The 144,179-nt window shown below is 37.9% G+C and overlaps 7 protein-coding genes across 14 annotated transcripts; 2 read left to right on the top strand and 5 right to left on the bottom strand.

Annotated features, from left to right (window-relative positions):
• The first annotated feature begins 2,052 nt into the window (after positions 1–2,052).
• On the top strand, positions 2,053–8,523 carry LOC121878856. Its single transcript, XM_042385273.1, has 3 exons — positions 2,053–2,141; positions 5,711–5,820; positions 6,486–8,523. The coding sequence occupies exons 1-3, from the start codon at positions 2,053–2,055 to the stop codon at positions 7,034–7,036; spliced, it is 750 nt and encodes a 249-aa protein (XP_042241207.1). The 3' UTR covers positions 7,037–8,523.
• A 27,623-nt stretch (positions 8,524–36,146) lies between these two features.
• On the bottom strand, positions 36,147–64,921 carry LOC121878840 (RNA-binding protein Nova-1-like). Of its 5 annotated transcripts, XR_006091237.1 has the most exons (8): positions 64,763–64,921; positions 61,842–61,994; positions 60,914–61,068; positions 55,727–55,907; positions 52,146–52,361; positions 51,226–51,969; positions 48,842–48,981; positions 36,147–38,273 (listed from the first exon to the last, which is right to left on the bottom strand). XR_006091237.1 is itself a non-coding variant. In XM_042385255.1 (7 exons), exons 1-7 carry the CDS (start codon positions 64,908–64,910, stop codon positions 38,257–38,259), a joined length of 1,614 nt encoding a protein of 537 aa, XP_042241189.1. In that variant the 5' UTR covers positions 64,911–64,921; the 3' UTR covers positions 36,147–38,256. The 5 variants fall into 5 exon arrangements, 4 of the variants coding, with proteins under 4 accessions (XP_042241189.1, XP_042241191.1, XP_042241187.1 ...); XM_042385255.1 differs by lacking the exon at positions 48,842–48,981; XM_042385257.1 differs by lacking the exon at positions 36,147–38,273 and having other exon boundaries at positions 47,354–48,981.
• A 9,784-nt stretch (positions 64,922–74,705) lies between these two features.
• On the bottom strand, positions 74,706–86,353 carry LOC121878848 (transmembrane anterior posterior transformation protein 1 homolog). The gene is made up of 9 exons (XM_042385266.1): positions 86,106–86,353; positions 84,032–84,153; positions 83,504–83,634; positions 83,058–83,246; positions 82,015–82,237; positions 81,484–81,634; positions 80,485–80,654; positions 79,510–79,670; positions 74,706–78,036 (listed from the first exon to the last, which is right to left on the bottom strand). Exons 1-9 carry the CDS (start codon positions 86,170–86,172, stop codon positions 77,274–77,276), a joined length of 1,977 nt encoding a protein of 658 aa, XP_042241200.1. The 5' UTR covers positions 86,173–86,353; the 3' UTR covers positions 74,706–77,273.
• Positions 86,354–91,569: 5,216 nt separating this feature from the next.
• On the top strand, positions 91,570–96,969 carry LOC121878860 (glutamate receptor ionotropic, kainate 1-like). Its single transcript, XM_042385286.1, has 10 exons — positions 91,570–91,792; positions 92,770–92,873; positions 92,959–93,049; positions 93,271–93,429; positions 93,794–93,938; positions 94,274–94,488; positions 95,165–95,267; positions 95,505–95,661; positions 95,853–96,016; positions 96,632–96,969. The coding sequence occupies exons 1-10, from the start codon at positions 91,574–91,576 to the stop codon at positions 96,703–96,705; spliced, it is 1,431 nt and encodes a 476-aa protein (XP_042241220.1). The 5' UTR covers positions 91,570–91,573; the 3' UTR covers positions 96,706–96,969.
• A 2,380-nt stretch (positions 96,970–99,349) lies between these two features.
• On the bottom strand, positions 99,350–111,660 carry LOC121878846 (caspase-1-like). Of its 3 annotated transcripts, none has more exons than XM_042385262.1 (8): positions 111,191–111,660; positions 109,456–109,530; positions 107,018–107,287; positions 105,255–105,518; positions 103,191–103,373; positions 101,242–101,316; positions 100,850–100,924; positions 99,350–100,586 (listed from the first exon to the last, which is right to left on the bottom strand). In XM_042385262.1, the coding sequence occupies exons 1-8, from the start codon at positions 111,209–111,211 to the stop codon at positions 99,822–99,824; spliced, it is 1,728 nt and encodes a 575-aa protein (XP_042241196.1). In that variant the 5' UTR covers positions 111,212–111,660; the 3' UTR covers positions 99,350–99,821. The 3 variants fall into 3 exon arrangements, with proteins under 3 accessions (XP_042241196.1, XP_042241197.1, XP_042241198.1); XM_042385263.1 differs by having other exon boundaries at positions 107,018–107,251; XM_042385264.1 differs by lacking the exon at positions 103,191–103,373.
• A 3,329-nt stretch (positions 111,661–114,989) lies between these two features.
• LOC121878861 (methionine--tRNA ligase, cytoplasmic-like) lies at positions 114,990–127,588 on the bottom strand. 2 transcript variants are annotated; one of them, XM_042385287.1, is made up of 9 exons: positions 127,425–127,588; positions 125,167–125,317; positions 124,088–124,257; positions 123,727–123,843; positions 122,248–122,388; positions 121,758–121,922; positions 118,748–120,619; positions 118,268–118,537; positions 114,990–117,340 (listed from the first exon to the last, which is right to left on the bottom strand). In XM_042385287.1, the coding sequence occupies exons 2-9, from the start codon at positions 125,261–125,263 to the stop codon at positions 117,182–117,184; spliced, it is 2,991 nt and encodes a 996-aa protein (XP_042241221.1). In that variant the 5' UTR covers positions 125,264–125,317; positions 127,425–127,588; the 3' UTR covers positions 114,990–117,181. The 2 variants fall into 2 exon arrangements, with proteins under 2 accessions (XP_042241221.1, XP_042241222.1); XM_042385288.1 differs by lacking the exon at positions 127,425–127,588 and having other exon boundaries at positions 123,727–123,859; positions 125,167–125,296.
• A 1,912-nt stretch (positions 127,589–129,500) lies between these two features.
• Positions 129,501–138,358, bottom strand: LOC121878863 (50S ribosomal protein L1-like). The gene is made up of 9 exons (XM_042385289.1): positions 138,256–138,358; positions 135,798–135,990; positions 135,174–135,264; positions 134,802–134,921; positions 134,070–134,237; positions 133,202–133,316; positions 131,305–131,423; positions 130,794–130,895; positions 129,501–130,080 (listed from the first exon to the last, which is right to left on the bottom strand). The coding sequence occupies exons 1-9, from the start codon at positions 138,293–138,295 to the stop codon at positions 129,979–129,981; spliced, it is 1,050 nt and encodes a 349-aa protein (XP_042241223.1). The 5' UTR covers positions 138,296–138,358; the 3' UTR covers positions 129,501–129,978.
• Between the last annotated feature and the right edge of the window lie 5,821 nt (positions 138,359–144,179).

The raw sequence follows: 144,179 nt of genomic DNA, 5'->3' as shown, positions 1-144,179 counted from the left end.
CTTGTCTCAAAGGTTAGGTTAAAGAAAGAAGTAGCTAGCCACGACAAACCATCCAATCTGCACAATACCATTCTGTACAACACTATCACCCAACCCTCTGCCCCTAACCCAACCTAACCTCTGCCACCTAACCCAATCCCAACCTCTGCCACTAACCTAACCCAACCTCGCCACCAACCTAACCTAAACTTCAGCCACTAACCTAACTTCCATCCAACCTCTGCCACCAACCTAACCTAACCTCTGCCACTAACCTAACTTCAACCTCTGCCACTTCAACCCAACTCCAACCCCCTGCCACTCAACCCAACCCAAACACCGCCACCAACCCAATAACCCCTGCCACTAACCCAACCCAACCTCTGCCACCAACCCAACCTAACCTCTGCCACCAACCCAACCCCAACTCCGCCACTAACCCAACCCAACCTCTGCCACTAACCTAACCTAACCTCTGCCACCAACCTAACCTAACCTCTGCCACTAACCCATCCTAACCCTGCCACTAACCTAACCTAACCTCTGCCCCTAACCCAACTCTAACCTCTGCCACTAACCTAATCCCAACCTCTGCCACTAACCTAACCTAACCTCTGCCACTAACCTAACTCAACCTGCCAATAACCCAACCCAACTCCAACCAACCTAACCCAACCCCTGCCACACTAACCTAACCCAACCCCGCCACTAACCCAACCCAACCCCTGCCACAAACCCAACCCAACCACTAACCTAACCTAACCCCCTGCCACCAACCCAACCCAACCTCCGCCACCAACCCCTCCAACCACCAACCAACCCAACCCCGCCACCCAAACCCAACCCTGCCACCAATCCCCTCAAACCTAACCCAACCCCAACACTAACCCAACCCAACCTCTGCCACTAACCCAACCTCAACCTCTGCGCTCACCTAACACCCTACCGCTGCTCTGCCCGCAGAAGATAGAGATGGGAGGCAGCGGACGATGGCGTACTCAGCGGCGGGAAGTTAGTACACCCACTTAGCAGCCCGTAACCGTATGTTACAAACGAACTGACCAAGATTGAGATGGCCTCACACGAAACCCTGTCAGACATACAGGAAAGGAGACCACCTGGCCCTCCTTCCCCACACCAAGATCTGCCGGTGTGGTGGGTTTTTTTTTAAGTTTAAATTACAAGATATACATTATTTTTATTGATTCAATGTTATTCTGCGGCATTTAAAATATTTCATCCCGTTGTTTTGATATTCAAGTTCACATATACGTTCTTGTGCAGATGGTACTATTATTCACCGTAAAACAACGTAAATGAAGATATTAAAAATTATCAGTTATAGAAAAACTAAGCATTATAAACGCAAAACACATACCGGTATATAAGCACATAATGGTGTACCTGAGGATGGCCGGCCCAAGGGCCACCTTGGTGAATGTTTAAGGTGCAGTAGCCGTCGCCAACACAACAACCATCCCTGAGTTGCATGACCCAGTGTCATGAATAGTCCAAAACGAACACCACCAACCACGCCAAATCACCACCAAACACGATCCGCAACGATACAACATCCAGGTCCCTACCACGCTGCCTATAGCCACCCTTGCCCGGAATCGAACCCGTCCATTAGCTTGTTGAGAAGGACCACAAACACGCCACACAAAACATGCTGCCAGGGTTATGGCGCGAATTTTAGTAAACATAAGCAAATGGAGCAAGAAAATAAGGAAGTTCGCAATAGCGGCTGGGCTCGTGCATGCAGTTCTGCCCAGTTACCACCATCTCTATCATCCATGCAATTCCGTCCAGCCTCCCTTGAAATCCTTCTTAGACTACCATGTTGTTAAGAAATTCACCTGTCCACCACCCTATTTAAAACCAGTTCCTTCCCTCTCCTCCTTAAACCCAAAATTTATCCAACTTATCCGTTAAAGCCCGAGTCCCATCCCGTTTGATATAAGAAATTTTATTCATCACCTTATTATTCACCCACTTGAATACTTATCATAATTCCCGCACCGCATATGTGTGTGTCTCTTACAACAGAAGCCAGATGCTGCTGCAAAGTGGATGGCGCCGGAGAGTCTTCAGTTCATGCGCACCCAGAGTGATGTGGAGCCAGGCGTCCTGGAGATGGGCCACCCGCAGCGCCCACAGAGGTGTTTACTGCTTAGTGTGTGTGTGTGTGTGTGTGTGTGTGTGTGTGTGTGTGTGTGTGTGTCCATCCATCCACCATCCATCCATACATACATCCTTTCAAACACCTCTCTTTAAATACACCCCATCAGGTAACGAAAGTACAGGTATATATACATAATCAAGCCCCACTACATCTCATGTCAGAGACACAAGATAGATGAGACTCCAAACATGTTATTCTTGTAAAATACGGTGTGAGTCCATGTATATATATATATTATTGTTGTTAAAATGCACCTTCATAATTTATTTATTTCTTTTATTTTTAAAGTGATTAGTCGTTGGTTTACATTATTGGTTATAAAACAAAAATGGTGACATTGTGGTAGTGCTGGTGAGGTGATAGTGGTGGTGTGGCAACAGGTGGTGTGTGTGGTGCTGGTGAGGTGATAGTGTGGTGGTACAGGTGACAGTGTGGGTGAAAAGCTGGTGAGGTGATAGTGTGGTAGTGCTGGTGAGGATAGTGTGGTGTGTACAGGTAGGTAGTGCTGGCGAGTAGTGGTGGTACAGGTAGTGGTAGTGAAGAAAAGACGACTAAGAGATGGAGGTTATTCCTTGGACTACCATTAATTACCAACAACCATCCTGGTCCCAACCCAACCTAAAGTTAAACCCAACCCCCAACCTAACCCAATCAACCAAGTCACACGTAGTCTTCCCATCAGAACCGAACTAATGATTTAGTGATAGATCAGGAGAGGTGCCATGCTGAGCTGCCCGAACTGCCCTAAGCCAGAGAGGCCCTCTGCCATCATCAGTATTTGTTTATAGAGTCCTAGATCGATCTATCTATCTATCTATCTATCTATCCTGTCTATTTCTGTCTATTCTTGTCTATATCTATCCTGTCTGTCTGTCTGTCTGTCTGTCTGTCTATTATGCGAGCGTAAGACAGATGCTTCCATGGAAATTGATCTAAGATACCTATTTTAACCTAAAGCCAATCTTTACCAGGCATGGTTTGTTAGGTTAAGTTTTCTTTTTAGATTTGATCAATTTGGTTAATTTTATATTTCTGTTTATCACATTATCATATTGAGGAACTGTCTGTGCCTGTGTCCGTGTTAGATGAGTTTGTTTGATAATGACTATTGTGAAGATCTGTTTTAGGTACAGTCTGGAAGCAAATCATCGATTTTAGTGAGTCAGGAAGAACGCTGAACAACAAATCAGCGAAGGAACAAGAACAACAACAAAGACGAAGAAGAACAAGTCCAACAAGAAATCACTTCGATAATATTCTCCAGAGCAGAAAAATAAAGTATTTAACGCCATATACCCGAAATAAACACCCGAACACAACCCTCGTCGAATACAAACAGAACTAAAAATCCAAACCGAGTAATTACCATAATTAAATAAATAAAATAAACAAATAAATAAAGGGTACTAAATATTAATAACGAGAATATATTGCTTAGGTCAAGCAGCTGTGAATGGGGTAATTAGTTAAAAACCATCAAGAAGAACCGAGGATGATATCACTCATGTAATAATAATAATAACAACAACAAAAACAAAAACAAAAATAACCCAGTCTCAAGACTACAGTAAATACCATTATTTGCGAATAACTTCCGCTTTATTATTTCCATCCAAACTCTGAGGCGCAACTATTCTCATTAACCTGGTAACATAATGTATGTATGTACCCTGTATATATATATGATGTATATATGTATATATATGTATATTAAAACATCAGTTAAATGTGTTAGTAATGCATCTGTTTGTGTGTGTCTGGGTCCATGTGTATATGTTGTGATATTTACGTGAGGTAAAGCTTCTGTCTGTTCACAACTTGTCTGTCTGTCTGTCTGTCTGTCGGTAAGTTAATTCAATCTTTATATTATGGACCTTACGATTATTTCCTATGATAACTGGACACTGTTTTAGGTCAGGTTTATCCACCTCTAACACACACACACACACACACACACACACACACACACACACACTTCCTTTGTTTCACTTTACACAGGTGGGGGTGAGATCTCTACTACACCTGTCTCTACACAATATAATTTTCAGAACATTCTAACGTTTTCAATTGTCGTTCAGCTACCGAGTTGTGTCTTTTTCACTTTATCCTCCAGAACCAATAGTATTATTCTGGTTGTTTTGCTTTGTTGTTTTGTCTAAATAGTATTCCTGTGAAGATAATTTGCATACCGAAAAATTTCCACATTAAGCTTGTTTCACCTATAAAGATTGACCACCTAACTAACTAATACTAACCTAACCTATCTAATCCAACTAACGCTATTTCGGGGATGGGGTAGGGTAAAAATAAGGTAAAGGTAGGTATAAGAATTAGGAGTAAAAGTAGGAGTAAAGATAGGGTTGGGTTGGGTAGGGTTAGGGTAGGGTGGGAGTAGAGATGGGGTAGGGTAGGGAGTGGGTGTTAGGGTTAGGTAGGGTAGGGTAGGGTAGGGTTGGGTTTGGGTTGGGTAGGGTAGGGTAGGGGTGGGTAGGAGGGTTGGGTAGGGTTGGGTTGGGTGAGGGTTGGGTAGGGTAGGGTAGATGAGGGTAGGGTTGGGTAGGGTAGGGGTAGGTGGGTAGGGTGGGGTGGGAGTAGGGTTGGGTTGGATTGGGTAGGGTAGGAGTAGGGTGAGGGTAGGGTTGGGTTGGGGTGGGGTTGGGTGGGTAGGGTAGGGTAGGGTAGGGTAGGGTGGGGTTGGGTTAGTTGGGTGGGGTAGGGTAGGTGGGGTAGGGTGAGGTAGGGTTGGGTTGGGTAGGGTTGGGTGGGGTGGGGTATTACTAACATTATTACAACACCCGTGTAAAACTCTAAGGTAACTCCCACCCTTCTTTCATTAACTCCACCCTATTACCCCCAGGTTAGGTTAGGTTAGGTTGTAATTAGAGAAAATAATCTGTAATTAATAAAGCAAAATGTAATTAACAGACAGTCCAAGAACCTCCTCTCTCTCTCTCTCTCTCTCTCTCTCTCTCTCTCTCTCTCTCTCTCTCTCTCTCTCTCTCTCTCCTCACAGTACACTTCCGCCGACTACCAAAGGAGGTTTGAGAAATCTCCTTCTACCATCGACGGTCCAGCGACTATTCCAGGTGAGATAATTAGCCACATAACACCAGGTGAGATAATAATTGCCACAACACCAGGTGAGATAATTACCACACAACACCAGGTGAGATAATTACCACACAACACCAGGTGAGATATAATCTAACCTAACCTAACCTACCACGCCTCACCTAGTTATTCCAGGCTGCTGACAGGTTAGGTAAGGTTAGGTTAGGTTTTGTCTACACACGAAGAGCTTATCATCATGCTATTGAGTTAATGATGTGAAGCTTGTTGTGGTGAAGCTGTAACAACAATACGAGTAGTCTTAAGCTGTAACAACATCAGCTACGCGTTAGTCTAAGCTGTAACAATAACAATACGAGTAGTCTTAAGCTGTAACAACATCAGCTACGAGTAATTTTAAGCTTTAACAATAACAATAGAGCTAAGACGCGCATCTGCCATGAGAAACAAAAGAGCATAAACAGGTTTCCTCTGCAGGTACGTCAAAGCGCAGACAAGCGGCTTCGTGGCGGAGTTTGCGCAAGAGAGTAACTCTGATGACTCGGATGACCTGGCCCTCAGATCCTCCTCAGATATTAGTGATACAGGTAAGGTACACACACACACACACACACACACACACACACACACACACACACACACACACACAGACACACACACACACACACACACACACACTCACACAGACACACACAGGTGGACGAAGACTATAGTGAGTGTGTCAGAGATAAACACTTAACAGAAGTAAAACACACTCAACAGAGGTAAACACACTCAACAGTAAACACACTCAACAAGAGGTAAACACACTCAACAGTAAACACTCAACAGAGTAAACACACTAACAAGTAAACACACCATAACAGAGTAAACACACTTAACAAGTAAACACACTCAACAAGTAAACACACTCAACAGAGAGGTAAACACACTCCAACAAGTAAACACTTCAACAAGTAAACACACTCAACAGAAGTAAACACACTCAACAGAAGTAAACACACTCAACAGAGGTAAACACACTCAACAGAAGTAAACACACTCAACAGAAGTAAACACACTCAACAGAAGTAAACACACTCAACAGAAGTAAACACACTCAACAGAAGTAAACACACTCAACAGAGGTAAACACACTCAACAAGAAACACACTCAACAGAAGTAAACACACTCAACAGAGGTAAACACACTCAACAGAAGTAAACACACTCAACAGAGGTAAACACAAGCTCATCCTCGTCACTCTTTCAGACACTCTGGAGAAGGTGTTTGTCCGCCACAGAACCACACCTCATGGGAGCCCGAGATCTGGAAGGGCCTCCCCGAGACTGATCGGTACTTCACCAGGTTCAGGCAGGATCTCACCAAGACCGGGCACCACCACCTTCAAAGATAGGCTGTTAGACCCTGGTGACTGTGGTAGGTGGGGTGGGGTGACCCAGAAGCATCTCTACACTAACTTTGCCACGGACGATTCTTTCTTTGCTCACAGACTTCGTGTAGGTGGGTCGAGCCAAGGAGCTGTGGCACACAAAGTTATCGGACTGCCTACACTCCTGACGCCTCAAGACGAGCGTGAAGTCCGCTATGCCCAGTTACAGCTGAGTACTCCCAGCACCCCGGCTAGCGGTCCACGCACGCCGTCCAGTGTTCCACTCACACCCTCTAGCAACCCGCCGACACCATTACTCCATCCACACACAGGTCCTTCACCCATCTCCCCGGGCCTCCAACGCTCACTCTCTCCTCTCACAAGAACATCTCTCAAGCAGCCCGACCCTCACAGCTACCTCTCAGTCTAGTGTTAAGTCTCGAGCCTCTTCGCCTCAATCATCGCGTCCATTTTATTCTAACTTACACAGGTGTCTTTCTAAACTAGAGGGTAGAGGTACTCGGCAACCTCCATCACCTAACGAAGTCTCGAGCCTGACCATCAACAACCAGACACAAAGTAGTTCCTCAACAGAGACACCCACGTGCTTTTTTGGTGAAGATGACAAGAGTCCATCAACCACGACCGTAAGTGCCCCTTCATCTCCTTACATCAGGAAAAAGTGTCTCCAAGATCACTTAGAGTCAACAGTCAGTTCTCCACCCACTCCTTTCACTGTACATTTTGATTCCCAACATGACACAGACGAGACAGTCAGGGATCCTCTGTTAACGAAAGATTCACAAACTTCGCTACTCCATACTCCGCCCACTTCGAAACCATCCAAGACTGAAAACGCTTACGTCAACAGACAACACACATCTCAAGATCGAGTAAGTTTTTCCAATAATTTTTTCAGAAGGATCCAGAGGAGGTACGCTACCGTGTCCTTACCCACCTCTCGTACAGCAACACTAAAGAGAGGAGCTGCCACCTACGACACCAACAAAAGAAAAAACAGTTCTCCTGGCGACTTCGAGATGGTAAACTAAGATGAATCACCAGATGTTACCGTAATGGCTCACCTCTTACACTGTGCTGTGATCATCAGTAATAATATCATAAAGACTAGTGTATCGTCTGTGTACTGCTGAGATGATGAATCACCTGGTTTGTAAGGCTTCTCATGGTCAGTCCTCGTTCCACTAAAGGTCCTTCTACTACCCAAGGTCAAAGTTTAGGCTGCAGCAGATGTAGCCGTGTAGTGCCTTAACAAATTTCAAGCAGCTTTGGTTACAGATAGATCCTTCAATACGAACATCGAAACACATTTTCTTCACGACTCCTTAATGAATCAGAAAAACATGTTAATGGAACTACAGTATGTATACACTGATGGACCACACGGTGTACACTGAAATAAACAGACACAGTGTAGTTAGTCTTGTGTGTGTGTGTGTGTGTGTGTGTCCAAGTACTCAGATAATACACATTCTTTATGACACGGCTGGTGAGGTGAGGTGAAGTGAGGTGAAGTGAAGTGAAGTGAAGTGAGATGTTGACAATAACTTCGGCAAATTTACCGATATAATTCCCTACCTACAAGACATCATGATAGTCAAATATATATATTATTATTTATAAATGTAAATATTTATTCCAACTCTTGAGACGAACATTGTATAATATTTACTTTGCATGTGAATAATAATAATGTTGTTGGTGTGAACGACAGGAAATATAGTATATAATTTATAACATCTTCACATTCCGGCCAAGGTATAGATGTAAGTGTTCCTAGATGATCAGTTTTAAGTAACACCGTGTTGAGAGAGACAAAAGTGTGTTGTTGTGTTACAGTGTGTGTGTGTGTGTGTTTAGTTACCCGCACCCAATACTTATGTTTTATTTCGGGGTCCGGACAAAATCCCCCTGGACAAACCCTCCCAGTTAAAATTAGTGCAAAATAGGTTAGGTTAGGTTAGGTTACGTTACGTTAGGTTAGGTTAGGTTTGCAGTGATATAATAAATGTAATATTTTCCATGTCCGAGAAGTATTCATCAACTGTAAATAATAAAAAAAAATAAAAATATTGCATTAAAAATAAATTCTTATTATTATTTGTCCTGGGAAGCTTTTGTTCTGCACTCGATTTATTTCCGTCTAAAATTGTAAATAAACAATGAAAATATTTATTAGTTTCAGATTGTTGACAAATTGTGAGTCCGACACTTAATGAAAAGACTGTTACCTCCCACTTACTACACACACACACACACACACACACACAGGTCAGCTTATGTCCCAGTAGGTGTCAAGGGGGGAAACATCACAGCATCAGGGAGAAGAACATCACAGGATCAGGGGAAGAACATCACAGGATCAGGGGAAAGAACTCACAGGATCAGGGGAAGAACATCACAGGATCAGGGAGAAAGAACATACATGAACAGGGAAGAACACCACGGATCAGGGGAAGAACATCACAGGATCAGGGAAGAACATCACAGGATCAGGGAGAAGAACATCACAGGATCAGGGGAAGAACATCACAGGGTCAAGGGAAGAACATCACAGGATCAGGAGAAGAACATCACAGGAACAGGGAAGAACACACAGGATCAGGGGAAGAACATCACAGGATCGGAAGAACATCACAGGATCAGGGGAAGAACATCACAGGGTCAGGGGGAAGAACATCACAGGATCAGGAGAAAGAACATCACAGGAACAGGGGAAGAAGAACACCACAGGATCAGGGGAAGAACAACATCACAGGATCAGGGAGAAGAACATCACAGGATCAGGGAGAAGAACTTCGATATTGATGTTTTTTTTAAATGCTAATGGGTAACTCTGCGACACATAAGGAAATATTGGTAAGTTACCTCTTAGTGGACTAATAATATAGAGAAGATAAATCAATGTCTAAAAATATTATTGGAAAGACTTATAAAAGTTTTAGTATTATCATTGATGTCTAAACTTTATGGGATTTTGTGGTTTTTGCATCGTATGAAAATTTGTTACGTGTGTATGTGTGTGTGTGTGTGTGTGTGTGTGTGTGTGTGTGTGTGTGTGTGTGTGTGTGTGTATGTGTGTGTGTGTGTGTGTGTCAGGCAACTAAGTAACTCTCTCTCTCTCTGCCACCAACACACGGACCCGATCTATCTGACCACACCCGAAACATTCCTCGATCTATAAGAAAATAGACAAATCGTCTTTCTCTGTTCCTCTGTGTATATTATTGGAACACTAGCGAGGTATTCTGAGGGTCATGATAACTCTACAGAAAATACAATAACATAGAGATTTTTAATGATATGGATCATAACATTACAAATACGATAAGAAATGGAGGTGTTCGTAATATATGGGGGCGAGTCAAACAAATGAAATCACCAAAAATAACTAACAAAATGATAAAATAACTCACTCAAAAATAAATTACACGTGAATAAATGTATAAGAAATGACAATAACAAACTCAATAACGGTGCAAGGCAGATATAGGTTATTCATTAAATTCAAATGACTGTATAATCACGTGTATACCTGGAGATTGAAAAATATTAATTAAGCGAAGACCCAATTAACGAAAAGCAGGTGGTAGTGGAGATAATGAAGAGAAGAGAGAAAAAAAAGTTTGGGTATGAGATTGTGAACGTGTAGTAAGGTCATTATATAGTGTCCAGGAAAAAAGTCCGGGGAAAAAAGTCACGGGAAATATGTCACAGGAATAAAAAGGTCAGAGGAATAAAAGGTCAGAGGAATAAAAGGTCAGAGGAATAAAAGGTCAAAGGAATAAAAGGTAACGGGAAAAAAGTCACAGGAAGAAATGACAAGAAAATTCAGAGGAAAAAAGTCAAGAGGAACAATGTAACAGGAAAAAGTCAAAGGAATAAAAGGTCAGAGAAAAAAATACGGGAAAAATGTAACCGGAAAAAAGTCACAGGGAAAAAATGCCACGGGCGGACATTACACAACGGACTACACACTACAGTAAACACACAGTACGGACACTACTGGTTGTTGGTTAGGTTGGTTGGTTATATGGTTAGGTTATGGTTAGGTTAGGTTAGGTTATAGTTACAGTAGGTTAGGTTTAGGTTAGGGAGAGCAGGTATAGGGTGATTGGACGACCCACACTTAAGGAAAAACAGTCCATCCTAATATGGTGTCAAAATTGCATTGAGACTTGACATTAAAATTAACCCGCAAACCACTGAGAATCCAACAGGTTCTAAGTCTCCTAGCGGTTAATGGCGTCTCCTAGAACTTATTTATCAGCGGTTGATGGCGTCTCCTAGAACATTATCAGCGGTTAATGGTGTCTCCAATAACATTGCGAGTGGTTAATGGCGTAAAAAACAACAGACAAACATACAATACCCATATCCACCCACTCCAAACACCAACACACTCTACTTAACTCCCACACACATAACACCCACACACCCCACATAACACCCACACACCCAGCCCCACAGTCAAGGACCCGCCACTTCCCGGCTGTCACCACCCTCTTCATATCCCGACTTAAATCATCTGTTAAACAAATTTCGTAAATTTCATAACAATTTAAAACAGTTTTAGTCATCACGTCAAAATGTGTCATTTTGTCCCTGTCTCCTGGCCGTGGGGGTCGGAGCCCGTGACTCCCTGGCCTCCGGATCTAATCCCATTGATACGGGAGAGTGGACCGACCTCGGGGGTTTCGTCTCTGAAGGTGGAGGGCCTGAAGAGGTCCAACACGAGCCTCGTGACCTACAGGGCCTTGGGCGGAAAATAGAGGATTGCTGACTTAAGGAACAAGTCCCTGGCCGAGATACAGGTTTATTCTGATGGTGATAAGTCTCGTTGTATACAATTGGTCCTTGTCCGCCAGAAGGAGACCCTGAGGGTCATCCAGGTGCCCGGTATCGTGTCTCACAGGGCATCATGCACACCCTCTTCCCCAGAAAATTTATTGCTGCGAAAAAATCTGTATATCGGGGAGGACCAAGACACTCTGTTAAGTCAAGTGAGAAGACTCCCACGGCTAGCAAATCCCCAGGTATATTCATAAAGGTAAAAACATAATAATTGCGATGACATCTTTGCTGTTACTCATGAAAATGATTTGTTCAGGAAAGTTTATTTTAGATCTGGTTTTCATCTTATGTTCTTTTTTTACGTAAAAACTTTGACAAGAAATATTGACAAATAGTGGTGCACACATTTAGACCCGTGAAGATGAAACACAATACCAACTAAATTAACATAGCGAAAAACAACTGAAGAAGGTTAATTTAGGTCAGCCATCGTACTCCACATTTCAAATTCGTTTTACCAAGAATCCAAGTATGAACCCGTCCAGTCTATCTCAAATTAAGGGGGGAAAAGTTTCATACAAATATTTCTGTAAATATATGTATGGCTGGGAGAGACAGAGACAAGAGACGTACTGATGGGAGAGACACAGAGACAAGAGACGTACTGCTGGGAGTGAGAGAGACAAGAGACGTACAGCTGGGAGAGACAGAGAGACAAAAGACGTACTGCTGGGAGAGACAGAGAGACACCAACAAGAGAAACACACACACACACACACACACACACGGTACCGGAGCTTTTGTAAATATTCAGGGTGTGTGTGTGTGTATGTGTGTGTGTGTGTGTGTGTGTGTGTGTGTGTGTGTGTGTGTGTGGTGTGTGCATGCTGAACTTACAAAACTTTCACCTTCGGAAAGTTTGACACTAAATCTTTCTCTTTTTTGTAGTTTATTTGTCTAAAAAATATATCTAAGTAATCTATCTAACGTTGAATTTATTATTATGTACATTTTGATGGATATGTATGTATGTATGTATGTATGTCAATATATGTGTGTGGGTGTGTACAAATGGGTATCTACATCTGTGTGTATGTATAAACACCCACCTACACACACACACACACTCACACACCCACACACACACACACATCAACATACAGACTCGCTGATGTATTTCTCTTAAGGTAATAGCAGAGGAAGGAAGGAAGGAAGGAAGGTAGGAAGGTAACTCTCCCTCTCCCGTGTTTATTCCCTTTTCCAACACATATTGTTCCATTTTTTTAGAATAAACTTTTAGTGGCTGTATTTTCTCATTGTTTATAGTGTAACCTCACAATATCACCTCACAATATCACCTCACAATATCACCTTGCAGACTTGGAAAACTGGATATAAGAGAGGCAATATAACTCATATGAAAAGTGTGGCGCATCTGTGAGAATGTTGTCCTGTCTCTCTCTCTCTCTCTCTCTCTCTCTCTGTGTCGTCAAGAAAGGGAGAAAGTGCCCATTAAGATAATCAGGTTCCATCATTAAGACCAACCATCAAAGGTTGGGTTAATGTCTTCCATCATATAATTAGCAAAGGTTTTCCTGAGTTCGATTTTTTCTCACTAATTGGGAGGTGTTAAGACGACGCTTCCACCTGACTGACTCACTGAAGTCATGTTGAAGTGTGAGACTGACTTGAAGAATGTTCTCTCTCTCTCTCTCTCTCTCTCTCTTGTATATCAGGGCGAGTTTCTTTACATAACACGCACACGCACACGCAACACACACAACACAGAGTTAAGGAAAAATTCTATGGATTCAAATCTTTGACTAAAGGATGCGAATCTTTAACACCCCCAGACCTCTCGCCTGTTAATATATAAAAAAACAGCTTAATTAACCAAATCACCTGAAGAATCTCCATCCCAGCTTATTTCACCTCAAGATTAACCTAACCTAACCTCATCCCCCAAAACAGTATTAGGGTGGTTAATGTTTAGGTGAAATAAGCTGGGGGTTATTCTTCAGGAGATCCTATAGGTCTTATAAATAGTGTGTGTAGGAGTCACGGGTGAGGTAGGAGTTATGTCGCTTTCTGTTTAATAAAATACTTCTGGTGTACGTTTATTATGTTTATTACGGCACGTGTGTGTGTGTGTGTGTGTGTGTGTGTGTGTGTGTGAAATCTGCCAAAAACAAAATCGAATCACGAAACTTTTCACTGAAACAAAACAAAATTCAGGAAGTAGTTTTTTTTCCGGTGTGTCAGCTGAGGCAATAAATAAATAAATAAATAAATAAATAAATAAATACAATAAATCACAACATTAACGGTCAAAAACATAATTAAAGACTAATTATATATTCGCCTTTAATTTCTTCGTCAGTTTCTCATCCCTTTATCTTCTACCTCACTTCCCAAACTATAGCCGTTACCTGTTTGAGAGGATCGTTCCAGAGCACCTTGGAATGACTGCAGGTGTTAAACGAGCCACGTTCCAGAGAGGCAGACACTCAGTAGGGAAGGGGGAGGGAGGGAGAGGGGAGGAGGGACCATCACACACACACACACACACACACACACACACACACACACACACACACACACACACACACACACACACGACATTGGCTCAGACAACCAAACCGAGACGCTGCTAACTCTCTATCACTTTGACCTCATTAACAAAACAATTCCACCAAATATCCAGATCAATATAACATCACTGGTTATTGTGTTAAATTAAACCCAGTGTTGATTATATTAACCCTCAATGACCACAGTTGCGGCCCTATGACGATATTAAATGGTTAAATTAATTTGTCAACATTACGTAACCCGGAAAAACAATATTAATACGCGTTAGACCCAACACACGAGTGGGTTGACGATAAGAAAATGATCCACACCAAAACGAAATGGAAACTGATTTATACTTTCATTAATTTGTTAGAAAAATACTAATAATATTTAAAACCTGACAAAATATTACCCCATAAAAGAGAAGAACAAAATATTACCCCATAAAAGAGAAGAACAAAATATTACCCCACAAAAAGAGAAGAACAAAATATTACCCCATGAAAGAGAAGAACAAAATATTACCCCATGAAAGAGCAGAACAAAATATTACCCCATAAAAGAGAAGAACAAAATATTACCCCATGAAAGAGCAGAACAAAATATTACCCCATAAAAGAGAAGAACAAAATATTACCCCATGAAAGAGCAGAACAAAATATTACCCCATGAAAGAGGAGGAATGCACATCCATACCCCCATTATGCGTCGACAGCCCAACCATTGAGTAAGCCCCTTGAATAACACTAATCTGGTTGTCAACGCGGTTTTAGATCTTAATCGGATTACACTTCAGGTCGACCTAATTGCCCCAAAAAAATAAAAAATTGAGTGCGTTTATGTTATGATTTTATGCTTATAATATATGCATGGTCATTTTATTTACTAGAGATAAGTGTAAACAAAGTGGCTTAAGTGTAAACAAAGTGGCCTAAGTGTAAACAAAGTGGCCCAAGTGTAAACAAAGTGGTCTATGTAAACAAAGTGGCCCAAGTGTAAACAAAGTGCAAAAAGTGGCCAATGTAAACAAAGGGCCAAAACAGGCAGACAAGCAAAGGGCCAGAAAGGCCAAACCCAAAACAAGGCCACAAAGTGGCCGTAAACAAGTGGCCCAAGTGTAAACAAAGTGGTCTAAGTCCGTCATTGACACAGTTCAACCTAGATATTGCCTCTGAAACTCTGGGATCCAAGAAATGTGACGGAAAATTTCATATTGAACGGCTGCACTGTCGATACTCTAGTGTTTACCTGCATTGTCTATCTATCTATCTATCTATCTATCTATCTATCAATCTATCTATCTATCTATCTACCTTTTTATCTTTCTATCTGCGGTGAATTTTCATGGGCCAGGGCAATATTGATGACCTTGAAGGAGCAGAGAAAATCCCGGAAAAATGTCACAGGGAGGGAGGGAGGTGACGTATAGCCCAGGTGAGGTATTATTCTCTTGCTTTCTAATGATCATCTTAAGGTAACTGGGAGTGGTCTCATTACGTCGAGTCAACAACAACAACAGGTTATAATCCACCCAGCTGAAAAGTCGAAAAGTCGCCCCTAATTTAATTTCACAACAAAAGCTTCACTAACCATTTTGTGTGTGTGTGTGTGTGTGTTGTGTGTGTGTGTGAGCCATGAACGTTTTTCAAGGTCAATGTCAAGGGTCAAAGGTCATGATCATCAAAAGTTCAAACATCACATTTTTCGTTAGCTTCCTCTACGAGAAACCCCACCTAACCTTTGACAACTTTGCATCTTCTAGCCTCTGGGATCAAGACGGCCAGGAAATACAACACCAACCAACTGTCTGTCTATCTGTCTGTCTGTCTGTCTGTCTGTCTGTCTGTCTGTCTGTCTATCTGTCTGTCGCCTATTACTTAAACATAAAACCTTCCTAACAACGGCGTCCAATCGCTAGCTGCTAGTAGATTTCACTAACCAATAGGTACAATTTTAGACTTGATCTGGGAGACGTTAACGAGGCGGTGGTCACAAAGATGGCGCTCCGGAAGCCCCGTGAACATCAACACGACAATGACTCCTGAAGGATAAATACCCAGAGGTGCAGAACCCGACAACAATACCTAGAACTTGTGTTAGACGTCTTAGTTCTCAACACGCCTGCTTCCTCCTCTTCTTCCTCCTGTTCTTCTTCTTCTTCCTCCTCCGTTCTTCTTCTTCCTCCTCCCCCTCTTCCTCCTTCGTTTCTTCCTCGTCCTCCTCCTCTTCTTTCCCCCTCCTCCCCTCCTCCTCTTCCTCCTCCTACTGTCTTTCTCAACACCTGTCTCAATTAACAGGTGAGCCCAGGACAACTACACCTTGGTTCCCCAATATTATATCACAGGTGTGTCCTCATCAACAACACACCTTCCAATAGATCCTTTTAATTAATTCTTTTTTCTATAGACATAAAACGAGAATATACAACAACGGGTCATAAGCGACGATAAAATAATATAAAATAAAATAAATTAAAATAAATCAGAATAAAATCGTGTCTCTGGCCTAATGACCTCGTACAGGTAAAAGCTGCAGCGTAAATCGAACTCAAAGGCAAAAGTAGGTCAACCCACTGAACACCTTTCATGAAGCCAGGCAGGTGGGGAAACTTTCTAAGGATTTTCAACATAATTTTAATCACAGCTTTGAGGAGGTGGAGCATGACCAGCCTATACCACGTCTGGTCTCTCTCTCTCTCTCTCTCTCTCTCAATATATTACAACACTTATTCTATATTCTCACTACTCCCCTGCCACCATTCCATCCTCCCCAGCCACCGTTCCATCCTCCCCTGCCACCGTTCCATCCTCCCCTGCCACCATTCCATCCTCCCCGCCACCGTTCCATCCTCCCTGCCACCATTCCATCCTCCTGCCACAGTTCCATCCTCCTGCCACCGTTCCATCCTCCCTGCCACCGTTCCATCCTCCCCTGCCACCGTTCCATCCTCCCCTGCCACCGTTCCATCCTCCCCTGCCACCGTTCCATCCCCTACAAATTACAACACATTGGCTCCTCGTCACGGTGTTCGATTCTTATAACTTTTCACAAGTAAACGAAGACATCTAGTGGCAGTGGCAGAAGGAGGAGACAGTAATGGATATCCCCTCCTTTGTTGTAACAGGATATAAGATGCGCTTCTCAAATGTGGAAGAGGTTTCAATGGGAGGGGAGGGGAGGAGGGGGAGATCACAGTGTTGACAATCTTCAGTTAATATTATAATTTAACACAGATTTCGACTTTATATTGTGGGTTTTTTTTAAGTTTGGTTATCTTAGGTTATATTGGATGATATCACCCTGGTGTCTGTGTGAAATAGCTGAACTTTGCTGTTTTTTTTTCGTCAGCTTGTGTTGTTCATCATTACTTTGCTTCCCAGGAGACGACCCACGCCCACAGACCAGGTATCCGGCCGTAGTCTGGACAGGTGAGACGTTTTTAATTAATTCTCTTCTTGTTAACTGTTTACATTTCTTGTGTTTTTGTATCATATTTTCTACCTTACATTATCTTTATATCATTCTTGGAACTATCTTTATTTAGTTTTGTCTTTATTATAACATTATTTAGTACAGTGTCGAGCGGTATGACACTCTAGTGGTATTACAGTGTTTTAGAGGTGGTGGCGGTGGCGAGGTGTACTACAGTGGTGCGGGGGCTGTAGATGAAAGGTCACTTTGTTGACACACGCCACACTGAACATCATCCCTCTCTGCTGGCCACGACCCAGAGACGACAAGCCGAGGGGAAGGAACCACGACAAACACCTGAGACGACGGTGTTATGGATATTACCACGACTACAACACGCCCGTAACCATATCCCAGCAAACAACTACACAACAGTAACCACATCTCAGCAAACAACTACACAACAGTAACCACATCTCAGCAAACAACTACACAACAGTAACCACATCTCAGCAAACAACTACACAACAGTAACCACATCTCAGCAAACAACTACACAACAGTAACCACATCTCAGCAAACAACTACACAACAGTAAACCACATCTCAGCAAACAACTACACAACAGTAACCACATCTCAGCAAACAACTACACAACAGTAACCACATCTCAGCAAACAACTACACAACAGTAACCACATCTCAGCAAACAACTACACAACAGTAACCACATCCCAGCAAACAACTACACAACAGTAACCACATCCCAGCAAACAACTTTCCTTTGACTGGGTGAGCGAGAACTAACGTAAGCAAAAATATAAATAAAAGAAAGATCAGAGACATGAGAAAAATACAATAATATTACAGATATATATTTATACTCTTATAAAACTAAATACCTAACAAACACCGTAAAATTAAACGATGAAATAAGAGAAATAAGACCAAAAGTAAAATAACATAAAACTGATAAACACAAAATTAAATAAATCTCAACTGATAAACTGAAAGAGAACCAATAAAAAAAACTGATTAATAAAAAATAAGAGTTGTAATTACATAAATGACCAATAAACTAATAAACAAAATAAAACTCATTCTTTATATAAGCAACGAACGTCAAAATAAACAATGTTATTTACCAGACACACGACAAATAATTATTTCTTTCTGTGTTACGTGAAATAATGAAAATAGATAAATAAACATAAGCATTTCAGAAGCCTACAGTCCAGCCAATCACAATAACAGACATCAAAACAAATTACCATCGAGAAGCGCACGAAATATGGATACCAGTTTCATCTTCGATATAATCATAGAAGCATCACTGACACGGAGAAAGGGAGATATCTCTTCACCGTCTCTCAACTTGGTGCGAATTTCTCTCCTCACCTTCCCTCATTTCCATTTTTCAACATTAGGTTACAGGAGAAGAAGTTTCCCGCCAGTCCTCTTAACTCACATTAACTTCAAAGGACTCAAGACCATTAAACACGGTCACACACACACATCACCACCACCACCACCTGGGCTCCATATAATTTGTAAATGGTCCTATTTACAATTAAAAGATGTAAAGGCAATGTAATTAATTCTGGTCATAAGTGTCCAACGAGTGTTTAATGTAATCATAAAAGCATTGTACATTTCAGTATTTGTGGTCGGTTATATACATAAAACCACCAACATGAATTCCTCTCGACTCAAAGAAAACGGGAACTTATTGGTAAAACTTGAGGTGGTGTCAGGACTGTGCCCCCCCCCCCCCTTCCTCAGAATCTTTCACGTGTCAGCCTCAGAATCTGTGGTAACATTGGCTGACGTCATATAAGGCTGGACAAAATATCGCTGACTGAGGATATATAATAAAAACTTAAAACATTGATTACGTCAGTCCAATAATGGCAGGAAATTTATAACAGTGGAATGTGTTAACTGGCATTATTTCCCCAGCTTGATGACCCAGGTAAGGCATACACACACACACTAAGATACTCTGACACTATGATTCATAATAAAAATATATTTGCCTGGATCGTAGAGCTTGTTATCCTTTCAGATCAATCCAGGACGTCTGCCGCCACATATCGCACACCGGTTCAGAGTCGGGAGGAATATTTCCCTTGTGGTGTAGTGGGTCTTGTATATAGAGAACTGAAAACTAACAGCGTCCTTTCAGCCACACCTTGAGTTTATTGTAATTAATACCTAACCTAACCTAACCCTTTAAGGATAGAAAGGTTAAATTAGCATCATCAAAGAGTTAAACCATCTTCATCCAATGGTTAAACTATGGTAATAAAGAGGTTAATATATCGTCATTAAAAGGTTAAACCATCGTCCTCGAAGGGTTAAACCAAAATCCTCAAAGGTTTAAACAATCGTCCTAAGAGAGTTAAGCTATCGTCATCAAAATTTAAACAATCGTCATTAAGGCGTAAAACCATCGTCTTTTACCGATTATTCCCCTGAATGAAAATGGAACACGATTCTTAATAAAACTGAAAAATAATTAAACATTTGCACATTAGCGAAAACCTTTTACTAGTTTCCTGATGCTCAACTTCTGCCAACTTATAAAAATTATATACATGATTCGGCAACACTACGAACACACTTAACACTGCATCATAAAGTGTCTGAACTTATAAACAGCACTTAACACAACCTCACATCTACCTGGAGTAAGAATTCCCTGAAATAAATCGCTTTAACAAGAAAGTTTTATCTAAGCCTAGATAAATTCTACTTGAAAATAGGATAAAGGAGTTACGAAATTTTTAAGAGGATCGAATTGTCTTTATTTCCGTTATTAGTTCAAGATGGTCCTCAAACCCTATTTGCCTGAGTTCTGTAACACACACACACACACACACACGGCCAAACTCTCACAGTCCTCATCAACGGAAAATAAATGGGGGTGCTAAACTTCAGGTGATCGACTCTGGAGAAGGGACGTATTAGTTGATTCGTTTAAATGTGAGAACAAATTTTAACTCTCTAAGTGTTAAGAAACTTTTACTTAATTCCATTTACACCTACAGCTGACGACGGCTGATTTAGAGTGACTGAAGGAGTTATAATGTGATGCAGAGGGTACTTTTGTGACGGAGAGGGTAATAATGTGACAGTAAGGAAAGTTAAAAAGTGACTTTCCTTAAAAAAATTACTCCTCTCTTTCTCTATCTCTCTCTCTAGTGGTGGTGGTGGTAGTAGTGGTAGTGGTGGTGGTAGTGGACTAGGGAATGGTGGTGAACAGAAAGGTAAGTTTGTTGTGCGTCAGCCAGTAAACAAAACACAACACAACACAACACAACACAACGTAACACAGGCGAAACTTGGATTCTGTATAAGCTCTCTGGTCAACACCGTTCCACCTGGTCAGGACAGTTAATTGCTCATAACAATGTCCTTCACGCTACCCCGACTTGTAAACATCAGGAACTACAGGATTTTAGGACACTCGTACGATTTTGTCGTTATAGTTTAGGACACTTGTAGGATTTTGTTGTTATTGTTATTGTTTAGGACACTCGTAGGATTTTATTGGTTTTTTTTTTGTCATTTCATCATCATAAACAAATAACCAAATGCATGCCGCCACCACCTCTTCCTCTCCATCCCATCAACTCCTTCTTAATTAATTCCAATGAAAAAACAATCTGAGCCATCGAAATAATCCTCAATCATAGAACCTAATTTCGCGCTTCACTTGTTTCCTGAGGGTGTAATTATCTTCCATTGTTTACACTTGGTACACCTCATAATTACTATTTATGTCTTGTTATTATTTCATCTAGCAAAACACGTACAGCAACAGTTAATACAGTTGTGTTAGGTGGATACTCGTATGAATATATGTAGATCGTTCGTGTCGGGTATCGGTGGTTCGTGTTGGGGTATCGGTGGTTCGTGTTGGGGTATCGGTGGTTCGTGTTGGGGTATCGGTGGTTCGTGTTGGGGTATCGGTGGTTCGTGTTGGGGTATCGGTGGTTCGTGTTGGGGTATCGGTGGTTCGTGTTGGGGTATCGGTGGTTCGTGTCGGGGTATCGGTGGTTCGTGTCGGGTATCGAGGGTTCGTGTTGGGTATCAAACGCACACACTTGAATATACGATAGTTGTTCTCGGATAAACCAATCGCTCAGTGTACAGTATAAATTATGACTTTCTAAGATAAACAAGAATAATTAGTTTTTGGTTTAGTGAATTATTGCTAGTTTTTAAAGAATGAGATAATCTTATGTACAGATAAGCGCTGAAAGGACCTAAACTTGCTGAAGACAATGAAGTTAAATAGCAGTAAGGTTCTGACAAGATACATTACGTTAGACAGACAGACATACATACATACAGACAGACAGAGAGACATTCAATAAAATCGTCATACAATTTCACAAAAGTCCTGTCGCCTCTCCTGCTGAACCACGAACCCCAAGATTCAGACTCGTGAACCCGAAGCAGTAGACGCTGATGCATTATTCTGCCCATAAATACTTTGGATTAGTGAGTCTGAATCTCGGGGTTCGGTGGTTCAGGAGGAGAGGCGACATTACTTTTGTGGGTGACTGTAAACTTCTCGAACGCTATAAGCACTATGCGGTATGAAAAATGAACGAAGAATCTGAAACCATTCCGAGATGACAAGCCTCATTCTGCTCATTCTCACATCCATGGTGCCCAGGTGTTCGAGAAGTTTTTACCGGGTGAACGTAAGACACTGCATGTATACAATGTACATAGACAATGCATATATGTATATAAATAACGCACGGTGCTGGTATACAATGGTAAACGGTAAATCGACTTGACTAGAGATAACGTAACAAAACTATTATATAATTATATCCAAAATAGAGACTTCCAACGAAAACTTCCGTTGAGTCTTAGTGAAAAAAAAATAGGAATTATTAATATCCTCGTATGGACAAACTTTAAATTGAAAACGTTGGCTGCCTGAACGAAAATCAAAGAAATTTTCCAAACTTTCTGTGAAGGGCTCGCTAATGCATGTCCATCAAAGCTTAAGTGACGTGAACCAGAGTTTCTTTTTATCGAGAATTCACCCTACCTAATTTATGGTTGTCGTTCTCAAATTTATGCCCGAGATGAACTGATTCAACCATTTTGCGTCAAGAATAACTCTCAAGCCTCTTTAACCCTTCCTTAACGTGGAAGTTGGTAAAAGTAATTCCGCTGACTTCAATTCACTCGTGTCTGTAACTAACTGACATAATCATTTAGAATCATGGAACTCGACTTATTTAGGACGACAAAATTATCAAACTTTAATGTGTAATTTTATATTTTTCTTTGTCATAGAACAGACTCGATTTTCCTATTTAAATATTATTGTCTTGTATAGAAACTGATCTTGTCTTTGTGAGCATAGTTACTGGCGTTAAGACATTATAACAACACTACAAGTTTGCTGGCAGGAGAAGAAACGGGACGAAGAGATCAAGAGGGAACAAGTTAAGTTTTCCCTACAGAGGAAGTGCCCGCCTCCTGGTGACAGACACTCACGACAAAAATCAAAAAAGGTCGAGCTAAGAGGCGAAAGAAGATGAGACTCGACTGACGGAGGTTCACACTGACGCTGTTTGAAGTTTCTTGGCGAACACTCAACATACCCAGAGAGATGTTCCCCGCGGGTGTCACTTCACACACACACACACACACACACACCCTGGAAATGCCATCCCTCAGTGACCTCCACCACCAAGCACTGGAAAGGTTTGGCAGTGGACTACTGCACCACCCTCGTCATCGCCACCTCCTGCCACCTGCAGCCCCCCACCCAACTCGCGCAGTCCGCCACTACAACAAAATTCAGCCCATAAGAGCCAGCACCGATAGATATAAGAACAGCACCATCCCATCTATTGTTAAAATAATAAACAACTCCTGATTTATGTACTGTACAGCCCTGTAAATGTATTCAATGTATATTATATCATTATGTCTAAATCAATTGTAAGTGTATATTTTCAGCCACCGGCTGCAACTCTATTAATAAACCGTTTATTATTATTATTATTATTATTATTATTACACACACACACACATACATCTCCCTTCAGTTCCTCTCACAAATGACTTATGACACACCCTGTACACTGCCGTAACTCAATGTATTCAAACTGAACATTTAAAGTACAGCAAGTGTACGTCGCAAGTAAGTACAAACTACAACACGTGTACAGAGTCAGTACAAACTACTGTATGACTCCATGCATATAACAATTAACTACAAACTACAACATATACAATATCTATGATCCAGGTAGTGAAGGTCATGGCATAACTACGTGTAGGCAGGTGAATACAAAAGCAGGGCTCAGGTGGGAGGAGGGAGCTGTCTTTGATCCGTGTCGCGCCTTTAACAGGTGACACCCACTGCCGCCGTTAACACCCTCCGGCACCTCCCTGAATTCTGATCGACAATATTACCTCACAGTAAATTGCGACACACACACACACATAACATCAAACGACATTGTTCACTATTCATGTACAGTATATACACACAAATACACACACTATATATATACTGTGCTCGCTCCATCGGGTTTGTACTTTTTCATTGCCCCAACTTAATGTTTACCATTGTATAACTGCATTGTCTATGTATATTGTATACCATCATTACCTGTACTATATATGCTGAATCAGAGTAAACTTGTATGGCGAATGTACTAGCTATATACACGCCTTCCTGTCTATCTATCTAACAAATAGCCCGCAACTGTCTAAAGCATGAATCAGTGTCTTCAGATAACTCAGTAATAACTATAACGTGGGGACATCTACCAACTTGTGCTCTCATTCACACCAGACTTGTGTTCACCAAGGTCACGACTGTCTCCGTTCAAGGAAGGATGTGTATAACTGCTGAGGACTGTACGTACACCAAGAAGATAAATAAAACATAACAAAGTATCGAAAAAGTAGACAATAAATGCTGGTGAAATAAAAACAACTAGGCTATCATATTCATCAGTACAGACAGCATAGACACGTTCAAAATTCAGCCTTCATAACACGGGCCGCGCCATTTTCCACACTCAACGATTTTTATCTTTTTTGCGCGTTATTTCACTTTCGTTGCTGTCAGCCACTACCACATGCTGCCGACAGGAACTATTTACAACTTGTGAGGCGCCAGTGGTATTCTCATCCCCTGCAGGAAGTTATATGGGCCCTCAGGCAAGAGCTGAGCTTTGTGTTGTCAAGGTATTGCCTCATTCCACCTCCTCCGTCCCCCCCTCCTCCCATCTCGTCTTCCTCCTCCTCGTCTGTCGCCCTCTCCTCCATTTCGTCTGTCTTTCCTTCCTCCATTTCCCCCTCCTCTTCCTCCTGTTTCCTTCATCTCCTCCTCTTCCTCCTGTCTCCCCCCCCCTCCAACATCTCCTGTCTCCCCACCTCCATCTCCTCCTCCTCCTCCTCTTGCCTCTCCCCTTAAACCACCCAACACCCAAGAGCTATTATCATGCAACAGGTGAAATTCATTCATGCATAGTTGATGTAATTCGTCGCAGGTTAAATATATTCAAATATTTCTCAAGACGTATGCGTTTCCTTTAGTCTACCTACCCGCTATTTTGTTTTATTTTTTATCCATTTCATTCTTTTCATCAAGTTTTTTCTACAATGTATATAAAATCTATTGTTATTCCATTACTTTTTTTACGGGAACATAAACAACAAAAATTATCTTAAACAGCTACATTCTTAAATTTCCATGAATAAATATGAAAGTTGGCAATAACAAAAATAAGTTATTGACAGTTCCCACACAAGTAAAAAAAAATAGATTTACAGATATACGTAAAGTTAAAACGATCGAACGTACAATATACTCGGTGCTTGTGACTAAAAAGTATATGGCTTAGGATAGATTAAGCTACACACACACACACACACTACAATTTTAATACTAGATGGCGCCAGAAATCACTAAAAAAATAAAACAAGTGAAGGTGAAAAGCTCTCCTCTCCTGTCGGTCTTGTTATTTCTATCCTCTTAACGTACGATTACTAACATTCTTATCTTCAACAGCATCACATAACCTATGATGTTAAATATACGATAACCATTAACTAATAATAATAACTTTCCTCCTCAACAGCCTAGTCTCTAAACCGTATACAGTAAGAACTCGGGCATCAACTATTACTGAATATGTTTACCACTTATAAGCACAATCTGAAACTAGTAGTGATAGGTTCATTGTACACCGCCCCACATGCCACTCCATGAACAAGAATACTGAAAAACTATGCAATAGTTCACAAAATGAGGTGAAAATTATCGGAATAATCAATGGTGTCGGCTACACTCACTCATACATCAATGAAGAGCGCCACACAATTGATCATATTTTAAAAGACACAGTTTTCAATTTCCGGCTGCAGACAAAAGCCCACTTCAGGTCACTTGACAATGCGAGGCGTTGTTTCCTAAGCCAGTATCAGCCGGTAAAGGTATTTGATCAGGACGTAACGACGAAAATACGTTAGGCTTGCTCATAAAAATCAATCAATTTATAATTTTCTTATTGGAATTAACACATTTTTACAGTAATTCTCTTCCTTATACAAAATTTGGATCAGCTGCTGGAGTGCTCAGGTTCTCAACTGGCTCAGCCATGTTAATATTGTTATTATTATCCACTCTGTATCTGTGATTTTCTGGCTAAATAAACTGTTTCAATTCAATTCAATACTCAAGTGATCATAACATTTTCTCGCTTTTAACTGTTGATATCCAATATGACCTAACTTACAAAACGTCCTTAAAAAAGCTGTCGGGGCAAAATATGACATTATTAGAGCAGAAACAACTCAAGTAGGACTGACTGACACCGACGTTGTAAGCCTCATCAATAGCCGACTTGAAAACTTTATCCTCACAATATAAAACCAATAAAAAGATAAAATTGACCCATTATAACAATAACAACAAAAATTAAAGGTACTTCATTAGATAAATAAAAAATCAACACCTTTTTCCTTTCTTGGGCAACACACAAAGTAAAAATGGCTAGCAATCAGTTCTCCCAATCCCGGGCCTTCATCTACATAAATAATGCTAGATATAAGCTTCTCGGTAACTCAAGAGAGTAAAAATCCCTTGCAGTTTAGAGTCTCATAAATTTAGAATCCAATCACACAGATGAGTGATCCCATCTCCAAACAGAGATCGTTGTTGGTGCGTGGCAGTTTGTCTGAGAGCTGACTTCAAGTCTTACACCATGAATATTCATTCTTCTTGGTCATTGACGATATAACACAACTAACCGAATCATTTAGACAAAAAGCACAGTAAAAAACATAACGCAAATATTATACTAATAACTTAGTCTTAACTGCATACATTCACCTAGCACAGTTTTCATACCTAAGTTATACATATTTGTTCTTCAGTTACGACAAAACCTCACGATCGTAATTAACTCAGAACCTATCGTGGTTGTACCAAATAATCATAACTTTCAAAGGAAGATATTCGCGTCTCGTATTGTCCAGGCAGCCGAGTCTGAGGCAGCCGAGTCTGTTCATTATCTAGTCAAATTTTATACGAGAGATGTTTAGTTTATCTCGTTCTTGAGTGTAAAGGTAATCTGTAAAATGTTGTGTCGTGCTTCCTGAGTTACTGGTGTGTAGAGGATGTGTTAGCCTGGTGTCACCTGGTGCAAGTAATTAATATTTAGGAATGCTGGCGATATGAAGCTAAGTTCTTCAACGCATAATTCTACAGCACCACAGCTCGGCACCATTAATATTATTAAAACATTTTAGTTTAAATTAATAATGCATTGAAGATTCGGAATTACGTGAAGATTAAACCCCCAGGTTATTTCACCTGATGAATAATAACTAAGGGGTAGTGTTAGATTATATTACGTTAGGTTAGCATTAGGGTGTTTAATCATAAGGTGAAATAAGCTGGGGACGAATCTTCAAGTGGTCCGACAGTGGTCAGAAAAATTCTCAACACAATAAGATAATGACTTATGAAGTAATCAGAAACGTTTGTACGTAGTAAATAATATTGTTCAAACGCGTAAAGTTTCTCACAATAAACATGTAATATGTTAGGTGCACGACTGACGGTATCTGCTCGTACATGTGTATTACAATTAATATAACTGATGGAATAAATGACAATTATTTCAGTGAACTTGGCAATAATGGAAATGAAAATAACAATAAACTAACAGGCGAACGGAGCATATTGTCTCCTCTAGTACAGCTTAATGAGGTAATTAATATAAACGTCACCTTGAACACTGGCTATGTAAAGCACATATTTACGTGTACAGTAATAAACGCAATAATTCACTAACAGTAATAACTTTGTAACGAGCAATGCTTAACTACAATTCCCCAACTTCCATCGACGAATTTTAAAATGGTCTTTTTTACAATACAGTATTTGCTTACGGTGTAAAATAAAGGTAAACTATTTACCCACACCGGGAAAGGTGAAGCAGACAGTTTCCACCCAAAAGCGTTTAATATATTTCGTTCATATTGTCCAAAGCTGGTGTTTGGGTGATACTCCGTAATAAACTCGAAACGAGAACATTGCAGTATTTTCTTTTTAGCATATCCTTCGATCATAAATTACTTGTTAGTGGACAGTGTATGAAAGAAGAAGGGAATGACGGGGTAAAAACACTGATCATATGGCACCAGAAGTTGTTTGTTGATTTTATTTATTTTTGCTATACTTATTGTTTTGCTGATTTTAAGTTTATTAATGGAAACGACAAATTTCTATTATAATTTTAAGGATTTTTTAGGATTTTTTTATTTACTCTATCCCGCTTCACAATGCTCCTCCCGGCGTCATTTTAGTTGTTTACCTCGCTGAATCCCTCTTCAAGAGATGTTTCCTAAATAGTGGTGAACGTTTTCACGAATTCCTCCACTTCATTGCTGATGTATATCAACTTCAACATTAAGGTAAGTTGTTTAACACATAAATTAACACGATAATGCATATAACCTAATAGAACCTGACCTAACGAACCCAACGTATTGGGTTTCTTAGGTCAGGTTCTATTAGGTTCTATGCATTGTTTCCGTTTTTGTATTTGATATCATGGTAATAGTGTGTAAATTTTTTTTTAACCAAATCGCATATTTCATTCTGGTGGTAGCGCTTTCGTAAACCTTTACCAGCAGCAATTTCATGTTTATAGGTGCTTTGTAAGCTAAACAAATATTTACCGTAATTATGGCACCGTGGGATCTCCCGTGGCTATCATGTCTTGGTTCACATCGTCGGTTATATTGTACAGAAGAGTCGGGCGTGTTTATTACGGAATGCCAACCACATTACTAATATACATACTTCTACATACTAGTGATAAGTTTTAATTAACTTACCTAAAAACGAGATGGTTCCTGTCATTTAATTTAATCTTCAATAGTACGTACAGTACAGTATATAAATTATCCAGGTCACTGATATTGACACGTGTTTTCACTATTACAACTGCAGTCTTAACACACTTGTAATATTATCAACACTCGTGACTCGTAACACACTGATAACGCAACACTCCGTACTGACCAACACCGGGACCTGTACTATGGGGAGGGTGGACGTACTGGACGGGCCTGGGATTGTGTAACGCGCCTGTTAATGATAGCCTCGTTTGTTAGTTGAGCTGTTTGTAACTGCTGCCTAGAACTCTACACTTTTATTACTAAATGCCAGGATATTGGTGGTGGTGGACAAGTTAGTGAGCTATTATTGTTTTAAAACATTACACTAGGATTCCATTCACGTGGTAGCGGTAGGGTTAGCGCCAACAAAAAATCATATTGAAATATACGCGGTTGTTTCCATTGGCACGGTTGCGTTAGCGGTAGCATTAACGTTATGCTAGGATTCCAGTCATGCGTTTGCAGTGCGTTTGCGTTTTCAATTGCCACAGGGAGCGGGCATGTACTGCAAACGTATAACGCTAACGCAACCTTGCCAATGGAAACAACGGCGTACATTTCAATGTGATCCATTTTTGGTGCTAATGCTAACGCAGCCGCTAACGCGTGAATGGAATCCTAGCTTTATGCGTTTGCTGCAGTACATTTCAATCGCTCCCTGTAGCGATTGAAACGCAACCGCATGGAAACGGACGAGGGAATCCCACACTGTGACGTCATTCGTCCCTGTTTCTGCATTTAGAATAATTTAATCTAGTATAAAACCTATACGAATGCACGTATATGCTAAGCTTCAAGTTTCAACATATATTTCAAGTGTGAATGTGTTTAAATGTATACATAGTTTCATATAAACTGTTTTGTGTTGAAAAGGGACACTGTGAGGTCCATGTAACCCTCATAGGAACAGACTAGTGGAGGTGAGGAGCTTTGTTGCATTTCTTTTTCCCATGCTTTAGTATCTTTGAGGTTATTAGGCCATCTGTGGTTAATCCTGTTAGTGGCATTTAGCGGCTTTCAGGAGGTGAACTTGGCGGGGTTGCTGAGCTAGATTTTGCGTGTGTTCACTCTTACATTCCAGGTCTTATAAATTATCTTCTCTACGTTCACTCTCCTCTACGTCGGCAATTTAACCAAGGATAGCCGACAAAACTGCCAGGTGCTTATTTCCAGGAGGAAATAGAAATATAAGATAAAGGACACATTACGGGTAAATATGAAGGGAATGGACATAAATGAACCAGCAGTCTGCGTGAAAGAGCAGATCATAGCGTCAAGTAGGTTTTGAGGAAGGACAAACAGCTGATGGTTGGTGCTGGCTTGTGTGACACGACAAGGATTAACAAGAGTTGGAACTACAGTACCATGCCAGGACACATCTGCATGGCTAAAAGAATAAATGATTGTCGACTAATTCGGGCCCGTAGCCGCAGGGGGGGGGGGTGACGGGGGGTTGATGATGAGGGACAGTGGTGCCCTCTAAAAAATTTTATGTGCTCCCTCAGACTCTGCACATAACAATTGATTAACAGTTATTTATGTGCACTGTACTTTAATTGTAAACATTTGTACATTGAGATGAGAAGCATTTAGCTGATTACATGCTACAATACAGTATATTTCAAAAGTTTTGTTACAGAAAATTTTTGGATGAAATAAATATTTTTTAGTAACCTTTTTACTTCTTCATTTTTAGCAAATTTTATTACAATTTAGAGATTATTTAGCGACTTTACATAGTAGTTCTAGCAACAATTACAAATTTGAATTTGGCAACTCTGGTGTCGCGACTTTAGACTGAAAACTGCTTACTGCAGCAGCCGGTCTACGGTAGACAGTTACAGTATATTTGTCATCATATTAAAGAGATCTTCAGTGTTACGGTAATCTTCATAAATACATACGAGTACATGTGTGGGAAATTTTGTAATATGCACCATAATTATGATAATACTATTCTTAGCATTCTATATCGTGAAGCAATACTGTAATTGTAGTAGTTAATTTTAAATTAAATGATTATCTAAAATTGGTCTAATTTTATTTTCACTTTAACAACTAAGATAAAAAATTTATGATGCTCTATGCTGTTAAAAATAGGACAATAAAAATAGATATTTGTTTGTGAGAATGTGAGAATGAATATGTCGTTTATATAAATTAAAAGTATCTGGTCATGTATATTATAGCTGCATAAAAAATATATCGCAAACAGCTGACACGGCGGCACCATAATCACTACCTTTAAACTTTCTGGTTGCCCCAAGTATATAACTCACTTGGCTCAAACGAATTAAGGTAAAATGTATCTGTGTGTTTCCTCTTGTTTCAGCCCTCACTGGATGTACAATAAATATATTTTGGGGGATAGAAGTGTTTTGTTTTAAGGGTGAGCTGTTAGAGCTGGTCAACACTATAATCACATCATCTTGTTTATGAACACATCCCTCCACCATGATCGTAAACATCTCTGTCAAGGATAAATTAACCTCACCTCTACCAAGCAAGCAGACTGAGCATGGCCTACGTTGCCCACTCTCGATTATTTATTAATTACGAAAAAAATACACAATGGCTGTTTTTAGTGAGAATATATATAATACTTATTAAAAATGGTTATATTCAATTAGGTACAGCAATGCGACCTGAATACTGTATATCCTGTGCCAAGAACTAATTGAATTCAGCCACTTTTTGCAATATTCGTTATCCTTATTTCAAAACACTTTACTACATTTTCTGGCTTTTTATTTTCACTTTTATTGCAAAATCTTGATTTGATAATATAGCTCGTACATCCACATACGCTATTATCAATAAAATGTACCTTAAGTGAAAATAAACTGTTGGATGAAGCGAGTTTTAGTTACATTCTCTAGATCGCTTTACTTTAATTTTCTTTACTTTACCTTGACTTTACGTATCGCTTAGCAGACAATATTATTCCATTATGTGTATAGCAGAAGATAAAGTGAATATAACAATCATATCAAACAACAACTTCTCTTACTATCAACGTCTACTTACCTTAATGAATAAATGGAGAAATATAGGTTAGTTATTTATAGCGCTGTAAACTGAATATTAACCCTTTAGATCACATGAAGATTCGCCTCCCTTAACTTACTGTATTTCACTTGATTAAACACCCTACCGCTATCTAGGGGTTAGATTAGGTTAGGAAATTTAAGTAAGGTTAAATTAGGATGGGTAATCTTGAGGTGAAATACTGTAAGCTGGGGACTAATCTTCAGGTTTGGTATGGTTAGGTTAAGTACAGTAAAGTTAAGTTGGGTTAACGTTAATTATAAAGGGAAAATAAGCTTCGGGTAATCCAACTCTTTTGGTTTATATGGAAAATGTTAAATTCACCTTAAATTACAGAAAAAAGTTTGTTCTTCCGGTGAGTTCGCGCCTCGTATAAATGAGATTTAGGCGAGATTCAATTTGGAGGAATACATTTGATCATGACGTTACCTACATTTCTTGTGGTGGAAAACAGTGTAAATTAAGAGATAAAATGTGACCTGTATCATGAAGATCACCTGAAAATTAACATCCCAGATTATTTCTCCTGATAACTTAACACACCCTAACGCTACCGAGTGTTAGATTACGTTAGGTTAGGTTAGGTCACGTCAAGTTAGGTTAGGTTATGGGGTGGTGCTGTGTAGGGGGTGGTGCTGTTTAGGGGGTGGTGCTGTTTAGGGGGTGGTGCTGTTTAGGGGGTGGTGCTGTTTAGGGGGTGGTGCTGTTTAGGGGGTGGTGCTGTTTAGTTCTGTTTAGGGGTGGTGCTGTTTAGGGTGTTAGGAGGTGGTGCTGTTTAGGGTGGTGCTGTTTAGGGGTGGTGTGTAGGGGTGGTGTGTATAGGGGTGGTGTTGTGTACTGTGTAGGGTGGTGCTGTGTGTAGGGGTGGTGCTGTGTGTAGGGGTGGTGTGTGTAGGGATGGTGGTGTGTGTGTAGGGGTGGTGTGTGTGTGGTGTAGTGGTGTGTGTATGCTGTAGGGGTGGTGCTATGTGTGGGGTGGTGCTGTGTGGGGTGGTGCTGTGTGTAGGGGTGGTGCTGGTGCTGTGTGTGGTGGTGCTGTGTGTAGGGGTGGTGCTAGGTGTATGGGGGTGGTGCTATGTGGGTGGTGGTGTGTGTGGGGGTGGTGCTATGTGCAGGGGTGGTGCTGTAGGGGTGGTGCTGTGTGTAGGGGTGGTGCTGTGTGTGGGGGTGGTGCTGTGTAGGGGTGGTGCTGTGTGTGGGGGTGGTATTGTGTGTGGGGGTGGTGCTATGTAGGGGTGGTGCTGTGTGTAGGGGTGGTGCTGTGTGTAGGGGTGGTGCTATGTGTAGGGGTGGTGCTGTGTAGGGGTGGTGCTGTGTGTAGGGGTGGTGCTGTGTGTAGGGGATGGTTTCGTGTGTAGGGGGGCGGTGGTGTGTGTAGCAGGTGGTAAAGCAGACTCCCAGACGTGATCTACCAGGCGTGTCAAGTCTGATGGACGAATGATTTTATTTTCAGGTAAGTTAATCTTCACGGACGGGTTCCTCTGTGATAAACAAACTTATAAGATGTTTTACTACATTCATGTTTATTCCGGGACCGTCAACCTCACCTAATAAAATTGTACTTGTTTGTTGTCATTTAATTTTTTATTAGTTCTACATGTTATCCGTGTTACTAAGTAGATATTTGGGAACACATAAAGATTAGCCCCCTAGCCCTCCTACCATACACAACACCCTCCCAGAATATCATCAGCCCGGAGGCCTTGGGAAAGAGATATATTTTTAGTGGTAGGCTAAAGAGCAATGTCTAATGGTCTCAATCTCCAGACAGCCAGATCTCGCTGGTCACACAGAAATTGGCACCAAATGAATGAGACAACTGCAATTGAATGCCTTATTGGACAGTTCACCAGTCGGCGAGATTGAAAAGCTGTCGACTTACCACGTTCACAAGGTAATGCGGTTGGTTTAGGCCTGCAATTTATCTGTCAGAGAATTTAAAGTTTATGTTTATGATACTTCTCTACTTCATGAAATTTATTTTGCCATAAACATGCTTTACCTCTAAACTGTTGTTAATAGGAGATAATGCACCATACAAGATGGATCATGTAGAAAATAATGTTTCTATTAATATTTTTTATAACTTCTATACAGTGTCTCAAACTGTTTCAATGCAATTTGATAGATAGGATAGAAATTTAACATCAGTATAACACAACACTAATGTAAGATATTTACTATTTAGAAATTTTAACCTATATTTCTGGACAATCAGTAAACTGCTTCTCACCCTTGATCAAAATGGAGCAGGTGCGACGGGAAGGAGGGATTCCTTCAGTTCCTTTACCTAAAAGTTAAAATTACGGGAAATAGGTCTGATGTGATCCAACAAGAGGATTTCATCCATAAGTAAAATATAAGGATTATTGTGGTTCCCGAGGTCTGATCCCAGCTTCCATTATAAATATAGACCGACATTTGTCGGTAATGGATGTAAGGTCCTCCATCACGTCAGAAGTACGGGTACTCATCGCCTTATAACCTTATATGGAGGTCCCCACCCTCTATCGTATCTAGCATGTGTACAGATAATATGCCCGTAGACCCTAACCCTCAAGATAATAAACAGCAAAAAGGAGGCTTTCTTCACATTTTTTCTAAAATTTCCTCTCCCCTTCATCCACTGACCACTATTTGGTCCGTTACAAGCGGGGTGCCACAGGGCAGTATATTGGGCCTGCTGTTGTGTTTGCTTCATAAATGACATGCCAGAAGCTGTACATTCCTCCATACAAATGTTTGCGCCTTTGTAGACGATGCCAAGTTATTTAGGGAAATTAAGAACCAAGCAGACTGTGAAGAGCTGCAGAAAGAGCTCTGTGAGCTTCAAGAATGGTCGAAAAAATGGCTGCTAAGATTCAATGTCACTAAGTACAAGAGGATGCAACTGGGATGTACCAATGGTAAGGGGGGCGTATCATATGTTCCAACGGGACGAAGAAACTGCATTAGTCAAGACTGAATGGGAAAAGGTTCTAGGTGTGCATGTTGACAATGAACTGAAGTTCTCGGGCCATCGTGAGAAGCAGGTGAACCAAGCAACTAAATTATTAGGTCTTATAAGAAGGTCGCTCAGATATCTAGACAGTCCGTCCCTCCTAGCGATCTTCAAGAGCGAGGTGCTTCCCCGCCTGGAGTAGTGTCACCCCGTCTGGTCCCCGATATATGCCAGGGACTGTCAGTTGATTGAAAATGTCCAAAGATGGACCACCAGACTGGTACTGGCACTTTGGCACCTCAGCTACCCAAAGAGATTAGAGCACCTGCAATTCTGTTTTCTTATCTTTTTACGGGGATTAGCCTACCTGGGCATAAGTCACTGACCCACATCAGGGCCTGGGGGCAAAAATATAATAATAATAAAAATAAATAGAAATTATAACAAAAAAAAATAATAATACTCATAAATAAATGCAAAAAATAAAAAATAAATCAAGTGAGAAACGATATACTGTTGCAGAAGTCCAGGGTTTGATTCCCGACTCGTGAGGTATTGTTTGTACGTACAGTATATGGAAGTTCGCGTGTTATGTGGACTGATATATATATATATATATACTCCCCGACTTACGAAGGAGTTAGGGACCGACATCCAGGTCGTAAGTCGAAATGGTCGTAAGTCGGAAATGCTTAAATAACACATAGAAAATCGAAAATGGGGGTCTCTTTTTCTTCTCAGCACCACAAAACACTCACTTTTGAGCTTGCCAGCCATTTTAAAGTGAATTACAGATGAAAATTTTGTCTGTGTAGTGACTTTGGGACTTGAAAATACGTAATTTGACCAAATTTTGGTATTACTGAGGCAGGTCGTAAGTGCGGGTGGACATAAGTCGAGTAGGTTGTAAGTCGGGGAGTACCTGCATATATAGCTCGTTTTAAGAATGCATAATCCAAGAGTATATGTAAAAAGTATGTAAGTGGTAACATTTTCCTAAATACTCCCTGCTATGGTGTTTTTTATGTAATTTTTCGTTTTTATACATTTAGTACATTCGCCATAAGCTGAAGTAGGTTTAACTGTATCATGTGTCTGAGTTGTCTCTGTAAGATATAGAAACATTGATGTCGAAGTTTATTTAGCCAGAAAAATACAAATACGGAGTCAAAAAATAAAAATAATGCCTTCCACTAAATCGCCAGTTCGTTATATCAGATTCTGTTAAATTGAGGGTATATAGTACCCTGTACATCTATAATGGGTAGGGAAAGTAAAGATAAAAGTGTTTCAGTTCTTTATTGTGAAACTGCTGATTTTCCCAATAAGGTGGGGGGGGGGTTATGTTCCTGACTAGGAATTTTGGAGGTACTGTACTATAGTACTTTAATAATTTTAGTTACAGAATGATTCATAAAATGAAAAAAAAAATTTAAATATATAATAACTACAATATATAATCAATAATTAAACATGAAAACCATACAATTATACATGAAAAACAATATAAAATATAATTTTATGGAATATGCATACTTTCTCAGTACAGGTATTTTGTCATCTGACCACCTCTCATCACTCGGCAACAACTACCCTCCACCACCATCTACAGTATATCCAGTTTTTACTATACGTACTGTACTGTATGTATGACTATAAAACAATAAACATGTAAATACGTACAGTATAAGAATGCATAAATTTTTAATTATTTAAGCTGTGACGAGTGATTTAATGAGGTGTGTGGCTCTCCCAGCAAGACGATACATATCTAGATGGCTCTTGTGTGTGATTTTAATTTTCTTTTGAGAATATTGTGAAAAAAAAGTTATAATTTTGGTTATAAAATATAAATTGCAAATGACTGAAACTACCATATGCAAATTTGCAATATATAAGGACTACTGTACCTGCAGAGTAGTTTCCCACAAGTCGAAAAAAAATTTATAAAGGGGAAAAATGGATTTTTATAACAAAACTATTAAAACCTCCAAAAAATTTAAACCACTCATTGTGATCATGCATATGATCTTATAACAATTAATTACCAGTGACCCTCACTTTATGTGGGGGTTTTGTATTCCAATCAAAATTTGGCCAACATTACATCATAACAAATACAATGAAAAATCCCCTTAATAAAATAAAATATTTACTATAGGTACTGTACCTGATATATTATAAAGTATAAAAAAAATATATATCCCTGTATATATATATACTCACCATCACCAGAGATGAAACCACTTGAAATCTACAACTTTCTTTTGGTTCTGGTCATGATTATACATTCTGAGCATCTCCATTTTATCTAGCTTTGGCCTCAATATTCTTATCTTTGACAAAAGGGATGTTGATTGCACCAAGTTCCTTATTGTTAGCATTCTTCTTAAACCCTTCACTATGGTGATGCCACTTTTAATATTTTATTTGGCTAACACCAAACGATTTATTCAGCTCGGAGAAGACCTTGTACACAGGTGGTTAATACCACGTATTGTGCTCTCCCCAAGACCAAACAATACACCATCGCCTGCTTCATCTTGTCTCAATACCTGTTTTTCTAACTTATATTTCTGATAATAAAGCCTTCCCCTGTTGTTTTATCAATGGATAAAATGGAGGGGTTAGGTGAAAAATGCAACAGTGAAAGAGGGAGTACACAAGCTGAAGCCAAGTCCTTTTACTTACAAGGCAAACATTTTTAACATAAAAGCTTGCATCAGCTGCCCATGCTCACATTAATTTCACAGGAACTTTTTTTACTATTTCTGAAGAGCCTCTTCTCTTATTACCAAGTTGATTAAAAAAAAAAGAAGATAATTTTACAAAACTCATTGTGAATCTTACCTAAAGACAACTAACTATATTTTCCATACATTATCACTTTCTTCTGTAAGTTATAAGAATGAACTAATAAATATCCTGTAAAATGAAATTCATCAGTAAATTTGAGGTGAACTCAATTTTCACTTTAACCAAAATAGTGATGCAGATCCCTTACTACGCATTAAATGATTTTATTGTTCACTACACTCTACCATTCTTCCTCAACTCCTCTTTTTGCCATATCAAAATAAAAAATTTCCTCAACTCCTGAGAGGTGTTCATCAGGTTTGACATTTTATAAGCAAATTGGTTATTCTGTTGTTACTGTACAGCAAACCCTTATTTAACAATTTCAGATGTCACCGTTTTAATACGTGGCTCATTTCAGACTTTCAGGCTATTGGATTTTGTTTTGAAAAAGCTGGAAGTCTTAAATACTTAGGTGATCCATGTGAGGCCGTTTGTCCATTCATTATTCTTTCTTTATTTGTGGTTTTATGACACTTTATAAGTGCTCTAGTATTGCCTTCTGGTGATGGTTGTGTGTGGTTCTAGCAGGAAGCATCTCAGCATCTCAGAGAAGCTGAAAATAATAGACGTAGTTGAAAATAGAATAAATATGAAAACCTTGACAGGAATATGGGGAAAAAATTATTACAGCATTAAAAACAAGGTGAAACTCTGGAAATTTCAAAGTGATGTTCCCTCTTCAAGGAAGTATGTGCAACTGGTAAAGCATGCACAATTGGTGAGTGAAATGTGCTAAAATCAACATGAGATGGCTGAGGGTGTCTAGTGTGTGTGATGGGGGACTTATAGGACTGCTTGATCAATCATTTTGGCAAAATAGGTATTTAGTGCAGGGACTTCTAATTGTACAGAACAGGGTATTGACTGGTTACTTGAGCATGGATCAGCAGTGAAATTGTGACATTAGCAGTCATAGGTCAAATTCTCACAACTGTGGCTGTGGATAGTGTGTGTGAGGGGGGGGGGGGTTTACCTTTCTGGACTAGCCTTCCAGTCAAATCTAAAATTGCAAGGTTTACTGTAAACATAATATTTATAGTGAAGTATACTGTATTCACATCTTTGGTATCAAAAGTCCTAGTATTCCTTTCCATGAATGAAGTATATATGCTATGTATCCTAAACAGTCATTGCTCATTACATTATCATAATTTATACTATAACCATTCATAAAACCTATTTTCTAACATTGGTTGACATTGACTTCAGACCTCCACTGTATCTTCCTTCCTATCATAGTACAGTGGGGTATGCTAAAACGAATCGAATTGGTTCTAGAACCTTGTTCGTTATAGCATTCGTTCGTTATAGGATTAATCCGTTCCAGGCCCCCAAATACAACCACTTAACACTGAAAAATATAATATAAAATTGTAAAAATTGTAAAAAGAACTGCATAAATATGCATCTAAACCCCTGAAATAAAGAATATCATTAATACTTGTATAATAAAGAAACAATAAATTAGTAAAAAAAAAAATAATGTTCGTTGTTGGAGTTTCGTTCATTATAGCATTCTCAATTTTATAGGTAAAACCATTCGTTATAGGAATATTCGTAGTAGAATCCATTCGTTATAGCATACCCCACTGTACTATTCTTTTGTTCATAATCATTTTGAAAAGATGTGTAAAACCAACAGGGATACCAATGTTCACATACAGAAAACACTAGATACTGTATCTTCCTAGAAAATAGAGCACTATAAGGAACAGCTCTAGGAAAGTTAATTATAACATGGTTCCACTGAAGATGCATTCATGGCAGCATTATTTTTTACATATGAGCAATATATGAGGGTTTCACTGGATACCAGTACAGGTAATTGCACTAATAATAATATTGTAACATTTTTTAATAAAAAGAAAAGTTTTTAATAAAAATAATGGAAATGTAAAGATACTTTAAGTTAAAGTACATACTCACCAGTATATTCAATGAAAAATTGCATTTCTAACATGATCTACTCCTACTTGGCAGTCCAACTAGCTCTCCATCAGTAAAATGCTCCTTGAATGTGTTGTCTTGGTTCTAGTTACATAAGTGAAGTGGGAAGAAGCTCTATTTTGTCTGTACTTTTGAGAATGGTTCATATGTTTGACCAAGTCAAACCTAAGCTACGATCTATGTCAATCTAATGCTCACTCGCCTCCGTACATCTTACAACCTCCACTTTTACATCCATATGGTTACCTTTTCCTCGACTGTATAGCCACATTGCCAGCAATATTACTCAAGGATAAATAATATGCAAAATAGAATTTGTGTCAAGGGAGAAAATTCTGTATATGTTTGTAGAAAAAAACTCAAAAATGGAATGGGACCGGTTGGAGAAGATGAGAGCGTTGCATGCTGTGTGTTCTCGCACAGAACTTTTGAACCAATGCAATGATTTTAATAAGAAATAATTCTAATAAAGTTTATCTACAGAACAACGAGCACCATAGCAATTCTACATGGTAGAGTCCCAAGAGGTATGCCTGTACTGCAGTATTCTAATGGTACATGGAAGGGTAAAACCCATATCCCTTACTCTCATTAAGTTCTTCAGTGTCAATCTTGGACCCCTTATAACAATGTTTGAATGTACTGTATCTGCTCAGGCCAGACCTAAATCAGTTCATCAGCTAACAAAGTTGCTGTTACACATCTACTGTAGTACTATATGAAAATGTGTCTAATGCTTTTGAGATTGGGGCCCTGAGCTGAATCAAGCCAACTGAGAGACCAATTTGGTGAAACCATCTACAAGAATATCCAAACCCGTATATTGCAGGTCTACGTACAGTTGTGGATAAATAGAATTCACCAGGGAGGGGAGGTGGTGTATGGAAGGGTACAGGTGTATGTGGAAGCTTGGCACTGTAGCATTAGGGCACTGGTGAAGTCTCTTCAAATATTAAACTTTTTGAACAATTTTGTTTGTTTTGGCATATTACTGTACTTTAAAGCATATGAGATGCACTTTTTTGGCTGAAAAATGGCAAAAAAAAGTCAGCCTGTTTCCTATATGTCAAGTTGAGGTCTCCCGTATGCTAATGAATCCCCAAGTTGCTGTGTCCAGTAGGCTAAATTCTACCAAACCCAACTCCAGAATTAAAAATCTGTTATTGCTTACTTAAACACATTATTATTACAGTATTTTTAATTAATTAAAAAATAATTATTATAAATATAAAAGCTAGATTTATAGCTACTGTACTGCTGATGATAACCTGAGACGATTAACGTCCGTACGGCAGACACCCAACTCCTCAGAGTTAGCTAAGCAGTAACCATTTCTGAACTCTTACAAGCATTACAATCTATTAATGCCATGCCTGCAACATTTATTTTTAAATCTACAAATACCTGATAACTTTCTTTTCACATTTGTGTGTTAACATCACTGGCAGCATTGTGGCCAGGTTAGACTCGCCACTGTAACCACCAAGCTACTGGCATTATGGTTGTTTTTCATCTACATTTTTGGATAGATATACGTAACTTTCTTCATTTATTTTTACTCGGTTACATGCACACACCATCCTACATATGTAGTGAAAAAGGTAAAAGAAATAATTGTCCTAAGGGCAGACATATAAAGGGAATAAATATTTCTTAGCACACGAGTTAGCTGGCTGGCTTACTGGGGGAGCGGAAGGAGGCAGGACTTGTGGGGGGAGGAGCATTGTAAGGGAAAAGGTTATGGTGAACCAGGGAGTATATGGACATGGCGACTGCATTAAACTTTCACTTGGCTTTTATTTACTGGTTTAGCAATACAGTATACAGTATATTTTGTTATAACTTATCTATTGGTTTATTTTTATTTATTCCTCACATTTACTGGTACTGTATATATTAAGAAAACTATGGCTACAGGAGGAAAATCCACACACTTTTTTTTCTAAATACTCCCTGCTAAAATGGGGGGGGGGTGGGAGTTGCATCTTATATGCCATAAAATACATTAAGTTACTTACAGCACCTACTTAAACTAAAAAAACTCAATCTATGGTGTGCAAAGAAAATCGGTGACTTTTAACTGCCACCTATATGCAACGATGTCTAGTTTCCACCTACCCCTATTGCCTACACCACCCACCCACCTCCCTGGAAACTTATTACTGTCCATAACTGTACTAATAGAAAAGCTAACTCATCTTCTTTAATTACAGACATGGAGATACGAGATCAAGAACAGGAGATCATGACTCACTCTAGTCACTAGCTGAAGTTCAAGAGAAAGTCCTTAACACTTAACAGTTAGGTTAAACATAATGGGGACATCACTTTTCAGCATGTTGAAGAACAAACAAACTTGATCCCATTTACCTTGCAGCATAATTCTTTCTCAAAGACTAGACTGAATCATGTTCTTGATAGCTGCCCTATATTACAAGAGCCACCTTGCTAAAGGGCAATAGTGTGTGTGTGTGTGTGTGTGTGGGGGAGCCCCCCCCCTGATTTTTTTTTTAAATCTGACTAATATCATGACATTTTAAGGCCATTTTGAAGCCATGTGCACTTGACATTAGGAGATATTCTGAAGTCAATAGTAATTACTTTTTACTGTACAAAATTGCTTGTGTACAACACTGCATTAAAGAAAATTATATATATATATATATATATATATATATATATATATATATATATATATATATATATATATATATATATATATATATATATATATATATATATATATATATATATATATATATATATATACTAACTGCAGTATCAAATACAGTATATAAATTCTATTTAAAATTTTGCATTTGATGGAATGGCACAGTACACATGGTGCCTCTTTCTAAAATTTTAAACATTTAAAATAAACATTTTACAAAATCCTTCAAATAAACATTTTACAATATCTTTCAAATAAATTGGCGGGAATCTGTTGATACTGTACATGTTAAAAGAAATGTGGATGCCTTCTTGATCACACCCAAACTGAGTGAAGTGAAAAGCTGAAAATTAAAAGTTGTTTCAGTGTAAGAGAGCAGACAGATTACTTGACACGGCATACACTAAAAGCCAATTGCAGACATACTGTACAAAACAACAACAATGGACAGTTAGTTACTCTAGTCAGTCCAGTATTAGTTAAGTTGACCTACTTCTTATCATGATTATACAGTTTGTGCCCACTTTGTCTAGTCTGAAAATATCACATAATCCCAAAATGTCTACTTGTCAGTTACTGATAACTTAACCTAACCTAATGGGAAGTAGACGGACTGGGATGCTATCAATCATACAATGCATTGCAGCTTTAGTATTAACCCCACCTTAACAACCCTAAAACTGTCCACATGTTATCAACCTAATTTAGATTTGCTTGTCCCCCCCCTTTTTTTTAAATAGAACCCTAGTAGTCAGGTGTCCACTTGAATGAATATGGATAGAAAAAATACTGTAAACTGATACTTAAAAAAATTTATTTAAAATATGTAAGAACATGTTTAAAAATAAAGGCTTATATACATAGAATTATATATGAGTATGTACTCGCCAAAACTGACTTAGGACTCCCAAACACACAACCTCACTGACATTACACACAACACTTCTGGTGCCAACTACTGTACAGATGCTATCCTCCCTTTCCCTCATCTGGCTATGGGCCTTCACTGCCACTTAAATTAACATGCGACTATTCACCTGGTAAGTAAACGATATAGCCCCATCCAGTGTCCAGAATACAGGCTTATGTGGTGTTTGGGATCAAAATTATGGTATGCTTTCCTGATTGGTGAGGTTACTGCAATGCTAAAAAGTCAATGAAGTGAGGAAAGATAGCTGACAGACTGAAAGAAATTCATGAAAAAAGGTTGGTACATGTATTGTACAGTATATGAGGATGAAGCAGAGGGGTTGTAGAAGAATGGGAAGAGACACTTCCTGAACGACCAGAGGGTGGAGTCAAGTGGTTTTTGGAAAAGACATAATATAATAGTACTGATGGGTGACATTGGCTTGTGGGAATCTATAGAGGTTAACCAGACATGGGGCCATGTGCAGAGTAGTTCTGTAGCAGAACACATCTTTTACAGCTGTAAGAATGAATGAATGAATGAATGACAAAGCATACATGTGTGCGAGTATTTGCTCGTTTCCAGCCACCCTGCTTTAAATGGAAAATTTTTTTATGAGTAATGACAAATGGAAGATTGATCCTGCAATGCTATTTTCTAGCTACACTTGTAATGATGGACTCCTGCTTATTTGCAGCCATTTTAAGTGTCTTGGACAGTAGACCATACTGTATCCCTAACTGGCTGCTGGGGGCTGATCTTAGAATCATCCCTGCCCCTAGCAACTACTGTACTGCCCTTAAATAGTGACGTTAAAGTAAAGGTTGCCCTTTAGTGACAGGTCTAAAAGACAGCCATGTCTAATGAGTCAGCTAGAGCAAAGACTTACCACTCTGGATTTAGTTTTAATGACTACCACAAATCTAAGGGTGGGGGGTGGGTGCCTGAGCATCCTGACTGAGGGCTTACCTAGGAAACTGGATTCCAGGAACAATCCTCCATTTCTAATTATGATGGTATCAATACTCCAAGTACTGTACTAGGTAGACATGCACCCCCACAGAAGATTATCAATTGCACAAAACAGGCTAGGTTACCAAGACCCTTAACTCTCCTGTACTGTACATGAAACCTCTGAAAATACATAAACCAGTAGTATGCACAGCCCCTAGGATAATGAGCACCATAAACCCATTCAGACACGCTAAGACTAGTTCATAAACTTACCAAACCATAGTCTGGCTCTCTATCATTCCCCCTCTCAGATTACTACAGAAATAGCTTAAGTGCAAAGACTGTATTCCTAATGATTTGCAGACCTTGACCTTTGAACTCTGAGGGCAATTTCACATACTTCCCAACAATTACATTTAAACAGAGGAACATAATATCACATACATCTATTTGTGCATATTGTACCTCCTGCCCAGGTGGTGGATATAGTGTGCAACCATCAGTCTTTAAGGGATAACTGTCTATTTAGGTAAATTTGTTCTAATGCAAACATCAGGGTTGATTGGTTAGAACAAGTCAATTACTGTCAAACCTCAGTGAAACATGGGCAATTAACAGTCTCAGGATCGCCTAAAATTTATTTAATAAGCCTGTCACTGATTCTGTTTGAAGTCCGCAGAATGACCAGAAATTTTGGAGTTTTTTTTCCCGAGCGCTATTCGTGGCTGAGAAATCTTATGAAACCCTTAAAAATAAAATAATAAAAAAAAGCCATTTTGGAGAAAATATGTGAAAGGTGAGAATTTACTGTCGCTTCCTCTTCATGCTGTACCCACATCATTGTATCAGTCAGTATAAAATGCACAAAACAAGAAAGTAAATTATGAGGAAGACGATGGTGTAATCGGAAAAAGGATAATGTAAAAAGTAACGAAGTTACAGAATAAAAAGTTAAAATACGTGGTGGTTAAGCACGCAGTAGCCGAAATGTTTACACACATTTTATTCCTTGTTAGTTTTTTTTTTAGAAACCTTTCGGAAATACTTTTTAATGGCGGATTATTATTGCACACATACTAAGGAAGAGAAATAGATCAATTAGAAGTTTCTGTGACAAAAACTGAAATTTTGACAACAATATTTCCACTTACCATTGCAACGATATAGGCCTTGGCATATGCATGACAATGGCTATACCATTAGGAATACGTATCAAATAAGTACAATATATTAATTAAAATTCACCATATGCATGCCTCTACTGCACTACATTTCACTATTACTGAATATTTTTCTAAGTTAGGCCTATATATTACGACATGCTTTTGGGTGGTACAGCTGCTCCTCGACTTACGACGGGGTTAGGGACTCAAATCCAGGTCATAAGTCGAAAATGCTTAAATAATACATAGAAAATCTAAAATGGGTGTCTCTTTTTCTTCTCAGCACCACAAAATTCTCACTTTTAAGCTTGCTAGCCATTTTTAAGTGAATTACAAACAAAAATTTTGTCAGTACACAGCGCAATCACTTAACGTCGGGACTCGAAAATACGTAATTTGACAAAATTTGGGTAAGACTGAGGACGGTCGTATGTCCGGGTGGTCGTAGGTCGAGTATGTCGTAAATCAAGGAGTAGCTGTATATGTGACTGTATTGTAAGTAGCCAGTTCACCATCTCATACATTAAAAAATATTTCACTATTTCATTATAAATACTTCAATACACATCACTTTATCACATCATAAGAATAAATATCGAGGTTGTAAATGACAAATATTTATAGATACTGTCCACTTGGACACTAGGCCATTGCACAAACGTCTCACAAATTCAAAAATGTTTCAATATTTCATTATATACATATTTCAATACACATCATTTAATCACTTCCTAAGAATAAATATCGAGGCTGCAAGTAATAAATATTTAGAGATAGCGACGCAAACGCCACAGTAGCCATTTTTAAATCACACCCAGGACACGTACACCTCTCGCTTACTGAGCCAGATGCATAATTGGCATGTTTATCTGGAGGCTGCGCTGTCCACCACAAGTCGACACCTAGCCTTAAAACTTGATTCCATACACGAGTACCATGAAGAAAGTGGTATTAAAATTTGAAGTAATTCGACCAGGAACTTTGAGAAAATGAACTATACGCCATAGTGGCATGTCCGATCGTGAGGCAAAAGTTTTATTTACATTAAATCGATACGCCACATAGGAGTGAATGATCCTGAGTGTTAAAAAAAGGATGACATAAGTATACTTGAGCAAGCTGAAATGAGAATGGTTTGGTGTATGTGTAAAATGACATTGAAAGATAAGAGGCCCTGTTCAAAGCTAGGAGGGAGGCTAGGTATTGAAAATTCAATTTTGGCATTCTTCATAGAGGCAGGTTTAGATGGTTTGAGCCTGTGGAGAGAATAGGGGAGACCAATTGAGTCAAGAAGTGCAGGTGCATAAATGTGTAAAGGGAGGAGAGCCAGGGGTAGGTCAAGAATGACAGGGGAAGAGGTTGTAAGAAATTACATTAGAGTTAGTAACCTGACGAGAGAATGCAAGAGACCAATGAAACAGGGAGAGCCGCAATCAGGCAACTGCAACTAACCCACATAGGCATGGAAAATGGAAGGAAAACACAGCAGAATGTGATTCCCTGGGTATCATAAAACCCCCAAGACCAAAATGTGGATGAAAAGTAATCATCTAAGAAGGTTAAATGATTGCAACATTTCTGGTTGAACACAGATCAAAGGTGGTAAACTGGGATTCCCTTAAAATCCCTCAAAGTTAGGAATAATCCCACTGCAAGTTATTAAATCCAGCATATTACACAGCTCCTGAGTTATCACTTCCTGCACAAAGCAGGACACATTGCCCCACCCAATCTCCATTCTATGTCAAAAGAAAAAAAACATCTTAATGAGACCTGATCAACACTAGGTAACAAAGCATATAAGCCACATAAGATCAAACTATAAGGTTAGCCCAACACAGCTAAACTACTGTTATCCTTGGATATGGATGGTCTAATCATCATCAATGCTTAATAGCCATTTTCCAGGCTTGTGAGTTAGCCTCGATTACCTGAAGGCAGCTGTTGAGTCTAGAACTACCAAACACATAAGTAATTAAAAGGACACCTCAGATAGTGGAAATATAATTAAGGGACCTCAAAGGTTAAACCTACCATAACTAAACACAAGTGAAATGACGCACCCCATCCACGTCTCGCAGTAAATCTTGGAATTCACATTATGATCTAACAACAATAAATCACAATTCAGCACATAAATACTAATGGGGTAAAAGAACAGGGGATCTTATATGCAAATTTTTTAAACCTCCATTCAGGATCATGGTTCAATCCGACCAACAAATGGTTCTCCTGAAACCGTAAGCCAAATATCTGCAATTAATATGAAACAAGTCCTTGGCTTCGTAAATGACAAATATGTAAAATACAGTCTATGGTACTGCCTGCACATGATAAATCATGTATCCTGGTATACAGTTGGCCCACTGGCTGAAATGCTAACCTACATTCAGAAGAGGGGTTACAAATAAAAATATATTACAAATTAATGTAGTAAGATAAAAATGTCATCTTTTCTGATTGGTAACAACCAGAACTGCAGTAACCCCACTAACTTTCCCTTACGGCATTACCAAGTCAGATAATGACACTTAGTTCAATATTAGTATGCTGTATAAACAATTTATACACCAGCACACAGAAGTGTATATTGTTTGCATTGATTTACTTGTCTTTATGGGAGGGGTTGGTGATTATAAGACTGCCCCCCAGCTGTCAGGTGAGAGCGTGGTCTACTCTCCTATACTGTACTATACAATATGACTTACACATTAACAGGACCAACCAGACCAAGAGCATCAAGTTAGAAAAAATTATACTAACCTTCATGACAAAGGAAAATCATCTGCATTTATGAAATGTCCTAATATCTATATCCCACTGTATTTGCAATGACCATGAACAACAAAATTTTAGCCATGACCCAAATATATTGTTTCCAGATTACTACTTAGCTATTGTAACTGTCATTCTGCAGACATCAAGTCTATAAAGTGCCATATTCACTCTTATTTGACAATATTTTTCATGTAACCTTTCCTTTGAATTCTTTCTTAGAAGGCAAGTTACCACTCAACATGACTAAGACAAGGATATTACCTATTTTAACTATCAATTCACCCACAATCAAAAAGGTATCATTCATTAATACATCAATGGTAATTTACCTATATTATTACACCTTCAAAGATATTCTAAAGCTCCCAAAAAATTTTTCCTAAGAATGGAAGCTAAATGTACAGTATAATTATACAAAATAAAATAATTTCTATGGCTATTGAGTTGAAATTTCTTTGATGTTACTCCTATTTTGTGACAACTATTACAACCAATAAAAAAATTAAAGGTATAAAATAATTAAATATCCAAATTAATCTGAATTTGGGTGATGATTTTTTTGTATGTGACAATTCTCTCCCTAGGAATAATGGCATGACTGGTCAAGGGTGAGGACTGGACTCATGGAGGCAGGCATGAGGCGAGAGGTGGAATGAGAATAGGGGAGTGGAGGGTGGAGTGAGGCACAGAGTCACTACCTGTGTGGAGGGGAGTGCCGAGCCTGCGTGGAGAGCCTCTCTCACCCTCCTGCTGCCGCCACCACCACAGCCTGGCACTGTCAGCTCCACACATACACACCAGCTTACTCATCATTCATGACATTGGGGTCACCCATTATCTAAGTTATGGAGACGGGAGAGAAAAGAAACAAGTCAACATTACTCGGAGCAAGGAGCATCGCTTGATTGAGTGCTGTGAGACAATATTGCCATAATATATGTCAGTATAAAGCATGTCACTGAGGAAACATGAGCACTAAAACTAATGAGTGTGGCCCCCCAACCAGGAGGTTGACATGGTGGTGGGAAGTGATCACCAGTACCCACATGCCCTTCATGATTGTGTTTAGCACCTCATGACTCAGTCAGTTGTCGACAAGCTTTATTCCCTGATGCAGGGATTCTTACTCTACTTACTGTGACAGCTTCAAGGATATTTTCAGAAGATCAGGTCAATGTAGGTCGTCATGTTACAAGCATGCCGCAACAAACTGACTTAGTGTGTCATCTGGCGGTGCTTCCCATGTCGTGAGGCGTGACTTAAAGAATGTGGGATGAAGGATTGGTTACCTGCATCCTGAATGTCACATTTTGACATTCAGGGCGCTGGGATGTCAGTTTGGTGCGGTGAAACTGATTGATAGGCTGATATGGAAAGTCTTGGCCGCTCATGGATACACATTTATTGCCAATTTTTTACATTGTTTGTAGAGCAATGATATTTAATGAAGAAAGATGCATGATTATATGTTTCTGCCTATCCCCTGGTTCAGAGACTTTTTATTCTATTTTAAATTCTAAACTTTAATAACAAATGGGGAACTATGACTGCCATTTTAAATAAAGTTCAATTTTGTTCCAGGGAAACAAAACCTACATGCACACAACACACTCAAATTGAAAGTTTTCAAACTAAGCCAGTTAATGAGGGTGCGTCCAACTATTAAGTGTAGGCTAACATATGGCCTTGACAGCTTACCCACCCTCTAGTTTAGCCTTGCTTCAAACACCAGCTACTGCCCACCCAGGTACAATGTTCTTACTGAGAGGGACCTGAAACATTAATCTTATCTCAATAACTCAGAACTATCTTTTTTTTTGTGTGTGTGGAGAATGGTAATACATGACCTCCCCAGTTAGGCAAGTCCAAGCAGAAATCCTGGTAGCAGCATATAAAACTCAACATGAGTTACAAGATGCCAATATTCATACCTTTCAGTATGAATAGCCATGTAGGATGTTCTCTGACCGAAGACAGAAGAGAGATGGTTATGAACGTTTCAAAGCCAGATCTGCTTGATCAATAATCAACAGCTGTATTCAATATAATACAATAATTTTTCTTTCAAGAAAATAAAATTCATATATTCAAACGCAAGATAAACTAAATCCTTATTTACAATGATAATCATAAATTACAAGTTAAATTTGCATTTCAAAATTAAACTGAATCTAAATACCAACAGGAGCATACAATTCAGCAGGTCTGGTAATGAAAACGTGGCCAAATAGCGCTGGGATTGAGGGTCAGCTTCAGACAAGCTTATCCTCCACCTGTGAGGGATGCTGTGGCCCCAGACAACACCCACATGAGGGTTCAACTCAGCATGAACAATTGCACAATGAATTAAACTATATTAAAGAAAAGAAATCAGATGAATACCAAGTTGACTACTACTCGTCAAACAAATATAATGAAATATCTTAACAATGAACAATAGATACTTACAGTTGCTGTCTTCTATACAAAGGTGCATAATGCTTTCAAACAACTGTAGTTGGTGACTGGGGAAATTTAAAGAGTAAAATGGCCAATTATGAGAAGTCTGTAATGGTTATGCCTTATGAATGGGGTGACATCTGAACACACAAGGTTTTGAAGAAAGTAAAGAACAATGAACTGCTGTGACCTAAATAGTAAGTGCAAGGTGCTTGTCAGTTAAAAACAAGTATCAGATCATTTTGTACAGTATAATTTAGTTATCAAATGCATACATATACTACATGATTTACTGAAAAGCACCTGAATTTGATGACAGATGGTGGAGCTTGAAATTTCCGAAAATATTCATATAAAAGACTCACCAAACATTAACATTCATCACTAAAATTTAATGAGGCAAGAGGCAATGGTGTGCGCAAATATTTTTCAAGCCCCAAAAAGGGTCTGCTCAGTTATGGGTGAGAAGGTGGAGATGAGGCGCAGATGATTTAAGGCATGACCCCCATGATGGCATTATGGCGGGCACGTTTGCCCTCTTCCTCAGAGATGCGCTGTTCAATGAGAAACTGCGCTGTTGAGATGCCCGAAGGTAGACCTGTGATGGTGACAATGCGGTTACGAGTACCAGGAGCATAGTTACCCTTCTTGGAGATCTGAATAGTGGTGCCGGAGATATGCTGGATCTCTACCAGAGACTTTCCCCCAGGACCCAGGATAGCGCCAACAATGTGCTCACCAACTTCCACCTCAACCTTCTTGCTACCATCTGGAGCTCCTGGAGGAAGTTCCCCGGGAGATGGGCTCTTCCTTAAAGGAGTGCCGAGCCCAAATGAGTTACTGTTCAGGGGTAGACTCCCCCCCATTTCTGTAGACTGCCGGCGAAAAGGATCAAAAGGGGGCTCAGAATTGAAACGATCCACTTGACGTTGAGGGGAGGTTGGTCCACCTAGGCCTTGCCCTAAGTTTAGACCCGAGGCCACTGTTGTGCCGATGGGCCCAAAAGGGCCATTGTTCCCATTACTCATTGATGATCCATGGTAAGATTCATTAGGGTTGTTAGAGTTGTTCATGTTTCCTAACATAGGATTACCTCCCATATTGCCTTGTCCTTGACCCCCCTGGCCTCCATGACTCCCCTGATGACCCGAGGGGTTACCAAGACCCAGCCCTAAGCCGATGATACCGTAATTGATTAGTGTGTTGATGGCCTGGCAAACCTCAGCATTGGATTGATCGGCAAAACCAGAAGAACGGAGAATGGACCTCACGTGCTCCAAGAGCTGGGCAGTAACAACTGGGTTTCCAGCACCACCATTTGGATATGCTGAGCTCAAGTTCAATGTTAGGTTTACACCTCCACCAAGGAGATTGCCTAATCCACTTACTGAAAAGAAAAAGATTGACAATCAATGAGTATGCTTATTACATACAAAACTTCCTTTGCTAAACTATACAAGTAAATTATAGCCACATAATATAAAAGTTAGACATCAAAACAAGATTCATTTGCATATGTCAAAATTATTTTTCTTGAGTTGCTAAGTATATAGCAATACATACCAGCAGAAAGTGGATTATTCAATCCACCCAAACCACCATTCTGCATACCCTGTCCTCCAGGGGAGTTAGCAAAAGGTGAACCTGTTGGGTTAGGGTTGGCGACAGGACCAGTGATGTCAGCGTAGCTCACGTTGAGACATGTGCCACTCTGGGGATCCTCAACAATCTTCGCCAAGATCATCAAACACGCATTCTTGCTATTTTCCACATCATTGGCTGCACCACAGAAAGGTAGAGGTCATTGTTTTGTCAAATACACAAAATATATATGTAAGAAATATATGCAATGAATTTATATCATACTTTGATTTAGTGACCATTTATTTCATGGAACAAGGCAGATATACAGTGATATCTCCATTAGCCGGAACAATTCGTGCAGAGCACTTCTGGGAATGAGAGATTTCCGGGTAACGAGACGACTCTCTCAAAGCCGGAAAAATCCCTCTTCCCTGGAATTTTCCGGGTAACGGAAAACTATTCGGAAATTCCAGAAATTGTGCATTACATTATCTCTGGAACCAAGAAAAATATCCCACATCCCTGAAATTTTCCAGGTACCAAAAAAAAATTTCTCGGAATTTCCGGAAAATGAGCCCGATTTTCATCTCTCAAACTACGGGGGAAGAAAAATCACCCATCCCCGGAATTTTCAGGGTACTGGGAAATTTTTCTCTGAACTTTCTAGAAAATATGCCCCCCGGAAAATTGTTTCCACAACCGGGATTTTCTGGAAAATTCCAGCTTTGGGAACAATTTTATGAGAAAATTTAAATTCCGGCTATCGGAGAGTTCCGGGTTTGAAGGATTCCGGCTAACAGATATACTGTATTACTACTTGTATTCTATGATAATTTCCAAAAACATGTTTGTAAAGGTGCACTTATCATCATTAACATTTTACACTTTTTATGCCAATTTGCACAGCAATGAATTGTGATGCTTCAATTTAAACAAGGTTGAATAGCATTTATTACTTTGCCATCTAGATTAAATCTTACATCAATATAATGATCTTTCATACATACTTCCTCACTCTGTCCGTCCTCAGCATCAACTCATCCCTCCAACACATGCACCTCAACAAATGCCTATACCTCCTGTAAAACTTATTTATCTTTTACACTGTCTACTATGTCAATACCTCATCTCTTGCACTTAATACGGTAAACCCCTAATTTCTACAGACCATCAATCCTGGAGAGCACCACAGATTGGGGATTCACAGAAATGAAAGTCTATACCTTGTGGGAAAAATTGGATGTACTCTGGGCCACCCATTCCACACTAACAATCTTGATACAGTATATCTAATAATATTGTAAGGACTTTGAGGTTCTGGTTTATACACTAAGTGCACACACAAGGAAAAGGATAGCCAGTCCTCTTTTGAGAGGTCCAAGGCAGTAATACAATAAAACTCTTTCACAACAATTGGCAAGCTTTGAACAATGGGTTCTATGGCATGTCAACACTGGCTTTAATACTGTTGGTGACAAGTCAAATGAGGTCTCACACATGTCAACAGAGATGAGCCGGGCCTTCATGATAAATGAAAATGCTCAACCAGGAGATAGGCTTAATGTTGTTATGCTATGCTTCATATGACTAATTTCTGATGCAAGCCAAAAGACAAAATTCATTGCCCTTTAAATTCTACTGTAATTTGGCTAGTTATTTGCTTACTAATATTATATTTTCCTCTTATAACCTTGAAGCTACAGAGATTTTCACATGGAAACTGAATTACAGGGCTGTGCTATGTATTTTCCTGGTATAATCTGTAGTGTTGTATAACAAGTGATACAAATTAGAAAGTTATGGTATAAACTGGTTTGTCATAGTACCACAGATCAAAATACCACTTAGAAACTACAGTAATCAGTGGTTTACTGTGTTCTCTATTACTTGACAAACACTTAGTCAACTACCACACAGTAGTTCAGTTTCAATAGTCATCTTAAATGTTTCATCTATACCTATGAACCCAAAGTTTCTTAAGTACTGTATGAGAGAAATCAGGCTAGGGGATACATGCAGTACAATATACAGTACTCTCTAGGCCAGAGTTCTTAGTAAATAATATTTCTAGGGGTCTAGAAGGTGCTGCAATAGTTATTTCTTTTCCCTAATGGATACACTTTTGTCAGCTTTCCCCAATGCCATCCTTGCTGCATTTAACACCCCATAATGAACCTCAATCCATTCTTTTAGTTTTTTACTATTAAAGCTAAAGTCACATTTATAATGTTCACCTAATCACAGAAACATCAATATAACCAACTCATTAATAGTTACATTTCCTTTTCTAATTTATTCATCAAAAGATCGAGAGATAAATTAAAACATTCTTATCATGTCTGTCTCTACCAATACTTCAACCGTACCAACAATCATTCTATTCTTATCATAAATCTCCTGGCCAGTACCATATACAGTACTGTACCCGAGAACATTAAACAAGTGTAAAAACAAAATCCAACTCAATTCAAGCCACTTATAAACACCACCATGTATTCTGACAAGTATTTCATGCACAGTAAAATCTTTAACACCAATATTTCATTCCATATATCATCCCTGAATATCCATATCAATTTAACATACACTTCAAACACAATACAGTGACCCCTTGGTTAACGAACTCAATCCGTTCCAGAAGGTTGTTCGTTAACCGAAAAGTTCGTTAACCGAAACCATTGTTTCAATGGGTTTTTGGGTAATTGGTTCCAGCTCACCGAAAATTTCCTAAATTCAACAAAAATGGTAGAAAAGTTCACTTACTTTGAGGTGTGTATGTAGAAGGCTCCTGCATGATGATGATGATGGGAATTAGAATGGGGGTGGAGGACAAGGAAGAAGAAAAGGCATTGGGGTGGAAGAGAAGTCACCCCATGGCACCATTTCATCCATGAAATTTTAGTTCTCTTGGTGTATTTCAAGATTATTTTCTTTAAATCAACACTGCTTTGCATTATATATTGTCAATATGTAAAATATATTTCAAAATGACCAATAAATTGCTTGGAAACACAGAAAAAAAGCGTTTAGTTGAAGAGAGTCTCAAGCAAGATGTTACCTCCACTGAAAACAGAGAGAGACTTACGCCTGTCTGGTGTGTTAACAGGCTGGATGGCACGCCAGAAACTAGTTTCTTTACCTTCAATTATGTTCAATAATTGTTAAAATGACTAAAAAAGTTAATATTAAACTTTTAAAATTATTGAATAGTATAAACTTCTTGATATTTACTAAAATAGTAAGGAATTTAAGCCCTAGAACCGATTAATGTATTGGCGGACTGATACTAAAGCTGGTTGCCTGGTCAGTGCAAGCAAAAACATGTTGAGGTCGGTTCGTAAGAAATTCGTTAACCGAATTTTTGTTCGTTAACCGAATTGAAGATCCTTATGGAAGGCAGTTCGTTAACCGAAATTTCGTTAACCGAGGCGTTCGTTAAACGAGGGGTCACTGTAACTATGGCATACTTAATTTTTTTCACAAATACAAAGACTTGACTGACGGGTACTTTCTTCCTGAAATCATCCTACCAATCACAACACAAACAGATTATGACTCACATATGACAGTGATACACCGCTCGGCTAAAGACTGGTCTTTAGCTTTTTGGGAGATCTGAACATAGGCCCCACTTTCTTCTTTGATCTGCTTGATGTAAGTGCCACCCTTACCAATGATCATGCCCGCTGTGCTATTGGGGACCAAAATCTTCACCTGTGGAGATCGAGCACTTCTTGAAATCTGATGAAGGTAGATGAATCGGACTTAATGGCAACATTTTTTTTTTTAATTATATGGAGAAAATTATAAATTATAAAACACATAATAATTTACATACAATATACAGCAACAGACATATCCACACCAGTAAAGTAAATAAATATTAAAATGGAATAAATTAGAAAGGGAAATAAAAAAGTCTGAGGATGAGTATTTATATGGTGCTGTTTAAAACACAAGAGAGGTCACCAACTCCTCATTACCAAGCACAAGTTTTAACCCCAAGATTCTCAAAACCTCGAGGGCCATAACTCCTATATGGTGCACAGTATTCAATTACCAATAAATATGGAGAGGCAACTAATGGCTCTTAACATCATTAACACATGCATTTTTAACAGGAGACCCACCACAACTAGTGACCATGTACATATTATGTTAAGGGAAGACAGGAATAAATGTGCTCTTGGCCAATATGTTTAAAGGGCAAACACTAATACCAAAAAGCAAACAGAAATTAATACACGTAATAGTTGTAACTTTATAGCAGCCCTTAATGTACCAATCAACTTGATATGACTAAAAATCCTATAGTATGGCATAATTGTGACATACGGAGGATGTTGACATTCAGCCAAGAAAATCCATGATTGTGTGTACCATGTGCTTATAACACAAATACTAGTTTTAAAACAGTATTCAAAAGCTTATGACATACAAGGAGTTTTGTTTATACAGGTAATTCAGAAAATTCTCCAGAAAGTATGAATAAATTACTATGGACTAACTTGTTAGGGGTAACTTTTATATAAGAATATACTGTACAGTAGTAATGGCCTTTATGGTTAAATTATATGAAAACAAGAGTAATTTTGCCATAGTTGTTTGTCACCACTAATAATGTTATGACAAATAGTAAAAGTAGAGTGTAAGACTATCAGAAAGGTTGGGAATTTTAAGTGTAAAGTATTCCAAAATGATATTAACAAAAACTGTAAAGAAGTTGCATGAAATGTTATGAGAGAAATGGCAGAGTAAGAATGCTATGAGAAGGAAAACCAAAATATACTTATAATCTGAATACAGTAAACCCTCGGTGATAATGGACTAATTGGGGGTAGGGGCAACTCTGTTGCCGCTTAAGCCGAAAGTCTGTTAAAACCGATGTATAATAATGTAACCGATGTATGATAATGTCCAATAAAACCGACAACTCGTCGGGGATAACGGACATCTATCTGTTAGCTTGAGGGTTTGCCAGATATGTTAAGGGTGTCTGTTATAACCAGCTTCTGTTATACCAAGGTTTACTGTATTACAGAAGTTGCATAACAGAAAACAGTTTAGAAGGGTATATTGTATATGCACATTCAAAAGAGCTATCCTTAAGAGAAAAGTCAGTGAAAGCTTAAGTATGAGAAGGTAATAGAGCAAGGCAAGGTATGATGAGGAAAAGAGGAGGGCAAGAATCATTGGTAATGGTGTGAAATTCATTAAAATTATACTTTGAAATATTGATAGAGAAGTACGTGGCTCAAAAAGAACGAAATGTGTTATTATATAGAGATCAAATAATGGAAGTCCATGCAATATTTAACTACATGCTAACACAAAGAGAAATAAACTGTGCATGACACTACTGTGAATGTACTAAAAGGAGCGGTGAAAAGAGTAAAGGAAAGAGAAGAAGTTTGGAAGTAGGAAATGAATAGAGAAAAAGTGAAAAATATATTAAATATGTTTTGGTGTGTGTGTGTTAGTGCTGGCTGATCATGAATATCAACCAAGGCAGAGTAAATAATGAAAATAAGTAGTGATGGGAGGAAGAAACAAAGTAAACTTTAACTTGTAGGGAAGTTATCAATTATTTTTCAGACACCTCGAAGTGGAAGTGTGAACAAACGGAATGATGACTGATGAGCTAGCAAGAAAGGAATATAATGAGTGGGCTAAGAAATATATATAGAGATATCTATGTTAAAGGAAGTACAGGCAGGTTACAAAATAAACAGAATTAACCCATTACTTTACAGAATATCTTGTACAAATCAAAATATTATGAATTATTAAGCAATTTCAATACTAGATTTTGGAAACACCAGTCTTCTGAATTATGAAAAATTTTCCGTTTGGGAATATCAAATACAGAAGCACGGCTGTAAAATGGAAAGCTTAATGTGAACCCATAATAAACTGAAATTCAAGAGACATATACAACAATTCTCCTTTGGAAGATTTAAGTTTAGCAGTATTTTTCTTGAAAAACACTGGTAAATACATGTCACTTACCCCCACCTTTCATTAAATCTACTCACCCTCATTATACTGTACTGTTGTTCCAATCTACCATTTTAGGGTCTTTCCCTCATAACTTTCTCATAATTCTACTTAATGTACACTTAAGTTTGTTCTACTATAATCTGTAAACCCATTTTACTTTCCTGTGTCCTGAGGTCACTTCCTCCTAATGTGTTAAGTTTAAAAGTAGTCTCCATCTACTGTGTAAGTAAATTCTCATTTGCTAAATAACTTAGTATCTTTCTATTTCACAAGATGTCTTGCTTGCTGCTGCTGTCTTACATTTCTATTACAACTCCCATCACTCAATTTGTACTTTCAAAGAAAAAACTAACTTTCACATCTTGTTTACATTTTCTCAGTCACCTGATTTCCACACGTTTCCAACCATTTTACCCCAAATAATTTTATTTTATTTTGGTCCTACAATAAGTTATATTCTGATGATAAAACAAATATCCTGAGGAAAAAATAAACATAACTAGTGACTAAAGCTCAAAATAGATGACAAATGTAATTTGAGGACATTCAAAACTAATCCCAACAACACATTTTATGAAAAGTTAAAACAAATACAGTAATACAGGTCGCAGATCAGGTCCAAGAAGAGCTAAGAACCTTTAAACACTAAATCAGGTGAAAACTTTTACCCAAATTATGGTGTTCAAGGCACATACTGAATAGTGCTGTTATCCCATGGGATCTCTTTCCCCCGAGACTTGCATCATTCCATTTTCATAAAGTAAGAATGAGGACTCTCAAGTGAGTAGTTTAGTTAGGAATCCACTCCTACAATATAGGGAAATCCTTAGAGGTGGAACAACTACACATCACTTCACATAATTCCTAACATATGCATGAGGAAAGACTCCATCCCATTTAACAATTTCTGAACTTAGATGATGAAAACAGTTACGGATGATAATTAAATCTCATCACATCCCACTGAAACATTTGGATTTTATGACAATACAGACAGATTGTACAGTAGATAGCAAATCTAAGACTTAAGTTGCATTACCCCTTAGAGAGATTGTCAGTCGGCCTCCAACCAACATCCGACATAGAAATCCTGGGACCCCATTATATTTCTCAAGCAAGAAATTATCATCCTATAAACCTAACACCCATCTGATTTACAAAATAATATCCTCCCAGGAATGGCCAATATACATACACAATGGAACTGGGTCCTTCCCTTGACACTGTGGATAAAGGCCAGCACCATCTATCAACCAGACAAATATTTTATTGGATTGCTAGCACAACTGAAACAACCCTTGCAACCCCAGATAAAGTCTTTAGCTTGTGACTAAACTAATAGAGCAGGAACTGTGAAAATCAAATTGGTTGACAGTGAATAAGGAAGGTGAGGTTAGGGTAAACCAGTTAAATTAGCAGGAATAGCTGTCACCTCTAATATACCCATGTTTAATGGTGAAGGTTTTAACAGGAGAAATGTATAGTACATATTAGTCATTCAATTAATGCCAACCATTAATATTAAGGATATGACTGGGTTGTGACCCATTGACTTCATGTGTAAAATACAAGTCTCCTTGAAAATGACATCAGGTTATAACTATATATATACACAGTATATGTAAAAGCTGACTACTTTCACATTTTCCACAATATATGGGGACAGCAACCCCTAGGTGAGGAGAAGCTTACCCCCAGGCACTGACAGAGGAAGAGCCCAGTTAAGCAGATCATACCCAGCAACCTTGCCTGTTCAGGGATTCTTGGGCTGGGAGTCCATAGTGCTAGCAACTAGACCATATTTCTTGTTAACAGAAATAGAATGGAACGCAGTTTTGCATGGGCCATCATGCGAAAAATCCCATTTGAGAAATTGTGCAATACCAGCACTAATTTTCTCATTTGAAAATCCAAAATAGATTCTTCATAATTAAGATACTAGGAAGACAATAGCAAATCCCCACAAGACATCAATAGTTCAAATATAAGGAAGGCAATAACAACATCCACACTGGGCTGTAACTGCTTATACAGTAACTTATTTGCACACAACTCGTATGTACTTATCTATCATAATCTTAAAAATCACACTAGGCGTTGAGATCCCAATGCCACAGAGAGAGTGGAAAATAAGATACAACTGTTCCCCGACTTACAGCGGGGTTAGGGACCCAAATCCAGGTCGTAAGTCGAAATGGTCGTAAGTCAAAAATGCTTAAAAATACATAGAAAATCTAAAATGGGTGTCTCTTTTTCTTCTCAGCACCACAAAACTTTCTTTTAAGCTTGTCAGCCATTTTAAAGTGAATTACAAACGAAAATTTTGTCAGTACACAGCGTAATCACTGACGTTGGGACTCGAAAATACTTATTTGACTAAATTTTGGTACGACTGAGGCGGTCGTATGTCCAGGTGGTCGTAAGTCGGGGAGTAGCTGTACTTCACACCATCCAGAGAATGGGTGAGTAGATGGATAGAAATAAGCTCTTCTAAAATCTAATTGCAAGATATATATCTGAAAAATACTCGTATTTACTACTACAGTACTAAGTTTTTTCCGATGGTTGAAATTGGAAGTATGATTCGAGGCTAGAACAGAAGGCTGTGTTTATACCAGATAAAAACACATTATAACAACTAGCAAGCAACGTTTCCATAGTAAATTTCACCCTATAATGAGCACCTTATCACCATAATCATAATGCCTTATTCTACCAAGATGATGAAAAAAAGATCTTGTATTTACCTGTTTTTCTCTTTCTGCAGTCATCTTGTTATCAAAGTCAATTGCTGGCTTGGCATTTGGGTCAGGTTTCTCTTTAATTTTCTCCATTATGAATGAAAGCACAGTGCATATTGCATCAACATTACCCGTGATGAGGCAAACACGCTCTGTAGTACCTGCAAAATGAAATGTTAAATAAATTATAATTGGAATTCTATTGTTTAACACCTACTGTACTTAACATCTAAGTTTACATTTAACACCATCCAGTGTAACAAATAACTCTAAGCAGCTGACTCATTTAAAGTGTGAACAATTTCAGCAATAAAAAACCAAACCATGAATAAAAAAAAAAAGCTTTTTCTCTACTTTACCTTAAAAAGATTGATATAAAAAATAGAAAATACTTCAAATTATCATATCATTCAGTACTGCTAGGACATTAATTTGTGGAAAAACATACCAGTGATGAAACTAGAGACCAATTACAACATAAACATATAGAACAAGATGTCTGTGAAAGACAGGTAAAGCCCAAAAGAAGTTCAGTAGTATTAACTAACTATTAAATAATAGTTACATCATGAATTTGATATGCAACCCATTGTACAAAATCTTTGCACATCTGTATAGCGTGACTGAAATTCCTTCAATAAATAAATAAATAAAAAGAATAATATTATAGGTAATATGTGGGAAGCATAATTTCTGAAGTACTGAAATAAACATAATTCATTAGCCTTAGTAAGGTATTGCAAAAAATTATGAAAAATACCAAACTCAAGTACCAAACAAAGATATTCAGTATTATAACAAGACAAATACAGTTGATATCTACATTTTCACTCATTTATTTCATAACAAATCCCACAGTCTGCAAGTTACCAGAATTTCAGGTAATTAACATTTAAATAACATGAAACAACAAATTTTATCCTTTCTAACCCACCTGGATAGAAATCGTTGGCTTTAGACATCTTAACTCGGGCACTGGTATCTTTTTGAAGTTGTGCAATTGTCTCTCCCCCTTTGCCGATGATAGCACCAGCTGCAACACTTGGCACCAAAATCTTGAGGTGATATGTCCCTTCACTCTGCATATCTGAATAAAAGAATTGTGTTGAGGGATTAGTCTAATGCTAGAGAGAAGACCTTAGTCAAATTTTACATATACTGTAGTTTGACAAGTAGGGTAAGATATGATTCAACTGACCCCCAGGGACATCATGTACAAAATAAAAAAAGAAATAAAAAAAAAGAAACATAGTTTGTGAAATGTAATAGATAACAAAATGCTGCACGGGAAAAGGTTTGGTGGTTTAACTTTATATATTTCAAGTAATACAAGCAAAAGGTCTGTAGCTCTATTGGTAAGCACCGTCTTGCAAGCAAATGATTATGGATTTCTCTCAACTGGGTTGAAAGATTACATTCCCTTAATGCACAACTCCTTGTGTCCTAAACAAAACAGTCCTGTACAGCAATTGAATACTGTCCTGCCAATTTCCCCTAGAAATTGTTTTATGTAACATGGTGTTTTCTTCTATAAATTTACTAACCAATAACATTAAATCTTAATTCTTTATTTTCCAAAACTCAATATCCTTTGCATTTAAGAAAATCTGAGACAGACAGCATTTAGTTATTACAGGTATCATTAACTGGCTCAGTAGTAAATTATTTCTTTCTAGAAGATTTTGTCTCATCTAATGTTAATTACTGCAAATTTTTAGGCAGTGTATATTCATCCAACAATTTTAGAAAAATGACTGTTAATATTCATTCCGAGACCTGTTGTTGACATATATACAATTCCAGCGATTTAACCCTTCTCAGTGACCTTACCATACAAACAGACAAAGCATCTTACCTAACCTTTAATAATGTACTTCCATCTTGAGATAGATAGTTAAGTTAGGTTTATGTAAATTGGGTTAAGTTGATTCATCTTATCTCAAAAAATAAAAAATTAAAATTAAAATAAAAGTTGTCACGAAGTGTTCGTGCGTACAGATCATGGCAAAAAATGCGTCAAGTAAGCTTGGCAATTTGAATTCCATTATTTATAAGAAAAACTAAAATTTTGAAGTATTTTCTCATAGTTCTAATAAATTTTTCAAGGCGAGGAATAAGTCACCCTCAATACGATCATAAGGGCAGATACCTGACGAGTGCCAGACAAATACTCACTGCCTAATTTTTTAAGAGAGCAATACATTTGTAAAATATCTAATATTACTCTTTCCTAACTTTCAACAAGACTGGAACACCTGATTTATGCACATCCAATACCTTTAAGTAACCATTACATCACCCAACAACATTTGTCCTGATCTCTCATTGGAAATTATGCCACATTTTTTTTTGACAAATACTGTACTGTATACCTAAATATTGAGTCCCTTGACAACTGATAAAATTGACAAGAAGCAGAAAAAATGTAATAAGAGAAATAATTGGGATGAATGTACCCTTAATAATGGTTGGTTTTCATGATCGTGATTCAGTTGTCTTAGTGCACTTAATTCAAAACAGTTTGGGGATCATGGGAGAACACAACCTTGCAATTATTTGCCAGACATTACTGTAAATACTTGATCATAATCCTTACATCTTCATTAAACTGTCAGTGAATTACATACATTTTAGCAGCAGTTATGGAAGAAAGAGTAATGTACAGTACTGCCAAACTTCAACAAATATTGCTCAGTGGTTCATTCCAACTCAAAAAAGACAAGGATAGGTCTAAACAAATCACCTAAGTACAGTACTGAAAGCATGAAGGCTTCCCGAGATTTCCATTTAATCTTAAGATCAATAATTTATGTGCAACACCTTACCAAATTTGCAATCTATGTGCAATATTTAAATTTGAAAATTAAGGGCACCAATCAGGAGTTTCAATAATTTTGTGAGTTAGATGTGTCATAAGTATTGCTCAAATATATTGTAAAAAATAAGAAAAAACTGTAAGGTATTATAATGAAAACAAATGAGAACAAATCAATTAAAGCATTTAGTATAATACAGTACTTGGTGATAACACAAAACCTTACCACAAACTCTGTACAGTTCCCAGACTTTATATTAAAATCAATGAGACTTGTTAACATCTAATTCATCCAAGTTATTAGGTAATAACTTTTTCTCAAACCAAAAATCACAAGTACAATAGCTATGATGAGGATATAAACTCGTGTCAAATTACCTAACAACTGTATAAAATAAACCATTAACCAATCATTAATTCATACTCAATGACAAATCACCACAGACACAAGACCTGATTACACAATAACAACCTTAATTAAAGATCCAGGGATAATACCAATGAACCAAGTACATTAAACAGTACTCAGTGACCTTGGATAACCCTATATTATCCACTGTTTGTTCTCCATACATGAGCCTGGCCATGGTAAAGGAGGTGGGTTTGTTCCCCAGCCACAGGAGCCAGATATTATCCACTGTTTGTTCTCCATACATGAGCCTGGCCATGGTAAAGGAGGTGTGGGTTTGTTCCCCAGCCACAGGAGCCAGAGTAGTGACGCAGGCGCAGCAGGACACATCAAGCCTCGGCCGCGTCTCCAACGATCGAAGGAACGCCATCATTACGTTGTTCCACTTCCTTCCATTAGATACAACCTCTGACACCATTCATAAGTTTTCCTCACTGCCATGCGTACTATCAGGTTTAAAGGTTTATTCTAGGTCATCGAGGTTGTGTATAATTAACTACTTTCACATGTTTTGACTAGTTACTCAAACATGACTTAGATTAGTGAGGCTCTGGGGGTCCCAACAAGTTTATCCATTTGATACTTATTTACAGGATAAAATTTATATTCCATGATATTAAAATTATCTCACCTGGTATGTAATGTGAACGCTTGGACATTGCATCGTCTGAATCGATGTCCAGTGGCCTTTTCCTTGAGTCCGGAGTGCCGGGAGATGGAATACACTCCTCCATGTTTGATTCTGAAGCCATGTTGTACAGAAGACGCCCACTGCGCATGCGTGGCTACTACTATGTGCCAAACGTACATACTATACCACTATTTTTACTTTAATTTAACATTTATTCCACAATATAGTCTGTTGAATTTATCTTAATTTATTAAATATTGTTAGAATTTAGTAGTTTATTGTATAGAAATATATATTTTTTTAAACTTATGGTGATTACTATAACTGATTTGGCACTAATATTATATGATAGTGGTGACTAGTTCAGCCTTTAAGAGCTGTGAATCATGACTCGCCATTTTATATTATTTGAGTACAATCTCTGGAAATTCTCCGTGTTTTACTGACAGGACGACAAACATTATTTTAAGAGCACTGAATGAGAGAACAGTTGGACACCCAGTCACTGACTGTCTACGCCGCTTAGGGTGCATACTGCCGGTAATCCAGGCGATGTAATCAGTATACTGTATTATTTTTTTAGATCGTAATATGGTACGAAATAAATCTAATTATTACAATATTTCCCCATTCACGTATTATAAAATGTAATGGACTATGCGTGCCAGCTGTGGAACTTATTTATTATTTTTTAAACTGATTTATTAATCCAAAAGCTATCTATACTATTGCCGATAAAGCGTAATTACTTACAAAGTTTTTACTGGATACTTTTTTTTATTAATAAATTTCACCATTTATCAGCTCACTAGCCGTTCAGGCGGTTACAATAAAGAGTTCACTTAATGGAATGCCACCTGAAAATTTCAACCTGTATTACATACTTTTACTTTACTTTTATCCTCCTCACCACTGATCGGCTCGTTCGCCGCTTGGGCTCCTGAGTATAGTATAGCTGAACCTGCTCGTGTTGGTCACACTCGCTGTCACAACACACTGGCAGATTGCTCCAAGAGGTCACGATTCTGACTCATATATATATATATATATATATATATATATATATATATATATATATATATATATATATATATATATATATATATATATATATATATATATATATATATATATATATATATATCCCTGCAAACCAAGGAATATTTCTTGCTACACAGTAAAAGTTCCATGGCTAATACCCTGCAGCACCATTGCCTAGATTGTTCCACAGTTAATAAATGACCTTTTACCACGAGGAGTCACTGATCACACACAGTGTCACCGATCTCTTTTACCCGGTACCTGTATCTGACAATTTAGACAAATTTCTGGTATGCTACCCAGAATTCATCTGGTGGATGCTAAATTAACCATTGTACTTACTTTATTCCATTTTGTAAAAGTATTTTAGTGATAGGAAGGGCATTCACCCATAAAACTTGCTTCAAAATTACCCAAAGGCAACCAGGACACCATGCCATTAGGTAATTATGCTAACCCATGCAAGCAAGGAAAATGGTCATAAATGGTGATGGATGAAAATTATGACTTACTTGGTTATCTATCCCTTAGCCTGAACATTTACTGGTGTTGGTCAAATCTGAACTTCAAGAAGTTCACACTTGGTGTCACATCATCATCTGGCAGGTTATTAAAAAAAATAACAATTATTACTCCAAAGAAGTTATAAGTCCGGCATTTTTTTTACTGAGCTTCTTTAACTTGAGGCTGTGACCTCTAACTTCAGATACATTCAGTAATGGTCTTTGAGGTGCTTTAAGCTATAAGAAAACCTTGGCTTCTAATCTTCCACTTAGATGATGATAGTTGTTGCAGTGGAGAAGTTTTATCTTTTAATTAACTCTGGCTGGCTTAACTTGGACCTGAGCTGTAATGAAATGGCATTAGGTTATGAAAAGAAAGTAGTATGTATAACCAACATATCAAAATGGTACTTTTCATTTGTTTATTCTCAACAAATACAAAGCAATACTCAAACTTCTCACCATCATACAGGTACTGTATTTTCTTTCTGGTAGTAGTACAGTATTTGGAGAGATTTCATAAAGATAAAGAGTTAAAAAACTGTCATCAATAAAGAAGTTATGGTAAAGATAGTTTAGGAATAATAAGATAAAAGATAAATATACTGTACAAAAGTTCTTACACACTGATATACTTATCTATATCAAATGTCTAACAATTTGAAATCATAAACAAAAATTTCATGTTTTTCTTTTTCTTTACAAGTCTAATTTATTTACTATTGTAACACTAGGCATCACACACATATATATATTATATATATATATATAATATATATATAATATATAAATATATATATATATATATATATATATATATATATATATATATATATATATATACTGTATGGAGCCAAAATTATAATATAATTTAAAAATATCACAACCATTTTCATCACTGTTGCCTTAGTACTGGAATTACTGTCTGTCCATCACACCACCTTGAAAAGTCTGGCAGCCAAACTGTTGTAAGCCATCATAATGAAAATGAAAACCGAATAAAAATTATTATTCAAGTTCTACTCTGGAGGTCCTTATGTAGTACAGTATTTTCATCTTCTGCGTTCAGTACAGTAGCGAGGAACAGGAAATATTTAAATTACTCATAAAAATTTACATTCTCCTACACATGCAGTTGGCAGACACTGCATTGGCAATGTATGTATGGCTCTTTACCTTCCATAAAAGATACATACTGTAAATATATTTCATCATTAACTACCGGTATATTCAAATTATCAAACATCTTCAGTAGCTAGCATATTTACATATCTATATAGCATTACCTATATTAACTCACATTGTGGAAAGTTTATTAACATGATATAAAAACACCTTCATCTTTAACACCAATAAAAAAATTATCATAGAAAAGAAACTCATTTCACCTTAAAAAAACATTTATCTAATATGCACACACTAATGTTAAAGACAAGAGAGACATGTCTTCATTATTTAAGAAGCCCATACTTGTGTTACAGAAAATGAAAATGTCGTCATTATTTAGTCAAGCCACACATATCTATAAGCTAACTCCAACACTCTCACCCATGTTTTATAATCTGCATCATCTTCAATAAAATAATAAAAAATATCATGACAATCTGTAAGTCCAAACCTTCATAATGGTAAAGGGCATAGCAGAATTCTCCCACCTCTAGCTAACACTTGACAGCTCGGGTAAAGTATTATATAGAAGTACTTCAAATCCTAAATTAAATTAATACTTATACTGTGCCAAGAATCCTGACTCTCAGTTACTAGAATAGAATGATGTACAGTATAGCATTCACATATATATACTGTACTGTACTGTACTTTACAAAATATAATGGGCTTGCCTCTTTTCTCAATTATTTTCTTTGAGCACATTCTAACTGTATCACACAGGAACTCATACTCTCTCTCAAGTAACAAGCTATTCTTTAAATTATTCCCCTTACCCCGGTACAGTACCTATATATTTGATAATTTTTCATCCTTTTTATTCCTAGTATTTTTCCTATCTATAATTTCTCAGATAACCTTACACTTTATATAGTCTTGATTCTTAAAGCTGCCACTTAATGAGAACTTCACTGTTGTTGGGTTTTAACACAAACACTATTGACAACTGGTCAATTGTAGAAATGTTTGGGAAAGATTATGTATGTGCAACTCTGATGTAAATATGGAGTAAGATGACATAAATGAGCAGAAAGAAGTGATCAATTCATAAATTCTATTTCCCAATGAAGCCTGTAGCAAAGTAAGTCTCGTTCTTCACATACCCAGAATGAGATGCGTTCATCTAGACTTACTCCCCTTTAACAGCAAGGATTTTATCTTATAATCACCCATTCTTTCCTGTCATCTCCTTCGGCCTTAAGTGAAGGAAATTATATACAAAGGCTGCCCTTTAGAACATAAATTTACCCCCAAGGAAAAAAAAAATTGCTGGCGGTAAATAGGCAATGTCTAAAATACTGTAATTTTAACTCCTTCCTCTGCAAAAGACTTTACTGACTAAAGACAAATGTATGATAATTATGTACAATAATTTTGAGCGATAATTTTAATACTTCTGTGTGATAATCTCTCAGAAAACGTTCCCCCACCCTGCTATCAGCTGGTGAAAATTTTTAAAATACTTGTAATGTTTCTTTGATTGCTACAGTATATTACTGTGCAAGTCTAGAATAATAAATGATGTATTGTCTGTTTTTCCCCTAATTTCCATTGTCCAGCCTATTTCCTTTAATAAGCTTATTACACTTATGACATGGTTATGTTTATTTATGGGGTGGGGGTAAATGACTGGTCATGCCAACACTATGGAGTATATGGCAGAAAAAAAGAAAAAGAACCCCTGCTCTAGAGGCACATATCTACCCAGTCAGTAGCCACACTTGTCCTTGATATGTCTGCCATGATTCCAGGACCAATTCTCCATCTTACAAAGGACTACACCCAAACCAAAGGAGGAAATGTATCCAAGCCATTTAGGTGTAAGCTTTAGTAGAAAATAGGATCTCAGGATCAATTCCCATTTCTGGTTGATGCTGAATAGTTCCTGTTACAACAGCCAGCTTGAAAAGAGGGGGATGGCTCTCAGGTTAAGCAGCATGGAAAAGGTTGGGCATTGAATGTAATACAGAAGACAATTCTCTCTTAAAATAAAGTTTATTGGTGTTATGCTAGAACCTGTAATAACAACAGTCAAGAACCTCAACAACAGTGGACATCGTACGTTCTCTCAGGGATGGTCATGGTGACAGTCTTTAAGGTGACATGGACCATTTCTGTGCAGATCAAGATAGAAGAATGTGAAGACAGAAGAGGAGGGGCCTACTGAGCTCATAGAGACATATGAATCTCAACTCCATAACAGAGAGTGAAAGACAACCTGAGAATACATATAGTCTGTACAGCCAAGAACCCCAGATGAACCTCCACCAAAACAACAAATAATTTATACCATATAAAACTACAGACCCAAGAGAACCCATGAGGATCCAAACCTGAAGCTTATAAAGCTGAGGGCAGGGACAGAAAACCTTACCCCTACCCTCCTGCTGACACACTGAGAAATGAATTAGAAGAAATTTCACACTTTGAAGAAAGAAAAAAGATACCTACAGTCCAAACAGAAGACTAAAATTATTCCTGAATAACAAAAGAAACCAAGCTGATCAAGGGGGAGCACAACAAGCATGACCCCTTAATGGTTGTTGGCTCAGGACTAAATGTGAACCATAATAATGAACTGGTCCTGGAATTACGACAACACAGCTGGGTAAGTGTGCATGTGGACTGACAAGGGGGGACATGTGTTCTACTTCGACCTCTTGCCCCTAGAAGACAACCATTGCATTTAATCTCCTTCATCTAAGACTGATGGATATGACAGGCAGGGATGGGTGATCAGACAATGATACTAAAGTGGGAGGCTTAGTGTGACAGACCACAACCCCAATTCCAAGTAAGTGTAGTAACAGGCCACTGAGTGACAATCATCAACTAGAAATGTCTATTTTTTAAAAGTTACTTATTAAAAATCAAATAACAGTAGTATAGTACTGTACTGTATTGTATTCAGTTTAAGAAATTTGTCTGTTGGAACAATCTCCCAGCATATAATAATAATACATCTTTAAATAAAAAAAAATCACAATTTTCATGTTATTTGGCAGTTCTGAATGAATTTGCAATTATTCCCTAAAGGATAACGCATAAATAAAGCATTGTCATTCATAGTTGAAGTCCAAACAGTTTACATCTTTGCTAATAAGTGATAATTCAGGAAGTAAACATGCTAATAAAAATAAAAAACATCTGATTCTCAATATTTACAAAGTAAAAGTTTTGAGCAGTCACTTAAGCTGTATAAATTATCACACCATTGGACTATTCAGTCATTGTGTCATGTAGGCCAAGCAACTTTAAAATAAACAATTTATCTATTTTGAAGGTTGGTGCAATACAACATTATCAGAGGACAATAATAAACATGTAGTACAGTGGGGTATGCTATAACGAATGTAATTGGTTCTAGAACCTTGTTCGTTATAGCATTCGTTCGTTATAGGATTAATCCGTTCCAGGCCCCCAAATACAACCACTTAACACTGAAAAATATAATATAAAATTGTAAAAATTGTAAAAAAGTGCATAAATATGCATCTAAACCCCTGCAATAAAGAATATAATTAATACTTGTAATAAAAAACAATAAATTAGTAAAAAAAAAAAAAAAAAATTTAAATAATGTTCGTTGTACGAGTTTCGTTCGTTATAGCATTCTCAATTTTATAGGTAGAACCGTTCATTATAGGAATATTCGTAGTAGGATCCGTTCGTTATAGCATACCCCACTGTATACAGTGCAATGTTAGAGTTAGTTGTAAATGAAGAGTCAGGCCAGCACAGGGGAGTGAGTTTACACAGCAAACATAATTATGACCCTTATTATAACTCATGTAATACATTGCCATACTCCATAACCAGCCGATACATATACTGTACTTAAATACATGTTAACTATGACTAGAAAAATCCAACTTTACAAATACTCATGTGCAATAAAAAAAAAAAAAATATATATATATAAATATATATATATATATATATATATATATATATATATATATATATATATATATATATATATATATATATATATATATATATATATATATATATATATATATATATATATATATATATATATATATATATATATATATATATATATATACAGCTAGACCCCGACTTACGACTGCTTGGACTTACGACCACCGCAGTTGTGACCATTTTTTTTTCCAAATGATGCACGCATTTTCTATACCGAAACGTTTCCAGTTAATGTAGTCTCCATGTATAATTAGAAAATTATGGGGGCCCCATGCGCATTCAGCTGACTACATTAAAGATAAGTGCTCAGTCACACTGTATCCATTCCTCATTATTTATTACTTTTAATGTACTGTATTTCATTGTAGATTTTTTATTTAAAAAAAAGAAGATTTTTTCTATTTTTTATTTTTATCCATGTCGGACTTACGACCTGGATTTGGGTCCCTAACCCCGTCGTAAGCCGGGGTCTAGCTGTATACATACATACATACATACATATATATATATATATATATATATATATATATATATATATATATATATATATATATATATATATATATATATATATATATATATATATATATATATATATATACACACATATGTATATGTATACAGTACTGTATATAATTATATTAAAAAAATAAGTTTTGAACTCATATTTAGAGAGATAGAGCAAGCCATGACTGATTACCACCTACACCAACATGGATTCAGGTGGTTAACATCACAACAAAACACTGAATGTTAACTTGCAACACGATATTGAAAGTTATTAACCCTTAATATGTGACTATGACAAAATTCGGTAACTGCTGTGTGTTTAAAAAGATTCTAAAAAATCTTATAAACATTACAGATATAGCAGCAAAGGTATCAAAATATAAAAATAATTATCTGCATATGTTTTGCTGTGTTGGAGTGTTTAAGTAAGCGTGTTGGGGCCAAGTGACTCGGGTTGGAGGGAGGCGCTCGGTGGTAAAGACTCATCTTTTTCTTAATTGTCCACTAACACCTCCAAGTCCTGAACCCACTTTCATGGGATAGAGTTGTGTTAAGAAAGATGAACAACTTTTCTTAAGTGTCTGGAATTTACACATCACTATGGGAGATGGCAACAAATACAGTACGCACCTCCCATGTTCCGAGGGCCTGGGTGCTGCTTGGGTGATGCGAGAGGTCTGCTGAGACACATGGTTCACTTTATGAATGCTTCTCTTAGAACTACTGTAGTACATGACTTAGAAACATTGGCATGAAAATTTGGCTATTATATGATGCATGTCACAGTTTAAGGGTTAACTAATTTCTTACACACAAAAGTTTATTTAAAAAACACCCAGACAAAATTATATAAAAAAACAAAAACAAAAAACATGTAATACAACAGATATACTGTTCAGGGGAGAATTAATTTAAACATTCTTATGGACATTCACCAAGACCACATTCATGAGTCATCTGTTAGCCAATTCACCTGCTTTGAACCTTTCTAGAATTCATATTTCACAGTACTGTACAGGTACAGCCGCTCCAAAAGATGTCGTTACAATTTTGTATTAGACAAAAATGACACAACAGACGAGGATTTTTACTACCCTACTGAGACAACAGGAGTCAGTGTTCAATTTTAAATTCATCGGACCCCTCCCTAAAGATATTTTCTGGGTAGTGTGTATTGTACTTGGTATTTTGTTTCCTGACTTGTTAGGGACGGAGCCTGAGAAGGTGGTCACTAATTCTCTCTAAGACCTGACACTAGAGTAATGGAAGATATAAATTATGGCTTACTCTCAAACATATCCATCATTAGTGCAGGAGTTGCAGCAGTTTTCTGAAAATTCTCTGATTGTATCATTCAGATAACTTCAATGCTTACATTGTTTAATTTCATTACTTCATAATGCTTTACTGAATGGCTTTATATACTTTAATAACTATTATTCTCACTAATCTTATGCTTTAAAGACAATCCCAAAAAAAATGGTGATATATAACTGAAGAAACAAAGCAATGAAATTGGGCATAAATGATTATACTTTGAACATTTATAACTTGTCTTGCCCACTGGGCTTTGTTTGAATTACAGTATTTTCATCTTTATAACTGCATTAACGTATATGTACAATAATATGCAGATTAATGTCCTTAATCCTTAATTATAATAACGTTCCGGTAATTGTACTCTATCTATTTACTTAACCTATCTTTTATCATCTGCTTTCCTTGGGGGTTAACTACAAAAGGAATGTGCTGGCATAAAAAGCAAAAAAATATAACACATCATGAAAGGCATATTCATACATATTAAATGCATGTGTGTGTGATTCATACATAGTGAATGCATATGTGTGTGTGTGTGTGTGTGTGTATACACACAAAATACAGTCATGAAGACAACAAAAACAAAAACAAGATCACTAAAAAACAAAATTAGAAAAAACATTATATAAAATAAAATGAACCCAGGAACATATACCTGTAGTACACACACAAAAATAAATAAATAAATGAAAATTCATGGCAGGAAGACCAAGACAACCAGGAACCAAAACTGAATTGATATACACTGTACTGCAAAAGGTGCTGGGACAGGAGGTAACCCTGGTAGCTAGTTAACCCATGGAGGAAAACTATGCATGGTACAAGTAGTTGCATGGTGAGGAGGCATGAGGTGAAGTGAAATTAAGTAACATTGCTTAGGGGGAACAATTTGGTCAATAAGTGTGGTGGTGTGAGGTGAGGAGAAATATATAATATCTTGGAGGGAGGAAAGCTGTAATCCACCAAGTGAGGCCTACGAGGTAACTGGAACTAAGTGGGATAGCTTCAACACTGTAGTTTAATTTTCCAATACGTAATACAGTACTGACAACATATGACTGCGGGGCACACTCATCTTATCTCATTAGTAAACACTCTACTCTTTTGTCAAATTGCCTTTAAAACAACATAAAAAAAAATTAATTAGCTATAACAGTAGACAAAGAATGGTTGGTTCTGAAAACATTTACGCCCATATTATTAAACAACATCTTCCCTTGAAGAGGGTCGTCGTGTTTCAACCCGAGTTTTAAACTAAATTAGTCCTGAGGGACACCGCAGTACTGTACCTAACGGGGTGGTGTGGCGGTAAAATTAACTAATTTCAATATCATAAATTAATTTTATTGGAATTAGTTAATTTTACCAACACACCACCCCGTTAGGTGCAGTACTGCGGTGTCCCTCAGGACTTGTATAGTTTAAAACTCGGGTTGAAACATGACGACCCTCTTCAAGGGAAGATGTTGTTTAATAATACGGGCGATATTATTTACGTGTATCATGGAGTTACTGAGCAGTAACCCAGGAAATATGAGTGCCAAAGATTGCTAAGTTACCCTATTCTCAATAAACCCCTAAGCAACATCTGGCTGGAGGGAATCTGGAGATCACTCAATTTCCTCATTTTACAGATCACAGCTTCCCAGTTGACCCATACTACCATATAACTCTGACCCACTTACTTTGCTAATCAATTTTTACCTCTTTCAACCTTATTCATCATGCAAATCATTCTTATAACTCCAAAATCAATTATCTAAAGAAAAATCAATACCCATCTTACTTTCATTGTCCTTCTACATCTTTGTATTCATCCTAAATATCAGAGTTGAGTGAATTGAATCTTCATACATACTCATCACAGTTATAGATTCACATAACATTGTCAGGCTATTTGTTTTCATTTCATTACTCTTGGCATTCATTCATCCAGTGACGCTAAAAATGCTTCCCATATATTTCAAATTCTTAACTTTATCCATTCTCACCTTATTGAATTCCACTTTGGCAGCACCATCATCTAGGTTTCAAAATATTTACAGTACTTCCTTTTCCTACATAATCCTGTAATTACTGTGTACTGTACTATTCACCAGTACCAAAGAATCCTACGAGAACCAAGATAATGGAAGAGGGAATTAATTTTCTCTCTTTATGGGAAGGCTCAATGGGAATCAACCTGAACAATACAGTATGTAAACAAAGAAAAATTATGAAAAGATAGTACAGTATACTGTACAGTATTATACTCTCTATGGTCACACCATCTGGCATCACAGCAAAGATTGTGAAATGTGGTAGAGGGAGCTAAGAGAGAATGGCTGAGAGTCATACATTCATAGGCTTTACACCTGATAGAAAGAATTAGACAGTATATTTATGCTGCCTCCTCTGACTGGGCTAGAGCTGTATCATCTGCATTAGACAATATTCTTACAATCTGCTCACAGATATAATTCCTTCATTTAAATTTCCTTTACTATTTCATTTAACAATACCCTACTGTACATAGTACAGTAATGTACTTTAAATAATCTTGGTAGTAACACACATTCAACTGACACTCACCTATGACTCGCATATTAACCCTTTGTAGGGCAGGGTGTCTCTAAGTTAAATAAAATATCTAAGTGTGCCACTGCCCTGCAAAATGTACTGGGTAACTTAATTCCAAATTGAAATCTTTCCACTGCTGCTTATATTGATAAATTTCATGACCTTTACATCTACTATTTTTCTGAACACTATACTGTATAACATCTTAATCTCTCACTTTTATACCTGCAATATTATTTACTCAATTACTGTACCATTTTCTCAAACAGCAAACCTAAATTTTTTCTGAACACCAATCCCATCTTACACAGTAAATTACTGTCAAGACAAATATTTTTGTTCTTCATTCGTACCTCTCCCTTAATCACCGATCACTTCAATACCCCATAAACTCATTATGAATCTTATAAAACTTACTACAAATCTAACATTCAACAGATTTACAAAATATTCCCTGAACGTTCTCCATTGAAGATGGATTTGAAAAACCAATCAAATGCATCTCTCATCTTTAGTCTCCTTTCCCTATACATTCTCTGACTTTTAGCACAACTCAATTATATACGTATACAGTATTTCCTAACATACATTTAATTAAGGTACAGTACAGTATTTAGCTTTCTCCCCAAGATCCCAATTTTCATCTTTTTCCTGTTCCTTAAGTTATTCTAAATTATCTCCATTAATCCTTGTTTTCTTCAGTGTCAACTTTCTGCATTAACTCCTTGTGTATGGGTTCTCCTCTAAGCTGAATAAAATCGTCTGACATTAGACAAACTAAATATTGAGTAATGTCCTCGTAGTGTCGGGGTTAAGCCTCACACTTCGTGTTTCTTCATCATTAATTTCATCACCCATTCATTCCATCAAGCTGTACATTGAGGACAGGGATAACACTAGGTCTGTATACAAGTACACATATGTCTTTGTATTATGTTGGGTGTGTTTTAATCTGGAACACATAAGCTTTACTATGTGTGTGTAGGTACTAACTTACATATAAATACTGTACTGTACACATAACATTTGGATACATAGTAATATTCTAGTGTATAAGCTTATTAACACAAAAACAGATGCAGACAGTCAAACAAACAAACAAACACACACAAACACACATGTAATAATACCAAAACAAATAAAACAACTGCACACAAAAGTGCTGATGTTATCAAATAACTAATATGATATTCATTTGAAATATTACTGTTTATAAAACGATCGCTGTTGGCATAATCTGAATCACATCGCATTATTCTTGAAACTTATTCCGATTGATAATAAGGTTGCTGGCTTATGGCAACATATTAAACACAAATATTCAAGGTCATGCAGACTGGAAAATTGCAATAAGTAACTACATATACAGTAAACTAACAGCCTATCACTCAACTGCTTTGAAAGTAAGTTAATGTACGTATATACAGTAATATATCTTATCTTATTAAAACATCCATAACAAAAAATCATAGCAAATCCCCAGCATCTGTGGAGCCTCTATATCTTAATGAATCACACGTTAAGAAAGGTGGCCTTTTAATTTTTTTCATCTCGGATGGAGCTTCAATCTCGAATAAAGATTCTCCCTGGGATGACGCTGGACTTGGAGTTATAGCTTGAATATGTTCTGTCTGGTCATCTGTGTTGCTACTCGCTTCGCTTGTTGTTGGTAACAATCCAGGGGTTGCTGGAACGGATGCGATCTGTTCAAATGAGCTATCGGCTGCATCCGAATTTTCGGCCGAGACTATACTTTCCAGCGAGTGTTGTAGAAGGTACTGCCTCGATGCGTCACTGGTAAATGGCCCTTCGTTAATTCCTACACTTGATAGGTTGACCATGCTATTGGCCATCAGTCCTTTTTTAGATTCTCCAAAGAAGTCCAAAGAGTTGCTCCTCGGTGGGGCAGCCGATGACGAGGGAGTGGAAACAATGGAAGCTGAGGCTGGTGTTGTCATCTCAGGTGTTGGAGTGAAAGCTTTGCATGGCAGTTTTTCACACATGGGCGAGGGCTGAGGTGGCAGACTCCACCCTCGTATAGGACTAGTGGCTGCCTCTACCTTTATAGGCTCCTCTTTTGAACATGTTTCTTCAGAGGTCATGGAGTCACTACTACTTGACTTCTTTTTCTCTACAGACTCAGAAGTAGATTCGTTTCTAGCACGACGCTTCTCAGCGCTCTCAATAAGGTCACAAGCTTTCCCCAGAATGATGACACCATTTAATACACTGAAAAAATTATAACCATCAGCATTATATGTACAATGTTAAAAAAAGCTGAAATCAAATTGCTGTAACAACACAGGGTAATTTCTACAGCATTATTGGCATATGTATCTTTAACAGTTTCTCCTGCTAAGTAAGTGGTATAATCCACTAGTTAGTAATTGGCGGGCGAGGGGTGGAAGTGATCATTGGTAGCAACCATACTCAAGTATCTCACCGTTTCAGTGTCGTATACGGATCTAGGCTACCCACTTTCATTTTGTAGATTAATATTGCATATTGTATGATGATTTTATAAGTTATGAATGACTTAAGATTATTGTGCACTGCATGATTGACTCAATAAGTGTCTATATGTCATGTTTTTTTAAAATATTCCCTCAAGTACATTTAGTATTAAACAAAACATGTTGAACCAATGTGAAACATGTATGATAATTTCATTCAATTATCACACCCACACAGCCACATGGAGGGCGAGTCAGATGTTAGGTCCACATCCACACATACTTTAATGTAATAGATTACTTTATTTAGGTTGGCTTGGCAAACTAACCTAACCTATAATAATTTTGCAATGGAGTCTTAGTATTTTTCACTACCTAGCATGGTAAAGGGAATTTTTTGGATTGGCATTTCCCTCTACCCGGCACAGTGAATAATCTTTGACTTTTTTTTTAAATGTCCAAAAATTACTCTGCGTTCAATGCACCAGTACTACCAAATATTGTCGGGATAGGTTTGTGTTTACAGGTTTGTTTATCTATTATTATCACTATACAAGCCCTGCTATTGCAGGGAATAATATAAAATACTGAAAAGAAAGCAGAATTATTACAAAAGGAAAAATTATTGCAACATCAAATAATGCACCTACCATACATTACCTTAAAGACAGAGGCAAACTTACATCATCTCACTGTACCTCCTTTCTCAAGATTCATAAGCCATACCACATGCCTGTATTATGTTGCTAAACAATTGTGCTAATTTCAAGCGACATTTGTATATACAGTAGACAATCATTTTACCATACTTGAGGGGCGGTTCACTTGCCCTAAGCACAGTTGGTCCCAGAGAAAAAATTGATATAACGAGCATCTAACACAACTATATGTGAGAGTTGTGCATCACCACCACTGTCATTCTATTCTGTTTGTTTAGTGGTTAACTATAATACCTTTCAAGCATATAACTCAATAAATGTCCATTTGTCATGGGTATGGAGTGGTGGTGTTAACATCATGAATGGCTGCCACCATCATCATGTGAGCTATATTGTCACATTATTATTTTATTTATATGTATTTACTAAATAACTCAACAAAATAGTGAGATTAAAAATTAAAAACTCAATTGATGATAAAAATGATACGTGCATGGCTAATGATAATTTGATGAGGCAAATCTATAGATGTGACATACGTCTGTTACTTATTTTGCTAAAAAGAATAAATATGAGGAATGGTATCTTACCGGAAAGACAAAAGGCAGAAGAATCCAAATACAAGAATCAAGTACGATGCTGGATTGCTGAGGTGGATGGATTGACTTAGAATGCGATACATGACAACCCCGAGGGGAAGAGGAATGAAGCCCATGCGTCGTGCTACAAGGTCACTGTGGTCTGAATATGCCTGAAAAAGAAGAAGAGATTATATCACACTTTTCTTTATCCCACCACTGTTGTCACATGAACTGAACTCATTTGAGACATTTTAAAAGAGGCTGTTGTATGCAATACAGTACTGTACTACAGTACTGTCATCACATGTATAACTATCAAAAGGTGCCAGTAATTCCTATGAAAGAAACAATAATTCAGAAACCTAAATCTCCATTCGGCGGCCAAAGAGTGTACTTTATAAGTTTAAAACGAGACAGAAAACCGAGGTAAATCTCCAAACGCAATTACAGTTTCTCCTACTGCCCCCAAAACCTTCTTCCATACTAATACCCTTCTTATCATCCTGAGTACAGTATTATTTTGAATCATTCATTCCATACCTGTGTCATAGTTCCACATTCATAACCATCTACATCATTCACTTTAAACATCCACCTTAGCATAAGTCTTACCTGTTGAGGCATAAACATTAGAACAGTTTTTCTTATTTATTTTACCTCTATCTAATACCTTTATTCCTCTTCTACACTTGAGTTGGGGGTAAAATGGTACATAAGCCTCAAGGAAGCTACAGGTAAAGGCTGAAACAACAAGTAGAAATACAGTGCAGTAGTCCATACACACAAACTAATATCCTCAACAAGTACAGTATACAGAGTGAATCCCTAACCTCCACATTGATCTACAGAGCTTCATATACTGTATACATAATTTTATTCTTTATTTGTTCCATAGATCTTAGCAAACAATATTGTTATACTAAAGGCAAAAAGATCACACTTAGTACAACTGAAGTGAAAATTTTTGGTAAAAAAGTGACTCACATATTTTTGCTTGCACATAATGAGGTCTGAGGCTAAAAGAACAGTGTAGTCTTTGTATGCATCAGCAGGGATGTCATTAAACCTGGTGATGAAGGCATGCTTGAGCCAGTCAACAAGAATTTCTGTACCACACACCAAGAGGCAATCTGGGAGTAATATCCACAAGCGCTCTGCAAATAAATAAAACTTCATTAACATAACTGATGTGTCATGTCTAGATACTGTACAAGAAAAGTAAGGTACCATACCTAAACCTAATTAATAACAATATATCGGCATTATGTGCATTAATTTATGGTAAAATTATAGTATATGGTACATGTTGTAATACCACCTATGTGCTTAATTCCTGTTTTCTTTGACTAGTGATGTTCACCTAATTAGTTTTCAGTAAGCCTTGTATAGCCTCATATTTTTTTAAATAACATCAGGAAACTCATTTGTGGGGAGTGTTGTGCCACACAAATCTATGTTTCATCCACAATTAATTTAAATTTACTGTCACTAAGTAAATCATTACTTAACTTCTTACTGGTATCACTAATATATCCTTTAACTTGCATTAATTCTCATTTCACTGAACTTTTGGTCAGCCTTCTTTCTAATACGGCTCAGCATGACTATGACACCGTACTTAGCTTAATCTGGCACAAATGATGACCCACAATGTTGGTGGGGGTGAGGAGTCATGCAGGTCTACCTGATACAGTATAAGACAAGGGGAAATATGGACAACTGCCCCTAGATAGCCTCTGAAGATTTGTGGTGGTCTACATTGCCATTCAGGGATAATTTGAAATAGATATAACTTAAACTGATTTTTTGAAGATAGTAGATAACGTAGTCCAATACTCTACAGCCAAAACCACACTTTCAAACCTGTGTAAATTCATGTAAGAGAACCTAGTACAGTAGTCACGCAGGAAAGGTTTTCAGGGTATGTATACAGAGACTACAGTTAAGGTATATAGTAATGACGGGATTAAATAACTCACTTACCCTCCTTCCATGCATATTCCTTCATGGTCTGTATCACCACCACTAACAAAAGAACGCAGTTGTGAAATCTTTCCCGAACGTCACTACAGGATATTTGCAGTAGGTTGTTACGGTCAAATTTCTTGAATACTGCTCCCTTTAATTCAACAAACTGAAAATTTTAAGTTTGGTTAAATTACATGAAGAACACTGTAATTATCATATTTAAATCTTTCAGTTAATCTTTAGGTGAAATTAGCTGGGGTGGAGATTCTTCAAGTAATCCAAACTATCTAATACGGGTATGCATTTTTTTCCATCTGATATCTGGTAAATTTAAATTCACTAACATGGATATATTACACTAAATGTCAAGGATATTATGTGACCATTATGATTAGACCAAATTTATAACCACACAGTACAAATTGGGGAACCCAAATTATAATCAGGAGATAACGAAAAGAGCTGTTCCATTTGTCACTCTAAAATTTACCCTATTAAACAAATTACTGTACAATACAATACTGCAAGTCAGAAAAATCATCTTACATTATTTGATATAACAATAGTCAGCAGGCCCTTGTTGTCTGAGTTGATGGCTACATTAAGTGTGAGAGCTTGCAGGAGGACTATCGTTGAATGCATGGCAACATATGCAATTGCAACAAGCAGGTGAAACAGCACGCCAAAGTGTTCCCTTTTCCTGCCTCGAGGTTCTGTGGCGGTCCAAAATAAAGCATCCAAAGTGTCTTGTCCAAATGCTGACATGAGCCTGTGAAGAAGTAAATCAGAAAAGACCATAAAGTCTTCTTGAAGCATACTTTACAGTTTATCTATCTGCAAACCTAAAATACACACACAATTTTCCCCTTCACCACAGAGGCTATGCATATCTTCCTCCCAATATTAGTCCTTGAAATTCAGTTACACATTTCCTTACAACAAAACTCCCATCCATGCATTCCCTCATTCTGCCTATCAATGGTTTCAGTGTGTCCGTGCTACAAGTCATATTCAATAAATACCAATAAAACTTTTTTGCTGATATTTCCAATCCCACTTCTTCTAGCACAAGTTAAGCAATCCACCTTTTAATTTCAGTTACAATGACGTATTTTACTTTACAGTATTTAGCTCACTTCTTTTATAACTCTTATATCCATTTCTTATAACTCCACATGCAACTAGCCTACCTGTCTGAGCCACATAATTAATGACTCAACAACTCGGGTAATGAACTTAATGACTCATCTTATGTCATATGTAGGCCAACACTCAAACTCCACTGTATTATAAAATAAGTCTTCTCAACATGTCATCCATCAATTGTTCCACAAAGCCGTAGTATCTCAGACACACTCACATCTTCATTTTTTTTCACTTTCAATCCTTTTATTCTATACAATTATGTAAAGGAATATTCTTTAAACCCCTTGTGTATGGGGGGTTCCCTCTGAGGTGAATAAAATTATCTAGAGTTAGCCAAATAAAATCTATATGTGGCATCCTGTAGTGAAGGGGTTACACTCTGCTATTCCATTACCATAAGAAAAGCAGATATACTGTACCTTCAAATAGATCTTCTACCTTACCTGTCTGCAATCTCCAACATATTGAAGAACAAGTATAACTTTATGGTTGACTGGGTCTTGATAATGTGGTAGCAGACAGAGGTGTCAATATAACCCATGATGTAACAGCACACCAACACCATCACTCCTTTTAGTAAGTCTACGATTTCTGCCGGTTTCAGAATTCTCCGATTTTTGTTGAAGTAGAATCTGTCGAGAAAAATGTCAGAAAAATAACGTTTGTACACGGGTTAACCCATGGTCTTGATTTTAATCTCAATAATAATTAACTGCTGACTTAAAGGGAAAAAATACATTATATTGTAGGTGTTTAATGAGGATATGATCATATACAGTACTGTAACTTTAAGGAAAATATTCATATGTGAGAAAATACACACCATGGTATATAATGAAAAAAATAAATAAGTACTGCATCATCTTACAGTATGGGGGTGAACACATACCCAAACAATTTTCTGATAGGGCGTGTCAAGAGGGACCATATGGCTAAGAAGAATCTGATAGGCAGAAATGTGAAGACAAAGAAGAAGGAGTCAGCACACTGGAAGAATCCATATGCGACAAATTTCTCAATCTGAAACGAACAAGAAAATTTATTTTGATTCTGTAACCACAAATTCATTAATTTCAATCTTTACTTTTGTTCCCGAAAGTTATATCAAAAAGCCCTTCCGTTATGGAAATTTGATACTGAATCTATATTTTTAGGTCATATGTAAATCATAGAGCTTAAGTAGAAACTCTATTCTTATTTTCTAAGTTTAATTTCCTTGTTATAATAAACCTAGTCTTGTAGTCTTCCACATGGGGTAAACATGTTACTGACTAAGGTTATGTAATGTCTGGGAATAACAATAACAATCAACACAAAAGATCCCAATTCACCTATAATACAGAAGCTCTTATAACAAAATTAAAACTAATTAACATCTTTAAATATAAAAAAGTATTTCAACATCACACATCCTTACCTCCCTTGGAATTTTAAAGAAAGTATAAACCTTCTCTCTACGAGCTGTATATCTCTCTTCGTCATTTTCAAGCAAGTAACCACGACGCAGTTCTGACTTGAGATAGTCTCTGAAGGACAAACCTGAAATTTAAGAAACAAGGAAAAAAAATCTTAGTAATCAGAGTTGTAAGACAATTGACAAAAGATCTTTATCATGTGTTCCTTGCAGTAATAGTTACTTCTGAGATTAAATTATCCATCTGTTGCCAATTTTGTGTTGGTGACATACAAATACTTACCAGCAACCAAATATTTCTGAGAACTTTCCATAAGAATGCTTCCGGTGACTGCTGCTATATTATATCATTAATCTGAAATAATATGAACCAACCAAACTTAACCTAACCATATGATGATGTAATATCTTTTATTTAGATTAAGTTAGGTATGTTTGGTTAGGTTTAGTTTTCTTACATCTATTAGGATGGTGGGTAAACATTTTAGCTGGCATATGAAATACAAAATTGATAGTAGATGAACATAGCAAATATATGTCCAAGAGTCAAACTACAGAATAACAAAAATTCAAAATATCAACTGTTAATGTATTTAATTAAGCAAATATATGACAAACCTCAATTATGACCTGTTGAAGTTATTTAGACATAAGAACATATAAAGCATTAAGATGAGAGTATACAGCTGAAAATTTCCCTTTAGCTGTCAAGCATATAATATGGTGTATCCATTAACCCTCAAAGAACACTAGCAGCCTTCATAATTTACTGTATCGCTACTCCTACCATGATTTTCTTCAGGAAAAACAAACTATTAAAGATTCATTTTCGGTTGAACAAGGAACTTCATATAACAAAAATACTCTATTCTATAACTTTTCCATCACAAATTTATATTTTCGAGTATTTTACCAGAAATTACCAACAATATCGGTTGTTCAAAGTGGGCAGGGCTTTGAAGTAAAGGGAAAATATGAGGTACAGTACTAAAAAGAACACCAAACAAACCTTTGAAAGCCTGACCTAACTTGTAAAAATCATAAAACTATATAAAGCTTATACTGTATACCTTATTCGTGTTTTTGGTGTTTACCGTAATATGTGATGGTAGTGTTGTTTTCGGTGTTCAGGTGAGGAGGGACCCATAAACTCGAAAGTAACTCTTAACCAGTTTACAAGTTAGGAAAGGTTAGGAAAGGTTTTCAAAGGTTTCTTTAGTGTTCTTTCGAGTATTTTACCCCACATTTTCCCTTTACTTCAAAGCCCTGCCCTCTTTGAACAATCAATATTGTTGGTAATTGGGAGGGAGTCATATCGGTTAAAATACACGAAGAATATAAATTTGTGATGAAAACGAAATAGAATTAAGTATGTTTTCCTCTTTCTCCTTACATAAATATAAATATGAAGTTCCTCGTTCGACCTAAAATATTAATGCTGAGTAAGAAAGCTTCAGTGGCATGAAGAATTGAGTTTGTTAAAAATCTGTGGCCATACTTTAGCTTATCTTCTTTTGCCCCTGGTTGGCTCATAGGCCAATTGGGCAGTTGATCACATCTCTGTTATACATTTTTGACAAGCACTGGGCATGTATGGGCTCTTTTAGATACCTGAACAAGTGACAGAATTGATCATGTCTGGTCTTAAATGAACTCACACTTTGGTACTGTCACAACATTCTGTAGCAGGTTATTCCAAGAGTTCACAACTGTCACTCCTAAGAAGTTATCTCGGGCAAATTTCTGCATTTGTGGCTTCTTTAACTTGAAGTTCTAACTCCTGGTAAGGCGGCCATACATTGATTTGAGATATGAACAATTGACATAATAACGTCCATTGTAGTGTTCATAAACTTATATAATGCCATCACAAAATCTGGCAGGTACAAATGAATAGTTTGATATGGATACCCTTACAGAATCTCCGGGTGCAGTTATACGTGTCCAAAAAGCGTGAGACACAGAAACAGTAAAACGTTATCATATTAAATGCTATCTAAGTCAAAAGGTGTCCAAGCTGTGGCCATGAGTAAATATGGTTTAACCTCACGTCTGTATATGTCATAAGCGTTCATACCTCTAAGGCTATTTAATTCTGCCTCTAGGATAGGAGTGTGTGTAACCATATCACTCTTGTCAGCCATGTTGCTTGTGTCAGGAGAGAGTCAGCCTTCCATCAGCAACGGAGTCAGCCAGTCCCTCCACCTCTGCCTTACCTGCCTCACTTTGTTTACAAACTCAGCTGCGGGTCCCCTTTACGTCCTCTGCCTCCGTCCGGATCCTTCCTTTTGACTTCTTTCGCCCATATATATTGTATTCGCCTTCGGACTTATAGTCTAACAAAAAAATATATATCTAAGTATATTTCGTAAAATAATTTTAACACTAATTATTTATATTAATTTAAATAAATATAATATATTGAATTTTATATTTAATGTTATGTGCAATCCTTGAACACAATACTCGAACATGGTGGATGAAACTCCAAAGAAAACTTATATTTTTATACGTTTTTTTTTATTTCTTAGATTACACAAATTAAATTATGAATGCGTATATTTCATTTTTATTCATGTGTGAAACTTAAAACCGTATAATAATGCGATATTTGTACATTCAATTATTCATAATGTCAGAAATTATATTGTGGGGTTATCCACTACAATATCACAAAAAGACAACTAATTATTTGTTTTATTTTATTTAATTTTGTATATAATTTAGATCTTCATGCGGTGATAGAAGCAGAGTTTCATAATTCTCTATTAAATTTTGGAGAATAATTGCATTAACTCATATTATTGGTCAAGTAGCAACACATTTTCCTGAACCTAAAAATACCTTTGAAGGTCATGATTTGCTACAACTATTAAGCTTCAACATTTTCTTGTAAATTTATGGGCAGGGGAAAATTATGTGTCCATCATCAGGAATTTATTTTTTATTGGATTTTGATTAGGTAAGGTTAGATTATGGCTCCTTTGATATACACAGGAAGGGAGACATGGGCTGGGGGATTGAAGGAAAATATACATGATGTTACACGTAATAATTGACACGGTCTAGTGTTTATATACGAGATAAGTTATTTCAATTCTGCCTCTTGGATGTGATGTTGTGTGTGCCCGGCTTTGTACAGCATATTCTGTATATAGCATATACTCGTATATCTCTCCTTTATATAAATATTGTTTTAACAAATTGTAGTCACATAGTCACACAGGCTTGGGAAAGTGATAAAAGCGCCCCATCTAATGTGATTATAGTAAATATTTGGAGTGAGACGATGTTCAGCGGATTTCAGAGCACAGTACTTTAAATTTAAAAGATATATAATGGAAGCGAGACCCACAAGCATTAACACACACATTCCTCTCTCTCTTTCTCTCTCTCACACACACACACACACACACACTCTCTCTTACTGACAAACGTGAGTGGAAATAAGGATACACCCATTTTTTTTCTTTTAAACAGTGTGATGGACAAGGGGAGGTACACATGCCAGTACAGCAGCCTTTGATAGACAGTATAAATGACAAGTGACCCACATTCAACCTAGGTTTACCCAACTCACAAATTATAAAATAGATAATACAGTAATGTATAAATTGATGCATGGATATGAGAAGGCAATGACTCCATGTTAAAATTACCGCTACAAAATAACACTTCTAAGTCTTATAATATTCTGCATATATTCTAAACTTTATATTGTATTTCATTAAATGTAGGATATCTTATACTATTATTAACCTTTTTATCTGTTTCAGTTGTTGCCAAGTTGTGCCATAACAATTAACGAAAGGATTTTTTTTTACCTTGTTCGATAAGTAGTGTGTGTGTGTGTGTGTGTTTGTGTTAACTTTACATAGAGACAATCTCTGCCTGTAATAGCGTAGCGAGGGGCTCCACGGGCTGTTATCGCTGCACTTCTGTGTATTGTTGCTATCCTCTATCCGCAGAAGATACCAAATAATTTTAATTCTTCGGGGTGTCTGTTCATCCTTGTTACTTTGTTTTACTTACTTTAACCCGAGGCCTCTTTCTCCCTTTCCCTAATCCCCTCACCCCGCCACTCTTTCACCTCCCATACCACAGTGTGAAATTTTTAGCTGCTGGCGAGCGAACTTTGGCATTTAACTGCACATCATGCAATCTTCGCGATAACCTCACAAGTCTCTGATGCTGCATAATCATAGTTACCAGATTCAGTGCATTTTCCTCTACCGATAGTGTTTATTTCCGATGTTTGCTAGCATTTGTCGAGAATTATAACTTACTGTGATGTTTTGTGCACATAAACAATTAAGTTATAATTCTCGATAAAGTCCCCCAAAGCATCGGAACGTTACAGTATCGACAGCGACAAAATGCTAATCTGGCAACTATGGCTGCTTGTCACTTGTAGTCTTATTACAGACGAATAAATTGTTTTTTTTCCAGGTTCGAGTTCAGATCTTTCCTGAATCCAGATTGATGAAATATATAAGTGTGGCAAAACAAGTAATAAAATTGATATTTCACCGCGGCGTTTATACTGCAATGCCATTACTGTACATCAACAACCAAGGTCTTTAAGCGCGCCATAATGTTAGCAATTATACTAGTCCAACAACTTAGAATAATTATTAAAGAAAGAGCTCTGGCCTTGGTTATACATACACATTTTGTAACATTCATGAATACTGTACTAAGACAGTTCCCATCAGATGGAGCAATCACACCTGCCTACCCACCTGTTCATAAATTTCATTTGATTCGGTTAAAACTTCAGAAGTGAGGAACACACACCTGGCCTCTGGTGGGAGGGTCGACAGGCAGGTGAAGCCAAGCGACGGTAAATATTTGATACGCGGTTATCTTGTGGTCCTCCGCAAGTGGTGGGATAACCAGGCACGATCGACGACCGGCATAAAAAAAAATAGAAATGATATTAATATGCCTTTACAAATGATAGTACCCTTACGTATGACGATTTATGCTGCAAGCTAAGTCCACTACTGTACTAATATTTGGAGTTGATAATTTTTTTTATTGGTTTTATAACACAACGTCAAACACCAGTGAATTACCTGCCCCTCTTGTCGAGATGAATGTAAAGCAATTCTTGAAAATAAGTGGTAGAATTTTTTGTTTATATCAGTAAAACACTTAACTACATGACTGGTTAAGTTGTGCTAAATATTTATGTTTATTTGTGCAAGAATAAACAAATGGGCGGTAAACACTCCTCGCAACTCTACTTACCTGACATGACAGCCTGAAGAATATACCACCTTTGCCCTAACGCCGTGATGCTGTGGGTTGCGTCTGTCACAATGGCTCTTTTCAGTATCTACCTGACTCTCTATATACATATATATTTCAACATGAACTTCAATAGATATTCAACATTTTATTATGGAATCAGTCGCACATCTTTTCAATGTTTCTGGCCGGTAAGGAGTTTATATTTAATGAAACAGTCACGACCTATCAAAGAGACCAGACATCAGGTGTGAGTGTGTGTGTGTAAGGTGGTCAGGCCACTTCTGGACGCCCAGGTGAGTGACAGTGAGTGGCAGATATCACATCACTGGAGGACGTCCTGCTGGTCAGTACTGGGTAGAGGTTATTATATCTATCTTGTATTTTCTCGTGACTTACATCTCAGCATCACTGGGTAGTTCAGGATATTTTTAATCACTGTGTTTACATTCTATAATAACGGACCAGTTGGCAAGATGAAAAGATATGTGGCTAGAGATGACAGTTGTTGTAGGTACTGAGGATGGGTAACAAAACAGCTAAGTGTTTATCTGTATAGCAGGATCAAGATTGTTTTTTTTAACTTGTCTTCCTACTCTCACTTCCTCGGGATTCGATTCATAAGTCTTTCATTCAGACTTTAGTACAGTATTCTCCATTAAAGAGATAGTAACAAAAAGGCTTGACTCTTACAGAGACCCTTAGTATAATAATAGTATTGTGTGATATCGTACAGCCTAATAAACACACTTGCCACGTTTCAACTATTAATGAACACAGTGACTGGTAGCTGGTCGTGGAATCCCAACATTTGGGAGGAACATGTGAAGTATCTGAGAGTTATTCCAACGACTGTCAAACTACCATTTTTTTTTTACAAGGATTAGCCCACCAGGGCACAGGTCTCTGACCCACATCGGGGCCTGGGGGGCGAAAATGTAATGTAATAATAATAATAATAATAATAATAATAATTATAATAATAATAATAATAATAATAATAATAATAATAATAATAATAATTATAATTCATTGTACTGTAAATAAAATTTATACAAAATATTAATAAATAAATATATAAATAGTAAAATAATAATGATAATAATAAGAGTAACAAAGAACCATAAAGAAATACCAACTAACTGATAAAGCGGTAGTAACTGTCATTGCTAATCTGATAGTTGATGTGAGTTTGTTTGGCATTTAAGTGAAACCCGTAACAGCAAAAAATAAAAATAAAAAATCTAATAGAAGCATAATATATGCAATAATATCAGAAACATTACCAAGGCAACAACACAATCTACAGGCTTCCTACTCTATAGGTGAATAAGCCCACTTGAGAAATTGAAAGTCCCTCTTCATATCTATTTTTATAACCTACAACAAGTGAATGAAGAGACCAACAGAGACATATCTTACACCTTAAAATAAAAAGACCTTCCCTGGCCAAAAGAAGCACTCATATACAGTATTGTGTTGTGATCCCGTCAGCGCAACATGAGTTATAATCAATGGAGTCGGTGATAAATATGTTTTTTTATATACCAAATTAATGCGAACTTCTTTACCCACAAGATTATCTATACACAGAATATTATCTAAAACTTTTTACTGAAATTCCTGTTATGGTATACAGTACATTCTTGATACACAGGGAGTAATGGAGTTAAACATACAATACATATTCAGTGCAGCATTAATCATAAGATCCACAATCCCTTAAAGCATTTTCTATACTCATATTGTTCTATTGAAAGGAAAAGAGAAGAATGTAACAAACATCTTAGTCTGTCTATCTGCAGGTTCAAGTACATTCAGGAGCCGGTGCATGCCCAGTACTTGCCAACAGTGCGTAACAGAGACGTGACCGATCGCCCAAGCGGCTAACGAGCTGATAAGTGGTGAAGAGGATAAAAAAAGTTTGTGGTATTATAAAATATTATCCTCATGATGTTAAGAATATCCCCAAAAATTAGCTTACCGATGCAAGGTGGAGATAAACTTATGATATATTTATTTCTGTAACCATTTATCCAAATCACTTTGTATTTAGATTGTACTATTATCACGCACTGAAGAGTATAGGAGTCTCGCTGTCTTCCCGTAACCCTAAACAATAAGTTTTACACAAGCTCATCAAATCAAAGTCGCCACACCATCACACAATTTAGTGTCTTCTTACACGCAACTGTACACTTGAGTCCCTAGAATCGTATAATAACAGTTGTAAATTATTCACTCACTGCTGCTCACAGTATTAGTAAGGTATTAGTGTGTGTTGCAGGCGTGATGGGACTAGTGCTGCTGGTGGCGCTGACGCTCGTTCAGGTGACGCTGTGCACACCTTCAGGTACAGACGGAGAGCAGGTACGAGGGAATCTGGTTTCAAGAGTATCAACAAGAGGAACAGAAGCAAGAGGACTAGCATCAATAGAAGCTGAAGTTAAGCCAGCGAGGATGAACGAGAATGAGGATAACCGCGCTGTAATTACAATTGCGGCAGAAACGGTATTAGACATACTGTATTTCTTTCAACAAGATATTGTATTTAGCCGTTTCTCCGTCTTTGATTTTTCATAATTTCTTTCCAGCAGTGACAATCAGAGGTTATTTGCTCACTTCTTTGTCGTTTATGCTGAAACTTCCAGGGAACTTCACACGTCCAGTACCATCACACACATTTATTTCATTTTGTAGCTATGCGTCTTGCTTCCAGTTTGGGGAGACAAAAAGACATTCTTAGATACAGTTTTGCGTAAATATGACGGCATAGTAAGGCAATATACTTTATTTTAACCTTTAAGTTAGGGTGATTTGCCTCTCCGCTGATATATTATTATTATTATTATTATTATTATTATTATTATTATTATTATTATTATTATTAGGCTTTCGGAGGCTGTAGCATAGGTAGTGTAATATAAAACATACGATTGGCAGATTATGTCAATGATTTTGTATATGACACAAAGGACAAGTTCATAGATGTCTTTTTTTCTTCCCTGAATTTTATTGGTTGTGTTTACAGTGTTAGCTATATACATACCCTTAGCCCCTGTAGACATGATCCCTCAGCTGTAGACATGATCCCGCCGTGCAGTGAGACAAGTGTAGAAAAAATTCATTACCTCAGAGAAACAAGTGATCGAAGAGAATTTGTTATTGATAACAACTTCTGGTTTCCTTGAATAAAGTGACGTTAGTGTCAACACCATGAGACCTTGTTTTTGTAGCTAATTGTCTTTAGTCTCATACCCATGGCGATAATGAATGATTTATTGTTTATCAGACGTAAAGTGTAGGTCTCACGTCACGATTAACTCCCCACTCCCCTTCTCCAAGCTTCTGATTAACCACCTAAACGCTGAGCTAACATAATCTAATCTAATCTTATTTAATTTAGCTTAATCTAATCTAACTTAACCTGATATAATATAACCTAACCTATTCTAACCTAACTCCCCGCCCCCGTCTCTCACACTCAGTGGCAGCCATATTTCCTGATCAGTGAGGGACTAACCGGGAGGCCAGTCTATTCCGGCATTATGTGGGACTTATTACTGATGATCACGTCGAAGATGGACCTCAGGTGTGTGTGTGTGTGTGTGTTGTAGTAGTAATAGTAGTAAGAGTAGTAGTAGTAGTAGTAAATGACGCCATCTTTCATTCCTCAGGTTCAGGATCGTGAGGCCTCCTGATGGTCTCTGGGGGGTGGAACTTCCCAATGGCTCCTGGAATGGCATGTTGGGCATGATCCAACGGCAGGTGGGTCTCCTGGTGGTTAGGTTTGGTTTAAATTTGGTCAAGTTAGCGTCAAGGCTGTTTACCTTCTGGTGAAATAAACCAAAGGTGTCTAATCTTCAAGTGATCAGAAATTGTTGTACCTGCACTTTACACCTCTACTGATACCTGAGAATAAATCCCATGATACTGTTCTTGAATTATTCTTCTCGATTCCGACTCTAACCACAGCTTATTCATGGCAGGAGGTGGATATGGCGCTTGGACCCTTCGCCATATCGTATCCACGTACCAAAGTAGCGGAATTTCCTGCTGCCATCTTCGTGTTGCCTCACCGTGTTTACTTGCCCAGACCCAGGGGCTTCCCCGACGTCAGCGACTTCGTCAGGCTCTACCACCCATTGGTTCGTTTACTCCATCCGTTTGTTGGTCATTGGTTATTTACTATCATCAAAGAAAGCAAGATACAAAGTGAGTCAGTGAACAGTAAGTCACTTTAAGCCTTGGAAGATAAGTTTTACAGGTGACGTGAGGCAGGTGACACCCCGCCAATGTTTTGATTATGTCGCAGGTGTGTCAAGGGAACGATGTGCCCTGTGTTGCACTAGGACGGCGGTGTAGGCATCGCTCACTTTAATTGCACAAATTACAATACAGGAGTGGGGGGCGATACAGATGGGGGTAACGTTGGAAGGTGTAGAGGACGGTGGCGTGTAGATCAAACGCGGCATTAGTGCATCATTATCACAGGTGTGTTTTACGTTGCAGGTGTGGACGATGGTGTTCGTTTGTGCAGGAGTGGTGACTGTGGCGTTATGGTTGGCAGCCAAGACGGAGAGCTCGCGGCAGAACACTCACCCCTCCACACTCTTCCTCGTCCTCCTGCACGTCTGGGGGGCCCTCATGCTCGAGTGTGAGTGCACAACTGAGTGGTAGTGATGAGCCATATCACCTTTCATACTAAGCCATCCTAACGTGTAAGACGGATTGTTTTGGCCAGTTTTGGTAGCACACACACACACACACACACACACACATGGATAGTCCTCCTCGAGCCATCAAATAACAAGTCTACACATTTCATTTGCAAAACTTCTCCTAGGTTATCTGACGACTTCTTTCAGAGCTGCTTATCTATTCGTCTCATCCATGGCCTTTGAAATATCTTCTGTATGACGTTAGAAATCAATATCATAAGTGTAAGGTGGTGGTGTTACCGGCACTAACTAACCTTGAGTGTGTGGGCAGCGATGAGGTGGAGCGAGAGAGGTGTGAGTCGTTGGCTAATGGGTTTGTGGTCCTTGATGACGCTGGTGTTGATGAGCACATATAGTGGCGCCCTGGTAGCCACCCTCACTGTGCCGCGCGTCGCCATCCCGATCAAATCTGTGGAGCAACTCGTGTCCCAAGACGACATCCCCTGGCGGCTGGAACAAGGAGGCATAATTCTCCACACCTTCAAGGTTGGTGCATCACGCAGCCACACTTAGGGTAGAATGAGAAGTAAACAAGGCAGAGGAAGGGTAGCAGCAGAAGGGGAGGGATACTAGGGGAAGGAGTAGGTGGGAGGGAAGAATATTTTAGGCCAGCAGCACTGTAAAAGGTTGAGGACGGAGATGAAATAAAAATCTAGTCAGCGAATACAGGAGGAGGGTGCAAGTGCAGTAGACAACACCAAATCACGTTTTAATGTCTCCTACGATGTACAGAGAAATATATCATAACTCGTACACGAATACCTGTTATAACACCTTCGCTGGGGGTGGGGGGGGGGCTGCCTCACTGAATGGGATACTTTACAGAGGAGCTACCGAGGAGTCTGCAATTAGTAGCTGTATTTTACTTAATTTATACAATAACCCCTTGAGAACGATGGCTTAACACTTTCAGTACGATAGCATAATCCCTTGATTATCACTATACTTTAACTACTCACCTCAATCAACTAAGATAGACTAATTTTTTGCCCATCGTAGTTAAGTGGATTACTGCCTGACTATCAACTGTGGTTGCCCGGGCTCGAAACCCTGCACCCAGAAGTGAAAATTATTTACTCTTTGATCTTTATTTTGATCGTTATTTTGAGTTAAACCTGAACTGGACCACCTTCGCCCACTGTGCGTGACCTCCTGGGCCCAGACAGCTGACGTGAAGATGTACAAGAAACTGCTGAAGGGGAGTGAGGGCCTCTTCCCCGACTGCTACGCCTCTCGGACAGAAATTGCTCAGGGCGAGTTTGCTGGTAAGTCGAAGTGACAGGAATTTTAAAGACTGTGAATGAGAATTGAAAACAAACACACATGCACACACGCATGGGAACGAAAGTGATGTGTGACGGTGTGTTTGTGATTTGTTGTGTGACATAATGTGTGACGATGTGTTTGTATGACGTGCTGTGGTAGTGTGTTCCCGTGACGTTGTGTGACGGTGTGTCTGTATGACGATATGTTTGTGACGTGCTGTGTAACGATGTATGCAGGTCTGTGTGACGTACTGGCAGGGGACATGATGGTAGCTAAGAGCTTCTCAGTGTCCGGGAGGTGCGACTTCTACAGCCCGAGAGAGAACATCGTCACCCACTCTTACACCTTGGTCCTACAAAGGCGTTCGCCGCTCACACCGCAGATCACCTTCTGGTATGTCACATTCTATCTCTCTGTGTCCATATATTTCTCTCTCTCACGTCACACACACACAGTACAGGTATACAAACAATGAAAAAAAGTAAATCGATGAGCAAGGATAATCATTTATGTATATATTCATTCTGATAAAGGGCGCTCATGTGAGATATAGTCAGGCAGGTTGACTCGAGTCGTTGGTACAGGTTGAGACAGTTGCAAGAGCGAGGATGGGTGAAACAGCTGGTGAAAAGTCTTGTCAACAACGGGACAGTTTGTAGTCTGCCTCCTGGTCAAGAGGAGGGGCAGCTGCCACCCACCCCCCTCTCTGTCCAGCAAATGTGGGGAGTCTTCGCTATACTGGCTGCAGGTGTGTAGGGTGTGGCGAGGTGTGCAAGGTGTGGTGAGTTGATGAACCATAGTTTGATTTCTGTATACATTTAATAAAATGGAATTTGGTGCAACTATAGCGTGCCGTCTACTGCAATATCCGTAGTTTACGGAACTGACTGCCTGAACACCAGGGCCCTAACCAACCTTATAAAAGGGGGTTAGGTTAGGTTTATCATTTACAAAGAATATGCTATTATTCAACATTTTTATGTTTTGTTTATATGATGATCATTAAAAATTATTTATCACTATTTTGCTTTTTATCATAAAACTCTACTATATAATAAATAATACTATATAACAAAACTAAATTGCAGCCTGCAGTGTAGATTTCCCAGGGCGACCACACGCTATAGTGTACAGCTGTAATGTCCCGGTAGACCGAACGCTATAGAGGCACCGGGAATTTTCAGTAATTAATTATGCTTTTGTTTGCTTTCTATTATTATTATTATATTATTATTATTATTATTATTCGCATTTATAATCAATATCACTCAATATTAACATCACGGTTATCGTATCGTAAATCATAAGAGCATTTTCATTATGACGTGATCATTAATACTTTCATCATCATTATATCACACAGGCGTGGGAGGAGCTGCCCTGGTATTCCTACTGGAGGTGGTATGGTGTAAGACTTTCCTCACACATCAGCAGTAGTAATAATAGTAGTTCACACACTGGACCGTTGAGCATGTGAGATGTGTTGTCCAAGTTCTACCCTAAAGTAGCCAAATGGTCGCGTTTCAGTTATATCTTGGCTATTCGTAATTTATTTAAGAACTGGTTTCATCTTTACTGACATTTATATCGTGTACTTAACATATTGGAAGGTGTATATAATCGAGATAGAGATTATTTTACGACTAATAATGCACTGCATTAATGTTACTGAATATTTTATTTGTACTGAATAAATCAAGAAAATAGTATGCCTAATTGTATCATTTTCACTCTGAACTGCCATTTGGAGGCGCCAGGCAACAGTTGGACTAGAGATAAATGGAAAACATACACGATGGACACTTTTCTGATTATGTATAAAGGTACACCTGACACTAGTTAGGTTCAGAAGACCCGCAGTCTACAAAAAAGATTCTAAAGATCTTTTATAGAAAATTAGGATAGTTCTCACGACGGCATAATTATGGGTATTTTCTTCTCCCACTCCGCCATTTTCTGTTGCCTTTACCTTATTCCATTTTTTTAGTGTAAACAAAAGTTACAAAAACAATGATAAAACTATTACTGTACAGCTACAACTATCTGTGCAGGAGGGAGTCGAATGCTCCGAAATTTTACGTGTGACAAGTGACAGCCCTCATATACCAAAATTTTTCGTCCATGGTCTCATATTGTTTCCCACAAAGTACGCACAGATAGTTGTTTTAGCTAATGTACATCACTCCTCATATGAGCACTGAAACAGGTAACAAAGTTTAACCGAGTAGGAAACTTATGACTGAACAATTTTACCCCAGCACCCAAGAGTCTCTACTTAAAGCTACACCTCATCCTTCTGCTGCTCCACTAGTGAAGACATACAGCTACTGGGGTGGAAACTCTGCTATCCTTACAGGGTGATATTGTGGAGTGTTACCATAGTAATTAAGATGTACTGCTGCAGATAGACTTGCATAAACATCACTAGGGCCAGTAAGTCATCTGTGTCTGCAGGTAAAGATGGATGCATGAGGAGTGCTGCAGGATAGCCAGCAGGAAACATCGAACATGCTAGTAAATAGTCCGTTGTGATAACTTAAGTAATAAGTCATTATGTAAGTGAAACATTTACATTATTGAAAGAATTACGAAACTAATAAACGAAAAGGCTTTATTAACATATGCCTATGGTAGTTCAGTGATGAACAGTGCTATAATACTACTGTTTCGTTAATGTACTAAAATTACCAATTAAAGAGACAATTTATGCTAGTCAACTGAATTCCTGCAAGGTTTGAATAAAAACTGGTAGCTGTACACTGATTTATTATATCACTGGCATCTTAAACACAGAATGAAACTTCACAAAATTAACACTAATATATCCATTCACCACATCTCATACACTCATGGCCACTCATTCATGCATTGATCCCACAGCTTTCGATAATACTGCACAATATTGTTAGCTGAAGAGCGAATAATATTACTCTCTTTATTTACAACCTTACAGTCTATTTAATCACAGAACTAAACTTTGATTCAACTATACAACTTACTGCTCGGCAACTCCTTGGTGTACCTCTTGTTCTTGTCCACCAAACACAGCTCTCAAGACAACCATCACTGTTGACCCAATTGCACTCACTACGGTTTCAGCCACATTAACCGTTCACTGCCCCCGTACAGGAAATACTCTCCTATACCCAACTATCCCCTTATAAACACTACTCTGGGTACCTTGCCAGGTGTCACTCGGTAACAACACTGTTGACGGTGAGTACCTCCCGTAAGTTTCGCCTGGTCTTGGTGTATGCCGCCGGTACACTTCCACCATTCTGCTACCTGGCACTGTGACTATAGTGCGTTTTTTTCCCAGCAGAAGAGATGCCCCGCCCCCTCCTCAAGAGTTACAGCTGATTGGCTGTTGCAAATCTGTCCGATTTCGTCCTGCAGTAATGATGTATTTCTAAATGAGTTTATTCATAATCGTTGGGATGACCGCTTTTGACGAGAAATATATTTAGCTAAATTATATAAAGATACAAACATTCATTATTTCAAACATGAGCATGTAGGAAGTTTATCAGAAATCTTATACAGGAATTAACTGTTAAACTCTGGTAGCAAATTCACACTTTTGGAGGAAGCATTTAATATATACTTATATTTACCTACAATAAGGCATAATAACACAAATTACGTATCAGTAATACTGTACTACTGTACTACTATTTCCCGCCTCTGTGACGGCTGTTCGCTCGAGCGGCCAAGTCTGTCACACTCATCCACCAACTTTCAGGGGCAGTGTAAAACTTTTAATGTAATCTTTTGAAAAGTTAGTTTTTGCATAATGTAGTATTACTGTTATGTAATTTGTCTTAGTGTGCCTTATTGTGGGTAAATATAAGTATATATTACATGTGTCCTCTAAAAGTGTGAATTTGCTACCAGAGTTTAACAGTAAATTTATGTATAAGATTTTTGATAAGCTTCCTACTGTACATGCTCCTGTTTGAAATAATGAATGTTTGTATCTTTATATAATTTAGCTAAATATATTTCTCGTCAGAAACGGTCATCCCAACGATTATGAATAAACTCATTTAGAAATACATCATTACTGCAGGACGAAATCGGACAGATTTGCAACAGACAACCAGCTGTAACTCTTGAGGAGGGAGCGGAGCATCTCTTTTCAGCTGGGAAAAAACGCACTAAAATCCATCACACAGATTCTTAAGCGGTGTTTGGTAGTGAGGGTCACACTAGATAATACAGTCTCACATCTGACCCAGTGTCGGGTTTCGAACTTGGGTCACTGTAATGTGCATTGCAACAAACATTCCGGAGGTGCCGAGGAACTTCAAGGAGTAAAGCTGTCAATGTCGTTTCAGTTTAAAACTTACATATACTCAGGCAAATAAAATATCTAAAAGACGTTCCCACACAGCAAGCAAATGTTTTTGAATCCTTATACACTTCCTGTCACTGATATTTAACGAATCGTTATAAATGTATGTGACAAGAAAATTTATCAGTAACTGATTGCTTGTACAGAGGTTCATTTAGTATTATAATTTGCCAGGGTTATTGCAGCGTGTGGACAGGTCCTAAGTCGAAGAATGAGCGGAGCCTATTGGATTAAAATAAAACTTTTTGTGGAAACCAAGGTTCTGTACCTCTGGCGTAGAGCTGGAGTGATAAACTTTTTGAAACTTGCGGATTAAATCGTCAAGATCCATCTCGTAGGCATGATCAGCGATAACCTCACACAGATTGAAGATGAAGGGACACCCTCGCTCCGTGTCACGGTAGGATCTGAAGTTCTCGGTGGTGGAGTAGATACATAACATATTTCTGGGTTGTTCCCTTATAGAATCACTGTCGTATATGGCAGGGGTGTCATCGCCCCGGCAGAAGTTCAGGAGGAAGATCTTAGGCTTGTTCTTGAGGGCGGGACACACGTTCTCCAGAAAGTAGTTTTGTATTTGAGGGACCTCGATGTGCTGCATGTCCGAGGCCAGGAAGGTGTGCCTGCTGAACCCATGACTCATGATGGTGACGATGGCACAGCCAACGTCATTCAAACGGTCTTGTCGACTAAAACTCTCCACTATCTGGATTGTTCGTTCCTTTGTGAGGTTAGTGTGAACCTCAGTTAAGTAGCCCATTTGGTCGCACAGGTTCAGTAGGTTCTTCACATCTTGGGTGGAGCCATTTCTCTTCTGGTTTGGACGACCTTCGAAATTATTATAGTTAAGGATAAGGACGAGGCCCCGTGGGATGGTGGTTGTGTCGTACACGTCAGGGGCGGGAGACATCACGGTGCTTGACACCTTCACACTGATCCTCTGCTGTATTATCTGCAACTCATGCTTTGAAAAGCATTCGTATATATAAAGATTAGCCTCCTCAGTCAGAGATACATTGATTTGTATGTATTGTATGTATGTATTAATGATGGATGTAGGATGTTGCAGATTTGTAGAGTTTAAGATTTTTATAACATTTATATAATACAAATACTTATATACTATATAAATATTTTATCACACACACACACACACTGGCCGGTGAGCCAGTCGGACTTGATACCCTTAGTAAACACTCACTTGACTGCCCCTCACCCCAGACTCACCTGAGGTACTCTACCAGGTGTTGGCCTTAAGTAACTTTCAGTGCCAGTTATTTCCAGCCTCCTGCCATCAGCAACCTGAAGATAAAACACGTCATCATTATTGTCTTTACGTCATCACTGATGCCATATTCTTATTATCGTTAACGCCCTCATTATTGTCAACACATCATAATTATTGTTATCACGTAATTATCATTTTTATCACGTAATCATTATTGCTATTACGTCATTATCACTGTTGTCAGCACGTCATCACTGTTGTCATCTCACGCCATTATCATTGTTATCATGTCAAAAATCTACCATCAGGTCTATCACTAGTATGTACGGGTCACGTCTACACATGTATAGTGGCCTTAATGTTAGCTTCACCCCCCGACTGCCTCTCTCACCTGAGGAGCTCTACCAGGTGTTGGTGTTAAGTAACCTCCAATGTCAGTCATTCCCAACCTCCTGTCGTCAGCAACCTGAAGGTAAAACACGCAGTTCATAGTATTACATCATTATCATTGTTATCATGTCAAAATTATTATCACGTCATCAATGTTATCATGTCATCATAGCTATCATTATGTCACTACTGTAGTCATAACATTATACTCATCTACATCATCATTATACTATCAGGTTTGTCTACAACTTGACGCACACACACACACACACATGAGCGCTAACAGAGATTAAAAAAATATATAATCCTAAAATAAGTAAATTTTTTTTGCAATAAATAAAGGGAACACGAGGTAATTCTCCTAATATCTCAAAACAGCTTTGAGAGTCATGGGTGTTTTTATGCAGGTGTGTGTGTGTGTAAGAATAAATAATAATAATAATTAACGGTTTATTAAGATAACATGGCAGCCTGAAGGCTGAAAATATGGGGCACGGACAAAAGCCCCTCAGTAAAAGTGCAAAATAGGACAGAAGCCCCCTGTTTTTATTTAAATAAATAGAATATTATAACTCTTTCAATTTTGATATAGGACATTATTAAATAAAGAGAAAAGAAAAAGACGACATATTTTACCTTCATGTTCATTCTGTATTTACTGAGGTGACCCGAGGGCCCAGTGAGGTCACTGAATGTCAGGGGAGTAATTACCCCAGTAGACCAAACATACGTAATTGCAGATTTAATAAACATTCATTGTATACTTCTTTATAACTACAACATAATTCACGAAGGATAGGTTAGGTTAGGTTAGAGAAGTGTTCATAAAGTATAAAAAATAAAATAATTATTTTAAAATTTCATATTATTTCTCCTGGGGGACTTTTGTCCTAGTGGGCTTTTTTCCTGGGGGCTTTTGTCCTGGGGGCTTTTGTCCTACACTCGAAAATATACAATGAACAGAGGTGATAGGTTACATATGATGGAATCGGGATGGATCCCTTGACTGACAAAATCTTTCAATACAAAAACATAAGAAACAGTCAACATATAGATTAACTGTAGGTTTGGTATTGTGGGAACTGGCCTGTAGACATTCTTGTGACCTCACTGGATGGCCGTTGCGTTGCTTCTGTGCTCTTAACTCGTGAGACATAAAGGCAAGCATGAACTTAGCATGCTTCCCTGTTGGGCGCTGTAAACGCTTCTGCGCTTTACCTTACACAAGGATGTAGGGGAGTTCCCAATAAAAAAAAATGGGTGCCAATCCGCTACCTCACTACAGCTGCAGACCGAGTAGGTCCTTCAGCTCACACAGGGTGTTGGAGATGGTTCTTGTTCCTCATGTGATGTAGTTAGGAATTCATAGATCCTCACCTGGGTGGAGTAGGGAGACCTCATTTCTCTCCTGGTGTAGTTTAGAGTCTTTCTTGGCTTCTCATCCAGTGTTGGGGGTGGCGAGTGTACGGTGGACCCTGGGTGGGTCAGGTCCGCGTCCGGTCAACATTGACCGCTAAGCACTGATAGTCACTCTAACAGTTGTTTCTTTCTTTCGAGTTGAAATTGTCACTTTTGTATATCACTTGTGTGTGTGTGTGTGTGTGTGTGTGTGTGTGTGTATTTGTGTGTGTGTGTGCGTGTGTGTGTGTGTGTGTAATAAAATATTTTTTTTATTATACATATATTATAAACATCATAAACTCTACATATCCGCAACATCCACATCTTCTAGATGTGGATACGGAATGAAAATTTTGTGGGTCTTCCGCGGTAAGAAAACCTTATATCCTCTCGGCTGCTGCCCCTCGAAACTAATATTACACTATAGTGTAAATACTGGTACACAACACCCTTGTGCTCGTTTCTACATATAATAATAATAAATTACGCTTTTCAAATAATCTATACTGACGGTCTCAAGCTTAAGAAGTAATACCTTCACAGCTTTACCTTGGCGGGGACGATGATTCCTTTTGGCCGAGGGTTTCGTCTCATTTTTAAGATGTATTTGCCGAGGGCCTCGTCGAGGAGTCTCTCTACATCAGGGTAGCCGGCCTGGTGAGCGGCGGTGCGGGCCACACTGAGGTTCTCGTAAGTGCACGACTGGTGTTTCTCCAGCACTATCCGCACCGCCTGTCACAGCCAGGATAGTCAGGTTATACATAAGTTTTATAACGTATATTTATTTACACCTGGGAAGATCTCACACAATACAAATGGCTGACACACCTGAATATAGACTGCAGTGTTTTCATTGGTTGTATGGTAGTAAAAAAAAAAAAAACACAGGGTCTCTCTGCAGGCCCTCTGTTTCCTTTGCTACTATATAACCATTTGTCCAGTTGAAGACTACTCACTGTTATCATTCGTACATCATAATTGTGCAGTGGTGCAACAACAATCTTAATGGTGTAATGCTTTGTAAAATGAACCTAAATATGGAATTATTGTTATTATTAACGTTCATCAGGTTCACAACTGCTTGTGACAGCCATAAAGTGCCCTACCATTATTTCTAACCCAGACTGAGTTTAACCTCCTACCTTTACCTTTACCGTCTATGTAATATTGTGTACAAAATTTCGTGATTCTCGATAACTAAATTGTGTCCGTCACCACTACAGTAACACAAGTCTGTACTGTACCTCCAACAAACACCATAAGAACAACGCCTCAACAACTATTTGATCAGTATCGCCTAGAAACTCAGTTTATATTAACTACCATAAGTAAAAGACAATAAGTTAACACATACTACATAAACATAAATATGAGAATACTGACACGAGGAGATGATGTCTTAAACATCTAATTGTGGCCACATCCCTGAGCCTCTGTTTTACCCACTTTTACGTTTTACTTTACTTTTATCCTCTTCGCCACTGATCGGCTCGTTAGCCGCTTGGGCGGTCGGTCACGTCTCTGTTACGCACTGTTGGCAAGTACTGGATCTTGAAACAGCTCACGGTCTGGCGTTCACCCTCAGTACCGGATTTAAACAAACGTCAGCCGTAAAAGTTGCTGTGTGGTGTTAATATGAATATGTTTTTACATCGGTGTCTAATGTCTGTAATGGGAGGGATTTGGTTGAATATGGTGAGTGTTAGTGCCTTACTGCAATTAAGGATGGGGAAAAGGTGCTTGATCTGCAAGTTTCTTCTAGGACGTTTCCCCTCGCAAATGACCTTTTATTATTATTATTAATATTATTACTATTATTATTATTATTATTATTATTAGCCATTTAATCAGAGTGATACTCGGTTGGGTTCTTTAATACAATGGTAACACCTTTAAAGTCATTCAATTAAGTCATTTCAGTCCCACATTTAAACTCATTTATAAGACAGTTTATTTACGTCGGTTTTCTCTAATGCCATAAAATAAAATAAAAATAATTTTCATTGTTTATTTACCCAAATTCTGTAATACACAAGGAAGATAGGAAATGTGTATTGATGTGTCCGGGACATTCATACTCTAGTATTGACAAACTTAAGAACTAGAAATTTGCCTATAGTGGCTTGGTTGAGTTATCCTTAATTGAATCGACTTGGGCCTCTCACGCGAGCGTTTTTTTTTTTTTTTGCCGCACGACCACATATTCAAATTAAGGAGCTCAGTGGGACCTTTCACACGGACGTCCATTGAACTATATTGAATTTTAAGTCGAATGACAAAAACAAAAACGCCCGTTTGAGAGATGCTTCACTGTTTACCATTGTTTGTATACCAACTCTATGTACTGTATACACTGCATAACGATATTTATCTATCTATCTCAGTAATACTATGCAGCATTTTTTTATTATAAATTTTATTTACTATGATTTATTATTTTTATTATTATTACGTTTTCGCTCCCCAGGCCCCGATGGGGGTCAGTGACCTGTGCCCGGGTGGGCTAATCCCCGTAAAATAATAATAATAATAATAATAATAATAATAATAATAATAATAATAATAATAATAATAACGTGCTACACTGGTGACGGTGTGTACAACATGACTCACCCTGATGCTGTTCTTGGCGGAAGCTTTCTCAAGAACTAGGCTGATGGTTTCTTCCTCGAACCCCCTGTATTGGTCGAGGAGGTAGCCGACCACTTTCCACTTCTCACACTCCGCTGCCTTGAACAATGTTAAGTCGAGGGTTTCCATGTCATAGCGAATGTCTGGCTGCAGCAGAAGGTCCACGACAACCCAATTCTTCTCTTGTGCAGCCAACCCCAGGGCGGTCATGTTATTCTTATCCAGCACAGTTAAGTCGATTTTGCACTGATAATAAATAAATAAATACCGTATGTAAATAAGTAAATACAGTAGATAAATTAATCAAATCATATAAAAACCACACACATGTACGTCACGGTATTTTCTAATGTTCTCGAAAGTTTAAAATGTTTTACACTCAGGCCGCAGGGACCGTCATGTAGAGTAGTTAGTCAATAGAAACTTGGGGAAGTGAATGCGATCGAGTGCAGTACCGGCCATGCCCTAACGGGCAGTCATGTCTAGAGACCCAATTTCATGGTAATCTGCCTCAGAGACGTTCAAGTCTTCAGATGTGACTCAATGGGCCGGGTGGCTAACTCACCTGGCTCACCATCCTCTACCATGTTATTGACTTGAATATTATTAGAATTAAACCAACTTTAGTTGATGCAGAAAGAATTCTCATTAGTACAGTTAATTAATGGAGATGACTTAGTGGTGACTGTTTTGCGTGTCCTCACTAACCACCACTTAATGTCGTGTGTCTCTGAGCAGGATGGTGTCTGGACAACATTTATAACGATGTACAGGTCTCCTTAAAATACTCCAGTAAAAGTTATATGAAATATACCAGACTTAGTGGCTGTGGTGTCATCTTACTGTTTGTGTCACTTATCTGGGTCATATCTAAACATATGATAGTCGATTCGATAACGGTACTGCGTAAATATTGAGGTGTCTGATTAAAATGAATGTGGCAGCGCTACAAGCTGGTTAATGCTCCAAGGAGGACGAATTTCCTTAAGGTTTTCACTGTTGGTAATGATGCACAAGTTTGTGGCACCGAAAAGTGACTTATTTGTGTAAAAAATAAAAAGCGAGGCTTCTATTGCCTTCCATGTTCTGTTGTTGTCATGTGATGCCTGCTGTGATCGCTGGAGCTGTAATGATAAGTGAAACTATCTTATGATGTATAATGATATAATTTACTGCTAGGTATCTTCATGTTTTAATTCATATTTTAAGATTTAGTTAACGTTTTTATGTTAATTCAAGAGCAAGTTATTTGTGTTATTATACTTTACTTGCCATCGTGATTATTTTTCCTTTGTGTGTGTGTGCGTGTGTGGAGGAGGCTTTCGTACAGGCAAAATGATTGTTGGCTTGAGAACAATCTGCTAATTTTGGAAAAAGCCAAAGTAAAAGTTGAGGTTAAAGGAAGAACAGAATTTGGGGCAGAAGAAAGTGGTTAATCACTTTCAATTAATCATGAATATCAAGCTTATAGTCAATTGTATTACTCCTAGAGAAAACAAATGTTCCCTTTTTTTATATTCTGTTGAATCGTTAATTTGGAGCAGTGATTTGTGCCTTTCGATCTACGGTATTTTATGCATATATATTTTGTCTTGGTCATAGTATGTGACCCTCTTACCTAGTTACAGAAAATTGGTTGACCTGTTTTTTTTTTAATTCCGCTCATAACTGCAAACAGTTGATCTTGCCCAATGACACAGTTCCCCATAATTAAACTCAGTGAGGCGAAATGTGAATTTTCTCACCGTAAGTGCTGTATTGAGAAGATGACGGACAATCCCTTCATTGCCCCGGTGAACTGCCACCATCAACGGCGTCTGTCCCCATTGGTTCTTGATATTTAAGTGTAGGTCATTGTTCTGCAGCAACCACGTTAAGGTGTCCACGTTGCCGTTGGCACAAATTGCAGATAAGAAAGTGTAGCCCAAGTTGGTCGTCGCGTTGATGTCGCCGCCTTCTGCCAGCCACTTGAGCACTGTCTGACGGTTTCCATGGTATGAGTTGATGCACGTCTCCTGACAACACCACAGGCGTTTATTATTGTAGATTCTAATTATATACAGTAATCGCTTATTCAAATGAGTGACAATCTTTAAAAGCTAATTGTCTGCATCGAATGAACTAAGGAGCCATATAGTTAATTATTTTGTTGGAAAGCGACATTCATCTGCAAACTTGATTGAGAAACAGCGAAGGGGGGGGGGGCCTGGTCACTTGGCCGACAGACGTTTGACCGACGGAAATTTCACCGATGGACATTTCACTGACAGACATTTGGCCGAACGGACATTTAGCCTAATGAACAAATGGCAGAATGGACAAATGGCCAAACCTAACCTAACCTAACCTAGCCTATACAAATGTGCAAAAAATAATTTCAATCATGCAAACGTATCACATTGCAATTATGTTATATTTTTACCCTGTGTTTTATAAAGCAAATACATTGCAAAGAAGAAATAAAAATAAAAAGTCCATATGTCCATTCGCCCAAATGTCCGTTCTGCTAGTGTTATCAGAGATGACGCAATGGAACATCTACAATGTACTACGAAACATCTTTGTAAAGGATTGCCAACACGGTTTTATGCCGGGGCTTAACACAATTGCTCAAGGTATTGGATATTTGGACCAATATTCTGGAACGGGGTGGTAATATCGACAATTTACCTAGATTTTGCCAAGGCTTTCGACATTGTACCCCACGAAAGGCTGAAAATCAAGCTGGAAGGGTACGGAATTCGAGGAAATGTCCTAGCGTGGAAAGAAGACTCTACATGACCGCAAGGAGTGTTTGTGGTGATTAATGGCAAGAAATCATCATCCGTACCTGTCACAAGCCACAAGTGGGGTACCACAGGGCAGTGTATTGGGCCCGCTGCTGTTTATTTGTTTCATAAATGGCATGCCTGACGTTGTACACTCCTCCATACAAATGTTTGCCGATGACGCCAAGTTATTTCGTGAAATCAAGAACCAAGCGGACTGTGAAGAGCTGCAGGACCTCTGTGGGCTCCAAGAATGGTCGAAGAAATGGCTGCTGAAATTCAATGTCACGAAGTGTAAGAGGATGCACCTGGGGCGTACCAACGGTAAGGAGGCGTATCATATCTCCCAACGGGATGAAGAAACTGCTATTTGAGACTGAATGTGAGAAGGACCTAGGTGTGTATGAAGTTCTCGGGCCATTGCGAGAAGAAGGTAAATCAGGCAAATAAATTATTGGGTCTTATAAGAAGGTCGTTCAAGTGATTCCCCATCTGGAGTACTGTCACCCCGTCTGGTCCCCGCGATATGCTAGGGACTGTCAGTTGGTTGAAAATGTTCAATGGAGGGCCACCAGACTGGTGCCTGCACTTCGGCACGGCAGCTACCCTGAGAGATTGGAGCGCCTTAACTTGCCTAGCTTATACTACAGACGGGCAAGGGGAGACCTAATTGAGGTGTATAAGCATCTCAGGGGGCACTACTCAGTCGAGTGTCCTTAATTGGAGCTGGCGGACGCTCGCCCCACAAGGGGTCACAGCTCAAGGTTGAAGAACCCGCAAGTTCAGAAAACTGTGAGAGCAAACTTTTTCGAAGTGAAAGTTGTGAACTCTTGGAACAATCTACCAGAAAGTGCTGTGACGGCACCGAGTGTGGGCTCTTTCAAGACAAGACTTGACCAACACTGGAGCAGGTTCAGGTACATTCAGGAGCCGGTGCATGCCCAGTACTTGCCAACAGTGAGAAGGGGCGTGACCGATCGCCCAAGCGGTTAACGAGCCAATCAGTGGTGAAGAGGATAAAAGAAAAAGAATTGACCGTTTGGTCTATTGTCCGTTCGGCCAAATGTCTATCGGCTCAATGTCCGTTCGGTCAAATATCCGTCGGTGAAAAGTCCGTCGGCCAAATGTCCTTCGACCGTCTGTCCGGCCAGGGGGGGGGGGTGCCTGTATAAATAAACTGGCGAGCGTAATGGCAGTTATAGGGAAGGGGGAAGGGATCTAAGGAGGAAGAGGGATAACTTGGCACTGTCGCGTGACGTAAAACTGACTGGCCATTAAGATGTTTGAGATTCGGCCAAAAATCATTTGGAAACTGGCATTGTTGTAGTAGCAACCGGCGGAAAAGGTGCTTTGCAAAGTAAGTTAATTAAACTCCGGAATCTTTATATTCTTACTGTTGCACATTTGTGACTTACTGATGATATCTCTCCCCACTCCCGCTGAGGACAAACACAAGGCTTTTGTACGACAACACCATCTGGGATCATCATCTGTAAGAGAAAGAAATGAACTTATGAATAACAAGCATACTAGCCAAGGCGAGACAAACATGATTCATCAACCTTCAACCTTGCTCTTACATTACTCAGCACCGACCTGCAGTTAACAGTATATAGCTTGCTGGCGCGTCTAATAATGAATAAATTATTTAATTAAAATTAAAGACACTAGGTAATTATGAGGATCATTATTTCTGTCGAATTAATTTCATTATAGTTCCTGATTTTATTAACGTCACATACGAAATTTTGTACTCATCGAACATTCTCAGTCTTGAACAGTTTCCAAATTTATTTTTTGGTGAATGTCATACAAACAAGGCAAAACTAAATGAAGCAAACCTAACCTAGCTAGCCTAATAATCTTACAATATAAAATCAATATGTTAGCTGGGTAATTAAGGTTTTATTGATTAGTTTTGTTATTTGAAAATAAGAAAATAAAGCGCACGTTACCACAGCCGCTATGATGGAAAGGGACACAATAATTATCTTGATAATTGCTTAATACCATTTACTTGCTCTCAAATCTACTGATAACAGTTTGTCTTTAACCTTATCAGAACATTATTGGTATTCAAATACGAAGAATTCATTCAGCGGTGACGCGTGGGTGCAAATCCAAGTACCCGGTAGTCTGAACAGCCTCATATTATTTCCAAACGCTGTCTTTAGTTTGTTCAGTATTGTCCTTCAGCTTCCCACCCCATTCTCTCCTCAGACAAACTAAACAGACTTTTTAAGGCAAAACCACCGACACCTTGAATAACTTAATCCTAACTTACTAGGTTCGCTCTCATAACATATATTCACACAAATGTAAGTTGGAACTGTTTATTTTGCACAGTTACTTAAGATGGTTCATAACTGAATGACTGTAGTTTTATAATACAATACTACACATTAACAACTATGAACTTATTGAAGTTAATGATAGAATGCAAATAGAGTTTTGGATGTGTTAGTTATTCAGAATATAAAATATCTAACCACGTCATATTAATGATATCACTGACATTATAGCTTAACGTTCTAGACTAAAATAGAATGTTCTATATAGCTAAAGAGTAACAGAAAGAATAAATTTACTGGTGTGCCTTATAAAGACTGAGGGATCAAAATGTTCCAGTTCCCAGCAGCCCTGAGCACAACTCCTTGTTCTGGCACAGTTTATCTACTTATAAGTGTACGATAATATATCTAATCTGTATTCAGTGCAGGCCACCAGTCATTAGTCATGGCTAAATATCGCAAATGGAGGCCCTTCTGTCCACCTGCTGGAGATTAGCTACATCGTTAGACACTAGCCATATGCTATTAAGACCTTGGGTATTGAAGTAACAGTACTATAATTACAGAAGCTCAATGTGGCAATTTTTCAAACAACATACACTATACCTTCCTATATACATGTTTTCTTGGGACAATATTAACCATGGTGTAATTTACCTTGAAACACAATTCGCCTTGTTTATGTATGTACCTTAATTGCCAATACAACCTTCCTTGCTACACAACTAACCTCAGTACAGCTTACATTGCCCCCCCCCCCAAAAAAAAAAATGCTTTTCTAAACAACTTGCCCTACGAAAACAAATACGTGGCTACCCATCTTACTAAATTACGTTATTTATCGTTCAGTAAAACTTACCTTGCGATTAAATGCTGACATCTTCCGAGATGCTACTCTGAAGAGTCGTTGGATTTGATTGAAGTTGTTTGTAAAATCGAATTGGCTGACACTTAACGAATGCACTTCGCCGTCACTCACGGCCCTTCACGGGGCCCTTCAGCGACACACTGAAGACCTTCACTAGTATGTACAGAATCTCAGCCGTAAATTATGGCTCGTAATGCCCAAGCAAGTTACCGTGGATCCTGTCCTGTCAAACTAGGTGCTCCAAGATTATAAATCGTCATAACAATAGACAAATTAATATTAGTTTGTCATTAGGAAAAACGGTTTACCACACAGTCTCTTTCAGTAACTTTTCATTTAACACCACTTAATCAAGAATTCAAAAAGCACATCATGACTATATGTAGAGTCAACAGAAGCAGATCAGCAAAAAACACGACGGTATCAATTGGTCATAAAAGGTGAATGAGCAGTCGGTTACGAGTTAACTCCCCTGGGCTCTCCAGTATACATATCTCGCGATAGCCTATCTTCTCGAGGGTAGGCCACTTTAAACTAATCACCAAAAATTACATACAGTAAGAAGTGGATGAAATACTGTAATTACAACTTGACAACAACCAAATTAACAGAAGTGACTTATCTTCGCCCTGCTCCCTCATGCTTCACTTACATGCTATCACTAAACACATACTCCTTGTACTGTTATTACTTATTTCTTATATATAGGTGAATTTAACAACTGTCTCGGTGATATAATGCACTTTAGATAATTCCTAAAATGTTCAGACATCTCAGTGTAGTGACAAGTATTAGAAAGCGATATATTAATTTGGTTACGTTGTGGATTTTAATTATGCGATGATAAATGGATCTAAATAAAATAGCAACAGGTACATTTTCCATAGGGATGATCAGGAGAATATTGCTGTACAATTTTGAGCCTGTTGTTGTGGCAGGTGCAGTGGCTCAACAGGACAATGTGTAATGACTACAGTATTTCTCTTTTGATACAGGGAACAGTCCAGTACTTGAATTCACTGGGAAAACACTGATTTGATCATTTGTTCATGACATGAATTTTAATTTAACGTCTTGCTTACATATTTAAGTATTCCTTGGAGATTCTGGGCAAACATTAAACTGATGACTAGATGTTTCTAATGTGTGATATTAAAACATTCAATATATACTGTACTGTATTGTAAACATTACATTGTCAGTACAGTAAAAGCAGTGGTAACTGTCTGCCGGTTCCGTACTGTATTTCAGGATATATACGTGCTGCACCAACTGTAGTCTCTATACTTAAGTAAATATGGATTTGCTAATTGGTTGGTACCTAACAGAGAAAAGCATTAAGCTTTATGAACTCAAACGTAGACTTGTCATATTTTGTAGCTGCCTCCCTGTTCCATTTCAAGTACCGTTTTGTACTGTACTGCATTGCAGTGCTACATTCGGTAACAGTGCACTCTACACAAACACACACACACACACACAAGTCTTATTTGTACCTCAGTCTTTTAACTTTCCAGACCACACTCGTCCTTTTTTTAGTGTATAGAACTGTTTGATAAATTTGGAACTACATTGTGTTTCCTGGTTACAGAGCTTTGTTTCTGTTTTGTTTGTTAATATCATACCGAGAAACTCACTCGACTCTACATCTCGAGTTTAGTTTTGGTGTCTTGATTATAGCTGTATCTTTTTTCCTTTTGGCATTAATACTCTTAAAATCAACAAACGAAAAATGCATTGAATTGACTTTTTACCATTTGATGCAGTTTTGTTTGAAGTTCTTGTAGTATTCAGAATTAAGAGGTCTATGTAAGAGGGACGTGGTAAGTTAGTACAGTACAGTATAATGTATGTATACAGGGTGTGGTGGCTAAGTGGATACAGTACACCACTTGCTGGTCCATTTCCTTCAGTAGATTATTTTTCTCCCCAACTTTCATCTTATCATCTTTTGCATTCTTTTACAATTTTCACCACTACTGTAATATCTTCCCACTCCTAACTATAAATGGCTCTCATTTGTTTTCTCTCTTTACTTGGCATTACTAGACTCTCATCCGATCATACTCATTTTCATTCTTATTTTCTTATGACCACACACCTCAACTGTACTTTCTAGGAATGGTATTCTTAAAGTAATCCATCTCTCCAACTGTACTCCCATTTAGATAAGACTACTGTATTATCTCAATCATATCTATAACTCCTCAAGCCACATTTTCTTTCAATTTGACATTTTTTCAAACATTTCTCTTTTGAGTGCTTTGCCTTCTATTTCTAATTATTCTTGCCTCTCCCAAATTGTGAGAAGAAGGTGAATCTAGCAACTAAACAAGTAGGTCTTATAGGAAGGTAGTTCAGAGATCTAGAAAGTCCATCCCACGTGAAGCTATTCAAGAGTGAGGTGCTTCCCCGTTTAAAGTCCTGTCACCCCATCTGGTTCCTGAGATATGGTAGAGACTGTCAGTCGATTGAAAATGTCCAAAAGAATGCCACCAGATTGGTGCCTTCACTACAACACCTGAGGTACCCAGAGAAATTAGAATGCCTGCAGTTGCCTAGCTTAAACTATAGGTAGGCAAGGAGTAACTTAATGAAATCTTATAAACACCTCAGGGGACATTATTCATTGGAGTGTTTTTACCTGGAGCTGGTGAATGCCTGTCTCACTAGGGGCCACAGCTTTGATTGAGGGTTGTAAACTCTTGGAACAATCTGCCAGAACGCGTTGTGACGGCACCAAGTGAGCTCATTGAAGACCAGACTTGATCGATACTGGCACAGGTACAGATACATTCTGGAACCAGAGTATGCCCAGTACTTGGCAACAGTGCATAACAGATGTGATCGACTGCCCAAGCAGCTAATGAGCTGATCAGTAAAGTTGTAATGAGAGAGGTTGTAAGTAACAGTGAAGGAACAAAGGGTAATGATAAAGTAAGATTTTGGAAGATGCTTATAGCAGTTCATTCATTCCATCATTCCAGATATATGGAGAAAATTATAAGAAATACAGAACAAAGAGATCTTAGGTTCTAGTACTTATGAGATAATTGCACTGTGCATTAAATATCTGTCAAATAAAATGATTACAGTAGTTCAATTCAATACAATATGTCATAAAGAAGAAAAGCTTTAATGGAATGTGTTAGCATAATCTCACTAGTGTACAAGGCCATTAAGCACTAATAACTTTTCATTTAGATAAAGGTCACAGTTATAACCTTTACACTTGCAACTTGAGTCATCCCACACACTATCAATAACTGGAAATGTGAACTACTGTACTGTATATTGACAAGAAATAACATCTTCGTAAAATTATGGTCATGTTATGTAAATGATAATGAAATTCCTGAGAGGACAAGTGAATTAATCACATGGACATGTCACTGGCTGCAAGAAATGTTTATTAGTATTTAATGAAATGTAACTACAGTAATTGGATACACAGACTCCAATAGCATATTGTATTTCCATTGTTTAAGACCACAATTCAATCCATCTTAGCTGACCCAGGATAATGTGGTATATAATCTGGTGTTATTTGTGGTTTATGAAGATAAATTTAATTCTTTTTCACAAAAGCACAATGAGCACTACTTAATTATGAGGATATCTTACATAAATATAAAACAGTATAAAAAGTGGAATACTATATAGACTTTCTGGAGATATCTTGTAGACAAACTAATGGATAAAAATGGACTGTCAGAATCACAGACACATACAGACAGTATGAGCCACAACAATATGTCAGCCCACTGAGGAGAAAAAACAAAGAGCATCATTCATAATTATTAATTTTAATCGAGCACATGAAATGTAATGATATACAGTACGTATCTGTTGCCCTGTAAAAGCAATTCCATTAAGGTAATTCCCCAAATAACTCAAGAACATGACAATATATCAATGACTAATGGCAAATTAGGTTACTTCATTAAGTACATTTTTCATATCTAGTCAGGATAATACATTCAAACCACTACACAAACCATTCACAGCTTGTAACTGTACACAAATATATTTTTAGGGAATGAAAGTTATCGAGAGAGAGAGAAAGGGAGAAAAATAAATACATGTGTACAGGTACTGTATATTATATATAAATATATACAGTATAAATAAACAACTTACTGCACATACACACAATATAAAGACTGTCTTCACAACCACACATTCTTTAGGTACGCCATTAAAAAAGTAATAAATCCTTCATAAATCCACCTGCACATCCATAAACTCACATGTATAGCTCAAAGAACACACCCACACAAACAAATCCTTTCTTTGCTACTCTTCCCTACATACTAGGCACATCTATAAATGAATCCAGTATCAAAACTTTTAATCAGGACTGTGACCATTCACTGTACAGTACAAAGGTTATGTTTAAAAAAAAATCAGTAATTATGTACACAGGTATTGATAATGGCAGTGAGAAACCATACAGATCACCAGAAAGTCAATAAATATCAGTGCACTGTATACGCAAATCTTTAAATTGAAGGTAAATTTGAGAGTAATGTACAGTAGGTACACATTTAAGACTTATTCTGGTCAATATAACCTAGAATCTTGAAATGATGACTATCTTCTGAATGTTTCTACTATCATTCTCATAAGAACAGCCATTGTGAGAGCAGAGAATGACCTCTCCCTTACCCTTCTGCTCCTACAAAGCTCATGCTAGACTTTTTCATGGTATGTGAATGAAAATCAGACACCAGTAGAGTATCCAGTAAACAAATTAACTTTGTGCACAAGGTTATTAACATTTAAAGTGCACAAACAAAATCAAATTTTTGCTGAAAATAAGTGAGCACCATATGTAAATTCTGAATTTCAACTAAAGAGGAAGGGGAGGGGAAGAAGAGGGCAAAGGCACACATTAGTTTAGACCAAAACACAGATTGTCATTTTATCTGGGGTAAACATGTGCCTCTCTGAATTTTAATTAAACATTAGGAATGTATTATATACTAAATGACAGACTGATCCTAGAATCATATTTTCTAGCCAAGAAGGATTGGCTGTCTCATGTAGTCAGTAAGGACACAGGATAAAAAACTCAGGTTCCCAAAACTTGTGACCGAGATCTAAAAATCAGATAAAGTTTGAAAAGTAGATAGACTTTGCACCATATTGGATTTCTGGAAAGGAGAAGACATTTATTATGGCAGTTCCCTCTAGAGGGAGAAGGGTGAGAGTTTTCACTGCCATGTAAGCCATCTAGGCACAAAGACTTTCAAATTTCTAAGGACAACTGCCAAGACAAGTAATGTGTACTTCTGAGAAATTTACTAAGTTAGAAGGTTTATTTCATTTCCAAATTTTCTTTGAGATTTAGACTTTAGTCACAAATTTTGGGTCTTGGGAACCTGAGCTTTTCAACACCCTATAGACTTAATGACTATGCCTGAATTACATTATATATATTAGCAGTAAGTTAGAAATCTTTAAATTATTTACTTCAAAAAGTAAAAAATAACCTGGGTTATAACAAACCTTTAGTCCAAACATCTTAACAAGAAGTTCACAATCAAAACTTTTCTCTTAATTAAAATCTACTCATTTCCATGTACATTTTTCCTGTTATAACTTTAAAAAAGTAAGTAGCTCATTAAACCAAATTTAATCCACTTCACAAAAAATTACCCATTAAGTAGTTATAACCCTTCTAGTGTACAGTATAGTAGTTGCATTAAATTCTGCACAACTAAGTGTAGTTTATCAAGTTACAAGATAATACAGGACTGTACAGTCAAAGACAAAAGTCATGTCGCGGTTTTGACCGAAGATTAAATATAACTCATGACATTATGAGAGCCCTACCACAAAGCAGAGAGCACCAAAAGTTTAGCCCTTCGACACATGTTTTCACCAAATTTCACAACACGACTTTTGTCTTTGACTGTGCATGATGGTAACTTATGTCACACATTTGAGTTACAGCTGCCTTTCTTCTCCCATTTACTCTTACTTCTTTTTCTTTTTTTCTTTAGAATTGAGAGTAGCCGGATCAATTCCCTGAGCTACTGCTAACTGTTTCTTGAGATCCAAAAGTTTGGCAACCTCGGAACCAATTTCATCCTTGGGAGCATCACCTCTAGCTTTGATGGCACGAACTTTATCACCCTGCAATACAAACAACTGTGTTTATAATTTGATTGCCAGGAAATCCTTTAAACTTATGAAGTCATTTTATATATATATATATATATATATATATATATATATATATATATATATATATATATATATATATATATATATATATATATATATATATATATATATATATATATATATATATATATATATTTACTGAACAGTTACTACACAAGAAAATCTTTATAACCAACAAAGTTCATTTCACACAATCTATTTGATCTTATGTTGACAGAAATTAACCAAGATGGAAATCATAACTGTACAATTACAGTATATATAGAAGGAAGTGGGAAGAAGGGTACAGTATTTAAAATTGACTAGCTGAGAGAAGATAAAGTAAGAGAAAATTTTAAGAAATAACTGAGAAAAGGTGGGCACATTTTAATGATGGTTAAGGGAAAGTTGAAGGAAATGGCAAGAGTTCAATGGTGTAGTCTTAAAACATACAGCTGGGGTGAGAAGGTACACTAAAATAAAAAGGAAAATGAGAGGAGGGTATGGTCAACACATTTGACCATGAATTGTCCCTACAGCTAACATCCACTTATGGGTTAAGGAAAAGAGAAGGGTTTACAAAGACAAATTGCAAGTAAGACACGATGAAAAGAAGGGAGTAGTACAGAAGAAAAGTGAAGAAAATGGTGAAAGAAATGATTGTGTGTATATAGTGTTGGTCTTACTTCTGACCAGGTATCTACTGTACTGTATAACAAGAAAAGAGGACCACCTGAGAATTAGACACACTAGCTTATTTCAACTGATTAAGTTGATGAAGTTTGGGTAGGTAAGGTTAGGTTAGTATTGGGGTGGTTAACCTTCAGGTGAAATAAGCTGGGGTGACAAACTTCAGGTAGTCCAGAAAAGGAATGAAAAGATTGGAATAACTATTACCTGCTGTGTGATTAACGCTTGTAAACGGTTCACTTCATTCTCGTCTACTGGACCATTTGGAACAGCTGCTGGTGTCTTGGCAGGACTGGGTTCTGCCTTCACTGTTGCTCCTCCTTTCTTCTTTTTCTTGTCCTTACTGCTGGCAGCCGCTGGGTCGACACCCTGTGCAGCTGCTAGCTGGCCCTTCAAAGCAATTAATGTTGCCACTTCTGCGGCCACCACGTCCTTGCTGGCCGTGCCATTCTCCTTCAATTTTCGCACCTTGTTCCCCTGTGGGGTAAAATAATCATGTCACATACCTTAGGAAACACAACAAACTAAATAATTATGACAATACTGAATTCCATATGCATTCAAGATTTTCTCAATTATATTTTACAACAAATGAATGTCCCACTTATCACCCACAAGAACCACACAGAGTATATATACTGCAATTGGGAAATATCTAAATTAAAGCTTATTTAAACATTTTCTTACCTGTTCTGTGATTAAGCCTTCTAGACGTGCTACCTCAGACGGGTCAACAGGTTTCTTCTCTGCTGAAGCTTGACCACCAAACTGTTTGCCGAGTTTCTGAATTACTTCATCATCAATTGAACTGATGAGGGGTTTTGGTTCCTGAATGACATGGCCAGAAGGAAGGAACTGTGTAAACAATCTGGGAAGTCGCTGAAAATGTGTTGGTAAATTCAGAAAGACCTTGATGCGTTCTGACGTCTCTGGCATATAGGGATCCAAAATTATGGACACTAAAGCTACAATATTGATGGCTATTGCAGTCACTGTCGCCCCTCGTTCCTTGTCTTCTGCTGAACGATTTGGTTTTATAAGTTTGTATGGTTCGTGCTCTTGAATGTACTGGTTCCCAATCCTTGTTATAGAGAGGATATATCGTAGCCCATCTCGCTGACGATTATTTGCCAGAGCGGAGGTGTACTGCTGGAATTCCTGGTTCACTGCTGCCATAACCTGATAATCAGATTCACTAGGTTTTGCTGGGGGTAAAGTTGATGCAAAGAACTTAAACACAAAGGAAAGTGCTCTATGTACAAAATTTCCCAGATTATTAAGAAGTTCACTGTTGTTCTTAGTCTGTAGATCAACCCAAGAGAAAGCGGTGTCATGAACCTCAGGTCTAAGGTATAAGAGGTAGAATCGCCATACATCACTGGGAATCCCCGTGTCAATAACCTGGTCACCAAATACTCCTGTACCACGACTTTTTGAGAATTTACCGTCCTCGTAGTTTAGATATTCAGTGGCTACAAGGTGTGTGACTTTAGTCCAGTTTTCACCAGTACCCAACTGAGTCGAAGGAAACACAACACTATGGAATGGAACATTATCCTTAGCCATGAATTCGTAGTACTGAACTTGACTGGGGTTCTTCCACCACTTCTCCCACTGATCAGTATAACAGGCAGAAATGCTAATATAGCCAATGGGAGCATCAAACCACACATAGAATACCTTATCTCTAAAGCCATCCTTTGGGACTGCAGTGCCCCATTTCAGGTCACGGGTGATGCATCGGGTTTTGAGACCATCTCTTATCCAGGAGTCACATATAACTTTAGCGTTGCTAGTCCACTGTTTGGAGGATGTTGCTAACCAGGACTTCAATGAAGGCTCAATTGATGGCAGGTCCAGGAAAAGATGATTCGAGGATCTGACTTCAGGTAGATTAAAGCAAAGTTTACAGCGAGGTTTCACCAGCTCCATGGCATTAATCAATTTCCCACAACCATCACACTGATCACCCCGAGCATCTTCATAGCCACAACCTGGGTGAGGACACGTTCCTTCTACAAACCTGTCAGCTAGAAAACGCTCACATTTAATGCAATACAATTGTTCCACGGATTCTTTAAATATTTTCCCATTTTTATCCAACTTTTCAAAAATATCCTGGGCAATCCTAGTTTGGTGTTCTGTTGTTGTGCGGCCAAAGTGATCAAAACTAATATTGAACCACTTATAAACATTAGCATGTATGGCATGGTATTTATCACATATCTGCTGTGGTGTAAGACCTTCAGCAATGGCTTTGGTTTCAGTTGCTGTTCCATATTCATCTGTACCACTAATATATAAAGTGTTGTCTCCTCGTAAACGACAAAATCTTGCATAGCAGTCGGCAGACAGAACACAACCGATAATATTTCCAAGATGTGGTACATTATTGACATAAGGCAAAGCAGAAGTAATAAGAATATTTGACTCTCCCTCTACAGGAAGTACAGGGGCTACCCGGGCTGCTGACACTGTTGAGTTTGGGGGAGGTTGTAGCCATGCACACCGAGCTTCTTTTATTTGCTCAGCAGACATTGTCGCACGCACTGGTTTACCCTGAAATAAAGATAGAGCTTTGAGACAAAGAGAGAGAATAACAAATAAAATAAAATCAGTACCCATGTAAAAGCAGCATCACAGCCCAATGGTGGGACAAGATCTACCCAATACTGCAGCTGTCAACAATCTCTCTAATCTTGATATAGGTAATGCCAAACAGAAATAAAACACTTGCTGATAAACATTATGTATTGATAAGGCTCTTAATACAGATGGAGCAGCCATCAACCACATCCACAGCATAAAAAAGTGATAAAAAATTCATGCAAAAGTTGTTGTTGAGCAGAGAAACAGTAAAAAATACTCTTTCTAACAAATTCCTACCATCCAAAAACTTAATATGTTCATTATTCTACTAGAGTAAAACTCCATTTAACAGAATATATGGAAAGGAATGTCCCTTGTATTGAGGGTTTGTTAAATGTGAAACCTCCATTTAACCAACTAAAGTAAAAAAAAAAAACATAATTTGTACTTCCATAATTTGAAATCACTCATAATTCATAATGTTTTGCCATTACAAAATGTCACAAATTTTGTAATATTTGGTAAAATTTCAAAATGTGAGACCTTTCAATATATATACATATATACAGTCTCTCCTCGACTTATGACGGGGTTCCGTCCCGACGACCAGGTCGTAAGTCGAAAAGGCGAAAATAATACATAGAAATTCTAAAATGGGTGTCTCTTTCTTCTCAGCACCACAAAACTCTCACTTTTAAGCTTGCCAGCCATTTTAAAGTGAATTACAAATGAAAATTTTGTCAGTACACAGCGCAATCACTGACGTTGGGACTCGAAAATACGCAATTTGACAAAATTTTGGTACGACTGAGGCGGTCGTATGTCCAGGTGGTCGTAAGTCGAGTAGGTAAAAAATCGGGGAGTAGCTGTATATATATTATAATTTTCATTAAACACAATACTCTTATTCATTTGTTTCCCCTAGGAGAAAGTGTCTCTTACAATTTGTAATGGACAGAGGCCCTATTATTTTGAAATATTGTACAGGGTTTTTACTGTACAGTTTATAGACATGAAAGTCCATTAGATGTAAAAACTCCATCTAACAGATTACATGGAGAGAAACCCTGTCATATGGAGGCTTCACTTATACATTTGTACTGCTTACGTGTTCAGGTGAGCCTGAGGAGGTTGAAGTGCTTGGAGACTGGGGAGTTAGGGGAGATCCTTTGAGGAGAGACAAGGTAGAATGAACAGGACTGAGAGGAATGGAAGTTTGGGCTACCCAGGTCTTGAGTGTACTACTGCTGCTGTACCAAGATTCAACACACTCCTGAAATTATATTAGTACTTATATAATCATATAATATTTGTATTTTGTCATCTGAAATACAAATAAACATGAAACTGAATAAAAAGGAGTAATCCTTGTTCAATATTTGGACAGAATCTACTCCAAATACCAAGTATATAAGTCATCTGAGGATGTATACAAATAGGCCTGCAAAATTTTTTTGTTGTAGGTAAAATAATTTTTTGCATAATCTTATTACCAAACATGGGTGGACAGACTGACAGATGTAACTTGCTATTCTGCTATGTAAAGTACAGTATATGTAGTGGGGATGTGATAAAACATAGAATCACCTCTAGCTCACCTTATATTGTGCCTGTTCCTTCAGAGTGTTGATATAAGCCAAGAGAGTAGGGTGACGTTCTTCCAGGAAAGTAAGACTTGTCGCCTCACTTGTCAAAGGCAATAATGATGAGAAAAATACCACAGATATTGCACTCAAGTCCTGCGTTAAAAATACATTAAATAAAAATAAGGATTATAGTTTGTACTCATGAGTATAAGGTGCAGGAGAAGTGCTACAGAGGACAGAATGACGATGTTAAATGCAATTAAAGGCTGGTTTTGATTTCAGTTTAAAGCTAACTTTGTTAGAAGATACAGGTACACAGAGATGAAAGATGATGAAAATACTTTACATTACTATATTGTACATGGTTAATTTGTACACTGACATATAAAGAAGAATTTTTTATGAATGTGAATTAAAGAGAAAAAGAAACTCAAGGATTTCTTAGTTACATGAAAAGTAGCTAAGTGAATAAAACCTAATAAAGAAAATACACTTGTATATCACAAAACATAACAATCCTGACAATTGACTTATCAACACCATCAAAATGATATTAAATTAATACATGCACTTAAGTCATGAAGATAGCAGAACATTTATTAGAACATTTTATAAGTACGTACTGTACAATACATTCAGTGAGGGAGGTTTTTAGTAGTGCCCCGATGTACAGTAATGTCATACTCTGATGGAATTATCTAATGGAATGCAGCAGAACTTTGTTACTTTGCCTCCTACATCTTTACTGTTGTGGTTCCTCACCAACATGTACCTGTAGTTAGTTAAAATACACTTCGTTCACTCAAAATGTGGTGCTGTGGGAAGTCTGGCACTTGCCTTGCTGGCCTTTTCTCATGGGCTGGCAGTCAGTTCAAACAAGGGAAAGTAAGTTGCCACTACTGTATCTGGTGTGTCACTGAGAAGTTAGAGCTAATTAGTGTAAGTGCAACTAACAATTCTCAAATAAATATTTCTAAGGTGTATGCAATAATTTCTAGGCTCGGGGACATGTCACTCATTTTCCAGAAAGAAGTTATTTCAATAAAGAATAATTTATAGAACAACAAGACCCTAAAGTACATAACCTTATTCTCTATGGTGACATATTTCTAGCAAATGCATCATCCAGATCTATCCAGTAACCTATAGTATAGTACCATGCAACCAAAAGAATTCCTCATCGCTTAATTCATGAATGTAGCTACTAGCCTACATATGAAACCAGTTAATTTATCTAAAGTTATTTTGATTTCTTTCTTATTTTCCATTTTCGTTCACAACACATCATAACTGTTCAATAATCTTTAGTTCGTCCAGCAGCTTCAAAAATGATGTGAACTTAACCAACACAGGCACATACAACTTTCTAGGAAGGCAGAATCTAATCTAGTTTAACAATTATTTGTACACCATCTCGAGCAAATCAGAGCCAACCATTCCTTAATACACTGTCACTGTATGTACTAAGATTTTCAACCATAAAGATCATACCTTGTTATTTAGTTGGTTAGAAGCATACAGGTTGGCCAGTAAGGAGTCCATGACAGCTCTCAGAGACTTATCCTCCTTACCTCCAGCAACAGAAGTCAGGTAAGGCACAAGAGCAGGCTGAAACATCAATGGACTTCTCAGTTTACTTGACAATCTAACTTTTTGTTCAAGTTTAGAATTAGTTACCAGAAAATGTACATGTGAATTGAGAGGACTATCTTCTCATATAGGATGCAGGCTGATTCTTAAAGCCATTTTATGACAAAAAAGTAAGTCTTCTATATCGTGAAATACGGTTCTAAAAAAAAATAATAATAATAAATAAATAAAAATATATAAATAAAAAAAGCAGGTAACTAACCTGGAATACAGTTGCTTCCCATTCAAGCCATTTTTCACAGTCTTGAGAGTACCAACCATCCGCTAAATCTTGCTTAGATTTGTGGAGTAGAAAAAGGACCGCACTGTTGGCATGAAGATGGAATGTCACATTACCCTCCGTCACCTCCAGCACTGCTCCCGATGACACACCTGTCGGTGATAGAATAATTCAGGGATGAGTGACGACATTCATAAAACAAACATTATACTGTAGCTAATTAATACCGTAATTCACACACACACATCATAAAGATTCACGACAAATTTATTTAAACAAATACAGCATCGCCTCTTCTTGTTTGTACACAGTGATTCCAGCAGTCCTGCCATTTTTTGAAGCACCTCCGGTACTCTTCTTTTAAGATGGCACTAAATTTCCATGTTTTATTTTGTGTGATCTGTGGTTTTTCCTGAAATCCCTTCCCTTCTACTGCATGGCATTTTCAACTTGAGGAAAAAAAAGTCACTTGGTGCCAAATCAAGTGAATATGGTGGTTGGGTAACCAATGGAATGTTGTACTTGACCAAGAATTCTCTTATGGAGCATGTTGAGTGAAAGAGCACATTGTTATGTTGCAACTTCAGGTCTTCAACAAACTCTATGCGAACTTTTCAACCCAATTGTATCAAACTGCATCTATACAGCATTTATTAACCCATTGTATGATGGGTCTCTCTGTCCTGGATAAAATTGTCCGGTACAGTATCAGCCAAATAAAATATTAAAAGTTGTGTCCCATAGTGAAGGGGTTAATGTCCAAATGAAACTCCCGCTGACCGTCAGTCCATGTGGAGGAAACTCATCATGTAAAATATCTGAATATCCCTCCATGTTTCCTTCCATGATCATTTTTAATTTATAGACTAAATAACCAATATGACACTATAGTTAACACAGTAGTGGGGGGGGGGAGCATACAGTATTGATAATCAAGTTTATCACCTATTACCAGTCAATGTTGTACTAGTTTACGTACTGGTACCATATCTAGGTCCTATCCCCAAATACAGTACAAGGGTACAGTACTTCATGGAAAAAAAAAGTTGAGAATTACATACCTTTGTCTTCAACAACTGTCACAGCATTGCCAGAGAAGGCTGATGCCAACAGCACTTTAAGCCCATTAGGATGATCTCTCTGACAGAACAGTTTCATGGTTGTTTGCTCTTTACTATCAGTAGTTGTTTTCTTAGTTTGCTGATTGCTTACCTGTTTTAAGAAACAAGTTCAATTATTGACATTTTATCCAAGTATTTATGTCCTTAAGAGTAATTTATAATTTTAAAGGCTGAAACAGCTGGTTAGCATATATTGTACTACTGTACTATACAGTATTGTGTTGTCATTAAGGGAGTGGCTGGAAAATTAAGTTATTATTCAATAATTGCTTAACAAAAAGTATGCAGTAGTATATTATACAATCCTGAACATTAACAAGAAGTAAAACTTTCAAATTACAATTGGTCCTAAGTTATGGACATAACAGTAGTGCCTGATCCCCCATACAAAAACATGTTACAAACTAGTCCTAGTCCTAGAAAATTTGTGCTGCTATTGAGGTTCTTTTATAGCAAGTATTTTAAAAGACGACATTTACAAGTAGAATTTAATAGAACCTGACCTAACCAACCAAAGACACCTGCCTAACCTTACCTAACTTCCTAGCTGGGGACAGACCCCCACCATATTAAACAGAGAGTATATTTTGATACCTGGTACCAATGAAAGCAACTTTATTGAAGTGTCCAGTTCCAATTTTTTATATTTTGTGGATGTGATAGTTTGCTCGGACCAAGCTGTTCGGTTGAAAACAAATTGAGCAGACACGCTGATTCAGCAGATTTTTCGGAAGAGTTTTTACGGTACATAAATAGACTCTACATGTATAAAGCACGTAGAGACATTATTTTAGTGCTGTATGATCCCTTTTTCAACACGTTTTACCCAGCAATTTCCCTCATCTTTCATGCTCTGCCCAATATACGTGATTTAAGAGCACAGATAGAAAAAACTAAGATACAGGTACAATAATGCTTAAATGAACAAAATCAAACAACTCCTTCTGGTGGCAGTGGTTCTTAGAGATGGTTAATATTGATGACTAAACTGCCGACGAGTTATATATTTGTTTTGGTGTTTATTTTCTTACTCTTTTCATCAGCGAGTTATGATACAACAATCATTTCTTGTGACAAATGCTTCGTTTGGTAGATATTTAGGTGCCTAAGGCGCTCACTGCTTTGTCTTCTCGGCAGTAATGCGAGAGTTTTATGTTAAGGTTAAGTTGGGTTGGGTTTAAAAAACCACTTGGTAAATGTTTACAAGTAGACAACCACAGATTTTTTGTTGGTTGTCTACTTGTAAAAAAAAATACCAAACACATGCACATACTAAGACAGTGTCCTCTATAAAGCAGTTTTTTTATGTTTAGGTTATGTTAGGTTAAGGTTGGATTAGGTAAGGCTGGATTAGGTAAGGCTAGATTGGGTTGGGGTGGGTTGGGGGGGTAAAATTGCAATTATAGCAACCAAAGAATCTGATAAAAAAGTTGTTGTTGTATAGATTGTCGGACCGTAGTCCGACACGGGCCTTTGCCTATAGGCGGCCCGTTTTGATAAAAAAAATTTGCCTAGCCTAACCTAAAGTAATATAAGAAAATGATCAGAGAAAAAATAGTTCTATCGACTGAGTGCAGAGAATATCCGGAATTTTATGGTTGCTGTTTACTGCAATATTACCGGTTGGGGTAGGTTGGGTAAAGAAAATGCATAAACTACGACAGTGTCTTCTATAGAACACAGTGAAATTGAGGCATTTTTATAATCATTTACTATGATAAATTGCCAGCGGGTCAATCATCAACAATTACCTAAGAGTGTTGTGTTAGTTCTTGTCATCTTTCATAATCATATAAAACCATATGTTGCACTTCACACTGTGCTCCGAGTAGTACATAATATATGTGATTCTAGAAGATTGTTTAATTTTCTACACTCATCTGTTTTTATATTCAGAAATGTGTTTAGGAGACAAACTTGTTAAAAAAAACGGGGGTCTAATGTTAGGACTGAGGGCGGGTCTGGGGTTGGAAGTGGCTAGGTGGGGGGAGGGGTACTGAGTAATACAGCACTGTAATAAGTGTAGCCATGCAGACCTGCCCAATAAAACTACCTCCACAAGCAGACACTTCCGGTGAGGGGATTCTTCTCCCCAATACTGAAATAAATATGGCTTGACCTAGTTTTCCCACATTGATCAAAACACTTATGCCGGCGACTTAACAAAGGGTTAAGGTGGTTTCAATCGCCATACTTACCACACAGGCTGTAGGGTAGACACACACACCCTATAATATAATTAGTCGACTAGTTATTTCACAGCTCCTTGAGATCGTTTCACCACGAGTTTATTGACTGAACGCGACAGCCCCGTGAGGTGACTAGGCGGCGAACACCACCAACCACTGTTAATTAAACCCATAAGAACACATGCTTTGTCCTCACGTGAAATTTTAACACGAATATTAACCAAATAATTTTTAAGCCCCTTAGAATATATAAATAAATATATAATTAACTTCTTTACTTTGTGGTTTAGCCGGTCAGTGGCTAAGAGAATAAAGCAAAGTAGTTAACGCTATTATCAGTCAGTCAGTTTAAGCTTAATGTAGTCAGATAATATAATTTGTCTATTTTGAAGGTTTGTGTATTTCGTCATCATACCTTCCCCGCCTGTCCTTGCATAAAGGCCATAAAACAAAACAGCATTTAACAAGTTTCTATGATGAAATCGCGTGCTGACATTACACATGAAGTCAGCGAACACAACGGAGGCGAACACTGAAGTAAACTGATGGCAAAAGGAAGTTTGTAACACCGATCACTTCGAAACAAATACTTCTGCAAAGTAAATAAACAATAGAAAATAAAAAAGTTTTTGCTCCTAAACAGTTCATTTACTTATCTCTTTAATTTATGAACAAGACCATGATCGTCCCTGAAGCTTGTTTTAGAGCCGCTTTATATTACCTAACATGACACACGATACACAAGCGACTGAAAATTTCTTCAAAACTAAAATGAGGATTTTTTCATAATATAAGTAATGAAGTTAGGTTGCATTTTTTTACTTATATTTATCCTTGTGTGAACCACTGGCAAATGGCCCATAGACCACATGTTAAGAACCTCTTTCTAATTTATCCTAAATATAGTTTTGAAAACATTTTCAAAGTAACTTTAGATATAAATGGGTGACCTCCAAGAGAGAACCAAGTACAGGGTAGCAGTATTGTTGATTGTTTGGGCCGCTAATCCTCATGGTGGGCTTAACCTCTTGGAACAATCTGCTGGAGTGTGTTATGACAGCACCGAGTGTGAGCTCATTCAAGACCAGACTTGACCAACACTGGAGCAGGTTCATGCCCAGTACCTACCAACAGTGAGTAACAGAGACGTGACCGGAACAGGGATCGCTACCACCACACAACTAAAGCAACCCTAGGCTTTGTTCTATTCCACACAGAGCCCGTTCCTTGTGCTTGATAAGTGCCGTGAACCTCCATTAGGGATTGCCTGTGCCAACTATGTGGTCGGAGTAGCATTTTACCGAATCCAGCTTCGAAACACAAGGTTAAACATATATCTCATTTATGTTAGCTAACATGTACGACTGTGGTCAGTACACATGTAGTAATGTATAAAAATTAATTTTAAGCAACATAGAATTGTATTCTATATTAAATTTCCTTGTGGTAAGCACCAAACCTAACTCAAGAAATAACTTGAGCTTGTTAAATTGGTTTGGGTCAGGTCACCTTATGATTTAGACCCGTATTCACAGTCGACATGTCCGACCGAAGCTCGTACAAGGAGACGTTATTCAAGAGCACGCTTTGGGCACTCTCCAATAGACAGAATTGATATCTGGCCAGGAATTTTTTCATAAAAATTCTCTTAAATCCGGGTCTGCGAATATATGTTTTGAGAGTTCCGAGATATTGCATCATGATCTGCTGTGTCACCACGTGCCAGCCTTGTGGATGAAAAAACTGCTTTGGCCATAGGCTCACGCACTGTGATTGGCTAATACTGTCATGTGACTGTATAGGATGCCTGTGATAGGCTGATGCATCTCCCAGATTATATCCTCTAAGCCTAGTATCATGATGAACTTAGGTAAGTCCTCTGCCTTTGTGCATGGTTGATCCCTCACTTGCTACTGTTTTTGCTTAAATTTGCATTCAGCAGTACTGTACAATACTATACCAGGACACATTCAGCCAAGAATACAGTGTTAAAGCAGTGTTAAGACATAAAAAGTGTTACAGCTATGTATACAGTACTGTACATTCAGTAAGTTTGAAAGTACCATTTGTACAGGAACAGGGAAACACCTTAACTTCCGCCTTTATTCAAGCGTTGTCTTGTTACCCGGAAATCACCTATCCTCGGATGAGCTCTAAATAAATTATTCTGGCAAACGGGGATATCACTATTACTTTGTGTAGCATTTACAACTGGTTGCAAGACTAATTCTTGCTAAGATTTGTTGTCTGGTTACACGATTTTGTATAGGGTTTAATAACCCTGGCAAGTATATATAAAGCTAAGAAGAACATGGATCAATGGATGTAACATTTAACTTCCACACTCACCACTACAGAAATGATTGGTGAAAAAAAACAATTTTATATCCATTTCTTATTTACAAGTACACTGTCTACACAAGAATGCTGGAAGAGAAAAATGGATTAACCTCCTTATTTACGCCTGTTGCTGAAAGAACATAACTGTATCTCTCACAGGCTTATCTTCCTTTTTTGTGATAATGTTTTGGTATTACACCAAACTTGGATTCAATTCCAATCCTTATGCAACTGCTCTAGCTTTCACATTTCGAGTCTTCTCTATGATGTATGCTGTGTGGTCAATCTTGAACTGTTCAGTGCTGGGAAGACAACATATATACACCTGGAAAGGAAAAACAAATATATTCAAAATTCAGCACAACAAAACCTAGTGAGAAGAATAATGACAAAATAATTAGTCATCTCTATTATACTGTAGAGAAAATCTGTCAACTGTCCAGTGACAAATTTGAACACCAACAAGTCTCCTTCAATTATGAAAAAATCTCTTCTTTTATGGTGCTTCATATGACTGGAAATCAAATTAAAAATAACATGAATACTACTGTACTGTACTTCATTGAGGGTAAGGTTTCATTATAGTCTGTTCACTCGAATCTTGCAGTTGAGGCCTATGGTCAGTTTGTAACAAGGCAGCTGATTGGCTGGCGGATGGACACACAAAGAGTTACTCATTTCTCCTTGCTGTGTGACATCACGCAGCAAGTAGTAGTTTATGTCCCAGAATTTGTTCATCATGTTTGTGTTCTCTTAATTATAATTTTATTACCCGTGCATTTAACAATCTAATTTTTGCTTCCCCAGGTGTGGAAATTATCAGATCAACACAAAACAGTTGTTATCCCTTAAAATATGATAATATAAATACGAAAGATTAAATGCCGAAAAACTGTGGTGACTTTTCGGGAGTCTGTCTGCAAGTCAATCAGCTACCTTGTTACAAACTAACCCTACGTCTCAGTCGCTAAGATTCGAGTGAACAGACTGTCACTGAAGTACAGGAAAAAGCAGAGATATGTCTACTACAGTACTTACCAAAGTAACAAGTTTATTTGATTTTTTCTGAGGACTCTGATTTTCTATGTCATTGAGCAGTGATGCTAGATTCTCTTCAAGCTGATCATCTAACATATTCAACTGCAAATAAAAAAAAAAGTTAGACATGATGTTAATAAAAGGACAATAATATAAAATTATCATAAAATGAGTAGATTTCCAATTACTGTATACTTTAACACAATGGCCAACACCACCTACTTATCATTGAGGATAATTATTGTAACCTAGTACATTACTATAACAGGCTTTGCCAGAAAGTGTTCTGTACGAGTAAATATTGCAGCTCTCTTGATGAATAACCCATTTGCCATACATTATATCCTCGAGCAGTAACACTTAATCAAGCTAGATTCTGATACTACTCAAAATGCATCTGAATAACTTCAATGAATAAACTGATACAATTTGTTTTGTATAATGGTATGACACTAATCTACTATTAAAGACACAAAGGAAAGTTTACATGCCATTTTCTCTGACCACTTACCCTGCCAAAAGGGGCTTCTATTGTAGCAAAGTCAAGATGATGCTTGTTTATAACAGTTCTATAATCAACGCCTTTTATGAAGCGTTCAATGATGGGTAAAATGTTGGAGCCAGCAGTTCCTATAAAAGAAAGTATTTACATGATATCAAACTGTCAACACCAGTCACAGTCTTAAATACTAAACATTTAAGATCCATATTATTCTTTTTTTAGAGAAAAACATTCAAAGGGCAAAAGAAGTGAAACTTTTTTTTATTCGTGGTTATTGGGTTCAAGTTTGGGGGCGTCTGCAGTGATATAGCATGTCTATAAATGGTTAGGGAAGGCAGCTTTCAACAAATTTTTAATACATTGCAGTACAGAATATCTAAATGGGACATTATTTTATAAATGAGCTTGAAGTAGTCCTTATTTTTGTGTAAAAGAAATGAAGATCAGATCACTGAAAGACTTTAGATGTCTAGAATTTTATTAATATTATAAGTGACATAAGGTGTCTATTAACTAGGATACTGCTCATAAATACAGCTACAAACCTTCAATTCTGAATCTCAAAAAATCAGAGATTTAAGAAAACTTTTTTGTTTACATCCTAGAAGTTTCTTGAGAGTCATGAGACTCTGCAAGAAGTAGAGAGTTGATAAATTGTCTGGTCTGAATAAATAATCCAATACTGTACCTTGGTTGTCTTTATCCATAAAATACTTATAAAATAATAATATGGTGTTCACATAGCTTTGAAATTAATATTGGTCAAATTAAATCAAAGATTCACGTTAACAGTGGCCGCATGCTGCTAGATGTCACATGCAATCCCCCGATATCTCATCCTCTTTACCCCTGGATAGTTCACTCTGATGACATAGTACTAACTTCTTATAAAATATGCTGAAACTTTGTATTTTTTTTTATTAATTCAATATTATTATCCTGTTTTATACATAATTTGAAATTAAATTAAAGTACTGTAATCAGTAATGAGCTTCATCACATTGTGTTGGTGGCATGTACAGGGTGAGTGAAAAGTCTCCGTACATTGGCAAAATGATCACTTTATTATACAATCACTTGTAAGTCACAAAATATGCTCTATGTGGGCACCATTACATCTCAGCAAGATTGGTCGCCACCCCATTACGGTATCCACACACGCCAGTGGCAGGATCGGCAGTTTCCGGCTCACTGGATTGGCCACCGTGGTCCCGTATGTATGAAGAATGTACATACTGTACTACTGAACAATATTTTCAGTAGCTAAATGTTTATCAAATGTTTTATATATTATCTACTTATACTGTACAGTAGTACAACTAATATTTAGAAACTGCATTAAGTATACAAAGCACTTTCCTAGTTACTATCTATAGTTATAAAATGATCTGTCCCTGTAAGTGTGTCTGTTCCAACCATAGCTATAAAATGGAAGACGTTAAGAGACTTGAAACTTAAACACATTACAGGGGTCCCAAGGTTGTGCACTTTGCTTTTACTATTGACCAGACTCCCGGATGGTCTAGGTAAGAACCAAAAATCTTCCCCGACTGAGACTCCCCCCCACGGTGATTATGAGAGGTGGTTATTCGTGTCAGGGAGGTCAAACTGCGAATCAGGGTTATACCGTACTGTAAATACCTAACTTGAACAAAGCGGGTTAATTTTGCTAATATTCAGATCAGAATCTGTGGTCCATACAGTATTTCTAAAATCTAAAAAATCTATAGTATTTGATTCCAAGCTCCAAAGATTTTTTTTTATTCTATTATATGCACTTGTAAGACAAATAAAATATGTATTGGAGAAAGCAAAAGGTGTTTACAACCTTTACATGTGATTGAAATGTGACTACCTACACATACTATTGCATGACGGGCTAATACAACTCTTTAAAGATATTCACCATTTTTAACTGAGGGGAATCGTCTCTTCATTAGCCCACGAATGGCTACCAAGTCTGACAAAAGTTCTGTTTCTGCAATAAAATGCTGATATTCTGGAAGGTTTACTTCACCATTCTGGAATGAAAGTTTTAAAAAATAATAACACGTGACAAGACATGACATAAAACAAATATTTGAAATACTGGATCACAAAAGACTTTGGAAAGCATGATCCACTGGACAGGTACAGCAAATACTGGTGCAAAATGTAACTACAGTACAGTAATAAAAAATGATATTGGTACAGTAGTACATATATAATAGTGAATGGAAAAAAATTCAGGAAAAAAGTCATACTACAGTACAGTATAAAAATACAGTACCACTACAGGTATATACAAGGTACAATTTTTCTTTTGTTGTTTTGCAGAGTCCACCTGCTTTCAAAGTTATTACCAATTAGTAGTACTGTACAGTACAGTACAGTACAGGGGGTCCCCGGGTTACGAATGAGTTCTGTTCTTGAGGACGTTCTTAAGTCGAAAATGTACTAAGTTGAAACACATGCTATGTGAATAACATACTTACAGAACAATGTTTAAAATCCCAATATATCATACCCTAAGTCCTTATATATATTCAAAATCACTAACTTTAAAAAAAAGAAGAAATAGAATTACAAAATACAGTAAATGAAAGTAAAAAAATAAGTCATCAGGTAAAGAAAATACTGTAAATTTGAAGTTTAACCTTGTCTGTATCAGCGGGCATTTGTAAGTCAGATGTTCATAAGTCGGGGACTCCCTGTACCATACAGCAAAGTACATGGGTACTGTACAGTACGTATGAAGAGTGAGATAGGGTGTAAAAGTTTCACAATAAACTGACCTGCACTTGCTTAATAATTTCTATGCCAGCAGCATGTGTCACCCCCATCTCACGAGCTTGCTCAAGTACGTCCTCATCTCGAGATATGGCCAGTATTGTCCGATTCTGCTCTGTGTTGAAGTTATGTGGTAGTCCGGCTACATTAGAAAAATTATCGACAAAACGATTCTGTAGAAACAGGAATAAAGTTAGAAAGTGAATGTAAGGCATAAAAAATTATGGTGCTTTTAATATTGATCTCTTACCCTGTTTTGGATACTACTGCACTTACTTTCAGGGATATTACTGAACAGTAGTTTAAGAAATATATTCTTCAGAAATCTAATTCCACAAATATACAATAAAAAAACATACGGTATATGAAGATAAGTAAATTAAAGTTGTGAGAATGACAGCAAAGCCTTTGAATAAAAAGTTGAATTTTTATCCAAATTCAAGTTTCTACCTCATACTGTATGTACTTGATAATCTTTCCCTTCTACAACTTACCAAGATCAGTCTATGTACTTCCAAAAACCTTACAAAGCCATGGATGATGCACTTAGCCATTCTAGTATTAATGGACTGTATATGAATGCATATACAATACAGTACTACAGTATTATACAAGTATTCTCAAATTTCCTTGTACTGTATATTCAATTAAGGATAGAGTACAGACAACTACAGTACATGATAATATCCATAATCGTTCAGAAAAACAATAAGTTTATTGTTATCAATTTTGCATACCTTCTTATCTGCAGACATATCAAGTTCAACATAAGCCTTTACCAGTGCATCTGGGAGGCCAAATTGTGAATCATGATGTGTCTCTCTGTGCATTGCTATCACATCCTTCACACTGTAGATCTGAAAATGATTTACAACTTGCATGAGAAATATTTGGAGTTGTGTTAAGTCTAATAAATATGGAGGATTAATTAAAGCTTGGTATTTTTTTTTATTACTATAAAAATTAACAATCTGTTTCAGTAACCACTTGAATCACTAGACATTAAATAAGCTGGTCAATTAGTCTGATGGTCAATCCATACCGAAAACTCAAGATGATTAAGATATGATACAATAACAAGTTTCTACAGTATTCCACCTCCAACATACCCGCCTCTTGTAGTACTTAGTGAACCACACATTATCAATAGGCTCCTTTAAATGGTCCTCATTACGCCTTGGAGATACACCACCAGTTTGTCTGATAAAGAAAATTTTGTTAATGAATGAACATCCCAGTTCACACACCTGTGTAATGACCGAGTCCAATATTCCCATTATCATCTTATAATCTTTAAACATCTTCCCTCTAATTCTTTCAACTAAACCTCAAACCTCTAAAATAAGAACAATGTGGATATTTTGGCATCACCTTAATCACAGTACTGTACTTGCTTTCCACAAGCCCCCAACACACCTTGTGAAATTATTGCAAAAATAATGTTTCTACCTAATGCCTCCCAAACCTTGTCCTAATAATTCTTGTGATCTCACTTATAATAATTAATAGTAAATTTATATTTTCATCAAACTGTATACAGTATATACAGTACCATACAAGATTAAGCTTCTCGTGCACCTTAAAATAATTTTTTTTACCGTCTAAGTCTCTAAGAGAATTTATGGATAAAATACAAAACACGGCAGTTATCTACTTTATAGAAATTACTTTGACTTTCCATTAAGAGAGGATTGGAAGTGTTTTTTATACTATCATGATTCCTGGCAACTTACAGCAACTCTAGCCTCTTCTTCAGAGGAATAAATTCTCTCTTAACTTGCACCTTCTTTATTGCTTTCTTTTTGGCCTCAGCTTTTGCTCGAGTTCCTTTCCTGGCAGCCTCCACCACAGAGCCAGTATGAAGGTATGAGGAGTTGCCCAAAGAGGATGGAAGCCATCTCTGCACAAATAGCTGTGCTAAACAACCTGCAAACAAACATAATGTATGTCAGAAGAACAATAACCTAAATTTGAGAGCAAACAACAAATGCTTAAAGGTTCCAAAGTATAAAAAAAAAGTAAGAGAGCAATGCTATATTAACCTTGTGGTAATCCTGGCCATGGTCGGAAATCTCAACCCCTTGTGGTCTTTCGAGCTGGAGGGGTCATGCCAGCACAGGAAGTACTTAGTGACACAATCAGCATCAAAAGACCATGAGAGGGTTAATCATGAAAATGTTACCATACTACTGTACAGGTGAATGGCATCCAGATTTCAAGTGTATACAATTTTACACCAGTGAAATAAAAAGAAGCCTTTTGGATACCTATGTTTACATAAACACCTCTAAATAAGCTGCTCAAAAATGCTACAGAAATCAAACTTTTTAGACAGTGCTAATTTATTGGCCACAGCAATAACTGACAGGCTGTTTTTCTTTGCATGCTATAATAAATACTATTATATCATTATTTCTATTACATATACAGTACAATGGACCCGCAAAATAGCCCCAAACAGCCTGCCAGCTATTGCCGTGACAGGTAATTTAGTATGTACAGTATTACAGTATACATAGCACAAAAAAATTTTCAAGTTGCTGTTTCTTAGTGAGCACAAAATGGAAGTGTTACTGGCTATGAACATTTCTCATCACTCAAACAGTTACTGGTACTTAAACTTTATTGTATTCACCACTGATTAGCCTGTTAGATGCTTAGGCGGGCAGTCAGAGAACTGGAATGAAGATTGTGCTAAACATTAAAATTTGTTATTTTACACAAATGTGCTGTGCACAGCTGCACAAGTTATCATCAGTGATTAATTGTCTGGCTACAGACCTTATACTGTATTTGCTACCACCATTTGTGTGGCATTCATATTGATTAGTCAAGGCTGATGATGTTATGCAATTCTCTGACCAACTGCCCAGTTCATTTAGTGGCAAAGAGGATATAGTAAAGTAAATTAGCTGTATATGTAATTACAAATATTTCATAGATATTAACACTTCCATTTTATATTCATTAAGAAACAGCAACTTTAAAAAACAAAATGTAATGAATTCTTTCTTATGTTAAGAATATTCCAAAAAAGGACAAGACTAAAATTTTCACATAAGTTTACCAATACAGATGAACACTTTCCAGTGTTTTGCTTTCCATAAACTCAAACACTTCTAAGTTAGGATAGGATAAGTAAGGTTAGCTAGGGTATGGTAGGATAGGTTAGGTTTACAAGTGACTAAATTCAGTAACCTAAGATCAGCATCATCACCCTCGACCAATAAGAACAAAACAAGGACGTTAGGTAAGGTTAGGTAGGTTTTTTGGTTGGTTAGGTTAGGTCGGGTTAGGTTAGGTAGGCTTTTTGGTTGGTTAGGTTAGATAGGTTTTTTTGGTTGGTTAGGTTAGGTAGCTTTTTTTTGGTTGGTTAGGTCAGGTTAGGTAGGTTTTTTGGTTGGTTAGGTTAGGTTCTAGTAAATATCACCTCTTTTAAAATACTTACTATAATGATGTCAGCATCTGTTGAAAAAAAAATAAAACAACTTCTGGTGCTAGCCATTTGCTTCAGTATTGCCAACTTTCCGTCTACAGATAATTTTTGTAAGGTAGCAAGTGATCCCTGATCTTAGTCGATGTTACCAATATATACACAGGATGCCACGACTTCCACGAAAGAATATTAAGTAATTTTTTACAAGTGGACAACCACGGCTAATTGGCGGCAAAAATTATGGTAAAATTCCTTCTGATCACAAAAAAAAAAAATAATCAGAAAACACATTGCTCAACAACCAAAAAGCACCAAAACTAACCTAACTTAACGAGAAAAAATTCATGAGGTTCATTGGTTGTCTACTTGCAAAAATAATATTAAAAAAATACCGAATATTTCATTTAAAATTTGGTTGTGCTTTCAAGTGTTTGTGCATTAGTAGCAGTAGCTACTTCTCAACAAGACTAAACTTATGTTTTCATGAGTTTAAATGAGTATTTCAGTTGTTCTTCGCCAGACAGTACAGTACAGTACAGTACTCTTATTTTAAGGACTTCATCCTCGCCGCCCTGTTCTGATGACCTGTGTGGTGGAGGCAGCTCTTTCGTGTGAAATGACAAGAGATTTCCTCATCAACCTTCATCATTGCACTTGTCTGTACTTCTCTAATATGAATAATACATTAAACTATTTATCATCTATTAAGCGTGATGACAGCCTATCTGAATCCAAAACGAAAAGCCAGGACTTACCTGAGTGCCTAGCAGCCATGGTGTTTACAAACCCCGACATAGCGAAGTTTATTTCCAGATTGCATAAACAACATACAGGGTTTATTCCCTCCAAGTTGTAAATATTCTCATTAAACTGTTTTTCCGAGAATATTGCAGAAAAGATGATTCATGTGTTATTTTGATGGAAACTAGTATTAAAAGGTAAAATTTAATACGTTAAAATTGATCTTTAAACAGCAGCTGTGTTTGTTTGTGTTTTAAGCAGGCATGATGAGCTGTACATTAAACGGTAAATCTTTAGATTCTCACATAAGTGATGAACAATTGTTAAGGTTTTATATATTTCCTCATGTGAAATTTTGTAGATGGCAAAGAATTAGACAGCTTTTAGGGAAAAAAGGTCATAATAAGCTGTTTACTCTTTTATATTTTATTTTTTTACTTTTATCCTCTTCACCACTGATCGGCTCGTTAGCCACTAGGCCGGGGGCACCTCGGACCGCCAACCACTCCTGGGGACGCCCAAGATCACTGCTGCCCTTGGGTGCATCCTTTTGCATTTCGTGACATTGAATCACAAGTCATTCCTAAAACTGAGAGATGTTTCTGTAGCTCTTCACAATCCGTTTGGTTCTTAAATTTCCCTGAATAACTTGGCATCGTTCTGCATACATTAGGTTCTATAATGTTCGGTCATTATTAGCCTAACTAAGCACTCTACATGTAAATTGTATAACTGTACCTATTCTTTTTTATCCTCTTCACCATTGATCGGCTCGTTAGCCGTTTGGGCGATCGGTCACGTCTCTGTCACTCACTGTTGGCAAGTACTAGTCATGTACTGGCTCTCTGTTACGCACTGTTGGGAGGTACTAGGCATGCACCGGCTCCTGAATGTACCTGAACCTGCTCCAGTGTTGGTCAAGTCTGGCCTTGAAAGAACTCACATTCGGCGCCGTCACAACATTTTCTGGCAGATTGTTCCAAGAGTTCACAACTCCCACTCCAAAAAAGCTTGCCCTCACAGTTTTCTGGATTTGCGGCTTCTTTAATCTTAAGCTGTGACCCCTTGTGGGACGAGCGTCCGCCAGCTCCAAGTAAGGACATTCGACTGAGTAGTGCCCCTTAAGCTGCTTTTACACCTCAATTAGGTCGCCCCTTGCCCGTCTGTATTATAAGCTAGGCAAGTTCGGGCGCTCCAATCTCTCAGGGTAGTTGAGGTGCCGAAGTGCAGGCACCAGTCTGGTGTCTGGTGGCCCTCCTTTGAACATTTTCAACCAACTGACAGTCCCTAGCATATCTCGGGGACCAGACGGGGTGACAGTACTCCAGATGGAGAAGCACTTCACTCTTGAAGATCGTTACGAGATATCTGAACGACCTTCTTATAAGACCCAATAATTTATTTGCCTGATTTACCTTCTTCTCGTAATGGCCTGAAAACTTCAGCTCAAATAGTGCAGTTTCTTCACCCGACATATGATACGCCTCCTTACCGTTGGTACGCCCCAGGTGCATCCTCTTACACTTCGTGACACTGAATCTCAGCAGCCACATCTTTGACCATTCTTGGAGCTCACAGAGATCCTTCTGCAGCTCTTCACAGTCCGCTTGGTTCTCGATTTCCCGAAATAACTTGGCGTCATCGGCAAACATTTGTATGGAGGAGTGTACATCGTCAGGCATGTCATTTATAAAACAAACAACAACAGCGGGCCCAATACACTGCCCTGTGGTACCCCGCTTGTGACAGGTACAGATGATGATTTCGTGCTATTAATCACCAGCTTCTTCAATCTTGAGCTGTGACCCCATGTGTGGCGAGCGTCCGCCAGCTCCAAGTAAGGAGACTCGACGATTTCATTTTTCCCATGATGGACGGGCCTCGTCCACCTCAGTAAGATTCATCCAGTCTATTGTCTCATGGTTAAAGTCTCCCATGATGAGGGCCTGTGCTCTGGATGTCTATATGGAGATGTGCTACTTCCTCCCCTGAGGCTAAGTCAGCCCTATTGCACACACCAACTTTCAAGGGTCATTATTTAACACTAATTACTCGAACTTTAAAATTCTGAACTCCGATTCTTAACCAGCATGTAAAGGAGTACCTTTGTGTATAATATATTTATTATTTAATATATATTTAGTATACATGTATTTTTTATACATATTTTATTTTATTTTTAATTGTTGAAAATGGATCAACTATTGTACACAATAAAGAGACAAAAGATTCTTATGAATATTGTGGGGAAAAGATAACGAGACTTTTTTTTAAACACTTGTGAGCATTTAGTGTCAACCCACAAGCCGTTAGGACGAAACATCAGAATACAGTTCTCACTCCTCTTGCCATTAGGTTCAGCAACTTCAAAAGAAGTGTTTTGAACCACAGAGTCGTCCAAGAAGGTCCGCCACCTTCCTTCCTCTTCTTCATCCGTTAGACCGAGCCACAAGTGATAGTTTGAAGAGCAAGAATCTGTAAACTGGAGGGATTCATTATAGAGTGCAAAGTTCGAATGCTTTGTCTTGGGTCCGTACACTTCATAACCAACTCTGAGACACATAAGCTGCGACTCACCTAGGTAACGCATCTCAGGAAATATCACATATTCGTCTAACTTCTGACAGAGTGTGTTGAGGTGCTGCTGCCTGACGGAGGCCCCCAACACCTCCACGTATTCCTTGTCAGAAGAGAAAACGTTGCCTCGCAGATCGGCCTGGCAGGAAGCCATGTCTCTCACCTCCTCCTCACCGAGAGCTCTGTCCCAGATATTGACTTGAGAGATGTAACCTCTGAAGATTTGTAGGACGTCGTATCCCCCAACGAGGAGGTCCTGCTCCTGGCCTAGGATAAGGGTGCTGTTGAGAGCCAGGACAAGGTCTTGGGTGTATAGGGTACCCTGTGTCCGCTCCTCACCGTTGACGAAGGCGCGGTAGTGGCCGGTGGAGAAGACGTGGCAGTAGTGGACCCACTGGTGAAGGCTGACTTCTGTGGTGAAGGTCGGAGAACCGTATTGTTTGTTACCGTTGTAGTATAACCCGTTGGTTCCGCCCTTACGAACTGCAACACAAACGCCACCTTGTATGGGAGACACGTGTGTAGGGGAGTTATTAAAGTTAACATCCCAGAATAAAATATAGTGTACAGTATGTGGAAGTACTTCTCCACACCAACAATTAGATATAGTGTAAATGGTGATCTGAAGTGGAGGACGGAAGGCTCACAGATATGGAGGACGTTGTTGTTGAAGTCAGACTCGGCCAGAGAGAGATGGACCTCGTAGCTGGTGAGGGTGACTGGCTGCACCCTGTAACACACCGTCACCTCGCTGCTCCGCCTACCTCCCTGTAAGATCCAGGTGAGGGTGGTAATAATAATCACCTTTCACCATAGTCATCTGATCGTACAGCTGCCATCATCAGGTGAATAATGGTGAAAAATATACATAAATGATTCAGCTTTCCATATATTGTAAATAAGGCCCAAATCAACCATCTTGATTTTAGAACATTTTGAGATTCTATTTTCCATCTCCACTGATTAAAAAAAATGAAACACGACATCAGTAAATGCTCAAGTGTCATAAGGCAAAGATAAGGGTACATACTACACAAAAACCTTCAGAAAAAAATGAACGGAGAGATAAAGAACAAAGTGGCGAATATCATGACCACTATCACTTGTATACTGTGTGTGTGTGTGTGTATGTGTAGGTTCAGCTGGTGGTTCAGAAGCGTGATACTGTACTTCCTTTAGTGAAATACAGATCAATACAGTAAACAAGATTCATACACGTCATACAGCTGAAACTTTGGTGGCCATCAGGGTTAGTTCACTTGTTGGCATCATCACCCAACACCTTACCTTGAGACACATGTTGGCACCATCACCCAACACCTTACCTTGAGACACATGTTGGCACCATCACCCAACACCTTACCTTGAGACACATGTTGGCATCATCACCCAACACCTTACCTTGAGACACATGTTGGCATCATCACCCAACACCTTACCTTGAGACACATGTTGAGTTCAGACATGTTGGCACCATCACCCAACACCTTACCTTCAGACACATGTTCATCACCCAACACCTTACCTTGAGACACATGTTGGCACCATCACCCAACACCTTACCCACCATCACCCAACACCTTGAGACACATGTTGGCATCATCACCAACACCTTACCTTGAGACACTTGTTGGCACCATCACCCAACACCTTACCTTGAGACACATGTTGGCACCATCACCCAACACCTTACTTGGACACATGTTGGCACCATCACCCAACACCTTACCTTGAGACACATGTTGGCACCATCACCCAACACCTTACCTTGAGACACATGTTGGCATCATCACCCAACACCTTACCTTGAGACACATGTTGGCACCATCACCCAACACCCTACCTTGAGACACATGTTGGCACCATCACCCAACACCTTACCTTGAGACACATGTTGTATCTAACCATGACGTCATCACGAGGTGCCGCCCACGTGTCTACCTGTAACCCGAACACCTTGACGCCCGCGCCCTCGTCCCGCCCATCATCAACACCTGTCACCACTCCTGAAATGCACATATTAGGATTAATCTTAAACCTGTCGATGTTGTGGATTGGGAGGAAACATCGAGTGAGTCAATAGTTTATTATTAAAGTAAATGTTTACTTTCATGTTCATAAATAACAATAGTCTTTCGTTAATACCCAGTGATTGATCAACGAGGAAGAGTAGTGTTTGTTTGATGAAAGATTAATGTTTTGTTCAACGAGCAAATAGTAGAAATAATGTTTTTATAATCCGAAGGCATTCTATCTCAACGTTCTATTTTAGCTTCTTTCACAAACGCTCAACAATTTTTTTTAAGGCGTTATGAGGAAAATAAGAATGACCAGGAGGCATGAATCTGAAGGAGTTTTGCTGGGTATTGCCTCCAAGACAAAACTATGGGATGCGCAGTAGAGATGCGCAGTCGATAGCATAACTAGTTATGCGTTTTGGGGCCACCAAGAATGGACCTTGTGTGTGACAGTGCCAGCAGCCTGGCAGACAGGATAAATACCCCAGATCGTTTTTCTTTTCGGCTTGCACGAAATCCGGGTCGAGAATCCGTTTTCCGATAATATCTTAAGAATCCGACACATTGTTGTATACAGCAAGTCGTCCTTTTCAAGAGGTGGTGGCGCCTGCAGTTACACCACTGCTTGACACCTAAACAATTGTGTGATTCCTGTTGTCTCGGTAGGGTTGTCAAAATCTTTCGTCCGTTGTGTCATATTTTTTTCAACACAATTTTCTATCGATAGTTTTTCTTTGAGTTATTGTACATTGATAAAAAAATGGAATTTTAATTTTGTTTTAATATAATGAAATCCCAATTATTAGTTTAGGTTAGCCCCGCGAGAACCAGCAATTAATAGGCGAGCGTTGTGTCCATTGTCACAACACCACTTACTGACACACGTTACCATGTCACGAAGGTTAGGTTAGGTTATATTTGACTAGATTAGCGTTTGGTTAGGTAAGGATGTTAGGTAAGGTTGTTAGGTTAGCTTAAGTCAGGTTAGGTTGGGTCAGCTTAGGTTAGGTTAGATTAGGTTGGGTTGGGTTAGGTTAGGTTATCATAAGGGTGTTTACCGTAATCAGGTGAAATAAGCTGGGTGGGGGGGGGGGCAATCTTGATGTGAGTCACCTGCAGGACGGTAGGACAAAACGGGATACATAGGCAGAAGTGGGCGACCCTCAGGCCACCCCGCCCCCAGTTGTCCTGTCCATATGGTGTGTGACTCACTGCCCCGAGAGAGAGAGAGAGAGAGAGAGAGAGAGAGAGAGAGCATATTTACTAAGACACTGTAAAACTACTTGCCACGGGTTAATTATTTCTATATATAAATAACACGTGAGTCATCCTGTAGCTAAAAG

This window comes from Homarus americanus, unplaced genomic scaffold (assembly GCF_018991925.1).
Source record: "Homarus americanus isolate GMGI-L3 unplaced genomic scaffold, GMGI_Hamer_2.0 scaffold54840, whole genome shotgun sequence".
In the NCBI taxonomy this organism is placed as follows: domain Eukaryota; kingdom Metazoa; phylum Arthropoda; class Malacostraca; order Decapoda; family Nephropidae; genus Homarus; species Homarus americanus.
The sequence above is the reverse complement of the archived record's forward strand: the minus strand, read 5'-3'. Positions and strand labels throughout refer to the sequence as shown.

Coding starts and splice junctions, on each gene's coding strand:
- LOC121878856 (XM_042385273.1), top strand. CDS start 2,053: ATGGCGCCGGAGAGTCTTCAGTTCATGCGCACCCAGAGTGATGTGGAG. Junction 2,142..5,710: donor CACCCGCAGCGCCCACAGAG/GTGTTTACTGCT, acceptor TTTCCTCTGCAG/GTACGTCAAAGCGCAGACAA. Junction 5,821..6,485: donor CTCAGATATTAGTGATACAG/GTAAGGTACACA, acceptor TCACTCTTTCAG/ACACTCTGGAGAAGGTGTTT.
- LOC121878840 (XM_042385253.1), bottom strand. CDS start 64,910: ATGCGCAGTGGGCGTCTTCTGTACAACATGGCTTCAGAATCAAACATG. Junction 61,995..64,762: donor GCGTTCACATTACATACCAG/GTGAGATAATTT, acceptor TCTTTTATTCAG/ATATGCAGAGTGAAGGGACA. Junction 51,970..52,145: donor GAATAATCCACTTTCTGCTG/GTATGTATTGCT, acceptor TTTTCTTTTCAG/TAAGTGGATTAGGCAATCTC.
- LOC121878848 (XM_042385266.1), bottom strand. CDS start 86,172: ATGGCTGACAAGAGTGATATGGTTACACACACTCCTATCCTAGAGGCA. Junction 84,154..86,105: donor AGAATTAAATAGCCTTAGAG/GTATGAACGCTT, acceptor CTTAAATTTCAG/GTTTGTCCTTCAGAGACTAT. Junction 83,635..84,031: donor TCTTTAAAATTCCAAGGGAG/GTAAGGATGTGT, acceptor TGTTCGTTTCAG/ATTGAGAAATTTGTCGCATA.
- LOC121878860 (XM_042385286.1), top strand. CDS start 91,574: ATGGGACTAGTGCTGCTGGTGGCGCTGACGCTCGTTCAGGTGACGCTG. Junction 91,793..92,769: donor TTACAATTGCGGCAGAAACG/GTATTAGACATA, acceptor TCTCACACTCAG/TGGCAGCCATATTTCCTGAT. Junction 95,662..95,852: donor ACACCGCAGATCACCTTCTG/GTATGTCACATT, acceptor TCGTTGGTACAG/GTTGAGACAGTTGCAAGAGC.
- LOC121878846 (XM_042385262.1), bottom strand. CDS start 111,211: ATGTCAGCATTTAATCGCAAG. Junction 100,925..101,241: donor CACCTGGTAGAGCTCCTCAG/GTGAGAGAGGCA, acceptor TTTTATCTTCAG/GTTGCTGATGGCAGGAGGCT. Junction 100,587..100,849: donor CACCTGGTAGAGTACCTCAG/GTGAGTCTGGGG, acceptor TGCTTTTCAAAG/CATGAGTTGCAGATAATACA.
- LOC121878861 (XM_042385287.1), bottom strand. CDS start 125,263: ATGAAACTGTTCTGTCAGAGAGATCATCCTAATGGGCTTAAAGTGCTG. Junction 124,258..125,166: donor GACAGTTGTTGAAGACAAAG/GTATGTAATTCT, acceptor TATCACCGACAG/GTGTGTCATCGGGAGCAGTG. Junction 121,923..122,247: donor AGGAACAGGCACAATATAAG/GTGAGCTAGAGG, acceptor ATATAATTTCAG/GAGTGTGTTGAATCTTGGTA.
- LOC121878863 (XM_042385289.1), bottom strand. CDS start 138,295: ATGTCGGGGTTTGTAAACACCATGGCTGCTAGGCACTCAG. Junction 135,991..138,255: donor CATGGCTGCTAGGCACTCAG/GTAAGTCCTGGC, acceptor GTTTGTTTGCAG/GTTGTTTAGCACAGCTATTT. Junction 130,081..130,793: donor CAAATAAACTTGTTACTTTG/GTAAGTACTGTA, acceptor TTTCCTTTCCAG/GTGTATATATGTTGTCTTCC.